Source organism: Pan paniscus, chromosome 10, assembly GCF_029289425.2.
Source record: "Pan paniscus chromosome 10, NHGRI_mPanPan1-v2.0_pri, whole genome shotgun sequence".
In the NCBI taxonomy this organism is placed as follows: domain Eukaryota; kingdom Metazoa; phylum Chordata; class Mammalia; order Primates; family Hominidae; genus Pan; species Pan paniscus.
In genome coordinates this window covers 29,240,120-29,384,298 of record NC_073259.2, presented here as the reverse complement: position 1 = coordinate 29,384,298, position 144,179 = coordinate 29,240,120, and the positions used below count along the sequence as shown (strand labels likewise).

At 39.4% G+C, this 144,179-nt stretch overlaps 1 protein-coding gene and 1 non-coding gene across 2 annotated transcripts; one reads left to right on the top strand and one right to left on the bottom strand.

Moving 5' to 3' along the window:
- Window positions 1-72,151: 72,151 nt before the first annotated feature.
- On the bottom strand, window positions 72,152-143,532 carry WIF1 (WNT inhibitory factor 1). The gene is made up of 10 exons (XM_003824797.4): window positions 142,996-143,532; window positions 142,367-142,506; window positions 99,697-99,805; window positions 90,597-90,737; window positions 89,518-89,613; window positions 88,464-88,559; window positions 84,307-84,402; window positions 77,871-77,966; window positions 76,966-77,061; window positions 72,152-72,998 (listed from the first exon to the last, which is right to left on the bottom strand). Exons 1-10 carry the CDS (start codon window positions 143,141-143,143, stop codon window positions 72,877-72,879), a joined length of 1,140 nt encoding a protein of 379 aa, XP_003824845.1. The 5' UTR covers window positions 143,144-143,532; the 3' UTR covers window positions 72,152-72,876.
- On the top strand, window positions 117,668-117,774 carry LOC112436865 (U6 spliceosomal RNA). The gene has a single exon (XR_003025540.1). It is a non-coding gene; the product is annotated as a U6 spliceosomal RNA (small nuclear RNA).
- Window positions 143,533-144,179: the final 647 nt, after the last annotated feature.

Sequence of the window (144,179 nt, the reverse complement as noted above, 5' to 3'; positions counted from 1 at the left end):
GCTCTAAAAAAATAAGGTTTCCTGGCCCAGCATGGTGGCTCACACCTATAATCCCAGTATTTTGGGAGGCCAAGGAGGGTGAATTGCTTGAGCCCAGGAGTTCAAGACCAGTCTGGGAAACATGGCTAAACCCTGTCTATACAAAAAAAGAAAAAAAAAATAGCTTAGCATAGTGGCACACACCTGTAATCCTAGCTACTCAGGAGGCTGAGGTGGGAGGATTGCTTGAGCACAGGAGGCTGAGGCTGCAGTGAACTGTCATCATGCCACTGTACTCTAGCCTGGGCAATAGTGAGACCCTGTCTCAAAAAATATAAATATATAAAATAAGATAAAGTCTTTACAAAATCTAAAAAGTGTGAATCAAGAAGCAGTGAAAAACTGGGGATACTAATTGAGTTTTCCACAAGAACATACTATGGAAGTTTAGGCAGTATCAATGGCTTTTCTGCCAATAGAAATCAAAGATATAGTGATATCACATTATAGTTGTTTCAGATGTCTCAAAATATTATTTTTGCTAATCACAACATTGATATTGGGATTGTTATTAAACCTGCAGTTAGACTGCCACCGATCAAGGTCTACCTGTCTGCAAATACTCAGTGATATAGTTGGTCAACAGTTGGGCAGCTCTCTGCCTAGCGGTTATTTGAGCACCAAACAGTGAGGTCAACCTAGACATCTATGTTGCTTTCTAGTATTCTTTTATCGGTATGTGAAGGTTTGTTTATTGCTATATGGAAAGAGGTAAGATAAGGACCATCCCAAAGTTTTAAGTTCGTATTCAAATGAAGACCAACAGTCTTCATTTACACTGCTGTCTTTAAAAAATAAAATTTAACTTTAACTTGCCTATGCCTTTGGAATCTTTTATTTTACACATTTAAAAACATTATTCTGACAAGGCATTTCATAAGCTTCACCCAAGCACCAAAGGGTCCCATGACACAAAGGGTTGAAAAAGCCTCTACTCTATACACTTATTATCACCTAGCTCTTCTTAGAGACATGTTCTTTATACAAACCAGCCTGCTACAGCTGTGTTATGGGCTGTGGAGCCAGAGTATTCAGTGGGCAGGAACGTGGCCTGACTCCTTACTGGACACACAGTGTGAGACATACCTAAGGGAAAATAAATCTGGCAGAAGAGTGAATAGTAGTAGAGGCTGTGTGGTCTTCTTCCCCACCCTCACAGACAGATTCTCTTGCAGAGATAATCTTATAAGTTTTGGGCTTTTTTTTTTTTTTTTTTTTTTTTTTTTGCCTAAAGTTTTTCTTTTAACAGACTGGTGTCAGAAATGGGATCTGAGATAGAACCTTAGTGACTCCCAGGAGGACCAAGTGACCAAATGAAGGTACCCACCAGGCCCAACTATGCCCATTGATCTCTTGTAGCAACTGAGATTGTGATTGAATTCTCTTTCAGATTTCAAGTTCCACAAACTTGTATTTTGAACTTTCTGAGTTTATTTGGACATTTTAAAATTTGGACTGGGCTTGGAAGTCATGACAGAAATAGGACTGGTTTCTGTAGGGAGGCCTCAGGTGTCTGACTGGGTCAGAGAGAAACTGAACTGGGTTCAGTAGGTAGGTGAGGTTACCATAAGACAGAGAATCATAGGTTCCTCTGGATCCAAGGAGTCTAGAACTCCTGCATCTGGAACTCCAGCCAATTTAATGTATAAGAACTCTGGACCCAGAACTGTACTTTTCTTAAAAAAAAAAAAAAAAAAAAAAAAAAGGATAAACCTTACCAAAGGTAACCTAGAGTTACAGTGGCCACAGTGGGAAAGTTTTAATCTAGACAAAATTGTTCACCTGTGAGCTGCATTAGAAAAGAGGTTCCAAAATGCTTCAGAAACAAAGGAATCCTTTTTTTTCTAAACTGGTACTCAGAGCCTTCCAAAAGATTAAATGAATACAAAATTGCCACTCTAAAAGACTCTTTACAAAAGGTGAACAGGCACATGTCTTTATAGTAGCTATAACAGCTGTAGGGACCAAGAAGATCTCCTTGTATATGTTTTAAACCAAAACCAAGGAGTCCCAGATGAAAGAACCCTGTGCCCTAAGACATTTGCCTTTATTATAAACAGCTAGACCATTGGAAAAGAAAGTATCAATTTTTACACCAGGCATCTGACGGACCCATTCCTTTTGGCTTGGACTGATTCCCGACTAGAGGAAGCCTCTAAAGGCTTCACTCCTGAGACAATAATCAACTAATCTCTCAGAAATTAAAAAAATAGAATATTTCTTTGGTAGGGATTTAAAATCAAGTCTTAAAGATCCTCATATCTAATTGACTATTTCCAGAAAAATACTTGTAAGAATTATTGGTCTCTGTTTTTTTCTATTTGATCTCATGGAAACCTCTCTCTCTGTTGGGAACTTCTCCATTGATTAAAACCCCTCTTCTCAAACCCCTGCTGACTATATGATCTGCCAACTCTGTCTACCTCTTTCTTGTTGTCATGATCTTTGGTATGCCCCAAAACTCTTTCTTGGAAAACAACAACAACAACAACAACAAGACAACTGATTGCTTTATCATTCAATCTTGAAAACAAACAAACAAACAAGAAAATAACAAAGCAGTCTCTAACAATAAGGCAAGATTAGAAGTATCCATGTTGAGTCCAGGCATACAAAATGCTTGTCGTAGACTTCCATGGGCTCCACCCATTCAATATTCTAGCAAAAAGACACAAACTTTGTTTTTGGGAAAGAATGGATAGGCCCTTGGAAGAATAGATGGTGGTTTGTGACAAAGTCAGTCTGTGATGGACTTCTGGCCTCCTCTCCTGTGATTTTGGGAATTTCTACATGGACCCTTTGGAAGTTTCCATCTGGAAACTTCTCCTTGTAGAGAGAGAGATATTAAACTAATTGGGCTTATTTTATGTATTAAATTATATGGGAAGCATTGTCAAATAATGCTAAACCTCCATTGAGTTATATTTGTATGATTATTTTATTAATATGTGCTTCAGAAATTCTATGAAATTCATAGAAATCTAATAGTCCTGGTGTAACACTATCAGTCTTAATTCTAGTTGTTATCTTAAAATGTTGTATGCAGCAATAACCAAATTTCCTTGTCAATTGCATAATCATTGTAATTAACTCTCATTAGATCTTTAAAAATGGCCACTTAAATTACATGTTTTTGTCATTCACAGAAGGAAAATTGTTTACTCTGGTATCTTCCTAAGAAACTGTACACTTAAATTGTTTTGTCTTCAAGTAGATTCATAGAAAGGACTCTAACAATTTTCTGATAACTTTAAGATTATACCATTAAACTAGGTAAGAATTTCCAGAAGTCGAATGAAGAATCTGGTTCATAAAACTGCTAATCCAACATCAAGCAGAACAATAATTAATTAAATGCCAAGGAAATTCTTTGGCAGATTTTCATGCTAAATCAGCCAGTACTGAAATTGTTATGATATGCAATTTAAATGAACACCGTAAGACTGATCCAAGTCAAATTACATCTCTGATAATATTTATTTATTTATTTGAGATGGAGTCTCGCTCTGTTGCCCAAGGCTAGAGTACAGTGGCGCCGATCTTTGCTCACTGCAACCTCCGCCTCCTGGGTTCAAGTGATGCTCCTGCCTCAGCCTCCTGAGTAGCTGGGGTTATAGGCGCATGCCACTATGCCTGGCTAATTTTGTATTTTTAGTAGAGATGGGGTTTCACCATGTTGGCCAGGCTGGTCTTGAACTCCTGGCCTCAAGTGATCTGCCTGCCTCGGCCTCCCAAAGTGCTGGGATTACAGGCCTGAGCCACCGCATCCAGCCTGATAACCTATTTAATAAACAGTGCTGTATACCTGAATTGGAGAAACAGAATTGATATTTAAGAGGATGTAAATCCAATATTAAGCATAATCTACTGGAGAGCTTGGATGGCCATCTGGTCCTTCCTGAGTCCTTAAAGCTTTCATTATTAAAAGTTCTGCACTCTATAACTCATCATGGAGTAGACAAAATGATTCAAATTATGGAAAATTATTGGTGTGCTGATTGTTCAAAAATTGCTAAAATGGTTTATAACCAATGTTTGGTCTGTCAAATCCATAATCCCAAGAAGACAAAAAAACATTCAGGTGGTAAATTTCTGCTACCTGATGGGCCATTTGAACATTTATAAAGGGATTTTATCCATTTGTCACCTGCCATGGGATATGAATATGTTCTTGCAATGGTCTATGTTCTCTGGTCACATAGAAGCTTTCTATACAGGATGGCCAATATTATAACAGTAGCTAAAAGATGATCAGAAACATGTTTCCTTTATATTCCTGGAGAAATCTCCAGCAATAGAGGTACCCATTTTGCTAGAAAAGTTATAAAGCAAATAAGGTGTTATGAACACAATGGCATTATCATTGTCCCTATTACCCTTGGTCTTCTGGAAAGGTTAAAAGGAAAAATGGCATCTAAAAACTGAAATTGGGAAAGTTAACTAAATAGATTGGATTGCCTTAGCTAAAGGTATTACTATTGGCCTTGATGGCAATCAGATCCACCCCCAGTGGAAAACATACATTGATCCCTTATGAAATAGTCAATGGAAGGTCTAGGCCCCTAATAATAGGACCTCTCCATCTCCTAAACTCTGATATGACTAAATGCTTCAAAGTTTTAATTTTTAAAGCAAAGTGTATTTTCAGCAGGTAAAGGAAGATTTTCATGATTCACTGACTGAGGACAATCAAATTCTTCACCACGTAGAACCTAGACATTGGGTCTTTGGAAAGGACATCAGAGAAAGACTGCCATTAAGCTCCATTGGAAGAGACCATATCAAGTTCTTTTCTGCAGCAAACCATCAGGGTCTCAAGTCTTGGATCTATGTCTCTCAACTCAAAAGAGCTCCTCCAGACTCCTGGAACTGTATACCTATTGGAGACTCTAAGGTAAAGCTCACCAGGGAAGATTTCCCCCAGGAGCAGATGGCATCCTAGACTTCAACAGCTTTCGTAAGATTGTGGATCAAGACTTCTCTGCCATCATGAAAGTCTTATCTTTTCCCTTTCTTCCCAATTTCCTGCTGTCCCAGTCCCTTCCTTTTACTAAAAATCCATGGGGCCATAATCTGTGGATGGCTTTAGCTAAGTCTTATGCTGTAGTGAAAAAACAGAGCAATTGTTGGGTTTATGAAGATAAGCTAGTTTCTACTGAGGAAAGATTCCAGTGGCATTCCTGGGGGCTCAGTCTTGGTACTAGCAGGGTACTGGTAGTATGGAATTTGAAAGTAATCCATAAAATGAGAAAAATCTTGGGTTCGACCAACCAGTCCCCACAGAGGTTCAGGTGAGTAGAAGTCATCTTTTGAAAACACTTAATAAAACATCATGCAGTTTTGGATCCTGTTTCCTTAGACACTGCCACCAAATACATAAAGGAAATTTCTCAGAGGAAAGAAACATATGACATGTTCATAGGAGCAGCAAACCATTGGTTTGCAGGTAAGCTTGGCTTTTCCAAGGTGTTCTAACCTTTATGCTCTTCTAATGGTTCTCCAGATTACTATGACTTGTGTTAACAAGATAATGACAACATTGGATACCTCTTTAAATCAGCAAACTGCAGTTCTTAATCATTATCACCTCCTGAACAAAAACTATGACAAACGGTACTCAAATGCTTTTGAGCTGCCTGTAAGGGAGGAGACCACCCCTCATATTGTCTTATGCCCAATTTCTGCCTCCAAATAAAGAAGAAGTAAAAACTAAAAGGCAGAAATGAAATCCACAAGCAGACAGCCCGGTGCCACACCCTGGGCCTGGTAGTTAAAGATCGATGCCTGAGAGGGAGGAGCCAAGATGGCCGAATAGGAACAGCTCCGGTCTACAGCTCCCAGCGTGAGTGACGCAGAAGACGGTGATTTCTGCATTTCCATCTGAGGTATCGGGTTCATCTCACTAGGGAGTGCCAGACAGTGGGCGCAGGCCAGTGGGTGCACGTACCGTGCGCAAGCCGAAGCAGGGCGAGGCATTGCCTCACCTGGGAAGCGCAAGGGGTCAGGGAGTTCCCTTTCTGAGTCAAAGAAAGGGGTGACGGACGCACCTGGAAAACTCGGGTCACTCCCACCCGAATATTGCGCGTTTCAGACCGGCTTAAAAAACGGCGCACCACGAGACTATATCCCACACCTGGCTCGGAGGGTCCTACGCCCTCGGAATCTCGCTGATTGCTAGCACAGCAGTCTGAGATCAAACTGCAAGGCGGCAGCGAGGCTGGGGGAGGGGCGCCCGCCATTGCCCAGGCTTGCTTAGGTAAACAAAGCAGCCGGGAAGCTCGAACTGGGTGGAGCCCACCACAGCTCAAGGAGGCCTGCCTGCCTCTGTAGGCTCCACCTCTGGGGGCAAGGCACAGACAAACAAAAAGACAGCAGTAACCTCTGCAGACTTAAATGTCCCTGTCTGACAGCTTTGAAGAGAGCAGTGGTTCTCCCAGCACGCAGCTGGAGATCTGAGAACGGGCAGACTGCCTCCTCAAGTGGGTCCCTGACCCCTGACCCCCGAGCAGCCTAACTGGGAGGCACCCCCCAGCAGGGGCACACTGACACCTCACACGGCAGGGTATTCCAACAGACCTGCAGCTGAGGGTCCTGTCTGTTAGAAGGAAAACTAACAAACAGAAAGGACATCCACACCGAAAACCCATCTGTACATCACCATCATCAAAGACCAAAAGTAGATAAAACCACAAAGATGGGGAAAAAACAGAACAGAAAAACAGGAAACTCTAAAAAGCAGAGCACCTCTCCTCCTCCAAAGGAACGCAGTTCCTCACCAGCAACGGAACAAAGCTGGATGGAGAATGATTTTGACGAGCTGAGAGAAGAAGGCTTCAGACGATCAAATTACTCTGAGCTACGGGAGGACATTCAAACCAAAGGCAAAGAAGTTGAAAACTTTGAAAAAAATTTAGAAGAATGTATAACTAGAATAACCAATACAGAGAAGTGCTTAAAGGAGCTGATGGAGCTGAAAACCAAGGCTCGAGAACTACGTGAAGAATGCAGAAGCCTCAGGAGCCGATGCGATCAACTGGAAGAAAGGGTATCAGCAACGGAAGATGAAATGAATGAAATGAAGCGAGAAGGGAAGTCTAGAGAAAAAAGAATAAAAAGAAATGAGCAAAGCCTTCAAGAAATATGGGACTATGTGAAAAGACCAAATCTACGTCTGATTGGTGTACCTGAAAGTGATGCGGAGAATGAAACCAAGTTGGAAAACACTCTGCAGGATATTATCCAGGAGAACTTCCCCAATCTAGCAAGGCAGGCCAACGTTCAGATTCAGGAAATACAGAGAACGCCACAAAGATACTCCTCGAGAAGAGCAACTCCAAGACACATAATTGTCAGATTCACCAAAGTTGAAATGAAGGAAAAAATGTTAAGGGCAGCCAGACAGAAAGGTCGGGTTACCCTCAAAGGGAAGCCCATCAGACTAACAGCGGATCTCTCGGCAGAAACCCTACAAGCCAGAAGAGAGTGGGGGCCAATATTCAACATTCTTAAAGAAAAGAATTTTCAACCCAGAATTTCATATCCAGCCAAACTAAGCTTCATAAGTGAAGGAGAAATAAAATACTTTACAGACAAGCAAATGCTGACCGATTTTGTCACCACCAGGCCTGCCCTAAAAGAGCTCCTGAAGGAAGCGCTAAACATGGAAAGGAACAACCGGTACCAGCCGCTGCAAAATCATGCCAAAATGTAAAGACCATCAAGACTAGGAAGAAACTGCATCAACTAACGAGCAAAATCACCAGCTAACATCATAATGACAGGATCAAATTCACACATAACAATATTAACTTTAAATGTAAATGGACTAAATTCTCCAATTAAAAGACACAGACTGGCAAGTTGGATAAAGAGTCAAGACCCATCAGTGTGCTGTATTCAGGAAACCCATCTCACGTGCAGAGACACACATAGGCTCAAAATAAAAGGATGGAGGAAGATCTACCAAGCAAATGGAAAACAAAAAAAGGCAGGGGTTGCAATCCTAGTCTCTGATAAAACAGACTTTAAACCAACAAAGATCAAAAGAGACAAAGAAGGCCATTACATAATGGTAAAGGGATCAATTCAACAAGAGGAGCTAACTATCCTAAATATTTATGCACCCAATACAGGAGCACCCAGATTCATAAAGCAAGTCCTGAGTGACCTACAAAGAGACTTAGACTCCCACACATTAATAATGGGAGACTTTAACACCCCACTGTCAACATTAGACAGATCAACGAGACAGAAAGTCAACAAGGATACCCAGGAATTGAACTCAGCTCTGCACCAAGCGGACCTAATAGACATCTACAGAACTCTCCACCCCAAATCAACAGAATATACATTTTTTTCAGCACCACACCACACCTATTCCAAAATTGACCACATAGTTGGAAGTAAAGCTCTCCTCAGCAAATGTAAAAGAACAGAAATTATAACAAACTATCTCTCAGACCACAGTGCAATCAAACTAGAACTCAGGATTAAGAATCTCACTCAAAGCCGCTCAACTACATGGAAACTGAACAACCTGCTCCTGAATGACTGCTGGGTACATAACGAAATGAAGGCAGAAATAAAGATGTTCTTTGAAACCAACGAGAACAAAGACACAACATACCAGAATCTCTGGGACGCATTCAAAGCAGTGTGCAGAGGGAAATTTATAGCACTAAATGCCCACAAGAGAAAGCAGGAAAGATCCAAAATTGACACCCTAACATCACAATTAAAAGAACTAGAAAAGCAAGAGCAAACACATTCAAAAGCTAGCAGAAGGCAAGAAATAACTAAAATCAGAGCAGAACTGAAGGAAATAGAGACACAAAAAACCCTTCAAAAAATTAATGAATCCAGGAGCTGGTTTTTTGAAAGGATCAACAAAATTGATAGACCGCTAGCAAGACTAATAAAGAAAAAAAGAGAGAAGAATCAAATAGACACAATAAAAAATGATAAAGGGGATATCACCACCGATCCCACAGAAATACAAACTACCATCAGAGAATACTACAAACACCTCTACGCAAATAAACTAGAAAATCTAGAAGAAATGGATACATTCCTCGACACATACACTCTCCCAAGACTAAACCAGGAAGAAGTTGAATCTCTGAATAGACCAATAACAGGAGCTGAAATTGTGGCAATAATCAATAGTTTACCAACCAAAAAGAGTCCAGGACCAGATGGATTCACAGCCGAATTCTACCAGAGGTACAAGGAGGAACTGGTACCATTCCTTCTGAAACTATTCCAATCAATAGAAAAAGAGGGAATCCTCCCTAACTCATTTTATGAGGCCAGCATCATTCTGATACCAAAGCCTGGCAGAGACACAACCAAAAAAGAGAATTTTAGACCAATATCCTTGATGAACATTGATGCAAAAATCCTCAATAAAATACTGGCAAACCGAATCCAGCAGCACATCAAAAAGCTTATCCACCATGATCAAGTGGGCTTCATCCCTGGGATGCAAGGCTGGTTCAACATACGCAAATCAATAAATGTAATCCAGCATATAAACAGAGCCAAAGACAAAAACCACATGATTATCTCAATAGATGCAGAAAAAGCCTTTGACAAAATTCAACAACCCTTCATGCTAAAAACTCTCAATAAATTAGGTATTGATGGGACATATTTCAAAATAATAAGAGCTATCTATGACAAACCCACAGCCAATATCATACTGAATGGGCAAAAACTGGAAGCATTCCCTTTGAAAACTGGCACAAGACAGGGATGCCCTCTCTCACCGCTCCTATTCAACATAGTGTTGGAAGTTCTGGCCAGGGCAATCAGGCAGGAGAAGGAAATAAAGGGTATTCAATTAGGAAAAGAGGAAGTCAAATTGTCCCTGTTTGCAGACGACATGATTGTTTATCTAGAAAACCCCATTGTCTCAGCCCAAAATCTCCTTAAGCTGATAAGCAACTTCAGCAAAGTCTCAGGATACAAAATCAATGTACAAAAATCACAAGCATTCTTATACACCAACAACAGACAAACAGAGAGCCAAATCATGAGTGAACTCCCATTCACAATTGCTTCAAAGAGAATAAAATACCTAGGAATCCAACTTACAAGGGATGTGAAGCACCTCTTCAAGGAGAACTACAAACCACTGCTCAAGGAAACAAAAGAGGATACAAACAAATGGAAGAACATTCCTTGCTCATGGGTAGGAAGAATCAATATCGTGAAAATGGCCATACTGCCCAAGGTAATTTACAGATTCAATGCCATCCCCATCAAGCTACCAATGACTTTCTTCACAGAATTGGAAAAAACTACTTTAAAGTTCATATGGAACCAAAAGAGAGCCCGCATCGCCAAGTCAATCCTAAGCCAAAAGAACAAAGCTGGAGGCATCACACTACCTGACTTCAAACTATACTACAAGGCTACAGTAACCAAAACAGCATGGTACTGGTACCAAAACAGAAATATAGATCAATGGAACAGAACAGAGCCCTCAGAAATAACGCCGCTTACCTACAACTATCTGATCTTTGGCAAACCTGAGAAAAACAAGCAATGGGGAAAGGATTCCCTATTTAATAAATGGTGCTGGGAAAACTGGCTAGCCATACGTAGAAAGCTGAAACTGGATCCCTTCCTTACACCTTATACAAAAATCAATTCAAGATGGATTAAAGATTTAAACGTTAGACCTAAAACCATAAAAACCCTAGAAGAAAACCTAGGCATTACCATTCAGGACATAGGCGTGGGCAAGGACTTCATGTCCAAAACACCAAAAGCAATGGCAACAAAAGCCAAAATTGACAAATGGGATCTAATTAAACTAAAGAGCTTCTGCACAGCAAAAGAAACTACCATCAGAGTGAATAGGCAACCTACAACATGGGAGAAAATTTTCGCAACCTACTCATCTGACAAAGGGCTAATATCCAGAATCTACAGTGAACTCAAACAAATTTACAAGAAAAAAACAAACAACCCCATCAAAAAGTGGGCGAAGGACATGAACAGGCACTTCTCAAAAGAAGACATTTATGCAGCCAAAAAACACATGAAAAAATGCTCATCATCACTGGCCATCAGAGAAATGCAAATCAAAACCACTATGAGATATCATCTCACACCAGTTAGAATGGCAATCATTCAAAAGTCAGGAAACAACAGGTGCTGGAGAGGATGTGGAGAAATAGGAACACTTTTACACTGTTGGTGGGACTGTAAACTAGTTCAACCACTGTGGAAGTCAGTGTGGCGATTCCTCAGGGATCTAGAACTAGAAATACCATTTGACCCAGCCATCCCATTACTGGGTATATACCCAAATGACTATAAATCATGCTGCTATAAAGACACATGCACACGTATGTTTATTGCGGCATTATTCACAATAGCAAAGACTTGGAACCAACCCAAATGTCCAACAATGATAGACTGGATTAAGAAAATGTGGCACATATACACCATGGAATACTATGCAGCCATAAAAAATGATGAGTTCATATCCTTTGTAGGGACATGGATGAAATTGGAAACCATCATTCTCAGTAAACTATCGCAAGAACAAAAAACCAAACACCGCATATTCTCACTCATAGGTGGGAATTGAACAATGAGATCACATGGACACAGGAAGGGGAATACCATACTCTGGGGACTGTGGTGGGGAGGGGGGAGGGGGGAGGGATAGCATTGGGAGATATACCTAATGCTAGATGACGAGTTAGTGGGTGCAGCGCACCAGCATGGCACATGTATACATATGTAACTAACCTGCACAATGTGCACATGTACCCTAAAACTTAAAGTATAATAAAAAAAATAATAATAATAAAAAAAAAAAAAAAAAAAAAAAGATCGATGCCTGACCTAATCAGTTATGTTATCTATAGATTACAGATATCGTATAGGAAAGCACTGTGAAAATCCCTGTCCTGTTTTGTTCCGATCTAATTACCAGTGCATGCAACCCCCAGTCATGTACCCCTGGCTTGCTCAATCGATCACAACCCTCTCAAGTGGACCCCCTTAGAGTTGTGAGCCCTTAAAAGGGGCAGGAATTGCTCACTCAGGGAGCTCAGCTCTTGAGACAGGAGTCTTGCCAGTGCTCCCGGCCGAATAAACCGCTTCCTTCTTTAACTCGGTGTCTGAGGGGTTTTGTCTGCATCTTGTCCTGCTACACCTATATTGCCTGAACTTTGATTTGGGTCAAATTGATTTGGTTTGCAGAGGCTCCTGTTAGGGAGTACACCTCAGGCTTTTGGAATTTTTGGTATTGTCCTTCTGATAGTCATCATAGTAGGTCCCCTGGTGTACCATATCCTCTCAAGTCTTAAATATTTGTATGCAGCCATCCACTGAGTGTTGAGTGGTCTCACTTTGACTTGATCATCAAGAACATAAAGAATTATTCAACCGATGTGATGTCATGACTTGTGAATTTCATGCTGAGACCAAATAAGTTTGTTTATGATGGTGACAGAGAGTGGTATCAATGCTCCAGGTTTTGAGAGGTGGCATTGTTAAACTAAATTTGGGGGGATTGTTAAACTAAATTTGACCTGAGAATGCCTCCATACCTGAGTCCTTACTAATAAAATGCAATGTAACTTAGTACTCACACTAACTGAAAACCTGGCTTAGGCATATACTTTTGTCACAAATGAGTCACAGCCAATCACAGCAGCTGAGCTTCAGTCAGTCACAGGCAGCCAACTCAAAACACCATGTTCACATAAGGCAAATGCTGAATAAGGCAAACACCAGCTGTAATCAATGGAGCTCTGTACCTCACTTCCATCTTCTGTTCATAAATGCTATCTGACCACATTGCAGGCCAAAGTTTTTCTGAACTTGTTCTAGTTTTGAGGGCTGCCCAATTCGTGAATTGTTCTTTGTTCAATTAGACCCTGTTAAATTTAATTTGTCTGAAGTTTTCCTTTTAGCAACTGAAGCATGCAGCAGGTCTGACATCATTAGGCAATTGCAATTCTCTTTCCTGCAGAGCTAAGACTCTGCCTCCTGCCTGATTCTCAAAGCAGAGCTCCAGGGAGCAGCAACACTAATTGTATAGGGCTGGCACACTAGAGAAAACCGATTTGCTACCCCAGCTTTAGGGCTTTTTCTAACTTCCCTCCAAAAGGAAATATACTAGTGCCCTGCTCACTCCCTGAGGTACTGTCTTCGCTAAGGTATGATGCTTGTTCATGGATTAATGTGTTTTCCCTCCAGGTATATGTTTCTATTTAAAATGCAGAGAGTGTTTTAATGTGGAGGAATGACCCTAATGATAGAAGTTTTAATAAGTCAAATGAGCGGAAAGGCAAGACAATATAACAAAAAGAGCACCAGTTTTGGCATAGCAGGCACTCAATAAATGTAAGTTCCCCTTCTTTCCTTGTGCTGAGTGTCTCCTAATTACCTAGCACTATGGTAAATGCCCAAGAAACTCTAAGATATAAACTTTTTGTTTAAGAAGGCTTTATTTGTACTGATGAGATGATATGAGAAAATACTTTCTTTTTCTCTAAATACTATTACATTGTAGGCAGCAGACTGGCCAATACAATTAATTTTAACTTTAGAAAGAAAAGATAAAGCCAGTCGTCTGCTATGTAGTCTATGCAGTCCCAAAACAGCAGCTGAGTTTTTTCACGGAACTCTTCTGGGTATTGGAAGGCAGACTAAATAGTTTACTTGCTGCCCAGCAACACGAAGATGGAAAACACATCTTTTGATTAATTAAAAGCAAAAGGTTGGAACTACTTACCTTTCCATTCTTTAATTAACAAAGCCCACAGGCCACATGAGGAAGTAATAACACTCATTATGTTGTGATGAAGGACTGTGATGATGAGTTAAGTCAGATGGGACTCCAGGCACGATTCCCTTCAAGGCTTCCCCAAGACGTGCCCCGAATGTAGACAGATCCTTACTTGTTGAAGAACTGTATCTCACCAGTGCTGGCATATGCTTCTTCAGAGAGTGCATTCCCTTTTGCAAGGGAAAGAAAAGTCCTTAAAACAAAAGGTTATATTTTAATTAAGCCTAGGCATCCTTTCTGCAATTTCCTTTATTGAAAGAATACCTCCTTTGATTTGTATCTGTTGGTGTTAGTCTTTGGAATAAAAAAAGATTGATCCCTTCCAGGCAGAACTGTCCCAACTGAATGATCAAAAGCCTTGCTAGCTGACATACAAACCAACAAATTATTTTCTTTTTGTCCCTTAAATCTCCCAGGAAGCACCTTTTGAAAGATAGTCTTCATTCCCCAGGCTTTGCTCACCATCCTTCATGCCAGTGGGTGGTCTCAAGGAATTTGAGGAAATGGCAAACACTCATTCTACCTGCAGGTGGAAGCCTGACCTCCTGCCTTTCAACTTCCTCCAGAATCCTTGGAGGGTTTTTTCTTTCCTTGTCACCAAGGCACCGCTGAAATCTGTTAGTCAAATAGCTTTCTACCCATGAGGAAAGTGAGCTTTGATATGTATTTGCTTCTCATTCAACTATAGCAGCACCAGTTAAGATGCTGCCACCACATGAATGTAAACGAAAAATAAAACAGCAGGCTCAGTTTTCATTCTAAAGTCCACTCTCTGATGGGAATAAGAAATAACTCAATAGCATTAGTATGGAACATTGGGTGTCAGGATTTTTGCCCTCATTTCCCATCTTTTTTTTGGAAATTAAATTCAGTACCTCTATTATCTTTAAGAATCAGGGATAGTGATGATATTTTTCCCCCAAGAAAGAAAATAAGGGCCTATAAAAATGCTCTTTTTAATGCTCTCAAGGGGAAATGCTGAATTGAGAAGCAATTGGGTTTTCTAGAAGTCCAACAAACGTACTTTTTAAAGTGGTTCTCTGATGGAATACCTATAGAAAATCCTTGCTTCTTCATGTGAAGGTTTGCATTCACCAAGTCTGATTGTGTAATAGAGGTTACCCTTTTTAAATTAAATGAATTCTAAACAAAGTTTTACTTACATTTCCATTTTTGCTTTTTAAGAATGGAGTGATTGAGTCTTTTTAGGAAATGTATACACTTTGTGGCTAACTTTGCATGCCACATTGCAGCATGCTGTAAGTTTTATGGCTCTTGAAATACCATGTTAGCAGTAGGAATGCTGATGCTTCTATGATTACAGTGGTCCAACTGCAATGCTATAATCTCTGTCACTGAAAAATCTCATGCTGCTAAAACCTTGAAGATGATCTGAATTGTAGATGGTTTTAAAACTAGCTGTAGGCAATCCCATTACTGGGCATATACCCAAAGGAATATAAATCATTCTATTATAGAGATACATGCACACATATGTTCATTGCAGCATTGTTCACAATAGCAAAGACATGGAATCAACCCAAATGCCCATCAATGATAGACTGGATAAAGAAAATGGGGTACATATACACCATGGAATACTAAGCAGGCATAAAAGGAATGAGATCATGTTGTTTGCAGGGACATGGATGGAGCTGGAAGCCACTATCCTCAGCAAACTCACAAAGGAACAGAAAACCAAATACTATGTGTTGTCATTTATAAGTGGGAGCTGAACAATGAGAACACATGGACACATGGGGGAAACAACATACACTGGGGCCTGTCAGGGGAGGGGTGTGTGGGGAGGGAAAGCCTTGAGAAGAATAGCTAATACATATTGGGCTTAATACCTGGGTGATGGTAAGGGAGAAAACCACCCCTCATATTGTCTTATGCCGTTTCTGCCTCCAAAGAAATAAGAAGTAAAAACTAAAAGGCAGAAATGGAATCCACAGGCAGACAGCCCAGCACTGCGCCCTGGGCCTGGTAGTCAAAAATCAACCCCTGACCTAACTGCTTGTGTTATCTATAGATTTCAGACATTGTATGGAAAAGCATCATGAAAATCCCTGTCCTGTTCCGTTCCTTTCTGATTACTGGTGCAGGCAGCCCCCAGTCACGTACTCCCTGCTTGCTCAATCGATCACGACCCTCTCACGCAGACCCTCTTAGAGTTGTAAGCCCTTAAAAGGGACAGGAATTGCTCACTCAGGGAGCTCGGTTTTTGAGACGTGAGTCCACCGATGCTCCCAGCTGAATAAAGCCCTTCCTTCTTTAACTCAGTGTCTGAGGGGTTTTGTCTGCGGCTCATCCTGCTACAATGGGATGATCTGTGCAGTGAATTGCTGTGGCACACATTTACCCATGTAACAAACCTGCACATCCTGCCTATGTGCCCTGGAACTGAAAATAAAAGTTGATTAAAAAAAAAAAAAAACTAGCTATAGGAAACCATCCCAAATTCAATGGTGTCAATGCCTGTTTTCCTCATCTTGGTTTAGCTGCAGGTATGGAAACCTTCCAGATATACTTTCTGCTTCTTTTAGATCTTGAGACACTCTGGTAGGATGTGAGGAGCACTATCTCAGGCAAGAGGCAGGTGGGATCTGAAACTTGAAATCCCTCTTTAAATCTAGTATCTTTCATGCGTAATGTGAGCCTGGGCTGACGCGCCCCAATACAAGTCACCACTAAGTCTTTCCTGGTTTATTGGTATTACCTTCTATTAAATCTTCCCAAATTTACTCTGACACTCCTCCAGTTCATTTTCACACAGCATGCAGAGTGATCTTTCCAAAATGGCAACCTGATTATGTCTTCTTGTGAGAAGCATATGCCAAGACAGGATTAGATATGCAAGGAATTTGGTGGGGAGGGAGGAGAGGGAGCTGAAGGAGATGAGGGAAGACTTTACTCAGAGATGCTGGTCGGACCCCTGTGAGGGAGAGAGGGAAGGAAGGAAGGAAGATTGGATAGGAAGAGTCTCAAGCTGCAGTGTAGTTCTAAAAATGTTTCATGTTCCTAATTCTAGTTTCATCTGAAATCTCTCCATCAGCTTCCGAGCTCCAGCTTTGTTGGTGATCTTTCAATTCTTGGAACTCTCCACACTCCATCTGACCCTAGGGTCTTTGCACATCTTTTTTTTTTTTTTTTCCTGAGATGGAGCCTTGCTCTGTCACCTAGGCTGGAGTGCAGTGGCACAATCTCGGCTCACTGCTACCTCCACCTCCTGGGTTCGAGCGATTCTCCTGCCTCAGTCTCTGAGTAGCTGGGATTACAGGCATGTGCCACCACACCTGGCTAATTTTTGTATTTTTAGTAGAGATGGGGTTTCACCATGTTGGCCAGGCTGGTCTTGAACTCCTGACCTCAGATGATCTGCGCTCCTCAGCCTCCCAAAGTGCTGGGATTACAGGCATGAGCCATCTTATTTTATTTGACTGGAATACTTTCCTCTTCAACTCTCAAAGACAAATAACAACTAGTCCCTGCTTTCAGTGAGTTTTCAGTTTATACTGTTGGTTCTCAACCTTGGTTGCCTATTAGAATCACATGGGGAGCTTTAGAAAATTCTGATGTCTAGGCCACTGTCCAAATAAATTAAATCAGATACGCTGGAGATAGCAGGCTTCAGTAGGTTTTAAAGCTCAACAGGAATGTTGCAAGAAGAAATATGATTAGCAGCCAAATGAATCATACCCCTATCATGTGGCTACAGGAATTTGGAGAACAGAGAGATTGGTTGATGCAGATTGTTATTGGAAAGCTTTTCCCAAGGTCTTGAAATTTGAGCTGAGGTAAAAGAGTTGACAGGTTTGGAATAATCTGAGAAAACATGAAAGGTATATGTGGAAAGCATAAAGCATGTTACCAGGCACTAGGTAAACTGGATAGGTGAGAGGTCCAGACTCTTAAGGTTCTTGGAAGAAATGGCCTGGGTTTGTGTAGGAGAGCATTTGGGAGAAAAGGATGGGAAATTGGATTGTAGCTCATTATGGGAAACCTTAAATTCAAAGTGTGGCTTTGGGACTCCTGTAAGCTATGGAGAGATCTGAACAAGTTTTGAATTGATGAAGGTTTATCAGCCGAGATTTTTTGGTCATAAGTAACAGAAACCAATTCTTGTTAACCTAAAAGAAAAAAAAAAAGATCAAAAGGTTACAGGAGTGGTGAGCACTAGCTATTGGAAAGTAGAAGAACCAGGTCTCAAAGGGCTAATATGAGGGCCATACCAGAGAGAGCTACAGGACAGAAGCCAATGGACAGTCTTGTTAGGGCACCACTGAGAAGGTGACCTTTCAGATACTGCAGTACAGCCAAGGCTCTTTGTAGACCAGGAGCTATAACAGAAAGCTATAATTGAAGAAGTAATCTACTAGCTGTGTGTCCTTGGTCAAGTTATTTAACCACTCTGTGCCTTAGCCTTCTCATCTGCAAAATGGGAATAATGTGCCTGCCTCAGAAGAATGCTGTGAAGTTTGGAGGCATTAATATATATAAAGCATTTAGAAAACTGTCTGGAAATCAGTGAGTGTTATAGAAGTATTAAATATTACCCCATGTGAAATATATCGTACCTTAATGTAGTTAAGGTTTTGCCAGCATTGTCCAATAGAAAACTATTGAACACTTAAAAAGTGGCCACTGCAACACAGGAAATAAATATAAATTTTATTTCATTTAAATTTAAATAGCCAGACATGGCTAGTCATTATTATACTGGACAGTACAGATCTAGATAAATCATTTTTATGCTACTGTTTTTTAAAATTACCTTTAGTATATAGTATTTTGTTAGCAAATTCCTTGAAGATTCCAAGTCTCTCTTGTTTGTTGCTGTATCTTTGATGCTTAGAGTTTGAGTTCAGTAAATAATTGTTTAAGAAACAGCTGAATATTTCAATCTTACGTTGACTCTGAAACGTAGATCTGCAGCCTCCTTGTCTTTCACAGAAACCTGTCTTATTTCAAAGGAATATGTAAGCATTTCTCTTCTGAGGAGCCAGCCTTACAGAGCGGTAGAAAGAAGTCTTCTTATAAACAGGGACTTGGTTGTTTTGTTCACTGCTATATCTCTAGAAGTTAGACAAGGACCTATCTTATAGAAAGTTTCCAATAAATATTTATTGAATAAGAATGAATGAGCAGCCAATGTCCTATATAGAAAAACCTCTCTCCTTGATTCTGTGGTGAATTATTTCTTTAAAGGTGATAATCAGTAGTTATAGCCAGCATATATTGATTGTTGCTCTACCAGTTGGTTCCTCTGTGCTCTTTCCCAGTCTTATCTCATTTAAACCTCACATCAACCCTTCAAGGTGAGGAAACTGAGGCACAAAGAGGCTAAGTAACTTGCTCAAGTCATCACAGCTGGTGAGAGCAGAGCCAAGGTTTGATTCAGGAAGCCTAAATTTCAAGCCCAGACCGAACTGTCTCATGACGATGAATGCCAATGCATTACATTGTCTGGCCATGGTAAGCACTAAAAGTGCTTTCTTCCTTTTTTCTTCTTTTGCTCCTCCCTCTCATCTTTTCTCCTCTTTATCTTCCCAGTCTCATCCTAGGGCTCCACTCTGCACATTTCAGAATTCAGTGTCCCAGTGGTGTAGCCCATTTCCTGTACTTCAGCTGGGAAAGGTGTGTGATTTTATCCCCTTCCTCCTGTTCTCTCTGGCTGTCTTATGAACACATGTTGCAAGGTCTCATGAAAGAGGGTGCATTCCAGAGTCCCCACTTTAGATTAGACAGAGCAAATATTTACTACCCCCATTCTAAGTTGAAATGAAGCGTATTGATCTTTCAATGATTCTTCTATCTCCTTTCATTTTCAAGTGTTTCCTGTGAATGTTAGAGGATGTCCTGCTACTCAGGAGCTATCATCTTTACCTTGACAGATCTAAATTTGGAGGATGAGGAGTGAAATTGGGGGATGGAGATAGCATAGAAAAAAAAGTAAAAAGCTTAAATAGGTCACAAAATTTTGGCCCAGGAAATTTACAAATCTCAAACAAGTTACGTAAATCAAAAGAAAGGAAACATTGTTTCAGCACATAATGGACTGATTGAGATAAAAGCCAAACAAATTGAGTGTCAAAGCATTTTATAAAACTTCTCTTCACTAAGGCCCCTTTAAAGGGAAAGTGTGTAGCTCCCTCGTTCTCCAGGTAGTGAAACTCTGCCAACAAGCAGTCGCTCTGTCCAAATCTCTGAGCCCAGTTCAGCTTCCTGCCACCTAACAACTGGATTTCACACTCTGTTGGAATGAAATCTAGAAAAGAGAGACCATAAAATTCTGTATTCTCCAGTGAAATGGCAGTGTTTTGAGTCCACAGCAGTGAAATCATTGCTTTGGGTTATCTGTTAATTCCTTTGGCTAAACATTAAGCCTGGAAAGTCATCAATTACAGAAGAGAAGGGGCTTTAGTGAGACATAAAAATAAATAGTAACAGAGAAGTTGAACAGGCATGAGGCAACGCTCTCCAGAGCCTAGGATGCTGCTTCTATGTAGTAGCCAACTCTAGCCTGTAAAATCCAGTAATCAATTGTATGAGATGTGGAGGAAATACCAGGCCAAGGATTCATCAATGCCATGTGTATATTGCCACGTAAGAGTCAACAGTTTGGGAAGTGGATGAAGCTATTTTCTGGCTGGACTGGCTTGTGGACAAAAACTTTTTGTTCAAGTTGGACTATTCAAGGAGGGAAAGATCACCTTTTAGACTTCCCCTTGTGATGATGGGCTCAGAGAGACTGTGAGTTCGTGGATTTGGCACATGAGAGGTTTATCCTTCATGCCTTCCCACTAGCTACCTCAAGATTAAAGCACTCCACAATTTGAGCAATAGAACCAAGGAGACACAAACACTTCCTGGCAGGAACTTCTAGGCTTTTTCAAACTCTCCAGAGATCATAGGAGGAAGGGAACATGAGAGAGTAGTGGAGCCGTCCAAGAATGTGTTAAAGGGGCCTCAAAGTTCAGCATGAAAAAAATGTTAAGGGTGACAATTAACTAAGAGGAAAATGAGTTCCAGAATCCATGAACTACTCATTGAACTAAAACTGGTTTGCTCTCTTGGAGCTAATGACTAGAGGATAATCTAGGAAGTCAGAACACATTGTGATTCTAAATCTACTCCTGATAGAAATTATTACATAGAATTTGAGTTCAAATTCTCTCATATCTTATTGCTTTCTGTATAGTTAGCTGATGCAGCTGTGATAGGGAGCAATGAGGTAAGGATAAAAATGCAGCTTCTCCAGAAGCTGTTTTGCTTATTGAAGCCACGGAGCATGTGAACTGGAAGGGTCATTAGAGAGATTCTAGCATTCTGTTCTCATAACTGAGAGCCAAAGAGAACAAATAACTTTCCTGAAGTCACACATTAAAGAGTAATAAAACAGGACTTCTGGATTCTGCTTAGGTAGTAGGAAGCTGGAAAGAGCATCATTCTCACTCCAACAACAACAAAAAATGCCAACTTAAAATTCATAACTTTTCTTGAACCTGTCAGAGGACAGAGGTCACAGGCAATCAATTCACCTTAAATCTGAACAGACACCCGGTGCCTCCCAGGAGAAATGAGTCTCAGGCACTGGCTATAGGGGCAGATCCTATTGGTAAGTAGAAGTTGGCTAAAATTTTGAACTAAAGGCTGAATATGGACTAGTTAGAGTGTATAGAATGTCAGGGGGCCACAGACACAATGGAAATTCATGGCCACTTAGGCTCTTCTCCACAGACCCCATCAAGTGCTCACAAAAAGATTGGAGGCAGGATGAGAGTTCTGAGAAACCTTCGTCACGGTACAGATCTGGGAAAGAGGAACAGTTGCCACTGTAGAAAAGGCACAAGTCCTTTTCCCTCTGTCTCTCATGTGGAGTAAGTTCTTAAGTCACTACACTGTCGCTTTTAGGGCACTGGAGAAACCCGTTACAACTGTGAAAAAGGGACTGCAAAAAAAACCTCTCATTCTGGGGGAGGGGCAAAATGTCATCTGAGAGTGGGGTAGGATTATGTACCAGAAACCCAGGAATATAGTTCCTACCTAAGACTGAGAATTAAGCAGAACAACTGAGATTCCCTTCTTTCCCATTCCACTCCCACCCATCAAACTAGGCTAACAAATACCAATTAACCAATAATAGCACTGAGATGCAGTGAAAAGGAAGACGTAAAGCTAAGTGTGAAACAGACATTCAGAAAACATTCAGCAAACCTGCAGCCACCCTAAACACCAGAGAATACTAGAGAAATTTTTTTTAAAATAGTATTTATTGAACATTCTTGCGTGTTTCTCGGAGAGGGGGATGTGGCAGGGTCATAGGATAATAGTGGAGAGAAGGTCAGCAGATAAACACGTTAACAAAGGTCTCTGGTTTTCCTAGGCAGAGGACCCTGCGGCCTTCCACAGTGTTTGTCTCCCTGGGTACTTGAGATTAGGGAGTGGTGATGACTCTTAACGAGCATGCTGCCTTCAAGCATTTGTTTAACAAATCACATCTTGCACCGCCCTTAATCCATTTAACCCTGAGCTGACACAGCACATGTTTCAGAGAGAATGGGGTTGGGGGTAAGGTTATCGATTAACAGCATCCCAAGGCAGAAGAATTTTTCTTAGTACAGAACAAAATGGAGTCTCCTATGTCTACTTCTTTCTGCACAGACACAGTAACAATCTGATCTCTACTAGAGAAATTTAAAGCTTGTGCCACGTTGAGGGTAACTGTAGCAACAAGTCGCAAACTCAGCTCAAATCCTGACTGGATTGATTTAGCCCTCTCTTGCAGAAGAAAATGCATGCCCCTACACAGGCCTAAAACCTGCAGAAGGAAAAGAAGGCACAAAAACAGTAGGGACTAGTAGACTGGTAACCTTTGTCTCTACTATCCTATATAAGATGTCTAGCTTTCAGCAAAAAATTACAAGGCAAACAAAGAGCAAAATAACCCAACACTGTTAAGAGAAACAAAGTAATCAACAGCACCAGGCTCGGATATGACACAAATGTTAGAACTGTTAGACAGAGATTTTTAAAAGGTGGACAATATGCATGAAAAGATGGCTAAATTCAGCATGGAGATAGAAACAATAAGAAAAAATCAGTGGAAATACATGAAAAGAAATGAAAAACAGCAACAGAAGTGAAGTTTTTTGTTGGGCTCATCCATAAACTTGAAACATCTGGGAAAGAATTAGTGAATTAGGTCAATAGAAATGACTCAGATTGAAACACAAAGAGAAATAAGGGAATAAATAGAATAGAGTATTTAGGAGCTGTGGGGCAATATCAAACGGTCTTACAATGACCTGATAACAATGACCTGAACATGGACTTTTCGCAGTATTTGACACAATTGGTTGCTCCTTTTTCTTGACAAACTTCCTTCACTTGGTTTTGAGCACCCAACATCCTCTCCATTTTCTTTGTTCTTCACTGGTTGCTTCATTTCGGTCTACTTTACAGATTCCTCCTTTTCTTGTAACCTCAAAAATTGGAGTGATCCAGAACTCAAACCTTGGTTTCTTCTCCCTTCTACAGCCACTCCTTTGCTGATCTCATCTAGTCTCATGGCTTTAAATGCCTCTTACCTTCTGATGATTCTCATAATTATATCTCCAGCCCGGATCTCCTTCCTGAACTCCACACCCATATCAAGCAGCTTATTGGCATATCCTCTTGAATGTCTAGTAGACATCTCAAAATTGATAAGCGTCAAATGAACTCTTATGTCTTACCCATAAAGCTTTTCCTCCTGTAGTCTTCCCAAAGTCCATTTAGGGGATCCATTCTTCCAGTTGCTCAGGGTAAAATCCTTGGCATTATACTTGATGCCATTCATCATCTCATATCCCACATCCTAACTCTCAGGAAATCCCACTGACCTTACTTTCTAAATATATCCTGAATTTGACTCTCATTATCACCTCTACTGCTCCCATTCTGGACCTAGTCACTATCACTTTCTACCTGGATTATTGAAACATCCTCCTAACAAGTTTCCCTGCTTTTCACTCTCATCCTCACCCCATTTCAGTCTAAGCTCCACATAGCAGACAGAGTGATCATTTAAAACATAAATCAAATTATGCACTCCTCTGTTCAAAACTATCCAGTGGCTTCTCATATTCAAAGTAGAAGCCTGATATGGGCTGAATTATGCCCTCTCACCTCACATTCATATGTTGAAGTCCTAACCCCCAGCACTTCAGAATCTGTCTGTATTTTAAAGAGGTAATTAAGATGAAATGAGTCCAGATGGGTGGACTGTAATCTAATGTAACTGGTGTCCTTATAGGAAGAGGAGATTAGGATGCAGATGACATGTAGACCTACGAATGATCATGTGAACACACAGCGAGAAGGCAGCCATCTGCAAGCCAAGGAGAGAGGCTCAGTAGAAACCAAGTCTACTAACACCTTGATTTTGGATTGCTAGTCTCCAGGACTGTGAGAATATAACTTTCTGTGGTTTAAGCCATCCAGTCTGTGATACTTTGTTACAGCAGCACTAGGAAACGAATGCAAGACCCAGATCCTTTCATTACAAAATCTACTTGATTTGGTCCCTGGTTTCACCTCTCATCTCATTTTCTATTCCTCTTCCTCTCTTTCATGTGGCTCCAGCCATGCTGTTTGATGGGCATGCCAGGCAGGCACACTCTTGCCTTAGGGCTTTTACCTAGGCTGTTCCTGCTGCCTTGACTGCTGTTCCACCAAATATATAAGGGACAAAGTCATTCTCTTCTTTCAAGTCTTTGCTCAGATGTGACTTTCTTAATAAAACCTATCATGAAAACCCCATTTAAAACTTCAATCTCGGGCTGGGCATGGTGGCTCACACCTGTAATCCCAGCATTTTGGGAGGCCAAGGTGGGGATCATGAGGTCAAGAGATCAAGACCAGCCTGGCAAACATGGTGAAATCCTGTCTTTACTAAAAATACAAAAATTAGCTGGGCATGGTGGCTCACACCTGTAATCCCAGCTACTCGGGAGGCTGAGGCAGGAGAATCTCTTGAATCCAGGAGACGGAGGTTGCAGTGAGCAGAGATCGTGCCACTGGACGCTAGCCTGGCAACAGAGGGAGAGTCTGTCTCAAAAAAGCAAAAAACAAAAAATCCCAACAACTTCAATCTCCCCCCATTTCCTTCCCCAGTACTGACAATCCCACTTTCTCTATTCTGTTACCTTCTAACTTATGTATCATTTACTTATTATGTTTATTGTTGTGCTCAAAATTTCTTTCACTTCTTTAGATTCACTCTTCACCCTTATCCTCTCTGTCCTGTGCTCTGGGAAGCTGACATCTATGGTGTATATCAATAAATCTCCCTTGCTCTCTGGCTTCTAGTTGAGTTCAGCTATAGGTGACACTGTCAAAATGTTGCATATGGGGAAGAAAGAGAGTTTGGTGTATTTCCCTAAATTGGTCTGTCAAAGAAGACTAGACTGCTCAGCACAGTGTCACCAAGCAGAGAAAACTCCTGATCTTACATAGGGCTCAACTTGAGGTAAGGAACTCAAAAGATTGGCACATTTTCAGAGGCTCAAATGGCTGACATCATCTGTAGAAACTTTTTTTTTATTATTATACTTCAAGTTTTAGGGTACATGTACACAACGTGCAGGTTTGTTACATATGTAACATGTGCCATGTTATACACCCATTAACTCATCATTTAGCGTTAGGTATATCTCCTAATGCTATCCCTCCCCCCTCCCCCACCCCACAACAGTCCCCAGTGTGTGATGTTCCCCTTCCTGTGTCCATGTGTTCTCATTGTTCAATTCCCACCTATGAGTGAGAACATGCATTGTTAGTAGGCAAGGCTGTTGTTGATTGGTTGACTCTCAGAGGCATGTTTATTGGAGTGTGTCTGTCCCTGTTTGCCTGACTTTCAGAATGAGGGCCTGACAGCAGTTGGCTTGCAAAAAGCACATTCACTGAAGTGAGTTTTTGTTGATCATTTGAACAGTCTTAAAAATGGGTTCTGGTGGCTACTTATTACCAGGGCTTCAAAAATCAGTCTTTTCCTAAGTTTGTGGGAACTTTTCAATTATCATCTCTCTGCCATACTGTGGTTTGCTCATTCGAACCTCTGTGGTGATGATTTCCTCTGGTTGCTAGCATGGGCATGTTTTATTACATCTAACAGTCATCGAATTATGTGCATTCATGCCTGTTAAGTGTGTCATCTATTTCCTAGAAGGGATCCTGATATGTCCTTTGTCTTTCTCTTCTTGAGAGAGTGTAAGCTGTAGTTTATATTGAGCAGGGATTTTGACCCCCTGTTTTGTTCATTGATATTTCCAAGTGGCTAGAGTAGTGTCTGGCATGCCCAATAAATATCAATTGTTTGACTGATATGCCGATTCTAGAATTCTTTTTCTTGCTTTCTTTCTTTAATTACCTGCAAGTGTTGCACATCCTTTTATTTCTAATTGTTCTTTCTCTTATTCATCTGTTCTGATTCCATTTCTGGCTATTCTTGGTTCAAATTCCTTGTTTTTTTTAATAGCTATTATGAATTCCACTATCTCTTTGAGAACCACAAATATACTTATATTAAAGTTGTTTTTGTATAGTTCCATTTTTATTTTGCCTGGATGGATTTTATCTCCTGCTTGTAGGTTTTAACTGGTTATTAGTTTTCTTCATGTGTTTTGGAATTTTGGCATGCAGGTTCATTTTGCATTGTTGTTTTCCTCTTTCTTTTTATTCCTTGGTCTTGCTTTCTTTCTGGGCTAATCCTACCCTCAGTAGTCATTTTGTGGTTGCCTAATACAGATGTGATGGCTAATATAGAGCCAGGTCTTATGTTGAGGGCTTGGGCTCCAGCCCTGTGGTGATACTAAAGAGAGAGTAAATCCTATCACCAAGGAAGTAGGGAAGTTGGTCCTGGGTTTGGGACTACATCTTCATTCTTTCACTGCCATTGGTAAGTGACTATAAGTAAGGAACAGAAACAGAAAGTGATTAATGGAAACATTTTTAGTCTTTTTTTTTGGCAGAAAATCTTGCTCCAGTCCCTAGATTTGAGCAGTAAACTCATCTCAGGTCCCATTGGATCGACAGCTTCATCCAACTTTTTGGTTTGTGTTTCTGTTTTGTCTATGGCTCACAAAAATGTTTATATTCTATTTGAATTTGGATAGGCCTTCTCTATTTTCTCTTTTCATATTTCATCAATCATTGCTTTGTGATGAGAGTAAAGGAAGGTGCCTTAAAGTATAGATTTCTAACATATATTGACTGGAAGTCAAATATCCTCCCATGGCATAATTTTTAATTGGAGTATGATATTTCATTGGGACAATTGCAAGTTAAATGTTGTAGACTGAACATATACATTTACTTCTACTTACTCTCCAAATGATGGGGAGTATGATGGGCAGCATGATGATTATGATCCATTTATGAATGCACACTGCTTATACTCCTACTCTGATTTCTTCATAAAATGTGCTTACATATTTTGTTTATTTTCTCCTTCTGCTAGAATATAAATTCCATGAAGGCAGGGATTTTGACAATTTTATTCATGACTGCATTCTCTGCATTCTCAGCACCTAGGACAGGGCCTGGCATGATAGTAGGTCCATAAACACTGGTTATATAACAGATGAATGAATAAAGATATACAGAAGCAAAACCCACAACAATAAAAATCAAGGCATAAACAACTTCTGGCAAGAGAATTCAGCATCTTGGGCACTGAAAAATTGACCAATCAGAAGTAACCGTGATAGATTACAACAATAACCATCATTCTCACTTCCCTTCATCTATGCCGATTGTAATGTGACTTTGCAGATCCTTCCATTAAGAAGTAGAGTATATTTCTCATTTTTTGAATGTGGACTGTACTTGTCATTTGCTTTCACCAATAGAAATGGACAGAAGTAAATATTACCAGATCAAGCCTAGACCTCAAAAGGCCTATTTATTTCTGCTTTGAATCTAGGGAGCCCTGCCTCTGCCATGAATAATCCTGGGCTAGTATGATGGAGGATGGGAGAACATGTAACCAGCAGTGAATCAGCCCAATTGTACCAGTCAAAACTGCAAGAATGTGGGTGAACTCTGCCAAGATGGGCACACCTGCCTTCCAGGCTTGTACCTGACTGCAGGTGCCTGAAGGAGCCCAGCTAAAAGCAGAAGAACCATGCAGTTGAACTGTAGAATCCTGAGTAATCAGAAATGATTGTTAGGACATGAGTTTTGAGGGGTACAACAGTTCACTTAGAAAACTAGGAAAGGCCAAAGACTAAGCCCATAGTGGGGAAGCCAGTAAAAGTCACCTGATTCTTTCTGACAAATTCCCCTGTAGAATCAGAGCTACCAAGTTTCACTGGAGTTAGAGATACATGGCTCAGGCTTTAACAAGGATTCAGAATACTAGATCATCTTCCCACCCAATGCATACAAACAACTGTTTCTTTCCCACCTTGGCATAAGATGGGAAGTTTACTTTCTGGAGAGACCTTTGGGTCCAGGTACACTAGGGCTAAGGGGTGGTGTGGAATCATACTAAAATTGGGAACAATGAAAAGTCACCAAGCTTAATGGCACGATTCTGAGTCCCCACCTTGGCTTCCAGGATAATAGCAGCCAGAATTAAACCTCTAACCAGGATATTGGAGGGAAATCTGACCTGTCCAAAGAAAGGAATTTACACATATGACTAGGTGCCACCCAATGACCCTTCAATAAAGTGTACCAATGGGCAAGCTCCATCCCCACACCCAGAGGTCTTCTAATCAGTATTTAAACAAGAACTTTTAGTCAAGGATTATCAGTTATGTGAGGAAAGTCCTTAACATAAAATTCAGAAACCAAAACAAACAGAAAAACAGAACACAGACAAAATAGAGATAATGAAGGGAGCAAAAGAAAACTTAAAAAACATCCAAGTTAATATTTAACAGATAGATAAAATATTGTATCTTTGAAACAAGACAAGGATGCTGTTTATAAAGGAATAATCAGAGAACAAGAATAAGCTTTTGGAAATAAAATATCTCATCTAGAAATAAAAAATGTAACAGAGGAATTGAAAGGTAGAGTTGAAGAAATCTTCCCAAAAAGTAGAACAAAAAGACAAAGAGATGAGATCATGGAAAAAAGTCAAGAGGCTAAAAATAGCATTCTATAACGTCAAAATCTATTTAATTCACATTTTTATGGCTTAATATTAAAACCATTTCTGATCTTTTCAATTGTCAACATTTCTTTCCATGAACATCCTTGAAACTAAATTTTGGTCCATGCCATGGTTATTTCCTTGGGACAAAATTCCAGAATAGATTTACTAGATTAAATAAATATATAAACATTGTAAAGCCTTTTGATATGTATTGCCAACCAGAAAGATTGTCTCAGTTTATAATGCCAGCATTTGGGAATAATTGTTTGTGAATTTTTCTTAAATTCAATCTTCCTTGTCTCAATCTATCTGGTAATGGATTCCCATCACATCCATAATAGGAAATTGGAAGTTGTAATTTACTTTTATTTCCCAATAAGATTAAGCAAATTATCATTGTATAACATCTTGAATTGTTTGGGGACATTCGTCTGTGTTCTGTAGATTAAAAGCCCTGAGCGGAGTGAGAATTCAGATAAATCTGTATTACTTGGATTAAAAAAACTCTGTGACATCCAGCTTGCTACTGTCATCATTGCTGGTTTGGTATTTATTGACTTTTATATTCCTTCAGAAAGAACGTATTGTGGACTTCTCTTCTTATCAGGTTCCTGTCACAAGTATCTCATTTCCCATAGATTGAGTTCTTAGCAGCCTAGGTTAGAAAAAAGGAGTCTAGATTAGGCAAAAGAAAAAGGCGAAGCAGTGAAGAGAAGCAAACTCCCTTCACTTCCAGGTATTTGGTTTCCTTGGTGACTTTCATGGAAAAAAAACCCCAACTGAATGGATGTGAAAGGCACAACTCACCAACAGAATCTGGTCCCTGTGACATCAAAACAATCAGAAACTTTTAACCCAATAAATTTAACATAAGGTAAACCTGGAAGAACCAATATTAATGGCCTCGTCCAAGTAAGAAAACTGAGGCCCTCAGATAAAGTGACTTTGTTAGTGGTTTTGTAGATTCAGAGAAGAGTTCCTATATAAATTCCGTATTGGTTACCATGTTTGAGCTCAAAAACAAATCTCTATGATATTAGATTAGTAGGTGATATTTTCCAGGACAGAGAAATAGGACACAGATTATGTAAAAGGCTCGGTTGTTCAGGGGACAAATTTGAAGATAACTTTTCATCACTATTGGACCAAATGGCGACTTTAGAGCACCTGAAACAAAACAAAGCACAAAATCCCCCAAATCCATACACATGAATAGCAAAAAAGAAACAAAAGGTCTTACCAACACAAAGCTTCAACATTGTTAAATGATCCTCCTTGATCTTGAAAATACCAGTTGCTTGAAATGTCGTTCTTTTAGGTACATACTGTTCCTCATTGCCATTCTTCTTTCAGCTTGCATCTTTCCAGCTTCCATTTCCACGATCTGCCAAAACTGCTCTCATCAAGATCATCACAAACTTCTATGCTGCCAGATCCTACATATTTCTTTCTCAACTTATTTTTGAATACATAGGCTTATTTTTGTTAATTCTGTTCTAATCTACAGCCCTTTAAAGATAGTACAGGTTAACTGTGCATACTAATGAATCTCTTAATTCAAGTTTGTGGGATTTGATATTGGTTGTTTATAAGTGATGAAATTTTACCCTCTTAGATGCAGTAAATGATATAAAACTTTCCTTTTCTTCCTTCCTTCCCTTCCTGACTTCCTGCCTGCCTTCTTCTCCATCCTCCCTCCCGTCTTCACTGCTTTCCTCCTTTTCTAATTTCTCTAAATTTTCATGGAGCAGAACATTTTATTAAATAGACTCCCACTATCGCCTTTGTTATCCTTAGCACTGCTAAGGTATACTCATAGTTGGGCTAGACCAAATGTAGGCTTTAAAATTGGATCAACTCCATCCTCATTCACTATTATCTCTTTTAGGTTGAGATTGTATCACATGTATGGAGCTGTAATGGAAAAGAACATTTTCATCTACTGCTGTCAGTAAGCACCTTATATTCATATCTGGTTCACTCAGGTTAAGGCAAAACTGTTAAGTCAATTAAAAAAATTAAAACTGATCTAAGACAGGTATATAATTAAAATTTTTTTCCACTGTAGTATTGCAGAAACTATATTGGATTTGAAATCAAGCCATCTGATTTGAGAAATAGTTCCATCCCATAATGGACATATAATCTTCAGTAAGTTACTTGACTTCTTTAAAACTTGGATTTCTCTTCTTTAAATTGGGGTCATGTGACTTCAGAAATATGAATAGAACTGAAGCATTTGAGAGCTTGTGCATAATCCTCCAATCGCCTGCCATGTAACTATTGATGTTCCAGGTGGCAGAGTCTCTATCAGCCTGTGTTCCTGAGTGATGGTACTACAATGGACATGTAAGAGAATCCTGTGTGCCGTTAGCAAGAAGCTAGCTTTTCAATGTTAGAGCACTGAATTTTGGGGGTTATGTGTTACTGTGACATAACCTTGCCTATACTAGCTAATATAAAGAGAAGAAAAGAAATAAGGCAGAAACTGGAAGAAAATGTAAGTCTTAAAGAGGATAATTTTTGGATGAAGAAAGTTGAACCTACTTACAGGCTGAAGAGATGGAGCTAATAGAGAAGGACACATTGAATCTATGGGAGAGAGTATGGGAGATCACTGAACGATCAACATCCAGAGAGGCAGGCTGGCTTTAAACAGGAGGAGAGAGACTTCACCTCTGAGGCTGGGTGAAAAGAAGTAAGGATGAGAGGTTGGAGATGCTTATAGATTGTGGGGTGAGATGTTGAGGAAACTCACCCTGATCACTCATTTTTTTTGGTTAAGCATTAAGTAAGCTTATCTGCTAAGAGGAGGGAAGATGTGACTTGGATAAAAAGAACTAGAGGAAGTTGGGCCAGTAAAGATTTGAAATGGTTGCTAATGAGAATGAGAAAGGTAGCTGACCAAGGACAAATAAAGATCCTGTCCATCACTTGCACTCAGTTGTGAGTTCCTTGAGGGCATAGGCTGTGTCTTTATACCTCTATATTCTCAATATCAAACACAGGGTCTGACATACTGGGAGTGCTCAAGAAATTCTTGCCAAAAATGTGACTGCCAGTCATTGTTATTTGATTCATAGTTTTGGCATTGAATGGCTGGTTTTTTTTCCCTTTCTCTTAAAATATCAGCTTGCCCTAGGCCTACACTTACTTGTTCCCTATAAAATTGTTATCAAAAGCAACAAAAACAAAATCCAGTTCCCACTTGGAACACTAAATTCCAAACACCCAGGAAGCAAATGCACAGACAGAGTAAGCCTCTGATTAGTTATGTTCCTGCCACTGTATTTGAAACTCTTTCATTGGTGATGGCAACTTTTCAAAAGAAAATTTAACAGAGAAGCTTTCATCATGTTAAGTTCTCATCCAAGGCAGTTAGCATTGGAATGCATTTGCAGTGTTAATTACAGTTAACATTCTAAAGAGATGTGAATTTTTAGGATGCCTGATGTTGGCAATTAAACTTTGGAGGAGTTAACATCATGGCCCCATTTTTAATAAAGTGTGTGCATTTAAAAAAACTTTAAAAATTTGCCAAAATAATGCGTGCCTGTTGTAACCATAAAACAATGTAAACATATAAAAAGAATAAGTTACAAATGTCCGCCTTCTTCATGCCTATCCATTGGAGATGATGATGACAGCTTGATGTGTATTCTTTTTATGCTTTTCTCTATGCTTATACAAATATGTGGAGCTGTAAGCAGAACTTTGTGTTATTGTCTTATGTTTTACTAAAACTACATACATTGCTCTGCAACTTGCATATATAATTGTAAAATATATCATGGATACTTCCCCCAGATTAATTACTATAGGTCTAATTATATACTCCAATGTATTAAATTATGCCCCTATTCATGAAGACTCAGATTTACTAGTTTTCGGTAGCTTTAAATAAAGCTGCAATAAATGTCCTTGGATGTACCCTTTCAGGTTTATTTATTTCTTTTTTTATAGCATCCCCAGAAATGCACTTTTGAAGGCTTTAATGAGGAAGACCATTCAGGGGAAAAATCTTTCCAACAACAGAGAAATTGTGGAATAATGCATCAAGTAAGAAACACAGCGATAGGAATTCTGACGTGGATTCAATATCTTGTTCTGGATGTGCTGTATGTTGGGGAAACCTTTCTGATTTTATTCCTTTCCTTTAAAAGGATTTTTTTCCCTGTCATCAAAATAGATTCTCGTTATTTCTGGATAATGAGAAAGTTCACTGGATAAAGTGCTGCTTATTTATTATATATTCATGCACATGTATTACATGTATAATATAAACGACTTCTGGCTCAATAAGTCCCACTCTCATCTCCCTACTGTTACTTTGTGGAACTTTCAAAGGGATGCTTCTCTTCTGCTCAGAACATCATTTGGAGAAGCATTATGCCCTGTCATCATCATGAAGTGCCAATAGTCTTGCCAACAGGCTGACTCCAAATGCTCCATGCTTCCCATCCTCTTGGTCCCCAAGTGGTCCCAAGTTCTGCTGCCTACCACTGGGGACCCCAAATGACTCTGCTTATTTACAGCCATGTGAGGTTCTTCTTGAACTGTCCCATCACTTTCTGGTCCTCTTCGCTCTCTAACCATAGGGCTGCATGAGGCTGGGTGGGAAAGAGACAATAAACCACCCTTTCCATCATCCACTTCTTCTTTTGGGGGCTGTAATTATTTGGGCAGACTTCTGATTACCTCATCCCAAACTCCTGTTCCAAGACAAGTTTCAGAACAAAAGTTCACATGCATATGAAAGAAAGCAAATGGATACAGTTAGGAGATGTGACAGCCAATCCCAAATGCCCTATTTCATCTGCACCTATGAGATACAGCTATGTTCAATATTCTGAAACACAAGTATTCTGTTAATTACATGTGAGGGCTTTACGCATGAAGGATAACAAAGGAAAGAGAGAAAGAAAAGAAAAAAACTCAAAAGAAAATTATTATGGTACTTCCACTGCACTCACACAGTGAAGGGGTTGTTCTCATCTTTGTTGGCATTTCATGTGCAAACACACGCATAGGAAAATGTAAAGGAAAAAGTACTGGCAAAGGGGAATATTTTTAAAAAAGAAAGTAATTTAAAAGATGAATCAGACTGTAGTAATTATTAATTGAAGGGAAAGGAAATTCATTTTCCAGGCTTGGTCTTAGGCCAAGTGTAAAGCACTTACATAATTAAAATAATTTTTCATGCCCATTTGAGCCCTGGGAAGAAGGGAAAATCCATTTCTATGCAGACAATGACTTTTCAAAAAGTTTAGCACAATTTTCAGTTGAACTCCTAAAACTTAGATATGTGAGGACATGATTATAGGATTCAGGCTTAAGTTTGAAAAACAAATACATGTCAACATTGCTCTTTGGGGACACACCTATTTGGGAAGCACTCAACTTGGCAACAGGAGAGTTCACCCTAGAAGCCCATCCCGTAGGCATCAGACCCTTCAACACTGACCTTGGGTGTCTGGAGGGGCACTCCTAATAATCTGGATAGATGAGCTCTTCTCAGACTTCTCCCAGAAGCATGTTGTGCTGGCTTTAGAAAGAGGTTAAATGGAATCCAGTGTTCCCCTTTACTCAACTTCCAACAGACATTTGGAATTGTTCATCAAGAAGGTCCTTGGAGGAACTTTGGGGTCACTGTGCTTCTAGAATTGTAATTTTGTTAAATAATAATGCATGATATAAATTCTTGCTTATGGTGGGCAAGCAACAAGGGCATGACTTTATTTATATCAAATCAAATTTTAGAAACAATACATCCCCCCTCCTCTAATATGTTTGGTCTGAAGGAAATTTATGCTTAGACAGGTGGGCCCCACATACCTTCCCCAGGGTTGTACAAGAAACTTGTGTGGTGTTCAGAAAATGGAAAACATACCCCCAGTAGCCTGTCATTGCTACTAATATCTCACCATTACTTTTTCACAGTCTCTTGAAGATGGGTGGCTTAGAGTGTGCTAGAGAAAAATATGATGACAATAAAATAGAAATTAGTATCTCAATAAATGATCCAGCCACAAGAGGATGAAGACATGGTCTTGATGATTCCACTGTGCATTCTGTTTCTGGCAGAGCAAGGCTTTGACTTCAGGCAGTTTGACTCCAGAGCCTATATGGAATGAATTTTTTGATTCATTCATTAAGTCGACCACCTATCCCATCAACCAGTGGTATTTATCACCCACCACATTGCAGGCACTGTGTACAGCTATGAACTCCTAGCACAGGGGGCCTTTCTTAATGTGGTTCAAAGCCTAGCTGTAGAGGCAGACATAACCAAATGCAGCAGGGGAGGAGAGTTCACACCTTACTACTCAGATGTGCTAAAAATTAAGTTTCCTTTATTTCTTATGATAGGTCTCATTCCTGCTGATGGTAAGAAAAACCGTTAAAATTATCAATCAATAAAACTAATTAATTCTTTTATTTTTTAAAATAGCTACTTTTGGTCTACCTCAGTCTCTTTTGGGTACTTGTATTTAGTATTTCTCACCCCTTCTCTTTCTCCTTCTTTGGGCATGAGGAAGCCTGAGAAGCCTGTGGGTAGGGAGAGTTCTTTGCTTGTGCTGTACCCTGAGAATTGTGCTGGGATTTCTCTGCTAGAACTTCCTGGGGTTTCTACAGCCCCTGGTCCTCTTCCCTTAGGGAGTTTCAACCCTGAGGGAGAACAGGGCCCTTCATCCTGACCTCTTTGCTTTGCTCACTTTCTTTCCTCTGCAGGGAAGAGGCGTCTACCTCTTATGGATGAGTTTCTAAGAGATATTCTTTGCTCTTCCATGATTGTCTTCGATGTGGCTTTCTGCTTCCTTGGGGCATTTGATTATGCATTCAACAAACATTTATGAAAACTCTACCAAGTACTAGGGATATATCAGTGATCAAAACAAAGGTTCCTGCCTTTGTGAAGTTTACATCCTAGTGGGGGGAAAATGAAAGAACCAACACACGTAGTGAAGAAGTAAATTACCTAGTGTGTTAGACCATAAATGTTACCAAAAGAGAGAAAGAAAGGCAGGGTAAGTGTGAAGGAGACTGTGGGGCTGGAGGGTAGTTGCCATTTTAAACAGAGTAGTCAGGGTGGGCCTCATTCCGAAGGTGAGCTCCAGGAAAGATCTGTAGGAGGTGGCCAACTGGATCTGGGGGAAGAGCGTTCTGGGCAGAGGGAACAGCAATAGCTAAGGTGGGGTGTGACAGGCACACAGCAGGGAGACCGGGCACCTCTGAAGTGGAGTGAGTCAGGGATCAGCAGGACTACAGGAAGAACATTCATGAAAGTGGAGCGGGAATGTGTAATTGTGTGAAACATTTATATAGCTCATTTTTCCATCAAAGTTTTAGCTCCTTTAGCCAAGATGCATGCAATACTTCTTTTTGCTGGCATTGGAGGCACTTGATAATTACTAATTTTTTTTAAATAAAAGATTTTGAGGGATTACTTGAGTATAGTTCTACCTAGTGACACAGTGATGAGCTATACTCTCCTTTGCTGTTTTAAATTCCTGACGATGATTGCACTTAGTCCTGAGTTATGGTGGAACATTTCTTGTTTACATTCAGATCTATGCTTGCTCTGTTGGCAGAGCCTCAATCAGTCAGGTCGGAGCAGGAAGATACTCCTTCGGCATTGTGCCCTGATTCAATAACTCATGCGGAGCTCACCACAGCACTTAGCTCAGAAGCACAGAATCTCATGGGTCACAGATGTTTTTGCCTAGAGGAATGGCATTTTTATTTAATATTTAGGTAAAGGGGGCAGCTGTACATGGTCATCCTGGAAATTCATTGCAGGAATTTGTCTGATATGCCCTGCACAGATATTTCAATTCGGTGATATATATTTTATATCTTTGAAATCGAAGTTTTTATAGTAAATCTATCAAGGAGGAACTGAACAGGTGCCATTCTTGCCCAGTCAGTTAATATGATCTCTGGCCCTGAATCCTGTCTCTTGTAAATTTATTCAAGTAGACATTACTTACTTTCTGAAGGGGACCTGGATAAGAAACCAGGAGCTGAGCATCTGATAAGTTACTTTTCTGTGTTTGAACAACTAAAGAAATGTGAGGAGCATGTTGGAAAAAGAGAGATGGCTTTTAAGTTTCTGTTAAGAATTAGCTGCCTGTCTTTGTACTGTACAAAAGTACAATCTGTAAAATATCACATTCCTAGAAGATAAATGAAATTCTGAAACCATCTAAATATGATACACCTCTTGGGCTATCTCATGTGTGTTAAAATTGTTGCAGATATTTTCCCATCACCACAATTACATATTTTTTATGTGTGGATAGAAAAAGGAAAAGAATTCATGAAATTAAAGTAAGTCTTTCTCAACATGTGGCAAAGCCATCGGATATATGATAAATCTTTTTCAGAGCTGAACTCAATAGGGAAAGAGTATTTATTCTCTTCCAACTCAGCCTGGGCTCTAGTAACTCATTAGTTGAGCGTATAACTGAACTTTGCATCCGAACAAAGTTCCGGAGGCCCCCAGTGTGCAGTTTGTTTCTTGCTGAGCACATTTTAAGGTTGTATTTTGAGTTGTTTGCCTTTCCCCTCCTTGAACGCCATGAAGCAGTTTACTAGAGCAGAATTGCTTTTATGTGTCCTTTCTCCTTTCATGTCCATTTTTGGCTGGCTCTTCAATAGTGTGGCCATTGGCATGAGCTGTAATGCTCCGGTAACTGGGCAAGCAATTAGGAGAGCCAGACAAATCTTCCTTCTTGCAGCTGGGCTTTCCTGGCTTCTCTAAACACAGTCGGCCAAACAATGAAGATCCTGGGAAGAAATCAAACAGTAAAGCACTTCTTTCTTTAAAAGAAACACACTCAAAACTTTGCTAATAGTTGTCATGTTGTAGCTGAGGACAGGATGCTTCAGGAACAAATGCCATATGGATAGTGTTGGAGGGGGTGGCTGGAGCCATCCTAACCTGGTGTTTCCTGTGATTATCCTTTTGTGTCTCCCTACCTCTATGGCAGTACATCACTTTAGAAGCAAACACTCAGATTCCAGATCAATGCATGGCTAATAGGTGAAGCTTCTGGAAATCCCCACTGACATTCTGAGAGGCCAGCTTGAAGGGTGAGAATGGAGTGAGACACCTCTTCCAACATCTTGGAAACAAACGACAGATTAGTTCTGGAACTGTCATTAGGACCTTAGATGAAATCTCTTCCATCGTAGAAACTAAACAAACTAGAAGAAAGAGAAAATAAAAAACAACAAACAAACAAAAAACACAACCAAATGTGGTTTATAGACACAAAAGGAACAATTAAGTTAGTAAGAATAGGCAAGAACTCAAAGGTAAATAGAAGCACGAATTTTGTAGGCATGGGATCAGATAAAATACATTTTTAAGCCTTTCAAATCTCTGAATCCTACTGCTCTTGAAATGCAGCTGAAGAAATGGAAAAAACATGGCTAGAAGCTTTAATGAAGCCAGGGGAGTAGAAATTCTTGGTTCTAGTCAGCCAAACTCATCCCAGGAACAGGGAATGAGGAGTTAAAGGAGTCATTCTTCCACATCATCCTTGTTAAGGACGCAAGAGCTGTAGCCTCATCCTTCCTCTTTGTAGACATCATATGGGATCAATCTTGGTGATGATGATAAGTCCTTGGTGAATGTGATAGTTCCCTTTAAGATCCTTCAGATTTGACATGGAACTGGGACTGGGTGGAGGGGTGGAGTCAGAGGAGGGAGAGAAAGGGATTATAGGGGAAGAAAGAGGATAATGAATATCAAACAAACCACAAGAAGACAAAAAGATGGGACTCCTCTGAGAAGTTTCAACACTTCCCAAATGAGTGAGTTAGGAAAACCTCACTAAATGTACCGCCCTTAATTTAAGGTAGTAAAGAAGAAGTTCTTTTGTATTGTGTTTTCTGAAGGCTGGATTAAGTTCTGATGCATGCTTTTGCAAACAAAACAGTAATTCTTAATTTCTCAACTTGCTGGAGCTTGCCACTTGAGTAGGACACCTAGGATGAAGCTGCTGTGTGTTTTTCCAATTTACAAGGACAATCATGAGGGAAAGAGCACTGTGTTGGGAGCCTAAAGATGTGGCTCCCTGCCATCAACCACTTATGCAAACTTTGGCAATCAGGTAGGATCTCTGGACCTGCTTTCTCATCTGTAAAATGATGCTGGGTTGATGACCCATTAGAATGCTCTGAGTTCTAGAAATACCCTCAAATTTGATAATCTATAGTTTTGAGTTTATCTCATGTTTTCCCAGTTGACATAACTCTTAGTCATCCCTTCTGGAAACTTCCTCAAAATTCACTTTAAAAGGAAAACTTTATGTAAAATGTTTTCTGTAGACGAATATGTGTCTCTAGTTTTTATTTGCTAAAGGCATGTGTCATGCATGCCATCTGTAGGAAACCTCTTCTTTTCCCTGCCTCTTTCTGAGGGTAAAGCTTCCTTTCTTACTGTTCTCCACATGATTGCCAAGGATGAGACCAAAGTGGAACCTTTAACAACAGTAATAGAGTGAGAGGAAAAAGAAAGAAGGGAAGGGAGAAGACAAGTCCAGGGAGGACCAGGCCAAAATGAGGAGGATGTGAGGAAGAAACTATTATACAACCACCCTAAGGAATGAACTTTGCCCCTGGGCAGCCCTCAGGATGAGAGGGGTTCAACAGCCCTCCGATGGCTCAAAATTTCTAAAAAGAACAAAGAATGCTTTAGCTGGCCTAGCTTAGAGTGTACACCTACTTTTCTTGAGTTCTGGGGGACTTTATGTTACACAAATAAAAGGGCACTGTAGCCTGACAGTCTCTAAGGCAGAAGTGGGATCTGCCAACTTAAATGAGCAGCCCCAGCGGAGCAGCAGCACCTTGGGAACATGGGGAGGCATCTCTGAAGGCTTCCTGTTAAAGAAGCAGGGGCCGGATTCCTGTAGGGACACCTGAGAAACATGCAACCCCATGAGTTGCCATTGGATCCATGGGTAAAGCCCACTGCGCCACTCCACTCACTTTTTTTCAACGCAAACAGTCCTCATCTTCAGGGCTGCCCTTGGCTCCTGTGTGAGATGGACACATGGTGTCCCACCATGTTGCATGCATCTGGCCTGGGAAAAGGGGTGAGGTTGGATTTAAGTAGGGATTCCCCTCGAACAACTGTACTTAGCAGCCCTGCTCGAACTCACACTGGAATTATCATCCAGGTCTATGACAGGCAAAGCACAAACTCCCACCCACTGATCAGCAACTCAACCTTCCAGAGAAGCAGAATCAGGTTACTGTACAGGGGAATCATGTTGACTCTGTAGGATCCTGGCCCCCACGAGGAGAAACTTTGTCCTAGAAGAACCAGTACTTAGTTCTTCTACTTTACATCTCCTTTTAAAGCGAACTGCTTTCAGCAAAACTAAGCTTTGTTAAAAGTCAGAAGGGTGGCTAAATTCGGCTGGAGTCTGGGAGGGTGGCAGTGATTGGAAAGAGTGAGGAGGCTCCTGGGTGCTGGCAGCATTCTCTTTCCTGATTTGAGGGCTGGTTACACAGGTGTGTTCTGCTTATGAAAATTCACTGTGCAATACGATCATTGTGTGTGTTTGTGTGTATATGTTATATCTCAATTTAAAGAAACGTTTTCTTTACAAACTGCCCTGGGCTCTGCTCCCCTTCAGGACAGGGGATGCGTTTTTATTCACTGCTCTATTCCTTGCTTTGAGCACAACGTCTGGCTCATAATAAGTGTCTTAGCTCAAGTGGTGGCAGATTTCGCACCTGGTGAGGCCTGGCTGGCTTCCTAATTCCTACATGGCTCATGGCTGTCTTCTCGCTGCGTCTTGGTTGGTGGAAAGGGTTAAGAAAGCTCTCTGGTTTTTTTTTTTTTTTAGATGGAGTTTCGCTCTTGTTGCCCAGACTGGAGTGCTATGGCATGATTTTGGCTCACTACAACCTCCACTTCCTGGGTTCAAGCAATTCTCCTTCCTCAGCCTCCCAAGTAGCTGGGATTACAGGCACTTGCCACCATACCCAGCTAATTTTTTGTATTTCTAGTAGAGATAAGGTTTCACCATGTTGGTCAGGCTGGTTTCAAACTCCTGACCTCAGGTGATCCACTCGCCTTGGCCTCCCAAAGTGCTGGGATTACAGACGTGAGCCACCGTACCCAGCCTATGGTCTCTTTTATAAGGGCTCTAATCCCATTCACGAAATCTCCACCTTCATGATCTAATCACCTCCCAAATGCTGCACCTCCTAAAACCATAGCATTGGGGATTTGGAATTTGATGTATGAATTTCAAGGAGACACAAACATTCAGACCATGACAATAATACTTAATAAATACTCGTTGAGTGAAAAAAAGAGAAGGAACTGCTTTCCCCTGGTGTCCTGGCACCAACTATCTGTCATTGTCCTTCAGAAGCATCGGTTTCTGAACAATGAGCCGCTAAACAGACGCAGTTTACAGATGTCAGCAGCTGGCAACCACTCAGCGCCACCCTGGAAAGGAAGCTCAATGAATAGGTGTCTGGCCTTTTGTGTGTTTTCAGTTCTCTTAAGCATAGGATGAATATTCAAGCCTGGAAAAACCATGCTAATAACAAATGTAAATCATCTGGGCCTAACATCCATGGTGGTGAGAAACTTCAAGCCGAAACTTCAAGTGGAAAGGTCCAGCTGCTCTTGGAAGGACCAAAGGACCTGCCCCCAGGATGTTCTTTCTTAACCCACAGCAGATTGAGCTTCCAGACACCCTGACAATTCCAGGAGAGCCCTGCTGTCAGGTATTCCGTTGTTACCATAGGATATATTTGTTCTGGTTTTAAAAGTGTACTTAAAATATTTTTCAATCACAAACTTACAGAAAAGTTGCAACTATGGCATAAAAATCTTTTTGTTTTTTTCCTGAATCTTTTTCCTTACATTTGAGAATAAGTTGTTGACCTGATGGCCATGAATCATTGAATACGTTAGCATGTATTGCCTGAAATAAGGACATTCTGCTACACAGCCACAGTACAACTATCAGATTCAGGAAGTTAACAGGGATACGTCACTACCATCAAAACTTCAGGCCTCATTACAGTTTTTCCAACTGTCCCAATAATGTCTTTTATTGCAAAATGGTCCTACTCAGGATCATGCCTTGCATTAAATTATCATGCCTCTTCGGCTTCATTCAGTCTTTCCTTGACTTTCATGACCTTCATACTTTAGAAGATTGTAGGCGAGTTATTTAGCAGAATGGTCTCAGTCTGGGTTTCTCTGTTGTCCTCTCATGATCAGATTTTGGTTATTCATTTCGGATAGGGAGTCGGAGGAGTGAGGCATGTTCCTCTCCTTCCATGCTCTCAGATGGCACAGGAATTTGATTTGTCCTGTGACTGGTAATGCTCATTCGTATCACTTAAGAAAGGGGTGTGCCTGGTTTCTCTGCTCTATCATTACTTGTAATGGTAAGTATTTTGGGGAGAGGCACTTTGAGACTATGTAAATATCCCATTCATCATCAAATTATTAACTTATTAATTTAATCTGTATAGACTCATGGTTTCCTTGCTATTTATTTAGTGGGTTATAATGCACTACCATCATTCTTTTTAAAAATGTTTAATTGTCCCCATTTTGGTTGTTGTATCCTTTTCAGTTGGCTTCTGTGTCCTTTTGACACATCCTCATCATTCTTCGAGTACTTCTTTGTTTTTCTGACATAAGATATTTCAGGCTCATCTTATTTTTTTCCCATGCCAACCGAGGAAACAGCCATTTCTCCAAGGAGCCACACACACACACACGCATGCACACACACACACACACAAACACACACACACTCCATCTTTATTTTTGTATCTTGCTTTGCATATGGAAACATCAAGTTCACATCCATACCTCTGCTTCTTGTCTAACACCAGCGCCATGTGCCCTTCATGTGGTCTCCAGCACTGTGTGCTGGTCTGCCCCCACCTGTGGAGGCCTGCTTGGGCTCTGACATCCTACTCAAGGCCACCTTCATCCGGACAACCTCCTCACCCTGCTTGGGCTCTAACGCCCCTCAGTGCTGCCCCAATGTGTGGATCTCTTCTCATCACACTTGGGCTGGAGCTCCCTTCTCCTCCCACTGCCAGCGTGGGAGCCCACCTGGGTCTGCACCACCTAATGGCTTTAGGACTAAATTCTCCAGAAATGGAAGGGAAGAATTGAGAAGGGAAAGGAGAATATGCGGAAGGATAACCTTTTCCTTAATTTTGACCCCAGAATACTTTGTTCAGTATAATTATTTCAAGAGTGTATTCTGTTCTTTTGAGATGATTCATCCATGTCTTTTGGTTTATAACTGAGAAAGATATCCTTTTAGACCAATAAGAAGAAATGCCTGATACTTCTTTATTGTAGTTTCCAGAAAAGTGTTTACCATGTAAGTCATATTACTATTTCAAGCAAGCCTGGCCAACCCTTCTTGGTTGAGGACAATTGAAGGGGTGGGTAACAATTCTAGTGATAGTAGCAGAAGACTCTTCTTTGATTTGTAGCTTTCAATCAAGACAGCCACTGAGAATCTGAACTGCCACCCTTTTGCTACCAAATGAATCCAGATCATGCCCAAGAACCTGTGCACACTGCTGCTCTGGTGGGTGGTGGAGTGAGGAAGGGGATGGAATTCTATGTCCATTATCCCCAGAGCTGGGTGGAAAGATACTTCGGTGGCAGTGTCTCCCCAACACACCCATATTATCACTCCCTGTGTTTCCCAATGTTCTTGACCCTTTTCTATCTCAGAAAGGCTCTATTTGCCTGAAGGCATTTCCCAAAGAGTATGGGGCTAGCTAGCTTTTGGGCCCCTCTTCCTATTTGAGATGCTTAATCCAGGGCCATAATACAAAACATTGGTTTCATGCCATTATCAACATTTCTTCCAGAAGGCGTTCATGCCCACAGTTCTCCTGGAGGCTTGTCCTGATAAGCCAGAGGACCCGACTGTTTTCTGTAATCCCCTCTATATTTAAAATAATTGGTGATATAAATACTGGTTTTAAGAGACTCAGAAATTAGGTAATAAGAAATCTAGTAATGAATAAATACAGTCATTTGAAAACACAGGGAGAGTAAGTTAATGGTTAACCTCTTCCATGCTTATTGGTTTCTTTCCCTATAAGCCTAGACTTAATAATGGGATTCCAGACCATTTTTCTGGACTTCGCCCGCCCCACCCCATGCCCAACCCCAACAAGATTACATTGGGTCCATCACCCTGGACTTTTGTTATACAGAGCTTACTTGGTTTTAGTTATTTAGTTATCCAATTGCTTTTTAAAATGTCTGTATTTTCTACTATACTTTATGTTCCATGTGGGCATACAATTTATAGGCTTATTCATCAATTGTGACTTTAGTGCTTAGCATAGTGTCTTGTGCATAGTCAGAGCTTTAAAAACATTTGTTGAATGAATGAATAAATTAATATTTTCTGAGCACCTATTATGATGTTATCAACGTCACATTATTTAATCCTAATAGCAGCTGATTTTAGAGATTGGGAGATAGGCTCTGAAAAATTAAAACTTTGTGCAAAGGTGCATATGTTTTAAAGGGGAGAACCTGAATCCAAACTTATTTAGAGAAAGAATAACCTGTAGTGGCTAAGAGCACAGGTTGTGAAGTCAGACTGCCTAGATTAGGCAATTTTATAGGCTGTTATGAGGAATGAATGAGTTAATGCAGGAAAAGCACTTGGAACAGAGCCTGGCACAGAGCCAGAACTTGGTAGACATTAGGGTTTAATATAATTTATGTCTCTCAACCTGTGTCTTTTCCACTCTATCATGTTGCTTCCTCTCATTAACAAACTTTCTCATTTTCTTAACTGCCCTCCCATTAGCTAAAATACTAATCAAAATTAATATACTGCTTGTGAACTGTGATTTTAGAAATATCAAAATCTAGAGGCAGAGCCAGAAGGAACGAGCCTGGGTCCCTGAATCACTATGTGGAGGAAAGCTGCCCATTCACCAGGAGTATCTGCTTTAGATCACAATATAAGTAAGAAATTAAATTATATTGGATTACATCTCTAAATCTGTGGGTGTGTTAGTTACAGCAGCTAGTGATATCCGGACTAATCTTTTTGCAGCAAACATCTGGGTGGGTAAACCAGACGACAGTTACTTTGTGGAATTTACAACCACTGCCTGTTTTCCTTTCCCCTTCCCTATCTCTCTCTCTGTCTTTGTCTCAGTTCCTTTCTTCTAGAAATCACATTCAAACAACATTTAAATATTGGGGGGAACAGAGAAAGAAAGCAGGAAGTCCTACTTAAGCTTCCAAGTCCAAACAAGCCCTTTGCTGGGGTATTAGGGATTTGCATATATGTCAGTAAAGTGGGATTTTGGTTCCAATTTATCTATTATTTCTTATGAGTATGGTTTTTCCAGAAATTTTGTGATGAGGATGTGGTGGTCAGGGAAGGATGTTACATTCCTGCATCTCTATTAGTGATATGATCATAAGAGCACCAAAACTCACTTCTCGCCTTTGCCAGAAGAGACTCTACTGTCTTTTTATCAAATAGTGAATTTCATATAAAAATTTGTTGCTTTCTGTTTCAGTTAACTGCACCTATAAGAATCCTGGCTGTTTGAAAAAATTGTGAGACGATCCTACTTACAGGGTAAAAACCCTGATTAAAACCTTTGGAGTATAATACTTATTACCTCCAAGCAGTGAAACACAAAAATTTTATTATTACCTTGCATTGCCTTTATCATTAGAGGAAAAAACTGTTTTCATAAAAACAAAACAAAAACAATAATAATAAAAGCCAGCTTATTTTTGGAATGTTTTTGTTGGACACTATAAAAACCACCCTCAATGCCTTTTTCTCTACCTGTCTAATTTGTTTAGGAATTAACTTGAAGCATTTCCTGTAGAGAAGGCAGGCTTGACCACCCCTGCCCACCCTGGCTGAGGCCAGAATCAGATGCTTTTTCATTGTGTTTCCACAGTGCGTTCTGCACACATGTATCCCACGGAATACTAGCGAGTTACCTGCTTTCCCTCCTATTCACTTGTTAATGCCAGGTCTTACTCATCTTTAAACTTGGAACATGGTAGAAACTCAATAAATACCTGTTAACATGATTAAGTAAATGATCAACAATTTACATCTGCAACAACCTTTGCTAGGTAGGATACTTTGAATTTGAAGGTACTATTGTACAAGGACATCCCTCAGCTCCTTGGGAAGTAGTGTACACAGAACCTTCCCTTTAGAGAGGGAAAGCAAGATTCTGGGAGCTTTTCAAATATTTTGTTGAAATCCACTTTTGTTTCCCTTACAAACTCTTTTTTGTTTTCTTTTGTTTTGTTTATCACTCCCTATGCCTCAATGGACCACATTACATTTTTCTGGTGGTTCAACATGTTCTTAGCTACAGGAGGCTGAAATACTGCTACAAATTGAGCCTTGTAGGAACTTAAAAGGAGATGTGTCTCATAGGAAACCTGTCCTCCAGCATGTTTTAAGTGAGCCTCAGGCATTTGAAGACACAGACCTAGACACTAAAATGAAAATAACAAGAAGGAGCTCCCGAGATGGGGATAGGGTGCCTCAGATTTGAATGAGTAGTCAATTGAGTCCAATGAGGGTGCCAATGAGCTCTTTTACGTGGTTCTGGCAAATGTACCCTGCAACCATAATTTTCTCTCAAGGTATCATTAAAATCAAATGATTCCCTTATTTTGGGTATCCATTTACACTGTAATTATTTTGGTCTTTTGTAGTGACTTTCGTGGTTAAATTAAGCAATTCTACTCCCACCTGTGTAGATAATGTAATGACTTTTTAATCATTTGTTTTCTACTAGCCAAATTGTTTCCATGATCCCATTAGAAATTCTTCTGTAGTGATTCCAACGGATTTATTGAACTACTGGTGACAGCCACACTGATGAACTGCAGGCTGCCTGCTGCTAGATTCAGCCAATAAATATCAAATACCTTCCATTTTCCCCTGGAACTAAGAAAGAAGCTAATAATTCTGATCAATGGACATAGTTCCTGAGTTTTGCCATAGAAGTCATGAAGAATACCATGTGGGTATGGTAGTTTAAAAACTGCAGTTATTATTTTCTTCTGATTATAAAGGTAATATATTATTATAGAAAATTCAGAAATATACAAAATACAAAAAAACTATGAAAATTACCTATAATTTCCCAACTTAAAACCATTTCATATTTGATGGTATTTCCTTATAGTTTTATCTAGTTATCTTTCTATTGTCTCTGTCTATCTGTCTGTCTGTCTGTCTGTCTGTCTACGTACCTACCTATGTTCATGTCTGTCTGTCTGTCTATCATCTCTACTTACCTACCTATCTATTCAAAATTAGGGCTATAACTTACATGTGATTTTTTCCCTTTAATATGTATGATGAGTATTTTTCCATGTCACTGAATATTCTTTGAGGTTATGATGCTTAATGGTTGTATAGCAGTCCGTTATATTCATTTGTTCTCTAAATATTTTCCAAACTCCTACTATGAACAAGCACAGGATGTGCTGTGATTTATTTAGTAATTTCCCTGTTGTTTTAACACTGGGGAGCCCTTATAGGCTTTGGAGCAGTGGAGAGACATGATATGACTTATAATTTTTAGGGCTTTCAACAACAGGGAAATTGCTACATAAATCACAGCGAATCCTGCGCTTGGCAACATGGGGAGCCCTTATAGGCTTTGAAGCAGTGGGGAGACATGATGTGACTTTTATTTTTAAAGGATCTCATTTTGCCAAGAGTAAAAAAGCTTTAGTCCTGGTGATGGCCTTTGAGGCTTACTCCCAAACTTTACTTCTCTTGCTTCATCTCCTGCTCCTCCCCTGCTCAAGCCACTCCAACCACATTGGACTCCCCACTTTTCCTTTGGAAAAGGCCCCTGGGCCTTTTCACCAGCTGTTCTCTATGCCTAGAATGCCCAAGAACTCACTGTTCAGTTAGCTCAATGCCTTCAAACCTTTGCTTGTATCACCTTCTTAATGAAGCAAACTGCTCCTCCCCATCTTACCTCTTGCTATTTCTGATCTCCTTCTCTCTCTTTCTTATTCCATTTTTTGTTTTTATGTTTTTAGAGATAGAGTCTCACTGTATGACCCAGGCTGGAGTATAATGGTGCAGTCATGGCTCACTGCAGCCTCAAACTCCTGGGCTCAAGGGATCCTCCACCTCAGCCTTCCAAATAGCTGGTACTACAGGAATGCACCACCACACTCAGCTAATTTTTATTTTGTAGAGATGGGATCTCACTATGTTGCCTAGGCTGGTCTTGAACTCCTGACCTCAAGTGATCCTCCTGCCTGGGCCTCCCAAAGTGCTGGGATTACATGCATGAGCTACCATGCCTAGCTGTCTCTCTTAACCTCATATGCTTACTTTTTTTTATATGGTGAGAACATTTAAAATTTATTCTTTTAGTGATTTTCAAGGACAACACATTAGCTATAGTCATCGTGTTGTACAATAGGCCACTCGAACTTAGTCTTCTTGTGTAAATGAAGTTTTCTTGCTCTATATTTTTCACATCATCTATTACTTTCTGATGTACTATTTACTTTCTTTCTTCAACTTTTATTTTAGATTTAGGGGGTACATGTGTAGGTTTGTTACGTGGTACGTTGCATGATGCTGAGGTTTAGAGTTTGATTGCACCATCATCCCAGGTACTGAGCATAGTAGTTTTTCAACCCCTGCCCGCCTCCCTTGCTGCTCTTGTATTCCTCAGTGTCTATTGTTCCCATCCTTATCTCTATGTGTACCTAGTGTTCAGCTCCCACTTATAAGTGAGAACTCATGGTATCTGGTTTTCTGTTCTGCATTAGTTCACTTAGGGTGATGGCCTCCAGCTGTATCTGTGTTGCTGCAAAGAACATGATTTCACATTTTTTATGGCTGCATACTACTTCATGGTGTATATGTATCACATTTTCTTTATCCAATCCACCATTGATGGACACCTAGGTTGATTTCATGTCTTTGCTATTGTAAATAATGCTGCAATGAACATACAAGTACATGTGTCTTTTTGGTAGAACAATTTCTTTTCCTTTGGGTATATACCCAGTAATGGAATTGCTGGGTCAAATAGTAGTTATATTTTCAGTTCTTTGAGAAATCTCCAAACTGCTTTCCACCATGGCTGAACTAATTTACATTCCCACAAACAGTGTATAAGCCTTCTCCTCTTTTCTCTGGAGTCCCACCGACATCTGTTATTTTTTGACTTTTTAATAAAAGCCATTCTGTCTGGTGTGAGATGGTATCTCATTGTGGTTTTGATTTGCATTTCTCTGATTATTAGTGATGCTGAGCAACAAACATTTTTCATATGTTTGTTGGCTACTTGTATGTCTTTTTTAAAGAAGCATTTGTTCATTTGTTCAAAAGTCCTTTGCCCGCTTTTTAAATGGGGTTGTTTTTTGCTTGTTGATTTGTTTAAGTTTCTTGTAGATCCTGGATATTAGACCTAGGTTTTCTTCTAGGATTTTTATAGTTTGAGGTCTTACATTTAAGCGTTTCTTCCATTTTGATTGTATATTGTGATAGGTAAGAATTCATTTTTCTGCCTATTGATAGCCAGTTATCCCAGCACCATTAATTGAATAGGGAGTCCTTTCTCTATTGCTTATTTTTGTTGACTTTGTTGAAGATTAGATGGTTGTAGATGTGTAGCTTCATTTCTATGTTCTCTATTCTGTTCCATTGGTCTATGTGCTGTTTTTATCCCAGTGTCATGCTGTTTTGGTTACTGTAGCCTTATAGTATAGTTTGAGGTTGGGTAGTGTGATGCTTTCAGCTTTGTTCCTTTTGCTTAGCATTGCTTTGGCTATTCAGGCTCTTTTCTGAGTCCATATAAATTTTAGAATAGTTTAATCTAATTCGGTGAAAAATGTTGGTAGTTTGATAGGAATAGTATTGAATCTGTAGACTGCTTTGGGCAGTTTGGCCATTTTAACAATATTGATTCTTCCAATTCATCAACATGGAATGTTCTCCCATTTGCTTGCATCATCTCTGATTTCTTTTAGCAGTGTTTGATAGTTCTCCTTAGAGAGGTCATTCACCTGCTTGTATTGTTAGATGTATTCCTAGGTATGTGTGTGTGTGTGTGTGTGTGTGTGTGTGTGTGTGTGGCTATTGCAAATGGGATTGCATTCTTAATATGGCTCTCAGCGTGAACATTATTGGTATATAGAAATGTAACAGATTTTTGTACATTGACTTTGTATCCTGAAACTACTGAAGTTGTTTATAAGTTCTCAGATTATTATGGCAGATTCTTTATTATTTTCTAGGTATAGAATCATATTGTCAGTGAAGACAGATAGTTTGACTTCTTTTACTATTTGGATGCCTTTTATTTCTTTCTCTTGCCTGATTGCTCTGGTTAGCACTTGCAGTATTATGTTGAACAGGAGTGGTGAGAGTGGGCATCCTTTGTCTTGTCCCAGTTCTCAAGGTGAACGCTTCCAGCTTTTGACCATTCAGTATGATATTGGCTATGAGTTCATCATAGATGGCTCTTATTATTTTGAGGTATGTTCTTTTGATGCCTAGTGTATTGAGGGTTCTTATCATGAAGGGATGTTGGATTTTATTGAAAGCTTTCTCTGCATCTATTGAGATGATCATATGGTTTTTTGTTTTTAATTCTGTTTATGTGGTGAATCACATTTATTGATTTGTGTATGTTGAGCCAAGCTTATAGCCCAGGAAAAATGCCTATTTGATTGTGGTGAATTAACTTTTTGATGTGCTGCTGGATTCAGTTTGCTAGTATTTTGTTGAGGGTTTGTTCATCTATGTTCATCAGTGATATTGGCCTGTAGTTTTCTTTTTTTGTTGTGTCTTTGCCAGATTTTGACATCAGGATGATGCTGGAGTTAGGGAGGAGTCCCTCCTCCTTAATTCTTGGGAATAGTTTCAGTGGGATAGATACCAGCTCTTCTTTGTACACCTGGTTGAATTTGGCTGAGTCCATCCATCCAGGGTTTTTTTTTTTTTTTTTTGGTTGGTAGATCTTTTATTACCGATTCAATTTTGGAACTCATTACTGATCTGTTTAGGGTTTCAATTTCTTCCTGGTTCAATCTTGGGAGGTCATGAATTTCTAGGATTTTATCCATTTCCTCTAGATTTCCTAGTTTGTGTGCATAGAGGTGTCATAAGGATGTTTTATTTTTCTGTGGAATTGGTTGCAATATCACCTTTGTCATTTCTGATTGTGCTTATTTGGAACTTCTCTTTTTTTTCCTTGTTAATGTAGCTAGCAGTCTATCAATCTTGTTTATCCTTTCAAAGAACAAACTTTTGGGTTTATTGATCCTTTGTTTGCATTTTTGTGTCTCAATTTCATTCAGTTCTGCTCTTCTTTTCTTCTGCTAGTTTTGGGGTCAGTTTGTTCTTGTATTTCTAGCTCTTCTAGGTGCAATATTATATTGTTAATTTGAGATCTTTCTAACTTTTTGATGTAGGCATTTAGTGCTATAAACTTTCCTTTTAACACTGCTTTTGCTGCATTCCAGAGATTTTGGTATTTGTGTTTCTGTTTTCATTAACTTCAAATCATTTTTTGATTTTTACCTTTATTTTGTTGTTTACCCAAAAGTCATTCAGGAGCAAGTTGCTTAATTTCCATGTAATTGGGTGGTTTTGAGTATTGATTTGTTATTGATTTCTGTTTTTATTCCACTGTGGTCTGAGAGTACGTTTGGTATGATGTTGATTTTTTAAAAATTGATTAAGACTTGCTTTGTGGCTGAGCATATGGTCAATCTTAGAGTATGTTCCATGTGCAGATAAGAATAATGTGTATTCTCTGGTTGTTGGTTGGAATATTCTGTAGATCTCTTTTAGGTCCAACTGGTCAAGTGTTGAATATAAGTCCAGAATTTCTTTGTTAGTTTTCTGCCTTGATGATCTGTCTAACACTGTCAGTGGGGTGTTGAAATTCTCCACTATTATTATTATTTATTATACTTTAAGTTCTAGGGTACATGTGCACAATGTGCAGGTTTGTTACATCTGTATACATGTGCCATGTTGGTGTGCTGCACCCATTAACTCGTCATTTACATTAGGTATATCTCCTAATGCTATCCCTCCCCAATTCCCCCACCCCACGACAAGCCCTGGTGTGTGATGTTCCCCACCCTGTGTCCAAGTGTTCTCATTGTTCAATTCCCACCTATGATAGAGAACATGCGGTGGTTGTTTTTCTGTCCTTGTGGTAGTTTGCACAGAATGATAGTTTCCAGCTTCATCCATGTCCCTACAAAGGACATGAACTCATCCTTTTTTATGGCTGCATAGTATTCCATGGTGTATATGTGTCACGTTTTCTTAATCCAGTCTATCATTAATGGACATTTGGGTTGGTTCCAAGTCTTTGCTATTGTGAATAGTGCCACAATAAACATATGTGTGCATGTGTCTTTATAGCAGCATCATTTATAATCCTTTGGGTATACACCCAGTAATGGGATGGCTGGGTCAAATGGTATTTCTAGTTCTAAATCCTTGAGGAATCACCACACTGTCTTCCACAATGGTTGAACTAGTCTACAGTCCCACCAGCAGTGTAAAAGTATTCCCATTTCTCCACATCCTCTCCAGCACCTGTTGTTTCCCGACTCATCAACAATCGCCATTCTAACTGGTGTGAGATGGTACCTCATTGTGGTTTTATTTGCAATGCTCCAGTGATGATGAGCATTTTTTCATGTGTCTGTTGGCTGCATAAATGTCTTCTTTTGAGAAGTGTCTGTTCATATCCTTTGCCCACTTTTTGATGAGGTGGTTTGATTTTTTCTTGTAAATTTGTTTAAGTTCTTTGTAGATTCTGGATATTAGCCCTTTGTCAGATGGGTAGATTGTAAAAATTTTCTCCCATTATGTAGGTTGCCTGCCCACTCCGATGGTAGTTTCTTTTGCTGTGCAGAAGCTTTTCAGTTTAACCAGATCCCATTTGTCAATTTTGGCTTTTGTTGCCATTGCTTTTGGTGTTTTAGTTATGAAGTCCTTGCCCATGCCTATGTCCTGAATGGTATTGCCTAGGTTTTCTTCTAGGGTTTTTATGGTTTTAGGTCTAACATTTAAGTCTTTATGCCATCTTGAATTAATTTTTCTACAAGGTGTAAGGAAGGGATCCAGTTTCAGCTTTCTACACATGGCTAGCCAGTTTTCCCAGCACCATTTATTAAATAGGGAATCCTTTCCCCATTTCTTGCTTTTGTCAGGTTTGTCAAAGATCAGATGGTTGTAGATGTGGTATTATTTCTGAGGGTTCTGTTCTGTTCCATTGGTCTGTATCTCTGTTTTGGTACCAGTATCATGCTGTTTTGATTGCTGTAGACTTGTAGTATTGTTTGAAGTCAGGTAACGTGATGCCTTCAGCTTTGTTCTTTTGGCTTAGGATTGTCTTGACTATGTGGGCTCTTTTTTGGTTCCATATGAACTTCAAAGTAGTTTTTTCCAATTCTGTGAAGAAAGTCATTGGTAGCTTGATGGGGATGGTATTTAATCTATAAATTACCTTGGGCAGTATGGCCATCTCAACACTGACTCTTCCCATCCATGAGCACGGAATGTTCCTCCATTTGCCTGTGTCCTCCCTCACCTCATTGAGCAGTGGTCTGCAGTCCTCCCCAAAGAGATCCCCCACATCCCTGCAAGCTGGATTCCCAGGCATTTCATTCTCCCTGAAGCAATTGTGAATGGGAGTTCACCCATGACCCGGCTGTCTGTTTGTCCATTATTGGTGTATAGGAATGCTTGTGATTTTTGCACACTGACCCTGCATCCTGAGACTTTGCCAAAGTTGCCCATCAGCCTAAGGAGATTTTGGGCTGAGACAATGGGGCTTTCCAAACATACAATCATGTCATCTGCAAACAGGGACAATTTGACTTCCTCTTTTCCTAATTGAATACGCTTTATTTCTTTCTCCCACCTGATTGCCCTGGCCAGAACCTCCAACACTACATTGAATAGGAGTGGTGAGAGAGGGCATCCCTGTCTTGTGCCAGTTTTCAAAGGGAATGCTTCCAGTTTTTGCCCATCCAGTATGATATTGGCTGTGGGTTTGTCATAAATAGCTCCCATTATTTTGAGATACATCCCATCAATACCTAGTTTACTGAGAGTTTTTAGCATGAAGTGCTGTTGAATTCTGTCAAAGGTCTTTTCTGCATCTGTTGAGATAATCATCTGGTTTTTGTCTTTGGTTCTGTTTATATGATTTATTACGTTTATTGATTTGCTTGCATTGAACCAGCCTTGCATCCCAGGGGTGAAGCCAACTTGATCATGGTGGACAAGCCTGTCGATGTGCTGCTGGATTCAGTTTGTCAGTATTTTACTGAGGATTTTTGCATCGATGTTCATCAGGGATATTGGTCTAAAATTCTCTCTTTTTTTTTTTTGTATCTCTGCAAGGCTTTGGTATCTGGATGATTCTGGCCTCATAAAATGAGTTAGGGAGGATTCCCTCTTTTTCTATTGATTGGAATCATTTCAGAAGGAATGGTACCAGCTCCTGTTTGTACCTCTGGTAGAATTTGGCTGTGAATCCGTCTGGTCCTGGACTTCTGATTGGTAGGCTATTAATTATTGCCTCAATTCCAGAGCCCGTTATTGGTCCATTCAGTGATTAAACCTCTTCCTGGTTTAGTCTTTGGAGGGTGTATGTGTCCAGGAATTTATCCATTCCTTCCATATTTTCTAGTTTATTTGCGTGGAGGTGTTTATAGTATTCTCTGATGGAAGTTTGTATCTCTGTGGGATGATAAAGGGGGGTGATATCCTCTTTATCATTTTTCACTGTGTCCATTTGATTCTTCTCTCTTTTCTTCTTTATTAATCTTGCTAGTGGTCTATCAATTTTGTTAATCTTTTCAAAAAACCAGCTCCTGGATTCATTGATTTTTTGAAGGGTTCTTTGTGTCTCTATCTCCTTCAGTTCTGCTCTGATCTTAGTTATTTCTTGCCTTCTGCTAACTTTCGAATGTGTTTGCTCTTGCTTTTCTAGTTCTTTTAATTGTGATGTTAAGGTGTCAATTTTAGATCTTTCCTGCTTTCTCTTGTGGGCATTTAGTGCCATAAATTTCCCTCTACACACTGCTTTAAATGTGTCCCAGAGATTCTGTTATGTTGTGTCTTTGTTCTCATTGGTTTCAAAGAACATCTTTATTTCTGCTTTCATTTTGTTATGTACCCAGTAGTCATTTAGGATCAGATTGTTCAGTTTCCATGTAGTTGAGCAGTTTTGAGTGAGTTTCTCAATCCCGAGCTCCAGTCTGATTGCACGGTGGTCTGAGAGACGGTTTGTTTTAATTTCTGTTCTTTTACATTTGCTGAGGAGTGCTTTACTTCCAACTATGTGGTAAATTTTGGAATAAGTGTGATGTGATGCTGGGAAGAATGTATATTCTGTTGATTTGGGGTGGAGAGTTCTGTAGATGTCTGTTAGGTCCACTTGGTGCAGAGCTGACTTCAATTCCTGGATATCCCTGCCAACTTTCTGTCTCGTTGATCTGTCTAATGTTGACAGTGGGGTGTTAAAGTCTCCCATTATTATTGTGTGGGAGTCTAGGTCTCTTTGTAGGTCTCTAAGGACCTGCTTTATGAATCTGGGTGCTCCTGTATTGGGTGCATATATATTCAGGATAGTTAGCTCTCCTTGTTGAATTGATCCCTTTACCATTATGTAATGGCCTTCTTTGTCTCTTTTAATCTTTGTTGGTTTAAAGTCTGTTTTATCAGAGACCAGGACCACAATCTCTGCTTTTTTTTGTTTTCCATTTGCTTGGTAGATCTTCCTCCATCCCTTTATTTTGAGCCTATGTGTGTCTTGGCACGTGAGATGGGTCTCCTGGATACAACACACTGATGGGTCCTGACTCTTCATCCAATTTGCCAGTCTGTGTCTTTTAATTGGAGCATTTAGCCCATTTACATTTAAGGTTAATATTGTTATGTGTGAATTTGATCCTGTCATCATGATGCTAGCTGGTTATTTTGCTCATTAGCTGTTGCAGTTTCTTCCCAGCATCAATGGTCTTTACAATTTGGCATGTTTTTGCAGTGGCTGGTATCAGTTGTTCCTTTCCATGTTTAGTGCTTCCTTTAGGAGCTCTTCTAAGGCAGGCCTGGTGGTGACAAAATCTCTCAGCATTTGCTTGTCTGTAAAGGATTTTATTTCTCCTTCACCCATGAAGCCTAGCTTGGCTGGATATGAAACTCTGGGCTGAAAATTCTTCTCTTTAAGAATATTGAATATTGGCCCCCACTCTCTTCTGGCTTGTAGAGTTTCTGCCAAGAAATCTGCTGTTAGTCTGATGGGCTTCCCTTTGTGGGCAACCTGACCTTTCTCTCTGGCTGCCCTTAACATTTTTTCCTTCATTTCAACTTCGGTGAATCTGACAATTACGTGTCCTGGAGTTGCTCTTCTCGAGGAGTATCTTTGTGGCATTCTCTGTATTTCCTGAATTTGAATGTTGGTCTGTCTTGCTAGGTTGGGGAAATTCTCCTGGATAATATCCTGAAGAGTGTTTTCCTACTTGGTTCCATTCTCCCTGTCACTTTCAGGTACACCAATCAGACATAAATTTGGTCTTTTCACATAGTCCCATATTTCTTGGAGGCTTTATTTGTTTCTTTTTACTCTTTTTTCTCTAAACTTCTCTTCTCGCTTCATTTCATTCATTTGATCTTCAATCACTGATACCCTTTCTTCCACTTCAGCTACTGAAGCTTATGCATGCATCACGTAGTTCTCGTGCCATGGTTTTCGGCTCCATCAGGTCACTGAAGGTCTTCTCTAAGCTGTTTATTCTAGTTAGCCATTCGTCTAATCTTTTTTCACGGTTTTTAGCTTTGTGATGTGTTTGAACATCCTCCTTTAGCTCAGAGAAGTTTGTTATTACTGATCGTCTGAAGCCTTCTTCTCTCAACTCGTCAAAGTCTTTCTCCGTCCGGCTTTGTTCTGTTGCTGGCGAGGAGCTGCATTCCTTTGGAGGAGAAGAGGTGCTCTGATTTTTAGAATTGTCACTTTTCTGCTCTGGTTTCTCCCCATCTTTGTGGTTTTATCTACCTTTGGTCTTTGATGATGGTGACGTACAGATGGGGTTTTGGTGTGGATGTCCTTTCTGTTTGTTAGTTTTCCTTCTAGCAGTCAGGACCCTCAGCTGCAGGTCTGTTGGAGTTTGCTGGAGGTCCACTCCAGGCCCTGTTTGCCTGGGTATCACCAGTGGAGGCTGCAGAACAGCAAATATTGCAGAATGGCAAATGTTGCTGCCTGATATTTCCTCTGGAAGCTTCATCTCAGAGGGGCACCCAGCTGTATGAGGTGTCAGTCAGCCCCTACTGGGAGGTGTCTCCCAGTTAGGATACTAGGGGGTCAGGGACCCACTTGAGGAGGCAGTCTGTCTGTTCTCAGATCTCAAACTCCGTGCTGGGAGAACCACTACTCTCTTCAAAGCTGTCAGACAGAGACATTTAAGTCTGCAGAAGTTTCTGCTGCCTTTTGTTTGGCTATGCCCTGCCCCCAGAGGTGGAGTCCACAGAGGCAGGCAGGCCTCCTTGAGCTGCAGTGGGCTCCACCCAGTTCGAGCTTCCCGGCCACTTTGTTTACCTACTCAAGCCTCAGCAATGATGGACGCCCCTCCCCCAGCCTCGCTGCCACCTTGCAGTTCGATCTCAGACTGCTGTGCTAGCAGTGAGCAAGGCTCTGTGGGCGTGGGACCCTCTGAGCCAGGCACTGGATATAATCTCCTGGTGTGCCATTTGCTAAGACTGTTGGAAAAGTGCAGTATTAGTGTGGGAGTGTCCCGATTTTCTGGGTACCATCTGTCACGGCTTCTCTTGGCTAAGAAAGGGAATTAATTGAGCCCTTGTGCTTCCCGGGTGAGGTGATGCCCTGCCCTGCTTTGGCTCATGCTCCATGGGCTGCACCCACTGTCCAACAAGCCCGAGTAAGATGAACCCGGTACCTCATTTGGAAATGCAGAAATCACCCGTCTTCTGCATTGCTCATGCCTGGAGCTGTAGACTGGAGCTGTTCCTATTCAGCCATCTTGGAACCTCCAGTGAAATTCTCCACTATTATTGTGTGACTGTGTAAGTCTTTTCATAGGTCTAGAAGTACTTGCTTTATGAATCTGGGTGATCCAGTGCTGGGTGCATATATAGTTAGGATAGATCAATCTTCATGTTGAACTGAATCCCTTATCATTATGTAATGCCCTTCTTCATCTTTTAAAACTGCTGTTAGTGTCATGTCTGTTTTATAAGAATAGCAACCCCTGTTCTTTTCTATTTATTTTCTGTTTGCATGATAGATCTTTCTCCATCCCTTTACTTTGAGCCTGTGGGTATAGTTACATGCGAGATGAGTCTCTTGAAGACAGAAAATGGTTGGCTCTCATTTTTTAAATCCAATTTGCCACTTTCTGTCTTTTAAGTGGGGTGTTTAGACCATTTACATTCAAGGTTAATACTGGTATGTGAGGTTTTGTTCCTGTCATCATGTTATTAGCTGGTTGTTTCATAGACTCAATTGTGTAGTTGCTTTATAGAGTCTGTGGGTTATGTACTTAAGTGTGTTTTTATGGTGGCAGGTATTGTTCTTTTCTTTCCAAGTTTAGAACTCTTTAAGGATCTCTTCTAAGCCTGGTCTGGTGGCAATGAATTCCCTTTGCATTTGCTCATCTGGAAAGATTTTATTTCTCCTTCACTTATGAAGCTTTGTTTGGCAGAATATGAAATTACTGGTTGGAATTTCTTTTCTTAAATTTAAAGATGCTGAAAGTAGGTCACTAATCTTATCTGGCTTGGAAGTTTTCTGCTGAAAAGTCTGCTTTTAGCCTAATGGAGTCCCCTTTGTAAGTGACCTGACCTCTTTCTCTAGCAGCCTTTAAGCTTTTTTTCTTTCACATTGACCTTGGAAAGTCTGATGACTATGTGTCTTGTGGATGGTCCTCTTGCACAGTATCTCACAGGGATTCTCTGAATTTCTTGAATTTGCATGTCAACCTCGTTAGTGAGGTTGGAGAAATTTGGGGGGACTAGGTCCACAAATATGTTTTTGAAGTTGCTTGCTCTTTTTCCTTCTCTCTTAAGAATGCCAGTGGGTCATAGGTTTTATCTTTTTACATAATCCCATATTTTTCAGAGGTTTTGTTAATTTTTTTTAATTCTTTTTTCCTTATTTTTTTTTTCTGACTGGGTTGATTCAGATGACTGGTCTTTGAGCTCTGAGATTTTTTTCCTCATCTTCCTCTAGTCTATTGTTAATGCTTCCAACTGTATTTTGAAATTCTTGTACTGAATTTTTCAATTTCAGAAGTTCTGTTTCATTCTTTCTTAAGATGGGTATGTCATCTTTCAACTCTTGTATCATTTACTAGTTTCCTTGGATTGGGTTTCAACTTTCTCCTGAAGTTCGTTGAACTTCCTTGCCATCTAGATTGTGAATTCTATTTCCGTCATTCTAGCCACTTCAGTCTTGTTAGGATCCATTGCTGGGGAGCTAGTGCAATCATTTGGAGACAAACACTTTGAACTTTTGAATTCCTAGAGTTCTTGTGCTGGTTCTTTCTCATCTGAGAGGGTTGGTGTTTCTTTAGCTTTTGAAGTTGCTGTTGTTTTGGTGGAGTTTTTTGTTTTTATATATTTTTTTCCCTTGAGAGTTTGTGGTGTATGTTGTATGTAGCCAGTTGGTTTCATCTCTGGGTGATTTCAGAGGGCCAGGGCTTTTACGGGTTCTTTTTTTTTTTAACGGAGTCTCGCTCTGTCACCTAGGTTGGAGTGCAGTGGCACAATCTCGGCTCACTGCAACCTCCACCTCTCAGGTTCAAGTGATTCTCCTGCCTCAGCCTCCCGAGTAGCTGGGATTACAGGCTCATGCCACCACGCCTGACTAATTTTTGTATTTTTAGTAGAGATGGCATTTCACCATGTTGGCCAGGCTGGTCTCGAACTCTTGACCTCTGGTGATCTACCCACCTTGGCCTCCCAAAGTGTTGAGATTACAGGTATGCGCTACCGTGCTCAGCCTTATATGGGTTCTTTAGTTGTAGCTAGATTCCTGCATTAGATTTCACATATGAAGTGTGCTGAAGAAATTTTTGTTTGGTGGTCTAATTCAGACTGAGATCCAGTAACGGCACTTAAGAGTAAGGGCCAGCAGGTAGGCTCTTCCTCATGTTAGCACCTCTTTTGTATTCTCAGCAATGTTCTGGGGAGCACATTTGGGGAGATGGGAGGGCAAGAGATGACCCTCTTGTCAAGTTCATTCCAACAAGGCCTTGGAAGAGCCCCCTCGAATGACTGGTGCCACACCTACATTTCCTTAGCCCCAAGGGGGTGGGGCTCTGGTAGACTGTGTTCCCTCCTCCGTTAGGGGCACCCCAAGCCAAAGGTTAGGTCACTAGGAGACCTGCAGCTCCCCAGAGAGCTGGTCCTCTGTGATTGGCATAGTCACGGTGGGTAGCAGGGTATCTGTCAGGGTAGTCTGTTGATGAAGTGGGTCAAGGGCAGAGGATCCCTAGACAAGGCAGTGTTGTCAAGGATAGGCAGCTGGTGTGACACCCAAGGCCCTGGGTTTTGTGCTCAGCAGACAGCTATGGGGACAGCCCAGCCTGTGCTTCCCCAACCAAGTTTCTTCTTGGTGTGTCTGCCTCGGTAGCAGGCCTAACCAGCTAGTTTTGTCCTAAGCCTTCTGTGCCCAGATTGCTGGTATTCTGGGATATGGGGCTTCATTGGGCAGATGCTGCAGCTGGCAAACAGGCTACATCTTTCCTGGTCTGCACTTGTGGAAGGGGGCATGCCCAGCTCCCATGCCAGCATACGAACCCATACTTTATCCTTTTCAGTGTTGTGAGAGTAGGGGCCCCTCCCTCACTTGAGCTCAGATCTCAGCTCAATACCCTTGAGCTGTGTGCTCAAACCCTGGGGGAGTTGGGTCTGGGCCCATGGCTTTGTCCTCTGGCCCCACAGGGTGGCGTACTGACTCCCAGGCTGCAGGCAAAGCACTTGGGCAAGGCTGTGCTGTGTGCACACTCTTGAAGGGGCAGCCAGGCAGGGGCCTTGGGAAAGGCCAGTGGACAGCAAGGTGTACAGATCAGACACACCCCCGTCTTGTGGGAAAGACAGCCCTTCTGTATCCCAGCCCCAAAGTCAGCAGAAGCTAGAGTCACTCAGAGCAAGATAGAGAGCTCTGGGGATGGGCACCTATGGTTGCCTTTTGCTACAGCAGCTTTTTGAAAACAGAATCATACTCTGGAGTCTTCTGCACTTCAGTACTGTGTTTCCAGAATTCACCCATGTTTGATTTCTACAGCTGTGGTTCATTGGTTTTTGCCGTATGTTACTTATCCAGTGTCCTGTTGATGGACAATTGGGTTGTACTTACCTCTGTTATTATAAATAACACTCCTACAAACATTTTGCTCGTGATTCCTGGGGCATTATATGCAAAATCTCTGTAGAGTGTATACCTAGGAGTGGAATTGCTGGTTCATAGAGGATGTGTATATTCAGCTTTTCAAGATAATATGTAACTCTTCTTCAAATTGGTTGTATCAGTTTATATTCCTGCCAGCAGTGGATGAGAGTTCCCATTGCTTCACATTTTTCTGTTTTTTTGAGACAGAGTCTCACTCTGTGCCCAGGCTGGAGTGCAGTGGCATGATCTTGGCTCACTGCAACCTCCATCTCCCAGGTTCAAGCCATTCTTGTGCCTCAGCCTCCCAAATAGCTGGGATTACAGGCAAGTGCCACTGTGCCTGGCTACATTTTTTGTATTTCTAGTGGAGATGGGGTTTTGCCATGTTGGCCAGGCTGGTCTTGAACTCCTGGCCTCAAGTGATCCTCCTGCCTCTGCTTCCCAAAGTGCTGGGATTACAGGCTTGAGCCATGGTACCCCGCCCACATTTTTCTAATATTTGGTACTATGCTAAGGTGGCTGGCAAGTAGTATCTCATAATGGTTTGAATTTGCATTTACCTTATTACTAACTTAGGAGATTGAATGTCCTTTCAAATGATTGTTGCTATTTATCTTTCCTCTTTCGTTTTTTGGTGGGGACAGAGTCTCGCTATGTCAGCCAGGCTAGGGTGCAATGGCGTGATCTCAGCTCACTGCTACCTCCGCCTCCTGGGTTCAAGCGATTCTCCTGCCTCAGCCTCCCGAGTAGCTGGGATTACAGGTGCCTGCCACTACACCTGGCTAATTTTTGTAGTTTTAGTACAGACAGGGTTTTGCCATGTTGGCCAGGCTGGTCTCTAACTCCTGACCTCAGGTGATCCACTCCCCTCAGCCTCCCAAAGTGCTGGGATTATAGGCGTGAGCCATCACGCCTCTTTTTTTTTTTTTTTTTTTTAAGGAGTAATAACCAGCATTAACACAATCACTTATTGGGTACTACTTTCTCTGTGCCAGTCTCTGCATGCCACATGTTATTCCCTTATCAACCTTATGAAATAGTTACCATGATATTTTGGGGCCCCAGAAAGATTATTATTAGAGTATATGTTATAAACTGTACTTCTCCAAATCATGGCCTTCACATCTTCATGACATGTGACTTGAGAACCCAAGCCTAGCCTGTAATCCTGCAATTTGACTGTAGGTATCTAATTTCTAAAGTCTATCCTAAGGATTTTCAGAGATCCAAAAAAAAAATCCCTAGTGGTTATATGAAAGAAAACTTTCTAGACTTCATCTCCAAGACTTTTCTTTGTTACTTTAGCAGAAAGGCTAAGACCACTGGCATTTTTGCTTGTTTCTAGAGTGATATAAGAAATCACTTACATGTGAAAACACCAACCTAGAGCAAGGTATAAGCTTCTTTTCAGAAGGACTGTCTCTTAGAGGACCTATACATTTTTTTTTTCTCAATGAATGATTTTTTTTTTCCTGTTTGACTTCCAAAAAGGAGTTGGCTGGTGATTATATGAGTCTGGAATTTTAGAAAAGAGGAATGTACTTATTGGTTCTTTTGAATGAATCAATCCAATAAGCATTTATTTTGAGTCTGCTTTCTACAACGCCCTGAGATATAGAGAGATATGAGAGAACAAGGGGACTTCATGCCCATCTCCACTGTGTTTCCTATTTAGTTGAAAAGTTTCAAACTCTCAAAGATGGGGGGATTCATTCCTTTTTACTTGTTACAAGTAATTTTTTTGTCATTTATGTGTACCCCTGGAGTATGGGGGTTACACAAAGTTTAGGTTAGGGTTCCTGGTTGATTCTCAAATACGTAGAAAGTTATCATTTTGAAGAAACATTTTTGACAATGTTGATAGTATATCAGAGCAAAACGAACATCCCAGAGCTTCCTTCAGCCTTCCTGAGAGAAAACCCATAGGGAATATTGTGGGATGGCTCCAAAGGGATATGGAAAGGCGATATGATTCTGCTATGGGTAGCTGGAGCTAGGCCACAGCAGGCTAAGCAGATCTGATCTCCCAGAGCCTCCGTCACCCAATGGAGGAGACCCAGCAAGCCTGGCTGACAGCTGCATCTGGGGGAGTGGAGAGGTGTGATGTGTTCTATTGCCACTGTTCTGTGTGATGTGTTGTGTTGGGCCAAGTTAGGCTCAGTGAGTCCACTGGGCCACAGGACCCCTAGGTGTCCAGGCTGCAGGTCAAGGGACGATGAGCAGAAAGTTAATGAAAGGAATGCAGAAAAGGATGACTTGTGAGCCCATGGAGGCTGGAGCTAAAACTTACCTTTCTTTGTATACTCCTGGGCAGGTCCTCTCCTCAACTGTGCTTGTCTTCCAGCCCAATACCATGCTATGTCTGATGATTTGCTTTATTAGTAGAATTGAAAATATAACAAAATTTTAGATTTGACTAAAACACATATATACACACTGCACACTCATATCCTCTCTTCAACCTTTGCATCACTCACTTACCCTTTGCATATATGGTCTTAGGCTATCATTCGCTTAAAAAAATAACTTTATTGGGATATAATTTGCATACCATGAAAACCTCCCATGTTAGGTATAGATTTCAATGATTTTTAGTAAGTCTACTGAATGGTGCAATCATCACCAAAATCTAATTTTGAAACATTTCCATTATCCCCAGATAGATCCCTGATGCTCATTTGCAGTCGTTACCTGCTCCCCTCTGCCCCTCCAGCCCCGGGCAACCACCAATCTACTTTCTGTTTCTATAGATTTGCCCTTTCTGGGCATTTTATAAAAATGGAATCATAACAAAGTGTGGTCTTTGTGTCTGTCTTCTTCCACTTAGCATGAAATTTATCCATGTTGTAGCATGTATCAGCATCTCATTCCTTTTTATTGCTGAATAGTGTTCCATTCCTTGGATATACCATATTGTGTTCATCCAGTCACCAGTTAATGGATATTTGGGCTGTTTCTACCTTTTGGCTATTATGAATAATGCTGCTATGAACATTCATATGCAAGTCTTTGTGTGTACATATGCCTTGATTTCTCTTCAGTATAAATCTAGGAGTGGAATTGCTGATTCTTATGGTAAATCTATCTTCTCAAGATCTTATTCACAAACATCCAGTTTCTTAACTTTTTTAGAAGCTGACAAGCTGTTTTCCAAAGTGGCTGCATCATTTTGTATTCCCTGTGATTGACTTAATGGTATGAGTTCTGTCTCTCTCTGTAGGGTGTAGGTTTCTTGAGGACAGCAATCCTACTGAAGTCCTAAATCAATGCATAGGTTTTGGGTCATTGATGATGATGACTGTAGTGGGCTGAATGTGGCTCCAAAGATACATTTGTCCTAATTACTAGGATGTGAGAATATTACATTACATAGCAAAGGATGTATGTGATTAAAGATCTTGAGAAGAGAGGCTCATCCCAGAATATCCAGGTGGGCCCTAAATGCCTATTGTGTATTTCTTATTGTGTCCAATTGGTTTGGACACCATGATGTAATGTTTCCTTTATATAAATATAATAGATGTAAATAACCTCACATAATAGTAAAATAATTAGGAAGAAGTTCATTTTCAGTATTTTTATTCTTTTTAAAATAATTAATATAATTTAATTTTTATTCATTTGCAACTTATTGATTTTATAATTTTTATTCATATAATTTAATTTTTAATAGTTGCAGAGTTTAACAACTGGCTTGTTAGTTTCTTAAAAATTTAACAAGATTCTCTCTCATGAGCTGATATAAACTAATTCTAGCTCATTTAGATTCATGCATATAAAGAATATTCAACAAAGACTTGCATACACAAATGGAATGTATTAGCTAATTACTACTGCTACTACTATTAATTACTTTGACTGGTGAGCTCTACAAAGGCTGAAAGTAGACATATTCCCTTATTATCCTAGCACTAACACTGAGCTAGGGCCACCCTGTTTTGTGCCCAGGGAAGATTAATTACTGTTTGAAGAGACTCAAATTTAAGGGCATGGTCACCCAAGAACAGCACAGATTTGGTAGCACAGTGAAGGAAATGTTAGCTACTCCATCTCTGTCAGAGTGCTTGATGTGTTCAGATCATTTTAAGAGCCAATTGTTGGGAATAAAGAGAGGGCCCAGAGAGGGGGACAGGCAAGGGAAATCTAGCTTAAGGTGCATCATTTTGGGGAATCTTGGGTAAGAACCATCAGCTTGTGAGAGGAAGTGTTGAAGGTTCGTCTCTTTATTCCTATCTGCTGTTCTTACTGGTATCTATGCTCCCTATTGTCTTTAGTTGGTGACCTTTTGTTCTCTGATCGCCACTTCCATCCCTGATTTAAAGTTGAGTAATATTTAAGAAGCAACTGGAGATCAGGAATTGACAAAATCACCATGAAAGCATACCAAATGCAACTGACTTTAAAAAACTACTTGACAGGTAATTCACACATGGGCTCCCTAGATGTTGGATGTTACTTAAATGTCTCAAAAATAAAATCACTATAAGGATCCATTTATCCTTTTGTTTAATTCCATAAATTGTAAACTTATACCTAAGTTTGCAGAAATTGAGGTGTTTTCTAATGCTCCTATGTGTAAGTAAAGCTAGAATGAAAACAGATCAATTCATTTAGGGGAAATATAAGTAAATTATGTAAAAACAACTGATTTACTTTATACCAGAAATTATTTGTGTTATAAGTGACAAGTTTCTCTCATCCTTGAATTAGCTTCAAAGAGATAGTGTAAATTCTGGAGAGAAAAAAAGAGTGTTAAAGACTCAAATTTAAGGACTTCAAACTACTTATCTAGGAGTGTGCTTCCCAAAGCATGCTGCATGGAATTTTATTTCTGGGAAATGCTTCAGGAATAAAATTTCCTAAATTATTCTTTTTAAAATTATTTATTTATTTGTATTCATATAATTTAATTTTTAATAATTGCCGAGTTTAACAACTGGCTCATTGGTTTCCTAAAAATTAAACAAGATTCTCTCTCATTAGCTGTTATAAATTAACTCCAGCTCATTTAAATTCATGCATATAAAGAGCATTCAAATAAATTCAGGGTGAACAGTCTCTTTGATGAAGTAAGTTTGAGGGTGCTGCAGACCAGTCCCCTCTGACAGATGATGGCACACAGTCACACAGTAAAGGCTCTGAGGAGTGCTGCTGTAAAGACATCCCTCAACTTAGTGTAATTCCTCATCTTCTAGACATATTTGACCCCAGAATCCTGTTTTCACCTAACTCCTATTAATATTCTGAGCAACTAGTGTTCCTAGGACACAATTTTGGAATCTTCACACTAGGGTTGTTACTGCTTCTAAGTGGTTTTGTGATCTTCAGCAAACCCTAGCCCTCATTTCTCTGTAGATTTACTGAATCCTTTCACAGAGAGGCTGTGAATCGAAATTTCTGCAGAGAGTTTCTCTAAAAAGTTTCAAAAACTACTTTTGTGCTGGGCTAACATTCCTTAGCAGAAAGCCAACTTATGAGTTCTCCTATTACTCCATTCTGCAGAGACTCTCAATAAGGCACATCTGCGGAATGTTGACCTCGGAGTGACACACACTTAAAAGCGTTGGTGGACACTTGGCAAAGCCAAGGAAGTTACAACTTGCTTCAGTTTCCACCTTGATGGTCTGTTTCAAAGGTCATTTTCTTTTTCTTCCTCTTCCTCTTCTTCTTCTTCTTTTTTTTTTTTTTTGAGATGTAGTCTTTCTGTGACCCAGGCTGGAGTGCAATGGCACGATCTCAGTTTGCTGCAACTTTTATCTCCTGGGTTTAAGCGATTCTTCTGCCTCAGCCTCCTGAGTAGCTGGGGTTATAGGCACATGCCACCATGCCCAGCTAATTTTTGTACTTGTAGTAGAGACAGGGTTTCACCACGTTGGTCAGGTTGGTCTTGAACTCCTGACGTCATGATCTGCCCACCTCGGCCTCCCAAAGTGCTGGGATTACAGATGAGAGCCACTGTGCCTGGCCCTTCTTTTTCTTCTAAAGGCACAATTGCTGCAGTAATTTTCTGTAGTACATCCTTAGTTGCATCGATATAGGTTGTCGTGGCATAACCTATGTTCACATCCTCATTTCAAGATTGGCTTAAATGTGGAGCCAGATGACTGTAGCCTTAAGGCCCACCTCAGTTCATTACCCTGAAGCACCTCCTCGGCCTGGTTTTGGATTAGAAACAAGGTAGTACAGAATCCAAATAAACAAGCCAGGGCAGAATATCCAAATGACAGAAAAGCAAAAACTTATTCTTAACAACTCCAGTAAAATACTTAGGTTTAGCTCATGTGACACAGCCAAGGATTCATTTTTCGACAAGGTGCCCAGTAGACTTGGTGCCATGGGTGGCTTTGCTTCTGCAGAGGATGCCTTTGTTCTTTCCTCAAGCGTGTTATGTTTTAGGCTCAAATGCAAACTCTGAGCAAATGGTCATTTTCACAGAGTAAAAAAAAATCACAGATTTGCTTTTTAATTTTGGGTGTTTTCTTGAAATGAGGCAAGACTAATTTAGGCCTTTGGGACATTTGTTTTGGGGGTTTTTGGAGACTGTCATATGGCTTCTCATTGAATTAAGCTTCCATGTTTGGGGATGAATTTATTTTTTGTCACAAGGCTTAAGATCCTAACTCAGCCAGGTTTCTGTGTGTTTCTTCTAATAAAGAGCAGAAACTATGAGTTGGAATATCCCCAAATTATCTTTTGGGTTAAAATAGCTTGTTCACAGAATTCTGAAAAATATCTTTCCCTTGTGAGCTATAACTTAAAGCTACAAACTCCTTTCGTAAGCAGGAACTGATGTTCAAACAATTTGACTGGACTAAAACATAAAGCAAATAAATACTTGTCCCCCCAATTTGTCCTCTACTCTCTTCCCTAATTTTGTGTTTGCAATATTAATTCAGAAGAAATTCAGTAAATGGTCACTGACATAACCAGTTTGTTGGCTAATAATTATTTCGTTCTCAAGGCCTGAGTTCTTACAGTCAGCCATGGGGCTGAAGCCAAGAGAAAGGCAAGGGAAGAGGCCAGTGCCTAAGGAGAGGAGGATGTTTTCTATTTTACCCAAATTTCCTCATGCATGGACCTAAGAACTTGCTCCCAGTCAGGGCCAGCTTCATGGTGTGGGAACTGTGCAGTTGCACAGAGCTCTGCTTTGAGAAGGGCCTCATGTTTGTTGCATGCTCTGTTGTCACCATCTTGAAAATTTTAATACTTTTTGAACAAGGAGCTCTACATTTTCATTTTTACTCTGGGTCCCTCAAATTATGTAGCCTGTTGTTCTCCTGGGTTATAGATGGCTTGGGCTCTCTGCTTTCTTCCCACTCTTCTCTCCCAGTCATGCCCCTGAGCCAGGCTCAGGACCATGCTCAGTGCTGGACTCGCCATTGTCATGTCCTCTGGAGAAGGAAGCTTATAGGGAGTCAACTTTCAGTAATCCTTCTGTGGATTTTGTGGATTATTTGTCATCTCAGTAGCTTTTTGTTTTTGTTTTTGTTTGCTTTTGTTTTTTGTTTTTTTGGCCATCCCATGGACCTCTAGTTGGTTTGGACTTTCAAGAAAAGTCAGGTAATTTCAACAGTCGTGCAAGCTGAACATGAGGAGGGAGGTAAATATGTTGCCCAGGAAAAATCCCACAATGCCAAAGCTCAATGAAAATTACATTTCATTTGTAGTTTTATACTCATCAGTGATAAACCAGTAAACAGGTACAAAACCAATTTACATTTGGAGTTTACATTAGAATTCTAAAAAATCTTACTGAACACCTGAATACTTTGGTTTATGATGTCTGTTTCCTGTATATGGTTTCTATTTTTTATGTTGAACCATATGGAGGCTCATTTATTCGATGTGCTTATTAAATTTTTATATTTGCACCACTTGTATAAGCTAAGAATTACTGCCACAAAGCTACTTTCTTTATATAGTCATGTGTGTCTTTTTTTCTTTTCTTTCTTCCTTTTTTATTGCCTTAGGAAATTCTTTTGAAATGGCAATATTTCTTCTTTACCCAATTTAAACATTGCTTACCTTGCCATATCCCCTTCTCCTCTGCTACCTTGGTAGAAATGCTTTTATGAAACTGTACTTTATAGTGAAGATTTGTGCCTTCTTGAAGAATATGAAAAGAAACAGTCCTCTCTGCTATTACTCTGTCCATAATACTGAGAGCATTGTGTATTACATGACACTCTGACTTCTTTACGAGAACCATAGAAGACATTTCTCTTCTCTGAGATCTGGCTTAAGGGCTACGTTATCTGGGGCCATAACAAGCATATAAATCTAAAATTGTGCCAAAGAGAATAAAATGGCAGATACCAGAGACTGGGAAACGTGGGTGAGGGGAGAGGGGGAGTGAAGAGAGGTTGGTTATGGGTACAAACATACAGTTAGATAGAAGAAATAAATTCCAATGCTTGATAGCAGACTAGGGTGACTATGCTTAGCAACAATATTATGTATATTTCAAAGCAACTAGAAGAGAAGACTTGAAATGGTACCAACACATAAAAATAATAAATAATCCAATTACCCTGACTTGATCATTACACATTCTTTCCATGTAACAAACACTCACATGTGCCCCATAAATATGTAAATTTTGTGTCTATCTATCTATCAATCTATCTAGCTATCTAGCTAGCTATATCTCAATATAGCAATAAGAACAGAAAGAATTTTAGGCCTGGAGACATATAATCTGGAATAGTGGATGAGAAGCTGAACCCTGTCAGCATTTTCTTTCTCACCTCTTTTTCACGCAGTTCCTCTATAAATAAATTTGAAAGAAATATTTTAAAGATTATCAGCCTGAAGAGATGCCAAAAAAGTAGCATTCCCACAGACCTACACCTCTTGATCTAGCCCGAATAGAAGTACCTCATGTAGTCTAACTTCTCCTGACAACTAGTTTGTTTTCGTATTTATGGTCTTTGGGCCCCCTAACCAACCATGGTTTCCTCTTTGAGGAATGAAGTTAGGACAAAAGGTGCATATGAGCTTCTGCACACTTGTGAGAGATAAGTATATGGTCCACCTCTCACAAGTGTGCAGGAGCTCATGTATGCCTTTTGTTCAATCCTCCTTCTTCCACCAATTTTATTGTCTACACTATTTCCTTTTGCCTCGTTTTTCCTACTTACTTTATCTTGCTGATGGTATACATCTGCCTTACCTCCTTACGACTTTAACTTTTAAATTCTTGTTTAGAGGTGTTTTATGCAGATACTATCCTCCTTTTCCTCCTTCGTCTTCTTCTTCCTTACTATCCACCTTCTGTTGTATGGTAACTTTACAACAGAAACGACAATGATTTCATGTCCCGTGAAGTCACAATTATTGGCCTTTCTATTTGTATTTTTTCTATTCCCTTTAACATTTCTGGCTTTTATAATGCATATATTAGTACAGTTATCCATGTTAATAAATAGTGGTCATATATATGACTATGTGCTCAAAAATGTCTAATGAAATGTGCAATTCAAATGGTTCAGAGATGACCAACCAAGATTATTGCAGTTGGTCCCTTTGTTTCAGACTAACTTCCCTATCACTCTATTATTCATCTGTTAGTTAATACAACTAAAGTGCTTAGAACAAAATAAGTACTATATACCTTAGCTATGATTATTATCCTATTGCCAGACTTGACTTTCTGCCACCATCCTTTTCTTCATTATCACAGATTTGGAATTTTACTTACTTAATAGCTTTAGATAAATGAGTTGTTCCCGTAGTGGGATCCCAATGTTGGTTCCCTGGCTCCTGGCCTGCTTTGCCAAGTCTGTGTGATCACAGGCTGACAGGCCAGGCTCTCCCAGTTAGAAGAGAGGTTGCTGTGGTCCTACACTGCATCAAAGATGCATTCCCTCAGCCAAAGCCTTTCCCTTGATCCCTTCCAGTCATCAAGTCACCTCTGTACATCACACAACTGATCATGCCACACCCTACTAGAAGAAAATCTGTAGACATTAGACTATCTATGAAATTAAGTCCACATTCCCTTGGGAGAATCAGAATAACATATGCTGGAAAGCTGCTCTCTAGGATTTGCGGAGCTTTGTGTTCTATTGTGTCTGCTGAGAAAAAGGAAGGAGGGAGAGCAGCATAGTGTTACACTTTGGAGTCAGATGTCACAGATTCAAACCCCGTCCCTGTCACGTGAGATCTTATTGTCTCCAAGCCTCAGTTTCTGATCTGTAAAATGGCGTAATGATACCTGCCTCATAGAACTGTAAGATAACCCATGTGCTATACTTGGGAACTGATAGGGCTGTTTGTTTGTGTGTTTTTTGCTAGGCTCCCTCAAATCATGGTACCAATAGGTTTTTAATACAGGGTAGCACTTTTCATTTGTAACATTCTGACCCTTGAGAAAGTCTTCCACTAAAGGGATATTTAACACATTCTACTTAGTGAGAATGTGAAATATTCTTGAAAGAAATAACAAGCTGAGACCTGACATAAATAGTGTTGCAGGTGGTGACAACAGAGAGCAGTATGGCATGGCTGGAGTACAGTCAGAGAGCTGGGAGGGAGGGCTGACACTGAAGAGCTAAGGCAGGGGCAGACAATGGAATAGCTTTGTTTTTTTATACTGGAAATATTATCTACCACTAAATTGCAACCAATTTTATTTTCATAAGATAGCATGTGCAAAGATCACCTCCACACAACGCTCAGAAAACTAAAGCAGCACCTTTATTTTATACATACAAACAGTATAAAATGTTTATTAGGTAAGAGCTGTGTTTTGTTTACAATATATTATATTGCTTCAAGCCAATGCAAAAAGTTCATACATTATATTCCCTATTTCATTGTGTTTAGAATATATTATATTGTTTAAATGCCACTACCACAGTGTAATTTTTTTTTTTAATACTGAATCTCTGGAATAATGGTAAGGTCAAAATATATTGTATTGAGAGTTTAAAAATTAAGAGCAATTTTTAAAAATGTAACAAACATCTAAATATCTGACAATAAAATCTGAAATGCTGTAACTTCAACATTATTAACTGCACCATCCAAATTCTTGTGACTTACGCATTTTTTGCCCAATTTAACCTTTCTGATGTTCCCCTGCCCCCAGACACCATAAATGCATTGTAATTTTGAAAATATCTGCCAACTACACACTGAAAATTTTAACCTGATCAATTGACATAATATAAAATCTGTCCCAAAGCACTGAAACAAGAAAATCTATACCATCATGCTACAGACGTACTTAGAAAACTTAAAAGGAAGAGTAAATATCAGCTCAGTGATTTATAATGAAGCTAATAAAATTCAGGCCAGTATTCTTAAGTGTAATGAACATTATTTGAACATTCAACACATGAAAGGTTAACAAAGGCTATGAACTTGGTGTAACTTAAAACGTTTCAGATGTCGGAGTTCACCAGATGTAATTGGATTCAGGTGGATCCCGCCGCTCCTCGGCCTTTTTAAGTGAAGGCGTGTGCTGCCTGAGCTGGGCGCCTGCTGGCCTCAGGGCATGTATGAGGCTGGCTCCGTACCCTGCAAAATTATTCACAGCTTAAAAGGAAAGAAACTACAAAACCAGGCTCTTCAGATTCATTATTAACCATTCAAATGAAATCCATTTTTGCCTTTTCAATCCAGAATGAAAAACCGCAATGACCACAAAAAGCTACCTGAATGAAGAGATCTCTGTTAAGAGCAACCCATTTTACTAACTCCATGAAACCAGGTTTCCATTGGATTTCTCATTCCCTGTATATTCTGGCCATGCAGAAACTCTTGATGCAAAATCTGGGTGAATGTGACTGAATGGAAGTATAGTCTCCATCCAAGGGCTGGTAAGGATCTAGCATTGAAATTTTGAATGCAGCTGCAGATTTGGTCGTTGATCCTTTTCACTGCACTGCAAACCTAACCTAGCTGATATTGATCCAGTTCAATATGACAACCCGACTCTTCATAAAGATCACATGATTGGGTGTGACTATTGCACTTATAAGACAGGGATTTTGTAAAAATTAAGGACTTCCATTATATGTGTTAGGGAAAAGGTTAAGATTTGAACTGACTCTTCCTTATCAATAGAGATTTGTGTTTCGGTCGAGGTGGGCATCTATCTGTTTCCAGATGGGTTGTAAATGGAATGTGCTAAGTTACACAACTTCAGACCTCCCTTCTTCCTACTTGGGGTGATGCTCAGGGGCAGTGACTCATTTCTCATTTCCTAAAACTGATCCAAGGCAGCAAATTACATTGTAAAAATCTGCCTGCATCTTCTTGTGCATCTGAGTTAAATTCAGCATTTATTTATTCCTTGTGTTTCTAAATGCAAACATGCCATTAAGCAGCTACTGAGAACAGAATACTTTGTTTCTGAATGTGTTCCTTTGAATTGTCAGTACGTAGTCTAGTAGCTTGTGGAGTGGTCAAAACCTGAGCCAGCAATGAGGTGGAGTAAATCTCTACCATGCTGCTTGGCCTGTGACCCATGAAGCCCAAACCTTTCTGTTGGCGAGGGTGAGCCTATGCGGGGACTTCTGTCTCCAGTATCCTCCTCCCCACCATCATGCCTGGGTCCCTGGAACTCCCAACGTGTCATCCCACTGGGAGTATGTTCTTAGCAGAACTCTGTGCCTCAGAGCTTCCTTGTCACCTCCGTCTAGTCAAAATAAACCCCCTTCTTTCAGCTCAATTATTTTAGCTAATGTACAAAATGGCTGGGTGACCTCTCCTGGAAAACACATTTGCATTTGAATCAAGCACCAGGTCATCTTCTTGGCATGCAATGCTTGGATTTGAAGGAGGTACACTGATGGCAGACGCTTTCAGCAGCATAATCTCCAAGTGGGGGTGCTGTTTGGAGGCTGGCAGACCTGTCAGGAGGCATCATCTACCACACGAGGGCCCCTAACTTGCCTTCCCTTTGGAAGAATGGCTGGATGCATCAGAAGTAACAGTGCCCTTGTGCTCCCCTCTTCATCACTTGTGGGGATCATTGGGATCTGGATGTGAGTCTTAGAAGACCTTTGTAACTAAGTCCTTGCATGTGTGGTCTGGACTAGGCTTGAGGATTTTTTAGTTATTTTGATTCTGAAACAAGCCTCAGGGTTTGTCTCCAGTTGAGGGTGGCATAAGAGCTTCGGTTTACTCTTTTCCAAAATGGCACTAGAAATATTGAGTCTCGGCCGGGCGCGGTGGCTCACGCCTGTAATCCCAGCACTTTGGGAGGCCGAGGCGGGCGGATCACGAGGTCAGGAGATCGAGACCATCCTGGCTAACACGGTGAAACCCCGTCTCTACTAAAAATACAAAAATTAGCCGGGCGTGGTAGCGGGCGCCTGTAGTCCCAGCTACTCGGGAGGCTGAGGCAGGAGAATGGCGTGAACCCGGGAGGCGGAGCTTGCAGTGAGCTGAGATCGCGCCACTGCACTCCAGCCTGGGCGACAGAGCGAGACTCCGTCTCAAAAAAAAAAAAAAAAAAAAGAAATATTGAGTCTCCTATAGGTCTTTTAGTCCAAAGAAGATCTCCTTATCAGTATGTCCTAGCAGGGATACCATTCAACCATTCCCACTGTGTGAGAAGCAATTTTCCAGAGGAGCGGCACTGCTTATTAAATTGTGTCCACCTGAAGCCAATTTAATCAACCATCCAGTTAATTCAGTGGGTGAAAAAGCATCAAATCAGTGGCTTAGTGTAGTGATATGTTTTGGCTGTGTCCCCACCGAAATCTCATCTTGAATTGTAATCCCCATAATCCCCGTGTGTCAAGGGAGACACCAGGTGGAGGTAATTGAATCATGGGGCTGGTTCCCCTATGCTGTTCTCCTGATAGTGAGCGAGTTCTCACGAGATCTGACAGTTTTATAAGTGTTTGGCAAGCTCCTTCTATGGTCATTCTCTCTCCTTCCACCTTATGAAGAAGGTACCTGCCTCCCTTTGCCTTCTGCCACGATTGTAAGTTTCCTGAGGCCTCCCTAGCCATATGGAAGGGTGAGTCAAACCTCTTTCCTTTATACATTACTCAGTCTCTGGAAGTTCTTTATAGCAGTGTGAGAACAGACTAATACATGTAACCTAGACCAGATACCAACCTACCTTAAAGTAAACAGATGTATAACTACATATACACTTATTTTAGATACATTAAACAAATACAATATGAACATTGTAAAATATAAGCAAAACTTAGAAATTAGAAAGACTACCATAAGTATATTAAATGTATATTTATATATAAATATAAATCAAATTTAAAATATAAAAAATATTTAAAAACTAGTATATTCTTTTAGCACCCCAGTGGATAATTTCCACACTCACTGGGTTGCATGCACCAACCTTTGGAGACTACTGATCTAGGAAAACATCTGATACGTGAGTGATTTGTTCAGTTTGTATCCATTACTTTGGAGACATAATATGGTAGACACAACCTGGAATTTTGTGAATTTGCTTTTTTTTTTTTTTTTTTTTTTTTTAGAGACAGGGTCTTTCTATGTTGCCCAGGCTGATCTCAAACTCCTGGATTCAAGAAATCCTCTTGCCTCAGCCTCCCAAGTAGCTTGGACTACAGGCATGTGCCAACACTCCCAGCTTGGAATTATGTTTTTGAAGAGTATGGTATGTGACTGAAGTCTTCCTTTTTTCAAACTAAAGTGGACAGTGGGCCCGTGCTTAGGAGACTGAGTTCTAGCTGCCAGAAATGCTGAAACTGTGTTGTTTTGTTAATTTGCTAATTGACTGCCCCTCCCACTCCACAAGGCAGGGCCTTTTCTGTCTGTGCACTGGTGTGTCCCCAGTGCTTGGATTCATGCTTAGCACAGGAGAGACCACAATCAATACTGAATGAATTTAGCAAGTTTCATTGTGTGTCTAAAATAGGCCAGCTGTTTATCTACATAGCTAGCTCATTTTTGGTAGTAAATTTTGAAAAAATGCAACTCCATTATAACATCTCTCCCATAGACAGCTTTATAAACCTTTTCTTTCCCTCAAAAGAACTCATTTACTTACTATTACCAATAGAATTTAAATATTTTAAGAAGCAAAATGCTTCATGTTTTATAATGATACTTGACAAATCATGAATTATAAAATCAGAGGTAAGGAGATACTGATTCAACATTTGATTTAAAATCTTAGTTTCATGTGTCATTTCTTTCATAGTTAACATACTATATTACTCCCAAATCAACCTGTATTACTAATTTAGCCTAGAAAATATTTGTGATATTTTACAGATGTGATCTTTTACAAAGATGCATTACTCTTTACACACTAAAACTTAGACTCTAAAGTTTAAAGAGGTGGAGAAGTATGGGGGAGAAGAGGCAGAGAAAAAGCTGCCTTTAATGAAATGGAAAGCAGGGCTGAGTTATAGGTTGACTGTTAGGCTTTGAAGCCAAGAAACAGAAGTGAAAAGGCTGGCCCTTCTTCTGGTCTCCCACTCACTTTTATTTTTATTTTTTTCCTTGTTTACAACTTTTTATTTCTCCCACTCACTTTTATTGCAGTGTCTTCCATGCCAACCTTCTTGACATTGGCATTTGTTGGGTTCATGGCAGGTTCCATGTGCACCACAGCCAGGCTCGCAGACAGCTAGAATCAAAAGAAATAAAAAGTATTTCCTGAGCTTTCCTTTTTCAACAGAATTACATAGTTGCTTTCCTTGCAATTCTTTAGAATGTGTGTTAGTTTTGGCTTCATCCTCTAATTTTTTTTCCTAAGTCAGTCTCCAGTCATAAGTTGGTTTTGGACTTTTTGTAAAGTCCTGAGAATGATCTTTAAGCATGATATTTTTCATTCGCGAAAGACATTCAGTAGGATTTTGAAACTGCTGGAGCATGGAAGTTTATTTTCCTTAAGAAAACACCTGGCTGGGCATGATGGCTCATGCCTGTAATCCCAACACTTTGGGGGGCTGAGGCAGGTGGATCACGAGGTCAGGAGTTCAAGACCAGCCTGGCCAAGGTGGTGAAACTCCATCTCTACTAAAAAAAAATACGAAGATTGGCCGGGCGCAGTGGCAGGCGCCTATAGTCCCAGCTACTCGGGAGGCCGAGGCAGGGGAATCGCTTACACCTGGGGGGCGGAGGTTTCAATGGGCCTAGATCGCGCCACTGCACTCCAGCCTGGGCGACAGAGAGAGACTCCGTCTCGAAAAACAAAACAAAACAAAGAAACCACCTTATAGGTAAAACATTCAGTTGCATGTGTGAGTATCCATTTTTTTACATGCAGATTTCATACCACACCTCTGGTCTACATAAGGAAGCATATATGTCAGTGAAGAAAGGTTAACTGTGATGCCCAGGCAACATGCACTAAGCACGGAAGTATGTAGTGAGAGACTCCTGCTAGTTTAACGACCTAGTAGCCCAGATTGGCAATGTGTATGGGGTACTTACGCTTTGAACAGAGGTCTCCCTGGTAACCTTTGGAACACTTACATTTGCTTTTACCAATGCATTTACCTCCGTTTCGACAGGGTTGTGGGCATTTGCCTGAAAAAGAGAAGAATGCAGCTAAACAAGGAACCTGGTGCTTCATTCAGAGGTAATTACATTTTTCAAAGGAATTACAAGGCTTTGAGAGGATAAGTGCTTTTAAATGGCAATTTTCATTTATTTCAGATCTACTCTGGCTTTTATTTTTTTGAGTTTTGTTTTTGGAACAGACAGGATAATATTTTTAACTTATGCTTTTGGATTATAGATGTGTTGCCAAAATGCTGCATTTATATCCTTTTTTTTTTTTTTTTTTTTTTTTTTTTTTTAAGTAAAGACGGGTTTCATTCTGTTGGCCAGGCTAGTCTTGATCTCCTGACCTCAAGTGATCTGCCCGCCTTGGCCTCTCAAAAGTGCTGGGATTACAAGTATGAGCCACCACGCCCAGCCCAATTACTTTTTAATAAACAGAATAATCTTTTAACTGGCTCACAAATACTTGCTAAGATATACTTTACTAAAAGTTATGACATAAATTACCCTTTAAATAATCTTTTCACTGGGTATTGATTTTTGTTTTTTGGTTCTTTTTGAGCTGGAATCTTGCTATTTTGCCCAGGCTGGAGTGCAGTGGCAGGATCTCGGCTCACTGCATCCCCCGCCTCCCAGGTTCAAGTGATTCTCCTGCCTTATCCTCCAGGGTTGCTGGGAACACAGACATGTGCCACCATGCCCAGCTAATTTTTGTATTTTTAGTAGACACAGGGTTTCACCTTCTTGGCCAAGCTGGTCTCGAACTCCTGACCTCAAGTGATCCCCCCACCTCAACCTCCCAAAATGCTGGGATTACAGGCATGAGCCACTGTGCCTGGCCAAGTTTTGATTTTTGAATGTCACTTTTTCTGAAAGTAAGTCTATACCTGTACCTGATGACAGTCTTAGCCTAGGATTCCCCAGAAAGCAGGATCTGCATGCAGCTAGTTTATTTGGGGAAGTGATTGTAGGAAACAGGAATGGGGGAATGGGAGGGGTGAAATGGGAGGAAGGAAAGGCAACACAAAAGTGTGTTTGTGGGTGGAAAGCAGGAGTATGGGGCTGCTAAGTCGAGGTGCAGTGGCAATGGCTGGTGTGCAAGGCTGGCCAAGAGGCTGTGAGATGTGACACAAAAGGTGCCCAATATCACAACAATGCATTTTCCTGGAATGCCCTAGGTCCATAATGATACTTGGTAATTTCTTTTATCTCTTTGCCCAATGAGTATTACGAATGCTTTCCACAGATCTTTGAATCACAGAATTTTAGAGGTGGAGTAAGGCCCTAGGTGTAAAGATCATTTAATAAATTTCTCACTTCTTTCTCCAGAGGCTATTTATTATCCCTCTGCAATCTAGAATTTGCTATCCTAAGTCCTAGTTTTTGAAGAAGTGGAAGATAAGGTACTTTTTACCTAGAGCTGAAACCACATCCTATGCCTGGCATAAGATGTTTTGAAGACAGCAAGTAGCCTGTAGATTTTGGTAGTGGAGGAGTTTGGATTGCTTTTGTTGTTCTTTTTCTTTTCTTTTTATTCACTTTAGCAGAACACTCATTACAAAGGCTTCTAGGTACATAAGGAGAAGTAATGAAAATTTATCCTAAACCAACCCACCTTTCACTCTCTAAGCCCTTCTTTTTATTGCCAAAGAAAGCTGCGAAAGAAGTCAACCCCCATATATTTTACTGACAAGTACTATTCTTGACAAACAAGAAGTAAATTCTTTATGAAAATCATTCTACTAAAAACACTTTATCTTTTTATTTACCTAAAAGGACTTTATTCATATATAAGTAGACCAAAGCAGTATTTAGTCATTGTGGAGACAATATAGACGTAACAATATTGGGATGTTAGGGTCTCTCACAAACCTGGAATGCCGTTAGACATTGAGGTTTTTCTGCATAGAGGTGTTCCAGAAACAAGTATTAAAACAAACTTAATAACAGAATATCACCTCTTCATTGACCAAAAGAAGGTCCTTTTTTTTTTTTTTGCCAGGTTTGAATACAAGAATACCATTTACTGTTTAGTTAAGATCTCAGCTCTCACCCAAAAGAAGAAATATCTAACTCCAAATTTCCATTTGCATCAAATAAATACCTGACCCCAACATATACACAGAATTGGGTCATATCACAGTACTCTGCAATGCATCAGGTTTTTTCAAGTGAGCAAGGTATACGATGATAATTATATGGCAGAAAAGACATATGTGAACTACTTGGTGAGCCCGAATTTTCTCCTCCTCTATGAGGGGTGAAGTTGGTAACTGGGATAATGAAGAAAATGACTGGTGGAGATAATCCTTTCATAAACTTCAAGAAGTTTTTTGTTTTCACGGCAACAGGGAAGTGAGGACCCTTAGATTCACCGCAGTCAGGAAGGAGGACATTCTCTCCTGGCTATGATACAACAGAAACATGACTGCAGGAGATGTTAGACATTCGAAAGCTATTACTAGTTTAAAGACTATAGGAGCCAAAATTCATGAAGATCTGATTGTTTTAAAATTCATAATACTGGAAATATCTTTAATAGGAACTTCTTCTTCCTGAAAATAGTTTGCAACCAAATTCTACCCATTAAATAGTGGAAAACTGAGTCAGCTTGAGAGATGGCACATTTTTACTTAAAGAGACTAAGCCCTGGCTGGGCATGGTGGCTCTCGCCTGTAATCCCAGCACTTTGGAAGGCTGAGGCAAACAGATCACTGGAGGCCAGGAGTTCAAGACTAGCCTGGCCAATATGGTGAAATCCTGTCTCTATTAAAAATGTAAAAAAATTAGCCAAGCGTGGTGGTGGGCACCTGTAATCTCAGCTACTTGGGAGGCTGTGGCAGAAGAATCGCTTGAACCTGGAAGGCGGAGGTTGCAGAGAGCCAAGATGGCGCCACTGCACTCCAGCCTAGGTGACAGAGCTAGACTCCATCTCAAAAAAAGAAAAAAAAAAAATAGACTAAGCCCTGTCTAAAGACAAACAGATTTGACTAAGTTTCAGCTGGTGGCATTTTTACTATAACCAATGGATGAGTCCTTGTAAGAAGAATGAAATAAGAATACATTGACAAAATAAAGACATTAAATTTCTTCTACCTATGCAATTGTAGGATAACTTAAATTATCAGTTTAATGAAGTGACAGTTTAATGAAGAAAACAGATAAAAGGGTTTTTAAGTGCCAACAATTGTCATCTCTGGGTTTTAGGATTATAGGTGATTTTTAATTGTTTTCTCCAATATTCTAAACTTTTTTTAACAGAGAACATTTTATATTGAGAACTTTAATAAGAAGAACCCACTCAGTTATTTTTAAAATCCTTTTCTAATAATCCTTGCATTAGAAAAGGATTATAAATAATTTGGGTAGTCTTTTTAACTGAAGGTTCATTAAAGATTCTTGGGAAATCCATGAGTCTTAGATAACAAGATGTATGTACACACCATCCATCCAGATACCTCTAACCATAGTTTTGTTAACCTACAAGCATATCTCACAATCAACTCGGAATAAAGTTTGAGATGGTATCATTGTTTTTTACTTTTTTTTTTTTTGAGATGGAGTTTTGCTCTTGTCTCCTAGGCTGGAGTGCAGTGGCTCAACCTTGGCTCACTGCAACCTGTGCCTCCAGGGTTCAAGCAATTCTTTTGCCTCAGCCTCCTGAATAGCTAGGACTACAGGTGTCTGCCACCATGCCTGGCTAATTTTTGTGTTTTTAGTAGAGATGAGGGTTTGCCATGTTGGCCAGGCTGGTCTCTAACTCCTGACCTCAGGTGATCCGCCTGCTTCGGCCTCTCAAAGTGCTGGGATTATAGGCGTGAGCCACTGCACCCAGGTGAGACGGCATCATTCTTGATAGAGGTCAGGAGAAATGAAAATAAACATGACATCGGAATATACATTTCATTTTAAAAAAAACAAAAAACAAACAGCCAGCAATGAGTGCTGGTGAGGATGTGGAGAAACTGGAACCCTCATACACTGCTGGTGGGAATGTAAAATGATGCAACTGCTTTGGAAAACAGTCTGGTAGTTCCTCAAAAAAGTTGTCACCACGTGACCCAGCAATTCCACCCCCAGGTAAATATTCTGAAGAAATGGAAACGTCCACACAAACATCTCACATGCAGATTTTCATAGCCATATTATTCGTAATAGCCCCAAAGTGGAAACAACCCAAATGTCCAACAGCTGATAAATAAACAAAATGTGGTAAATCCATAAAATGGAATATTATTTGGCAATAAAAAGGAATAATGCAGTGATATATACTACACCATGGGTAAGCACTGAAAACACTAGAATGAACCCAGGTAAAAGAAGCCACACAAGAAATGCCATATCTTATATGATTCCATTTATGTGAAATGTTAAGAATAAGCAAGTCTAGAAACAGAAAGTAGCTTAGTGGTTGCCAGTGTCTGGAGGGAAAGGGGAAGGTGAGGTGACTGCTAATAGGTACAGATTTTCTTTTGGGGATGATAACATGTTCTGGAATTTGATAGAGGTGATGGCTACACAATTTTGTGAATAACCCGAATGGTACATTTTAAAATGTTGAGTTTTATGTGATTGTGACTTATATCTTAATTAAAAATAAGAATACATAATTCAACTATACTTTTTTGTTTCTGTACCTTTGGAGGCACTTTTCAACTCAAGACCCATTTCCATATTTTCCTGGTAATGTAGTTCCCGTGATAGAAACAGGAAACTTCCGCAAAGATTTTGGATAAAACTTGAAGTAGGGTCAATCAGGAGCTTTCAAAGACCCACATTTTTTGATGTGGTAAAACAAAAAACCAAGAATACAAAACATTGTCTCTGCCAACAGAAGATTCATAAACCTAAGAACATGAAAGGGCATATTTACATGAAGGAAAATGAGCCTATAAACAAAGATTCATAACCATGAACCAAGTAAGTGTGCAGAGTCTGAAGTAAGTACAGGGGAAAATTGAGGGGAGTTAGTTCAGAGATATCTTTATCCGGGAAGGGTAATTAATAAGAATAGAAACCACACCCAGACAATTAATTACATGTTCTATGGAAACTTTAGAGGTATTTCATTTGAACCCTATAAAAATGGTTACTTCATCCACTACTCATTAAAGTACAAAAACCCACAAATAAATTAGAGGTTGAAAGTTCAAACAGGAACTTAGTCTTATTCAACTTTCAATCTACAATACACTACTATATACACTACTGTATACACTGTTCGGCTGTACCAAACAGTGGTGGTTTACAGATACAGCTGGAAATGAAACACAGACCAAGTTTCCCTCAACCAACATATCAAGAAAGGCAGGGACACAGGACACTTAGTGGACAGGCTGACCTTCCTTTTGCTCTTTCTTGAGCATGTGCTTTGGTGCTATCTGTTCTTCTGGATTGTAAGGCAATCTAGGAGGGGGTTATCTCATTTCTGAGTTAAAGAGAGAGGCTACATGACTTGCTGAGAACTACATGGCTGGTCAATGGCAGAGCCTGGACAAGCAGTTTGGAATATTGATTCCGAAAACAATGATAAGCTACCACATTTCAACCCTTACTTTTTTAACTTTTGTGTATTGAAGTATGACAAACATATAGTAAAGGCATAATGTGTACCAATCTTAAGTTTACAGTTCAGATATTTTTATTTACATAAACAGATGTGTGGCACTTCACCAATCAAGATACTTAGCATTCCATAAAGTTCCTTTTGCTCCAACTGTGAATCTCGTTTCTACTGTCATCCGTTAGTTTCACCTATTCTTGAACTTCAAAAAGATGGGATCATGCAGTAGGTAATTTTTTGTGTCTGGTTACTTTCACTTAGTATCTGTGTGGTTCATTCATGTTGCTGTTTGTGCTACTATTTCATTCTTTTTTTATTGCTATGCGCCTCTTTTTTCTCCTTTTTCTTGAGTCTACCTTTTTCTCTTAGATGGGTTGTTAGGCTCAGTCTAGGATATCTGGCAGTGAGTGGCAGGGGAAACAGGTACGTAGGTAAACAGATCCCAGCTGTCCCAGAGCTCTGATCTACATTTCCAGTCTGAAGCTATGGGTTCCACATAATGAGGAGGGGACAAAATGACTAACAGAAAACAATGCAACTGTTGAATAATCCAAACCCAGACATAACCGAGTCAGAGAGCATTTCTTCTGAGTCCTCTGAGGTGAGCTGTGTCACTCTTTGCCCCACCTTCAGCCAAAATGCATGGTAGCTGAATCTAGCAAAAAGAAACCACTGGCCTAAGACCTTAGACAAGTTATTCATTCTCTCTGGGCTTCTGACTCCTCCTTGATAAAATGAAGGGGTTATATGGGGTTTCTAAGGTCTCCCCAAGTCAAAAGAAGGCAGAAAGTCAATACTCACTTATTTCACACTGCTCTCCCTCTAGTCCTGGAGGGCAAATACATTTTCCAGGGTAGAAACAGGTCCCTCCATTAAAGCAGGTGGTTGAGCAGTTTGCTGTTAGAATGAGTAACAGGGGTGTTGCATTAGACAGTAGGTTAAATCTAACACAAATTTCACTTAAAATGAGGTGCTATTTTTTAGGCATCTGCTTGCTACTTGCCCATTTCCTGACTTAATAAAATAAGCTGCTTTACAAATACAAAAGTTGTACCAATTGCTTGCCTATGTGCAGACTCCAGAACATAATAGGAGACCACACACATCATATACTACCCACCAGTAGGAGTTTCCATCTCAGTGAAGAAAGGCACAGTAAAAAAGATTAGCTTTTTAATTTTCTTATACATAGCTATGCCCTTAAAAGGAGAAGAATGGTATAAACCTAAGGATTTTTTTTGTAAACATCAGTTTGGAGGATAAGGGAAGAGTAAAAAGGAGAAGACTTACTTTGGAATAGATAAAAGAGAAGTCGTAAATATCATGACCTGACAAAAAAGCAACTTTCTTTCAGGACAAGATGAACAGATATTTATCTTAATGAGATTGTTTTTAAAAAATATACTTTTATGACTTTTGGAGAAAAGAGTAACTGTATTCAGAAAAAGACTGTGGGCCCAGGTGAGATCCCATAGGTAGGAGTGTGGCCACAGCAGGGACCAGAGGATGATGAAGTTGGCTGTATCATAGTGGAAGCCCAATAACCAGATTATCCAGGTAGTAATCACACTTCGTGATTCATCCTAAACCCTCTCTCACAGTGTCAGTTTCTGGAATTTCACTGCTCACTAGCACCTAAAATAGAGGGAGGATGGAGAAATGGAGAGGGGAGGAGAGGAAATATCTAAAAATAGACAAGTTGGCTCATTCTATAAAGGAAATTAAAATGAGAGCTTGGATTTTTAGCAATTCCAGTTATATGACCCATTTGTTCTTGTCCCATATAAAATTGGCCAAAATTGGCTATAGATGAACAAAAGCTAAAATAAGCTTCCAGTAGGAAAATCAGAAAAGAAATCCAAAAGTTCTAAGTGTATGCTTTCTTTGTGGGAAAAAAAAAGTCCACAAAGTAAAATGTTCTATGAGTATCATGCTTCTTAAATGATAAATTGTGTTTAAAATCACAAAGATCTCCCAGTTTAAGGAAGTGCTGTACTCACTTTGGCAAATCAAAACTCTTCTTTTTTTTTTTTTTGGTTTGTTTTTTAAAAGAGACAGGGTCTTGCTCTGTCTCCCAGGCTGGAGTGCAGTGGCACAATCATAGCTCACTGCAGCCTTAAACCCCTGGGCTTAAGGTTTCTTCCTGCCTCAGCCTCCCAGATGGCTGGGAGTAAAGGTGTACTACCATGCCTGATTAAGTTTTGAATTTTTTTTGTATAGATGGAGTCTTGCTACATTGTCCACACAGGTCACAAAAAAATTCAAGCCTCTTAATGTGGAAGGGAGCTGTAGCATTTTGGTATAGGATTTAGGATTTAGGAGAACAAGCTCTTGGGGCCTCCTCTTTGCTGGAGTATTGCTAAGGCTGGACAGTTGTTTTTGTAAGTGTATCCTGTCTCCTCACTTCTGTTTCTCTGGGAGATAGAAGGGAATGATGAGATCAGTGCCCTGGAAAACTTTGGGATCAGTACCCACTTGGCCCATGCCCCGTGGGCACTGCCCAATTACTGATGTGTAGAATGCAATGAACCTGGTAGCTTCATAGAAAGTTGTAGAATTAGGCAAGGTTGGTTACATAATTTGGCCACACTCTTAGTACTTGTATGCTATTGTATTGTCATGAGCAAGCTTCTCTACATTTCTGTTGTGCAATGATTCTTGATTAGAAAAACAAGCAGCTAGAGACACGAAGTATCTTTCTCTAGGGCTGAGGCCCCACTGGCCAGTGCTAAACTCATTAGGTCCTAAAGGTTGTGATGTCCCAAGGGCCAATGAAAGTTATTCTTTAATATTTGTTCAAATACATAGTGCTGATGTCTATTTCCATAGTAGTAATTAAATCATTTTTCAGAGCCTCCACATATTCCCTCCTGGAGAATTAAAGCATCTTTTTGTTGAGGTAGAAAATTTTTTTTTTTAATATTCCCAGATCTCCAGTGAGACCAAGTGGAATTTCAACAGACATTATAAAAGAATAAAAAAATTACTGGAGTCTGATGAGTAGGAAAATCTTTCATTTGAAAGTAAAATATTATAAAATATAGTATGTACTGGAATATAGATAGATATATTACTTTAACAGTGACCATGTGGTGTTTGTGACACCGTAGCACTAGAAAAACACTGCAATTGACACTCCATTATGCAAACCACACCAACAATGGCCACGCCTACATAAGAAGGTCTCACAAATGGTCTCTTGTGAATACATGAGTTCTTCAACTAAATCTGGAGGATTTGCTTTATTTATTCATAGTTTTGAGGCAATGAGAGTTTAATTCTCCTCTAGAATGCCCAGTTTTAAAATAGCAGAGACACTGAATGCTAAATTTAGACAAAAAGATTCACAATAATGAATTTTACTCACTGGCTGTTAATTCTTATTAGAGTAATTAGTGCTTAATCTTTATGAAAACACATTTAAAAAATGATTTTTAATCCAATACTATAGTTTTAAAAGACCACTTTAAAAAAGGCAGAAATGCTTTCACATATTATCTCAATATAGTTATAATATATAGCTCAGGGGTGAGGGACAGGAGGGTCAATGGCTTAATTCCAAGTCTAGAGATAGAAAAAGCATGGTCCACAGAGAGATCAAGTTGCCTGCCCAGGTTCAGAGTCACTCGTGGAAGAACCAAGGGCTGAATTAGGTAGCCTGGGTGGCAACATGGCACAGTGCAGGATATGAATTTGGGTCAACCTACTCAAGTTCCATAAACCTCACTTTGCTTATCTAGGAATGAGATGGATAATACTTTACATATCTCAAAAGATGTTCAGAGTAAAATCACATAACCGTATGAAAGTACTTTGTACATCATAAAAGAGTAAACAACCATAAGTTATTCTGACTCATACTGAAGGCTCTTTCCTTTAGCTTTCCTTTAAAAAACAACAACAACAACAAAAAACTGCTCATGGCAATCTTACTTGGTACTAACTGAGTGATCACTAAAGAGACGCTTTTAAAGAATAAAATTTATTATTCTATCTTAACTCATATGTTTATTGACAAAAAATGCTCTATTCATACAATTAGCATTTTTAACAAAAAGATAACTTCATTAAATATACAAATTTCACAGCATAGTCTTTATTTTTTTTCCACTTAAAAGATGTGAACTGGGCAAAATAAACAAGTCTCTTGTAAAGAGTATGAATCGTTCAGCAATTTTAGGGCCAAGTTTGAATTCACTTACTAAGAGTAAAATCTGACTGTGTTGCTGCAATGTTAAGAAGGAAGAACCTGATCTCTCTGGGATGTGATTTGTGAGCAGAGTATTGAATCGGGAGTCAGTAAACTTCTAGGTTAGACAATGTAGAGCAGGTTGTTTAATTTTAGCCTTAGAAGCTCACCCACAAAACCAATTTAGGACATACTAAAATTCCATGTGGCAAGACCAGCTAATTGTTCACAAAAATTTGCACTCCCGTTACGTAATATGAGATGTCAGTGGGAGACAGCTGTCCAGCCAGGGGCAACATTTCTTCTGCCTGAAACCAGGTAGGACCATGAGGCTAATTCCTACCTATGGAATAGGTGTGGAAGTTTTGTGGGTAAATTCTGGGCCAGGGCTTTTAAATTTTTTAATTAATTTATTTATTTTTAGCAATGCTTACTTCAATCCTTCTCTGCCTATTGGCTGGATCTAGAGAGTTCCAAAGCTCTAGGCAGGACCACAGATAGATGGTACCTGGGCTCCTGAGTCACTGCATGGAGAAGAGCTGCCCTGCCCACTGACCAGGCAAAATGCACTGGAGCATTCTGTGAATGAAAATAAACTTTTGCTATTATGCTACACTAAAATTGGGATTTCAGTTACTATAGCAGCCATCTTTACCCTAAGCCATACACTCTCAGAGCTGTTATGAAGAGTGAGGACATATAAAGTAACTTATTCTAATCAAACATTTTAAAAGTAAAAATAACTTTCTTCTGAAAAAGAAACTGTTACCTTTGTCACAGTTCACTCCATAGAATCCAGGTGGGCAGATGCAGAAACCAGGAGTCACACAAAGTCCACCATTCATACATCGCGGGGTACAAAGGGCTTATAGGGAGAGAGAACCCTGATTAAGGCCAAATGGTATTTTGGAGCAGGACCATTTTGAAATGTCAATAATACAACAGGTCTACATTTTCAAGCTTTGTGGTTGACTCTAAAATGATTACTCTTCAGAGATACAAGTTTGCTATATTAATATTATTTTTGTGGTATAAATTAGGCTATTTTTCAATTTCTCAGCCAATTTCTTAGAGATGACTTTTGGATTGGTTCCATTTGAATACTTGAATAAATTTTCCCCAGAATAATTTCAACTAAGATGTGGTCTTAAAACTGTTAAATATTTTCACTTTGCCCCATTTCTTTAATCTTCTAATTCCAACATAAATGCAAAGAAGAAAAATAAGAAAATATTCTTCTTCCTTACTTATTTTAAAATTATTTTTTAACTATCTCTCACAGGATATTCTTATTTCTTGAAGATGAAAAATATTTTGCTTACTGTAGTCAGATAAGCTTAGTATTTAAACATCTTATGATTAATATTCATTTCCTTGCTTATATCTTTTTTCATGTATTTTTTAAAATTAATTTCCCTGAAATTGATGTACTTATTACACAAATTCTTTTCATCCACTTTTTTGCCTTATCGTAACTTTGTAACTCAGATATACTCTTAGTTGTGAATCAAGCTACTTTCAATTGGAACAATTTCAGATCAGTGGTGATACTAGCTTTTTAAATCCAACTTAAGAGGAGGAAAAAAACCTCAACATTTTCATAAGATTATGCCAAAGTACAGTGGCTATATTTCTGAAGCAGGATGAGTTGGGGGAGATGGCCAGGAATGGCCACAGAAAGTGAAGGCATTGTGCCAAAATTTTCTGCCCCTGTGACCAGGAAAATAATTTCAGGTGTTAAAAATACACAATACACATGGGGCTCCTGCACGACATCCATGTTCATTAGGAAGGGAGCAAGGGAAGTCGGCTCCATGTCTTACCTTTCTCACAGTGAGGTCCGTGGAACCCATCAGGACACTCGCAGATGCGTCTTTCATTACAAAAGCCTCCATTTCGGCACCCGCCTGGGCACTCAGCTTCAGCAGAGAGAAACAAAGCTTATATGGACACCCTTGAAATCATGTTGGGTGAATCACAGCCAGTGTGAGACAGTAGTGTTCATTTCTGTTCTAGCCCACCAATTAATCATAATTGATCAAATACCAGTACTTCCAACTCATTCCCTCGATATCACTTGGATTTCACTAAATCTGCTGCAGAGTAAGATTTTGCCTCCCTTATTTCCAACAGTAGGGGACTCTTGGAAGAAGGTAAGGCAAATTTTATTCTGCCTTCATCTCCTCCTATGGATCTACTGTACCTTGTTAAATTCCCACTGCAATTGAATGAATGGTATTGCCTTTCCCCTTTCAGAGGGTAAGATGACTTATGGGTACATCTTTAGAGCACTGAAATGCTCCAGAGCTTAAATTCTGAGCTAGAAAAGCTTGTATGGGGATGTGAAAGGAGCCAGGCCTTTATAGTTAAATGGGCATCTGGGGTGTGGTGGGGAGGTATTGAGTGAGGCCTTGACCTGGTAGGGATCACTGGCATGAGGTGGCAGTCTGTCCTCCGTGGATGTTCATTAGAGGTTATATTAGTGTTGCCTTTGGGACAAGTGGGAAGTGCTGATAATTATGAGCCACCTTGCCTTGAGCAAACAGAGCAAGAAAGGGGGAAATTCATGACCACGGGTGAGATACACTGGGACTCCCAACAACTGTGTTGGAGGAGTGGAGAGGGAGGAAGAAAAGGTGTTTTGAAAAGGTTCCTATTCCTAATATTAAAAGTGGGGTCAAGGTCAGAGAAAATCTATCTTAGTACTGTTGCTAAATCCTGTGCTTATCATCTCCTCCTTCCGTTGCTGTAGTTATAGAGCCATCATCCAAAAAACCATGTATGTGTGTGTGTGTATGTGTGTGTGTGTGTGTGTGTGTGTGTGTATAGATATAAATATTTGGTCCAAATCACACCTAAGCCCTTACAACATGTCTTCTCTTGAATCACCATCGGTGCTTACCTTGTTGACATGTTTTAAAGAAGATAGCATTTTGAGGTGTCTGGAGAATGGTGTTGCCTTCAGAATTCATAACAATCACATTCACTTCAAATGCTGCCACCCCATCCTGTTTTCCAAGACATGGGAAACCAACTTGAACAACTAAAAGAAAAAAAGAGAAAGTGTAGAGAAATAGTTAATCTAGTTGATTCTAGTTTTACAGAAATCTTGGGAAGAGAGTCAAAGGACAAAGCAAAAATGTTCACATGTTGTGGGTTTCCTTGTATCTCCACTGGAGTAGGAACTGTATTTTGAGCATCTGGGCTCCACAGAAGTTGAGCATCATGTCAGGTGAAGAAAGAGTGAATGACTCCAATTTTTACCTCATTAATATGGAATTGGGGATATTCTGTTCACAGTCTGGACTTGTACTATCTTAAATATTTTCCCTGGAAATTAAAGATGGAAAGAAGAATCATAAAGTGGTTAATTATGTATACATCAGTGTAGCATGGGAAGAACAGAAAGACAAACGAAAATAAATAAAAAGCGGTTGATTTGGGGAAGAAACTTTGTGGCATCTTCATCAGCCTCCATATAATCCAAAAAGGGCTAGAAATCAGCATTTCATAATCCCTTAAATAAAGTCTGATGAGCAATACCCCACTGGTTTATGTTTACTATGTGTAAGTGAAAGTGACAAAATATCTTCTTTGAAAATATTTTATGACTCAGACTAGAGTTCAATCATTGGACCGAGTTAATGAAGTTAATATTTTCTCAGGCTGTTTGTTAATAAGAAGTGTCCATATCTCAGGAATCTAGAAGAGAGTTTGATGTGATGAAATAATCTCATGAATAGGGTTATATCTAATGGTTTATGTTCTTAAAGAGAAGCTTCTCTTTCTTGTGAGTCTAATGGTCACTCGGCCTGTGCAAGTGTTGACAATGAAGTCACAAAGCAGGGATTGGGAACTGAAGACATTGCTGTACAAAGAGGGAAGGAGGACACCCATTGTGGGATAACCACAAGTCACTGGGTGAAAATGGGGCAAATCAGACGTGATCATTTGCTGAGAAGCTGATTATGTATATTTCCAACACCCAATGGGTTATTATAACATATCCACTGGGTAAGACTGATGTAGCAGATCCACCAGACTCTTGTTCTTTCTTGTGAATATAAAGAAATATTGCTAATGGGTATACATGTGATTTTTTGCTTCATTTTATTTCTGCATGGCAGGTTATGGTTTCTGCCAAGCTTGTGCAAACTGTATCAAGCTAAGACAAATCTTTTCCTTTTAGAGTGTCGATAAACTTTCTCCCTAGGTTTATAGGAATAAATGAGCTGGAAACTGGACTGCCCTTTTCTGTAAAGCATTGCACACAAGCTGGTCATACAATTTCTCAATGTGCTTTTGGCAACCCAAAACTCCTCTTACAGCTCTGGCATTGTCAGTGTTCATTGCTATGCCATACTCAAAATTACATGGACTTCCATTTCCAGCTCCCCTGAAACTTGAGATTTTAACATCGCAAATCATTATGATGAAAAGGAAACACAGATATTTTAACAGAAATAAAAAGAAAAAACAAAATTGTGTCTAAAGTTCTAAAGTAAAATTGTCCCTGTTGAAAACCTTGGCTTAATGAAATCTCATATATAAAAATGCCAATTTACAAAACATTTATGAATGGAGATTTCTATTTCGGAAAGAAGCAAAGGAATTGACAAGTAATTTCTTTAAATTTTTTGTACTTATACTTTGTTCAATTATAAAACTTTACTCTTCTTATGACTCTTTTACATGGACAGGTAGGCCAATAATTGCTTTAAGGCATAAAAAGATGGAAAAACTTGAACGGATACTTAAAGATAGAACTTTCAGAATCTTCCTCACTGGATGCCATCATCCAAACTTATTTTCCAGGTGTATCTTTTTTCTGAACCACATTCAGCCTCTCCTTTGCAGCCCACCTGATTCTTTTAAAAAGGCCCTTCAGTTTTATTTTGGCTTCCAGAATCTTGGTATGGAAGAGAAGATGTTTATCAGTAAACTCATCTTCATTTCTGCTTGCCAGCATTATCAAACTTCAAAATGTATCTTGGATGTTAAATATCAAAAACTGTCTTATTAAGTTTGTAGGAAATTTAGTTAAGAACAATTATTAGTTCTTCCGCATCTTCAGATGTGCTGAAAGACCGTTTACAAATCCGGTTAAATTATGACTACGTGTTCACAAGCTCTGGTTGTCAGTTGTCAGGGGATGCTTCTAGAGGGCTTGGAGTGCTCACATAAAAGTGTGTGGTTTGCGGCCGGGTGCAGTGGCTCACTCCTGTAATCCCAGCACTTTGGGAGGCCGAGGCGGGCGCATCACTTGAGATCAGGAGTTGGAGACCAGCCTGGCCAACATGGTGAAACCCGTGTCTACTAAAAGCAAAAAAATTAGCCGGTGTGTTGGCATATATCCATAATCCCAGCTACTTGGGAGGCTGAGGCATGAGAATCACTTGAACTCAGAAGACAGAGTTTGCAGTGAGCCAAGATAGAGCCACTGCAGTCCAGCCTGGGCAACAGAGCAAGACTCCATCAGAAAAAAAAAAAAAAAAAAAAAGGAAAGAAAGAAAAGTGTGTGGTTTGCTAACATAATCTTTAAGTCAATTAAAGTAAGGACATGTTCACAGAGTTCCTAGGCCTGTGGTGATGCTAGAAGATACGGCTTTCCAACATTGCAGGGAACAAAAGTGAGGTTGCAAAATCTAACGAAAGTTTTAAAATAGAAAAACTGCAAGCAATTTTGGCAGATAACTAAAGATGTAGTATCTTCATTTTCTTAGTAAACCAAAAGAAATGATATCCCTAAAAATTATTTTACTAAAGTTATATTCAATTACTGTTATAACTGATATGAAATATTTTCCTTCTTATAGTTTTTAAAGACCTAATATACTCTAGGCTTGCAATTTTTGCTAATTTTATTTGTGCATAATAACTCTAGCCCTTAAATTCAGCTTCAAGTTAAAAATGAACACATTAAAAATCCCATCAGCCCAGGTATATAAGTTTTACCTGCACATTTCTACCTCTTTGGAAATAGAAGGCATGTAAGCACAGTTATGACCTGAACCCTACTGCAGAATGATTTGTAAAGAACTAGGAAATAAAGTTTAGAAATTAGGAGGTACCTAGCTTATAATTTCAGTGAATTATTATTTTTTTCACTGAGGACATCTTGAGCCAGATCAACAATTAATTTTTAATGTAAAAGAAGAATTACAGAAAGATGTGATAAACCATACCACTACACTTGCCCACTCTTCAATTTTAAAACACAAAGTAAAAATTTTATTTTCTCTTGTGCAAACCCTACTTGTCTTCCTTTCTGTTTATATAAACTTTATCTATAAGACCATTTAGGTAATAATATTTATAATTAAACACCTTTTAAAAGTTTTCAAAGAATTTTGCTTTAAAAAAACAAAATCTGACTTTAGTTAGCTGCATCTCCAGTAATTGCATTTTGTCAACCCTGTGCTCTGCGCAAACTATTTCTCTCAGTTCCCCAAATGTGTGGTGCACATCCACAATTTCCTTACTGCACACCCAGGTGCTTGGAATGTTCTTTCTTGTGTTTTCTGTCCTACTGTCCTCCCACTCAACTTTCAAGGCCAAAATTAAATAGTACTTGCTTTCTTTAGCCTTTCCTAACACCCCTTGCCTATATAATTACATTTATATATTTTACAAACACCTGTATATATTATTTCATTGTGGTGTAATGATTTAATTATGGTTTGCATCCTTTGCTAAGGATGAGAATTCTCAAAGGCAAGAACTATATCTTGTTTTTGTAATCTCAGCATCTAGCATATTGTCTGTCACAAACTAGGTACCAACAGATGTGATATATGTTATGGTAGACACAACCATATACCTTGTGTGCACAGGCACACACTTGCACTTCCACACATGCACATATCTGCACATATACACAGAGACAGAAATTCACCATAGACAGTAGGAGATGTAGAGAATAAAATACTAGCAACATGCACTCAGAAAAACAGATGCACCAAGAAAAAGAGACATCAAAGGCAGAAAAAGCAGAGACTCTTTGCTTCCAAGGAATAAGAGGAATGTGAAAGTCATGTATTTTTGCAACAATAGGCATATGAGTAAAGAGCCATTGTTCCCAAACGCTAGATGAAGTTAGGCCAGATATGAATTCCAGTGCAGAATAGGATGTATAATCTAAACGAGGTGAATTAAAACAACTCAGAAAAACTAAAGCAGATCGAATATAACTCACAGCATTGAAGTACAGACTGATATGCAATTGATTGCACATCAACTAACTCTTCTACAGAAGAAAGCAGCAAATTTGTTCTGATTGCATACTGCTCCCACACACAGATGGGCATGGTGCTCAGATAGCCTCAGCCTCCAGTCAGTTGAGTCCCTGTCCTTACAACAAGGCAAGAGATGAGAAAGGCAGGCAAGAGCCCATCCTCCACACCACATGATCATGAACCGCTACATCACTAGAAATATCCAACATAAATATTCATCAGTCCTTTAAGCTGCCCTGCCAGCCATTCATTCTCTTACCAAATACTTAGCACAAACTCTGGGCTTCACATTCTGCTAAGAACTGAGGTCACCTATAAGAAGATGGTCTCTCCAGCATAAGCACCTATTTAACAGTGTAGACATTGGATTCCTAAAAGTCCTAGTTGAGAAACACCACTGCTCTGTTGGTTTCATGGTCAGAAAAAGAGAGTGTTCAAAGAGGCAAAGTCTTGGCTTCATGAAACTGTTTTTTGTTATACAACTCAGTAATTTTACTGAACCACCCTGCAGTTTGTATTTCCTGTTTTTGTTCTCTTCTGATGCCAGAAGGCAGGCACTTCATAACTGTTAAAGATCAAGAGTTTTCTTTTTTCATGCAATGTTTAGGCATATAGGAGTCTGTAGGATAAAAGAACAGTTTAGCAGCTTGGGGGTATAAAATAGCCTTGTAGAATAATGAATGCTACCTGGATGCTTAAGAGCAAAGACACACTGATTTGGTTACTTTTTAATAATGCAAGGTACCTTCACTTCTCCTACTGAGGGACTGAGCTAATGAGGCTAATGAGTAGCTGCCCTGCAATGGTGTAAGGTTCCCATAAACTTCTTGCACCTGCATTTCTACAAACAAATCCTACATCTGCTTCAAAAAGACTATGTGTGTGTGGGGTGGGGTGAGGGAGTTGTATATGCAAAGGATGTGTGTGTGTGCAAGTCTGTGTGCACACATGGGCATATGTGTTCATATCACCTGGTTCCCAAAGAAGGCTTGTTGCTTTTAGTTTCAGGTTGACCAAAGTGTCACCCACTTTTTCCTCTATGTTTATTATTTATAAAGAACGTAAATTATTAGAAAATGATATTCTATCTAAACATGATCTATTAAAATATCCTCACATCATATGTTCAAAATCTTATTTGTCAATTTCCTAAGCAGTAGAATTTCAGTAAGATTTTTTTATTTTTTATTTTTTTATTTTTATTTTTATTATACTTTAAGTTTTAGGGTACATGTGCACATTATGCAGGTTAGTTTTTTAACTAGACACAAAAAGTGAAAAAAGCACTTAGGACACAAGCATTAAATTAGAAATTCAAAGACGCAAGATTTACCAGAAGCTGAGCAGGTAGGTATAACTGGTAATTAATTAATGTATTTTTAATGGACTATGATGAGCTTATATTCCTTTATTAATCAGAAAAAAAGAAAAATATAAAATAGAAATTGAGAGATGTTATGTACTTATTTTATTCTGACTGCTTCCAAAACAAAACAAAACAAAAAGAGCAAAAAATATGATCAAGGAGAATTTTATAGAAAATTATCTTTAGCCCGGTGCTGGCTCATGCCTGTAATCCCAACACTTTGAGAGGCCAAGGCAGGCAGATCACTTGAGGTCAGGAGTTCGAGACCTGCCTGGCCAACATGGTGAAACTGCAAGTCTACTAAAAATACAAAAATCAGCCAGGCATGGTGGCATGCTCCTGTAATCCCAGCTACTCAGGAGGCTGAGGTGAAGAATCACTTTAACTCAGGAGGTGGAGGTTGCGGTGAGTTGAGACCCGCACCACTGCACTCAAGCCTGGGTGACAGAGGGACACTCTGTCTCAAAAAAAAAAAAAAAAAAAAAAAAAAGAAAGAAAAGAAAAAGAAAATTATTTTCAACTAAAAAGAACACTATGTGACAGGGCATGAGATTGAGTGATGACCATATTCCAAGAATTTGGTGGCTGGAGTGTCTTTCTCTTCTCCACAAGGTAATAAAGCCCTACCAATGCCATCTGAGTGGAATCAGTGTATCCACATCTCTGGAATAGATACTCACATCCTTGGGGCTACACATCTCAGGTGAATAAATCTTCACCCAGAACCCAAACACATCTAAGTCAGAAACAGATCCTCTAGGGGTGCTGTTGGTTACACCTGCAGCACTGTGATGATCAAAGAGAAACTGAAGTTATACTCCTCCTGTCTACACCCACGATGACACTTAGGTCGGGAAATTAGAGAAACTCTGTGTTTATTTAGTCTCCCACTCTTATGGCACTGGAATGCAACAAGGCAGATCCACTGGAAGTGGTAGATAACCGTAATCTGAAAATGCCCTTTGTAAAAGTATCTGATCTCCTGATTACTTTAGAGACTTAAATTAGCTCCGAAGGGGATTTTTACTTGACATCTGACAAAATTTATTTTCACGTTCCTCTAGAAGAATAGGACTAAATTTTTTTTAAAAAGAGAGAGTATGCCATCGATGATTTTAAAACACTATAAAGCTACCACTATCACAATAGTAAAATAAAGAGTAATCTCTAAACACACCCTATGTGTAGAAAAACTTAATGTGAAATAAATAGCATATCTTGAATCAATTCAACTTCTCATGTAAGAAAAGTTAATGACTCAAAAATAATTCAGGTTAGAGCCTTATTTCATAATATTCCAAAAATAAATTTTTATAAAATGCTAGATGCATATGAAAGTTATAACTTAACTGCTCTCTGGAATAGGAATTAGTATCAAAACATAAATGCAGTGGAAAAAATTGCAAAGGAAAAGATAGGTTTGACCACATAGGATTTTAAAGCCTCTGAATATTCTCCCCCAAAATAAAGTATAAATGTTAAATTGAAAAAAATGCAATAAGTGGTAAATATACCTAATATACAACAAGCTTTGCAGATCAGTAGGAAGAACACTATTATCTCAATATAAAAATGAGCATGGTACACATTTTTCATGGTCTAATAGATACAAGAAAATATTTTCTACCTTAATAGGAATAAAAAATACCAAAAGAAGACTGTGACAAATGACTTTTTACTTTTTCTTTCTTTTATCTTTTTTGAGACTGACTTTTTTCTTTTTTGCTCTGTTGCCCTGGCTGGAGTGCAGTGGTGCAATCATAGCTCACTGCAGCCTCCACCTCCCCAGCTCAAACAACCCTCCTGCCTCAGCCTCCTGAGCATCTGGGACTATGGGTATGTGCCATCACACCTGGCTAATTTTTTTATTTTTTGTAGAGACAGTCTCGCTATGTTGCCCAGGCCGGTCTTGAACTCCTGGGCACAAGGAATCCTCCCCCCTCAGCCCCCCAAAATGTAGGGATTATAGGTGTGAGTCACCACACCTGGCCTGACTTTTCACTATTTAAGCCACTAAAGTAGTTAATGTGATTAATAACCTATGTTGATGGGATTACAGTAAGCCAAGCATTCTCGCTATTGCTTAACCAGGGTAAAAATGAGTATGATAACCTTTACAGAAAGTAATTTGGCATTTTGGCAATTTGTTTTAAGAGTCTTTAAGAAGCTCATAGTTCCTATCATTTGACACAATAATTCAACTTTTAGGAATCGATTTTAACAAAATAATGAGATAAGCACCAAGATTTTGGTATGCACATTAATCCAACAATTACTTTCTGAATACCTGTTCTGTGCTGGGCCCTGGGGTGGAGCCACAGTGAACAAAAAAATAGGGCTCCTATGTGCATGGAAGTTACCATCCATTAGTTTAAAAAAATATTGTGATATTGCTATAGTCAAACTCTAAAAACAACATCATTAACAAATAAGGGAATGTGTATATAAATTATGGTATATCCATAAAATAGAATATTGTAAGAGCATTAAAAACAACTTTTGAAAAAATCCATAATGACATAGGAAATGGTTATGTTAAAAGGTTAAAAGCAAAAAAAAAAAATCTGACGCAAAACCAAATATATATTATCACAAATATGTAAAAATTCAGAGAAAAAAGATGAGAAGGAAATACATTAGGATGATAACACAAGTGATCTCTGTATATTTCTAAAAGTCAGAAATCCCGGGCTCTAGTCTCAACTCTACTGCTTATTACTATCCTAATATTTGACTTTGGGCAAGTCAGTCAAATCTCCTAAGTCTTAATTTTTTAATTTAGAAAATGGAGCTGCAATTCTGGATTTGACTCGCTACTAGTATTCAAATTAGATAACGCAAGAGTGAGTCTGTTGTAAACTGAAAAGCTTTAAACAAATATCACATACTATTATTTTCTTAGCAAAGAAGGATGATTAGACTAGAAACGTTGAACCCCTTTCTCCCACTTTTCCATGTCTCTTCTCTCCTTCAAATTCTAATTTAATACAATGCTAACTTTTGGGGAATTTTCTTGACTTATCCCATTTGCCCCCCAATCACTTACTTTGTATCTTTGCCACATTTTTGTGTATCTCATTAATCCATACATTGGCCAAATATATCTCACCAGATGTGTTTCTTTCTCCTTTTTTTTCTTTAAAAAAGTCTGGAATCATTTATGAACTTAGTGTGGGCTGGGCTGGGGCTATTCTGAATCTTTAGAAAATTATATAACCATCATTTCTTCACTCCCATCTTAATCCTTTGCCCAAAGAATAACAGTCCAACTGTCCTAAAATCAACAGATGTCTTCAGGAAAACATTTCATAACCTCTCTGATGTAGGACATTTGCATCTTAAATATTCTTATCATCATTACATTTTAAGTGTAAACCTTTCTTCAGGCAAAGACCACCCACCTGATGCCTTGTGAGGCACTGTTCCCAGCAGAGGGACATTGACGGTTGGATCTGCCATGATGCCTTTATCCAGGGAGCGCAAGGACAGGAATTCATAGAAGTATTCTGCCTACAACCAAAGGCACTGACAGTTAGTAACATGGAAACCAGAGAGGGAGAAGGCACCACAGAATTCATCGTCCATCTGATGGGGCAGAGATAATTTTCATTACAGGAACTCTGGAGCACACAGCATCCAAGATACTGGGTAGGCACAACTCACCCTTCTGTGTTAGACTCTGGAGAGAAGTGATCCCTAAAAACATTAAAAACAGCCACAATAGTTAATCTGTTTTTGTTTGTTTGTTTTTTGAGACAGAGTCTTGCTCTGTTGCCCAGGCTGGAGTGCAGTGGCGCAATCTCAGCTCACTGCAACCTCTGCCTCCCAGGTTCAAGCAATTCTCCTGCCTCAGCCTCCTGAGTAGCTGGGATTACAGGCATGCACCACCATGCCCTGCTAATTTTTGTATTTTTAGTAGAGACAAGGTTTCACCATGTTGCCGGGGTCTGTCTTGAACTTCTGACCTCAAGTCATCTGCCTGCCTTGGCCTCCCAAAGTGCTGGGATTACAGGCTTTAGCTACTATGCCTGCCCAGTAATTTTTTAACTTAAATGATATGAATTGCTGTCTTTTTAAAAGATTGAGAAAAAAAATTCTCTTAGGGAAATAGGTGATGTCAAACCAGTCATTGACTAGAATCCATCTCAGCTATTTTAATCATTCTTTAATACTCCTAATTCTAAATTCTGAAGTGAGTCTTTTGATCAGAATTTGGAGAGTTGTAATGAAGTCCCAAATTCCATGATCTTGCTGTTAACATTTATTTTTTACTCTCATTCCCTTTGAAAGGTTTATATTTAATGTCTCAATTTAATTGTGGAGAGAAAAGCCAAAAGATGCAAAAACCACCATCACAATAAGACAACAAGCCATAAACCTTTACATTGTGAACACTTTCATTTACCCACTAAGTCTAGTTGAGAAAATGATTCCTGCTACTCAAATGGCCACGAATACTGAAAGTAATGATGCATAATCTCACTATAGAGCTTTAATGCTTAATGGATTCCCACTGGATTATTAAAAGGGTTTGTGAAGGCCAGGCACGGTGGCTCATACCTGTAATCCCAGCACTTTGGGAGGCTGAGGTGGGCGGATCACTTGAGGTTAGGAGTTCGAGACCAGCCTGGCCAACATGGCGAAACCCCGTCTCTACTAAAAATACAAAACTTAGCTGGGCATGGTCGTGGGTGCTTGTAGTCCCAGCTACTTGGGAGGCTGAGGCAGGAGAATTGCTTGAACCCAGGAGGTGGAGGCTGCAGTGAGCCAAGATAGCACCATTGCACTCCAGCCTGGGCAACAGAGCAAGACTCCATCTCAAAAAAAAAAAAAAAGTGAAAGAGAGGCATTACTAGAGATGCTATAGACATTTAAGCAAGAAAAGGGAATATCACCATCAATGTTACACCAATAAATTCAATGACTTTGATAAAATGAACTCCTTGAGAAACACAAATGAACAAATCTGACAAGAAATAGAAAGTTTGAATAGCCTTATGTCTGTTAAGGAAATTATATTCAAAATTGTAAAACCCTCCCACAAAAAAAATTCCAGGGTCAAATGGCTTCCCTGGTGAATTCTCACAAACATTAAGGAAGAAATAATGCCAACATTACAGAAATTTATAAGCATTGGAGATTGTTATTATTATCATCAATATTGTTTTCATAAGTCTCCTCCCTCAGTTATCAGCTTCCAGCTTGAACCTGGGAGGCAGAGGTTGTCATGAGCTGAGAACATGCCACTGCACTCCAGACTGGGTGACAGAGTGAGACTCTGTCTCAAAAAAAAAAAAAAAAAAAAAAAGCGGAAGGAAAGTTGTGATGGTAACAATATGTTCTTGCTTAGAAATAAAGAACAATCAATAAATAGCACCAATGCTAACATGAGAGTTAGGCAAGTTGAGTGGTTCTGCAGTTACCTGTAGAGACATCCAGAATTACATTAATTTAATGTAATGAATTAAATTAATTAATTAATTTTTTGCATTCTATCCATTCAGTTCCACACCCAGAACTACATTAATTCAATGTAATTAATTATATTAATTAATTTTTGCATTCTATCCATTAATTAAAGAAATTACATTAACATGGGCTAGAAGGAGGTTGCAAAAGAATATGACCCTACAAGCAATATAAAATTTATTTTACAACATGAAAGATATTAAGAGATACATGGTAGACATTCAAACAATTTGCTGCTTTAAATCACAGTATCACATGCAGCAGGCATTAAGGACTTCACATGAGGATAATAATGCCAAGGGGTAGTCTCAGATGCTGTGGGAACTTGTCCATACTTGAAGTTAATTGAGAAACACTTCCTGGTTTCACTAGGCCAAAAGGATAACCTTCATGGACCAAATTCCCACTGCATCCCCTCCTGTGAGTTGTGGTCAAGTTTCCAGAAGACCACTGTGAACAGTTCCCTAGGTGGGTAACAACATTGTTTAAATTAATTTATAAAATTGATTCACTAGGATGGCCCTGAGAATAAAGGGTCATAAGGCAGGTAATTCTTACCCTGTTTAAGGGAAGGCAGAGGTTTATAAGAAGTCAGATGAAAGGAGTGTTGTCAGGAAAGGTAATTCAATTTGGAATGAATTCCTTTGAAAGAGAGAACAGTATTTCTGTCCCTGCAGGAAAACCAATGACTATTAAAAGTGGATTTGTTTTCATGAATCCAGGTGTTTTAAATGACTTCTACCACCTGCACTTCCCTCTACATTTTACTAGATAATATGTATCATTTAACATACTGTTCTAAAACGTATTTTATTTGGCACTATGAAAGGATTTAGTGATAGATGCCCTTATAATGAATAACATTTGAATTATTTCTATTACTAAGTACAGTAACAACAATCACACAATAAACTTGGGTGTAATGCACACCATGTGCCAAAACATTCTAAAGACTTAACAGTACATATAATGATGGAAAAGAACTGAATGGATAGAATGCAAAAAACTTTGAAATTAAAAGGTCAAATACCATATAAGTTATCATTTGCTACCCCATAATTATATCTTTGAGCTTTGTCACATTATAAATTAAATATACCTTTCTATGTGTGATATATTTTAAAATTACATTTGTAAAACTACAATAATTTTAACAAATATAATTTAATTAAAAAAATAAACTTTTAGTTAATAAGAAAAACTAGACACCAAGATTAAAACAATGATTGTGTAGAATTGATGGTGATTTTTTTCCTTTTCTCTCTTTTTCAGATTTTCTATATGTGAATTTATATCTTTTCATGAAATAAGTGCATTTATTTATTTTTTTTAAAAAGCATTAATCGTGTACCCTCCTTTCAGTTCCGTGGCTGATGATTCTTTTTCCATAATTCTCTGATCATAGATAAAATATTCTTCTTGAACATGTATTTAACGTGGCTGTGTTTAAACAACAATTCTATTTAAATCTCTTGCATGTCTCCTTGAAAGTGCAGCAATTTGCATAAAATAGCTTCTGAATGTCTCTTTCAAAAAGTTTTGATGATGTTCAAAGAATATGGAACTGAAAAAATTCCATTCGGAGGCCAGAAACATAACTTCACAGAGCCTTCAGGTATGACCACAGAAGGTAGACTGAGAAGCATGGAATCTGTTATACTTAGCATCAGAGAGTTGATAATGAGCAGTGGCACGACTGCTCCACATGATGCAGCTAGGCTTAATAGATTTCTCTGGACACCCAATACTCTGATCTAATCAATAACACACTTTACACAAAAGTGTCCCTTTTATTTCTTTGAGAATCAGTAAACATTTGTCTTATTCTAATAAGACTGTTCATAAGGCAGGAACTGGTTTCCTTCTTGGATCTTATCAGCAAAAGGCAGTTACCAGAGTAAATCGTTTTCTTTCTTGCTGAAGATGATAACTAACGGTGCATGAATCTCTGAAACATGTAATTTCCTGGATACTTGGTACATTTCTTTAAAAAAGATTTTGTCTGTGGTTTTCATTGCCTCTTTAAAAATTCTAACTTCACACTGGGAAGTTTTAAGATTAAAAAAAAAAAGAAAAAAGAAAAATTTTAACTTGAAAACCATTTAGAAATTGACTAACCTTTTATCTCTGATGTTGACACTAACTTTTTTCAAAGTTTTACTTTGCCATTGTAAAGAAATCTAAAACCATCAATACTATGAAAATATTTCCACAAATATAGTATTATGAACTACAGAGTAAATATATCCTTCATTTAACCTAAGGGCTTAAATTAAAAGCCACAAGAAATGGCTGATGAACAATATATTTATGCCATACTCTAACTTCTAGACAGGACTTTCTCTTTTTACTTTATTTATAATAAATATTCTTAGACCCAAATCTCCCCATTGGAAAAACTTATTTGAGAGCAAATAAAATCTAAATTCTATGCCAAAGAGAACAGAGAACTAGCTTTAAAGTTTGGGAACAATTTCCACAAATTGTAGATTTATTATTTAGATAAAAGGAACTCAGAGCATGAACAGTAATAGAGAAATGGTATACTGGAGAGTCTAAAACCTCTATTAGGAAAAAGTACATTTTGTTCCATTAAATGACACTAGAGGAAACTCAGGTAAAGGCAAACAGAGTAATTATTTGGGAAACACATGAAAAGGTTGCTTTGTATTCAAACAAAGAATGGGTCTATTCAGGAGAATAATTCACTGGCCTGGTTTGCCATGCAGTAAATTTTCTTTTCATGCAGAAGCATAAAAGACACCCAAATATTATCAAGAGAGGAGTGCTGGAGGTCATTTAACTTGCTTCCAATGGACTTGGCTGAATATTAGGATTGTTCCTTCCAGATGAGATGAAGACATCATTTAAACAGCAAAATGGGACAATTCATAGGGCCTTTGTTCTGGCACTCCTTTTAGGGTAGACATAGAGAAAGGAAGCAGAGAATTGCATTAACCATTGAGAGGAATGAAGAGAATCCAGTATTTCTCTTCTACCTTTGAAGTTCTGTGTTTATGGTGTGTACTTAATCTAATAAGCACAATAATTGTAGGAGCCTCTGAGTTAAGAATCAAAGATCTTTCAGAAAACCAAGGACTTCAAACCTCTTTTAACCCATATATCATGATGCTGACCTAAGTGCTCATGGAAGAACATTAAAACAATAAAGTTATCATCTTTGTTCTAAAGAAGGTTTCAGGCATTTATAGATACAAAACACACAAAAGCTGTAAGGTTTGAAAATTTTCAAATAATTTTTGTTGAATGTTTATTATACTGCAGTTACTGTTTATTTAATTCTCACAACAGCCTATTATTGTTACAGCATACAAGTGAATTCAGATTCGCAGATTCACTGTGAATTCAGATTAGCAGATTCACTGGGTATGAGAGGTACTAAAGAGATGTAAAATAGATCGTACACTGTATGTGAAGGGCCAGAAAAAATCTAAAATAAGCAAGAAAGGAAAATAGTTCAATGTTAAAGACCCAAACAAAACGAATAAGCATGTCCAATGATTAAAATAATCTGAATATCTAGAGCAAAAATTGCCAGATCTCACATTCTTCCTCAGAATTCTTCTTGTTACCTCTGCAAAATTTCATCCTTCAAACTCAAAGCTCATTATCTTTGGACTCTGTGACACTCTTCTGATTCTCATATCACTTCTTGATTTTCCTGCATTTCCTCATTAACTCTCCTCTCAGCTCATAATCATATAAAATCACTAAAACTCTTTTTATATTGTCATGAAGCTCAGGTATTTTCACAGATTGAACCATTTCCCTGTAGACAGCAATGCTCAACATGAACCATTCACATCCTTCTTCCAAAGCACAGACTCTTCTTGCCATCTGCTTCATGCCCATGCTCATGTGCATGGAGCCTGGTTCATTATCTTCCAAAATCAGCTTCCCCCACTTGATTTCTCTTTTCTTTTCTTTCCTTTCCTTTCCTCTTTTCCTTTTCCCTTTCCCTTTCCTTTCCTTTCCTCTCCTCTTTTCTCTTTTCTTTTATTTGCACCTCACTCTTGCCCAGGCTGGGATGCAGTAGCACGATCATGGCTCACTGTAGCCTCAACCTCCTGGGCTCAAGCCATCCTCCCATCTCACCCCTCCAAGTAGCTGGAATTACAGGCATGAGCCACTGTGCCTAGCCACACTTAATTTCTTTTTAGCTGCCAACGGTCCTGTTATTGTTTCAATTAACAAAGATACTGAAGCTCAGGGTTATTGCTGTTTCTTACCTCTATCTCATGTCCCCACAGAAAGACACCAAAATCTTATCCTTTCTTCTTTTATATCTTATGATTCTGTACCTTCCTTTCATCCTCACCACTTCCACCTGAATCCAGCATTTATTTCCTCATATTGGCATTTTTATAACATTCTTTGAAATATTCTTTTTGCCCTTCTCTTTAAAAGTGGCCAATACATCAAATGAAACCACAACTTTTGCCATGTTACAATCCTTTCCTGTCCCTGCTTATGGATGGGATAAGGCCTTCGGCCTGTTAGGTGTCTCCACAGCCTGGTTCCTTTATCTTTTTATCTCTCACTACTCTCCAACAGGCATCATCTTCTGGAGCTTACTGGCCCGAGGTGATACCATAGCCATGCCTATATTCCAGTGATTTAACCTCTACTGACCTTCAATAGGACTTAAACCAGCTTGGCCCTTGAACATCTACCACTATGTATTATTATTTAACTTTTCATATGTTTATATCTTGTATTCTCATCTAAATGTTGGATTCCTTGTGGCTAAGAATGGGACTACATATTTTTTCCAACGGTCTACTGGAGACTCACTCAGCATTGTGCACAGCAAGGCATTTGAAAAATATCTGCGGAATAAGTGAATGAATGACCTACTGAGAGGCATCCAGAAGTGTAAACCCGGTGCATTCCAGAACACATTGTTGTGGTAAAATGGCATTAGCCTCTGATTCTAGTGACAGGCAGCAGCTTTTCTGTTTGGCAATTGCTAAGTTACTTTTATGGGCCAAAAACTTCTCTCTTACTCTTCTGTGTGGTCAGTCATTGCAGCCCACAATTGAGAATACAGAGCACTTTTGAAAAAAAGAACAATCAAACACTGACATTTGTTATCTACCCGATCTGTGTGTAGTTTATAACTGTTTTATGCTTGTTCTGGCACAAACCTTTGGCAATGAGGCTCCCAGAAAGAATGAAAGGAGATAATGTAAATGAGGTCCTGTTCTGACACAAGACTTTGCCCAAGGCTCTTCTGGTTTATATTTCCCTCTTGGGTTCCAGTCACTTTGCCTTCTATAAATTACAGGATGTAATTGTGCTATCACTGGGAAACTGTGAAACACAGATTGAGTATCCCTTATCCAAAATGCTTGGGACCAGAAGTGTTTTGGATTTTAGATTTTTTTTCAAATTTTGGAATATTTGAATATATATAATAAGATATCTTGGGGATGGGACCCAAGTCTAAACACAAAATTCATCCATATTTCATATACACCTTATAGGCTGAAGGTAGTTGTATATAATATTTTAAATAATTTTGCAATTCGTCACATGAAGTCAGGTGTGGAATTTTCCACTTGTGGTGTCATGTTGGCCATTAAAAGTTTCAGATTTTGGAGCGTTTCAGATTTTGGATTAGGAATGCTCAACCTATATCAACAATGACTATTTTTCCCTGCCTGCTTTTGAAACTAGCTCTTAGAAGAACTTGTTTCAAAAGGAAAAGGGAAAGCACCTTCTCATGCAGCGTAGCTATTTATTTTACTGATCATGGCTTAAACAGGCGATAGAAGAAACATTGCCTAAAGAGAAAATCTCAATTAGCCAACTTCTTCTGTTCTAGTCATTGTTTTTATACACACTAGACTAGATCACAGCCAGTGGGCTGGACTGAGGGAGTGAGGTTATTGGAATATAATGGTGATATTAAAACTTGAAGTTCAAATAAACACATCCAGGACTATGAGAGTTTTGTAAATTAAAACTGGCAGGAGATCACAGTTTGGCTTCACATGAATCTGAAATTTCTAAGACATTTTCCATTTTTTCCTCCTAGGGTTTGGAATCACCACTGTTCATGCAAACCAGAAACAGACCTGGCTATCTGACAAATCATTGGCTAGTCGCTCTCTTTCAAGATGTCTAAAGATAGAGAAGCAACAGAGGGCTATATTGCTATTTTGTATTAAATAAAACCAACAGTTAAGGTTTTTTACTTTTATTTTTTGAGGAAGGGGTGACAGAAAAGTAGAAAAGCAAAGCATTGGGAAATGGAAAACACTTTGTTCAGCTCATCTAAAAATTGAAAAAAAAAAAAGGTATTGGTATAAATATAGTCTTTAAACCAAATTTAGCCCTGTTCAGCACACTGCTTTCACTGGTTTGCCAAAATTTATAATGGAAAGGGTGGTGTAGGCAGCAGTGGGGCTTCTGAAAACTTCTGTTCCCCTCGAGCTTCCAGGACAAGTGCCTCCTCCTCACAGTAAGCCTGCTCCAACTCAAGCAGTAGCAAAGTCCTGGGTTGATGCCAACCTAAAAATTGGGCATGGGAAGGAAGGAAGCATTAGGCAACTATGGTGGGGTAAGATAAGGGACTGAGGAAAGAAAATGTCGTTACAAGTGGTGTGGTTGACACTGTGGGGACCAGGGTCAGTCTAAACAGGAGGTGTGGAAAAAGGAACAGCATGGAGAAACTTGAGAGCACAACGACACGTTTCTGTTAGATGCTAAGGCAAGATGATGATTCCAGAGCATGGAGGTGCCCAGAAAGCAGCAGTGTGTGTGCAGGTACTTGGGAGAAGAAGGGAGAGGGAGACAGTTCTGGAAAGGGAAAAGGAATCTCTTTCCTAGTGTTTCTTTCTTTTTTTTTTTTTTTCATCTCATCTCAAGGCTTACATTTGAATATTTCTTTTCTTAAAGCTTCAGAAGCAGTTATTGAGTATTCATCTGTATGAAGGGAAAAGAGAACTGTGCTAAGAGCTATTCCTTTACTAATAATTTTTTTAAACCTGAGCAATTGGCTGGGCATGGTGGCTCAAACCTGTAATCCCAGCACTTTGGGAGGCTGAGGCAGTGGATCATGAGGTCAGGAGTTTGAGACCAGCCTGCCCAACATAGTGAAACCCCATCTCTACTAAAAATAATAATTAAAAAAAAATAGCTGGGCATGGTGGTGCACACCTGTAATCCCAGCTACTCTGGAGGCTGAGGCAGGAGAACTGCTTAAACGTGGGAGGCAGAGGTTGCTGTGAGCCAAGATCGCACCACTGCACTTCAGCCTGGGTGACAGAGTGAGACTCCATCTCGGGGGAAAAAATAAAACAAAACAAAAATCCTAAGCAATTACCCTCACACCTTATGCAGTACATTTGTTCTTCATCAATATCTAATTCCCTTGTTCTCTCCTTCATGCATTTCACATGGTGGTATATTTCAGCAAATCAAAATTTTTAGGACAGAATGATATTTACAAAGTGTACATAAAAACTTGAGTAGCACATATAAGTAACTTAAAGAGGCAAAATTAATGTTCCATTTCTTTCACAGTTCTTTAAAATGCATAGTTACCTCCAGGGGTGTATATTTACTTCATTCTATTGATAAAAAGTAAATGTCAAAATTTTAAACTTGAAATATCAGAAGATATATTCAGTGATGACTTCCAAAATATTTTAAATTAGGTCATATTTTTCTTAGTTTAGCTCTAGGTAGTTTTCTTAAATTCTTTAGTATTTTTTCATTGAATCCACATGGACAGTATTAACTTATTCTTTGATTTAAAAAAAAGGAGGAAAAAAAACACAGACTTTCCCCCTTAGCTTAATGTTTTGAAAAAATGCATTAGATACTTTCATAAAGGTTATGAGAAGAGCCTTAATTTGACATTTTTGTTCAAGTAATTGCAATTGCATATTTCAGAATACTATATTACAAGGTATCTTCTAATGAGCAGTTTGTTCTATTCCTACCTAAGAGTCAAACAGGAAAAAAAAAGTCTGTAACCTCTTGGTTACAGATTTTCAAAGTCCAAAACTAGTCTTACCAAAGAAGATTTTAAGAACAGTCATGTATTTGATAAATTTTATTTTACACTTTAGAAAAAGTCATTGCCTAAAAGATATAACATACTTGGCTCTTTTAATTTTCTTCTAAGCTCTTCTAATCATTTGCTATTTAAAAGTTGTTACTCATACATGCATTATTCATTCTGTTTAAGAAAAAGAGAAACTAAGGCAGAACTGAACATTTCCTGAGAAGCACTGATGATGACAAGCCATAATCTGAGGACTAACTAAATCTATATGGCCAACTTCAATTGTCCTCCCAATCCCCAAGAAATTCTTGTAAACATCATTAGTCTCTCCCTTCTTGTACACACAACAGTTTCATAGTTTTCCCCCAGGTATGCTGTCCCATTCCTGCTATCTTCTCTCAACTGATGTCAATATCCACAAAGAAAACAGAGATTACTATATACGAATCCTCTCAACATCCCCCCCATCTATCTACAAATAGTCTAATATCCAATCCTGGTTCCTTTCCATATCCTCTGAGACTGGCCCCATCATTTATGCCATCTGTGCACATGTAAGTATACTAATGTGATGAAAAGATTAAAAACTCTGTCTCTACCATCATTATGCTTTTAAAAGAGTCTATAACCATGGCCTCAGTTTTCTTGCCCATCAGTCTTTACTACAGTATGGTTTTTGCCCTAGTCACTATTAAAATTTCTCATAAAAGGTTACTGATGATTTCCAAGTTGCTAAGTCCAATGAGCCCTTTCCCATCTCTATCTCTCCTGTCTTCTATGAAATTTTTAAATGACAAGTAACTTCTCCTTCTCTTCTTTTTTGATGTATACATAGCAACTCTCTCTGAGTTTTCCTTCTCCTTCTCCAATCACTTTCTCTAGTCACCTTCACATGCTCTTCTCTCTATAATTGCACCTCAAAAAAAAAAGTTCTGAATGTGGGTCTATGCGTCCTTAGAGAATGCATAGCTTCGATGTTCATATGCATATGAATATTTTTCTGGGGGGGAGCAGATTCTAGCTTTCATCACATTCTCAAAAGAATCTATGACTCAAAAAAGTTAAGAACCATTGTCTTAAATGTTGATGTTCCCAGGAAACAACTACTAGTCTGCTCTTCTGGCTTATGCTCTCTTTTTGGGGGCATCTTATCTATTTCCATGACTTCAAATTACACCTACATTTCATTAGCCTCCAAGATTTTTATCTCCAGTTTTCACCCTTCTCCTAATCTCTAGATTCATATTGACAACTGTCTACTGGATTTCTCCCTTTGGACTTAACATTGGAAAGATAATGGACAAACTCATTATCTTCCCAATGAGGCTGTTCATTTGTATTCCTTAGGAAAGCATAATATACCTATTACCCAAGACATAAACTTGGCAGTTTTTCTTAGACTGCAAACTTATTTCTTACCAACTACCTCCACAAATTCTCATTGATTTCTCAGCTTTATTCCTATCTTTTCCTTCCCAATATTATGACCAAAATTCAGACATTTCTCCCTCATGCTCCTAACCTACCTCCCTGGTAACTCATGCGCTCCAGATTTATTCCCTCAATCGGCACCATCATCCAATTTTTCTTCTTAAATGCCAACTGGAATATATCACTGCTCCTACTTAACACCCTTAATGGTTTCTTATTACAATGAAGACTTTGGCTAGCTACAACTTTCTCTCTAGCTCTGCCCACCAGCCTCTTCTCCCACATCCTGCCTCACAGGTCTTTGATCTGGCCATATCAAGCTTCAAGTTAACTTAGCCACCAGCCTCTGTCATGAATCTTATTTCATACTCTATGCCTGGAGTATCCACTCCCTGCACTTGCCCACCAAGCAGACTTTGACTTACCTCTCCAAGCTTGGATGAAATGTCATCTCTTCATTTAAACTGCCCTTGCTACAGATGCTTCTTTCCTGTCCCCTTCCTCATCTTTATACTATTGTACTTACGGTAAAAATCTATTTTCTTGTCTCTTCCCCCTGGCCCCTACCCCAATTAAACTCTCCTCATTGGAAGGGATTTTTTCTCTTCTTATTTGAATCTGCAGTGACTAATCTATTTTTTGTGGCTGAAAAACTGTTTCTAAAAAATGAATGCAAACTTTAAGTTAGTATAGTCTAAAAAAATAGGTAACTCACCTTTTACCATGTCCATTTAAGGCATGAAATTTCTGACTTTCAATGAAACAGAAGTTCAAGTATACTTGCAAAGCCTTGGCTGAGAGAGGTAGACATTTGGGTCCCAGTCAACAGTCAGCGGGAAATGGGAAAAGGGGTCAACAAGGGAGACTAAGCTGGTCCAGACCTGGCTCTTGAAGGGAGAGAGCCAACAGTCCAAATAACAATGGCCACGAGGCTGGGGAGAATGTGGGTGAAATCTGGGCTAGAGTGAGACCTGCTTGGCTTGAATTCTAACTCTACTATTTACTAGCTGGCCTTGGGTACAGGCTTAGCCTTACATTCATTCAACATATATGTATGGAGTGTGCCAGGCATAAGGCATTGTGTGTGCCTGAGATGCCAAGCTGAGTCAAAACGGACCTAGTATTTGTCCTTATGGAGCTTGCAGGCTGGAAGGGAGCTGATCATTAATCAAGTAAGTAAAAAATCAAGACTGTGATAAAGGGCTTCAGAGAAGTACATGGGGTTCTTTGAGAATGTGTGCTTTGGCTTAACTTGGGGGTCAGGAACAGCTTGCTTGAGAAAGGATGGCAGAACTGAGATCTGCTCAGTGAGCAGAGGTTAAACAGGTGAAGGAGGGGCAGCTTTTTAAGCAGAGGAAAGATCAGTTGCGTAAGCTCTGGGAGGACTCTGGCAAGCTTGAGGAACCCAAGGAAGCCAGTGTCTACTTTGCAGTGCTGTTGTGAGGATAAAATAATGCATGTAAAGTAGGTGAAAATGTTGGCACATTGTAAGCATTCAACAAATGCTAGTTACTATACACAGGATCAATATAAAGTCCTTTATTGGTGCAGTGTGGTAGCAGGAGTCCCTTGACAGTGGCAGTACCCATAGAAAAAAGCAGCTTGGAGATTCCTGGGTGATGGGAGCTGGAGGGGTGTGATCAACGGAGGGTCTCTGTAATGCATTGTGGGTATAGGGAGTAAGGTTCAGAATGAAAGCAGGGGCTGTGAAAATAGTCCAAAACAACCTTCCTTTTCTAGTTCAAGTTAGCACATATAGGCAAAATTGGAATTATCTTATTTCTTTAACTTTAAAATGTCTTATCAAACTATTAATTTGCAGGAAATTTAAAGGATAGCGGAATAAGTTAAACTACACCACAAAGATGTAATCAGCAAAATCCAGACTATAGAAAACTCTACAGGGCAAAAACCTAGTTTCTTTAATAAAAATTTGAAGGAATGAAAAAAAGACAGACATAGAGAGGAAATCCCATGTATTTTCTAGTATTATGCAAGACAAGTATTTTATATATTATATATATATTCCATATATAATATATATTATACATTATATATATTATTCCCAGTATTATACAAGGAAATCTCCATGTATTTCCCAGTATTATACAAGGCAAAACAACAGAAGTCTTATTCCCTATCTTTGAGAATCTCTGATAATAATACTATTTGCCTGAACTTAGCTAATAAGAGTATCTGCTTCTGTTTAAATTAAATTCAATATTGTATCCTATATAACCAATTTCCTGTATTACAGTTTGAATAAAAAGAAATCACAGACTAGGTAAAATGGTATTGTGATTAAATTCTACTGTGTTTATATTTCCAAAAGCAAGTTTGATTTTCATAGGTCTTGCGTTTTACCCCAGGAATCCATTTCAATGAATAGCTCTGATCAAAGGTTTAAAAGTAAATTAATTCTAATTAATTAAGAACAAAATCTTTTCCAAATTGAGATACACACAGAAGAGCAAATCATTATATCTGGCTGATCTTTCTGTGTTCATGCCTTCTTTTATTCATTCACCCAGTAAATATTTACTGAGTAGTTTCCATGTGCCAGGTTCTGCTCTAGGCACTAGGGATGCAGCAGTCAGCAAAAGAAGTAAAAACTCTTGGCCCTCATGGAGCCTACTTCTGATATGAGAAAGAGGAGGAGACACATAATTTTTAAAGAAATATTTAAATGAACATATATCAAGTAATGACAGGCACTATGTGGAAGACTTCAGTGGAGAAAGATGGTAGAGAATAAAATGTGGAACATATATACCATGGAATACTATGCAGCCATAAAAAAGAATGAGTTCATGTCCTTTGCAGGGACATGGATGAAGTTGGAAACCATCATTCTCAGCAAACTAACACAGGAACAGGAAGCCAAACACCACATGTTCTCACTTATAAGTGGGAGTTGAACAGCAAGAACACATGGACACAGGGAGGGGAACATCACACACCGGGGCTTGTCGGGGGGTGGGGGGCTAGGGGAAGGATAGCATTAGAGAAACATAATGTAGATGACGGGTTGATGGGTGCAGCAAACCACCATGGCATGTGTATACCTATGTAACAAGCCTGCAAGTTCTCCACATGTATCCCAGAACATAAATATATATATGTGTATATATATGTATATATATATACATGTATATGTGTGTGTATATATATATGTGTGTATATATATATATATATGCATGGTAGGGGATTGCTGTTTCTGAGAGGACAGACTCAGAAGACTGCTGGGCTGGGATGTTTTACTAGAGACTGGAATAAAGTGAGAGAGCAAGCTATGCAGATATCTGGGGGAAGAGCAGAGGGAATGCTTAGTGCCAAGTCCTTCAGGTGGCAGTGTACCTGGCACATTCATAAAAATAGTGAAGAGGCCAGTGTGGCTGTATCAGAGTGGATGGGTACCATGGTTATGAGCATGCAGCTCATGGGGAAGCAATGCCTTAACCCAAGCAAAGCTGTCTGGAGATCTCAGAGGAGGAACCCGAGACAGAGCCCATAATAACAAGATCAGTTTTAAACATCCTCTGGGGCCAGAGGAAACTCTTTAGGTGACATCAACTCCTGTCTGCCTCTTACCTCTGATCTCTCTTGTCCATGACCCCTCTCCTGGAGGAGCTAGACCCTACTGAGAAGGGTCAACCATGTTGCAACCAACCAAGCTGCAGCTAAGGGAAAGGAGAATCTTAACTTTAAATAAGGATCATAATTTTAACTACCACACAGAAGAGGAGATTTTAATTACTGGCATGAGAATAATCTTAGCACTAAAGTAATCAGAGAACATTTTATTATGTCAGGTTGACTACAGAAATCTCAGGATCTGCCTGAGCATCCATCCAAAGACCTAAAGAGAAAGTAGCCTAGTGGTAGGTTTGCAGGAGCTGCTGTGAGAAAGAGTAAAGATCGCTCTGTGTGATTACACATGATGGCATTTTGCTTCTTTGGTGCAATAATTTATGTAAGGATGTTAAGAGTAAAAGAGCGGCAGCAGATTTGCCATTTGTAACGTTAGCCAAACTCATAGTCTGTTTTTTTTGTTTGTTTTTTGCCTGCTTAACACATGCCAGAATATTAGGACACACCTGAGCCCTCCTTCATTACTTTTTACTTATATTAAGTTATACCTTAGCTTTTTAATTTCTAAAAATTGTTTTCTGCAAATTTTGAGTACTTGTAAGTAATTCCTGTTCCTAGATGTATACCTATTTAATGGTAATCACTCTTTTCTGAAAGCACAGCAAATGACAGTATTTTACAGTCAAAATAAGTGGTTATAAAACAAATGAGAGCAGACACTATAGTTAGTCAAGCTGATTCATTAAAAAAATACATACACACACACAGACACATTAAAGTTGAATCAACTGTCATCTTTTAGTGATGACTGTTGATCTGATGTGATGAGAGAAAGTTCCCGCATGTGGATAGGTGGATTCGGCTCCCGGATGGTCTGGAACATGGTTAACTCATACAGACTGATTCTGGCCCCAGTTCAAACTTCTAAGCCTTTGTTCTTGAGGCTCAGAGGATGGCTTTGAAGTTCAGGATAAAGCTCTTCTAACACACCATTACCAAAGAAGAACCTTTTGATTATGATCTCATGAAAGTATAATCAATAACTTACATAAGTTAAAACCATGGCAAACAGTGACGGTTCTGTAATTGGACCTTTATGAATTCCATATGTTACAGTCTCGGCATTAGCTAACAGTCCTGCATAATACACATATCTCTTCCCCAAACATAGCCGCTGAACTTTCTTAAAAGGCTATGAAACTTTTCACAGCTACTGTCAGCCTTGAACTCTTCAAACCCCTGAGCATGGGTGTAGTACCTAAAGGGCAGGATATTTGGAAAGTCTGAAAGGACAAATATTTCTCCCAGATCCAATAAACACTCATTTGTGGAAAGCAATTTAATCAAAGACAGTAACTTTTTACCTAATTGCATGGCTTGTGTACTTTGAAAAATATATCGGGGGGAAAATACTTTTCTGAAAAATCATTGTTAAAATATAAGTGAAAATATATTCATTTAGCAAAGACATGCTCTCATGTGAAGATCCCAAATGCCTGGGAAGCCATTATGTCATTAACCACATTATCTAGGGTTTATATTTGTTTCCTCTTTCTCATTAAATGAAATTGCATTATTAGCAAATTAGAAATGTGGGTGTTTAGTGTAGCTTGATTGCCTTCGCTTTGGGAGGAAGGGAAGTAAGCATGAAAAAAACAAAACCAACAGAATTTTCTGATCTATCTAAGGGGGCAACAAAGAAGTCTGAATTGAAGGAGCACTTAATGACAGAATAAAAGATATCCAAGGAAAGATTAGTCCCATCTTTTTGTACTAAACATGAGATCTTTAAAGAGAGATGAGTATATAAAACCAAATGCAATAAATAAAGAGGGCACACATCAAAGGAGTTATTTTTGTGTCTTGGCTTCTTCTTTCCCAATAACTATTACTAACTTCCCTCCCACTCCCCACTCCATCGTCACCTTAGTGAGTTTTGTTACCTGTTATCATGGATTCTCCTCCTCCTCCTCCTTCCTCTTCTTCTTATTTATTTATTTATTTATTTATTTATTTATTTATTTATTTATTTATTTTGACAAGGTCTCTCTCTGTCACCCGGGCTAAAGTGCAGTGGTGCAATTTTGACTCACTGCAGCCTCCATCTCCTGGGCTCAAGCCATCCTCTCACCTCAACCTCTGCAGTGGCTGGGACTACAGGTGCATGCCACCACATCAGACTAATTTTTGTATTTTTTTTTTTTTTTTTTTGTAGAGGCAGGGTCTTACTATGTTGCCCAAGCTGGTCTTGAACTCCTGGGCTCAAGCAATCCTACTGCCTCAGGCCCCCCAAAGTACTAGGATTACAGGTGTGAGCCACTAGTGCCCAGCTTGAATTTTTCTTTATTTTGGAACATATTTGAAAGTTGCCAAAGCCACTTCTGAGCAAATTTGTGTCTCTAGATTCTCTAGTTCAAAATAGCACTCTCAAGCAATCCTTGTGGCTCTACTGCCACTACAGAGAACTTTTCCTCTTGTAAATATGTTAGTATCTTTCAAATTAGAAATACTCACAATACATTCATTGTACTCATTGCATTAAAAATATGATATTTGGCCCCATATCTCCTCTATTTGATTATAATTCCTAGAGGCAGAGATGATAACTATTTATCAGTCTATTTTCAATAGTCCGTTTTATTTTGTAAAGGTAATTTCAAATGTCTTGCACACAAAAAAAAGGATGATCAAAGAAAACCAGTAACACCAAAGGGGAAAGAGATCAGGTTTTTGAATATCTTCAGTTTGACTATCTTTAAAGAAAATATCAGTGAGCTTGTTAGGGCCCCAGTTGTAATAGAAGGAAATAGGTTACATAAAGAAGAAAAGAAAAGAAGCAGATCGTGCTCACTTCGGCAGCACATATACTAAAATTGAAACGATACAGAGAAGGTTAGCATGGCCCCTGTGCAAGGATGACATGCAAATTCATGAAGCATTCCATATTTTTCAAAACTTAATTCAAGATGGATTACATACTTAAATGTAAAACCCAAAACCATAAAAACCCTAGAAGAAAACCTAAGCAATACCATTCAGGACATAGGCATGGGCAAAGACTTCATGACTAAAACACCAAAAGCAATTTCAAGAAAAGCCAAAATTGACAAATGGGATCTAAATAAACTAAAGAGCTTCTGCACAGCAAAAGAATCTATCATCAGAATAAACAAGTGACCTACAGAATGGGAGAAAATTTTTGCAATATACCCATCTGACAAAGGTCTAATATCCAGAATCTACAAGGAACTTAAACAAATTTACAAGAAACAAACAACCCCATCAAAAAGTGGGCAAAGGATATGAACAGACACTTCTCAAAAGAAGACATTTATGTGGCTGATAAATATATAAAAATAAGCTCATTATCACTGGTCATTAGAGAAATGCAAACCAAAACCACAATGAGATACCATCTCATGCCAGTTAGAATGGCAGTCATTAAAAAGTCTAGAAACAACAGATGCTGGCGAGGATGTGGAGAAATAGGAATGCTTTTACACTGTTGGTGGGAGTGTAAATTAGTTCAACCATTGTGGAAAGACAGTGTGGCAATTTCTCAAGGATCTACAACCAGAAATACCACTTGACCCAGCAATCCCATTACTGGGTATATACCCAAAGTATAATAAATCATTCTATTATAAAGACACATGCACACATATGTTTATTGCAGCACTATGTACAATAGCAAAGACTTGTAACCAACTCAAATGCCCATCAGTGATAGACTGGATAAAGAAAATGTGGCACATATACACCATAGAATGCTATGCAGCCATAAAAAGAATGAGATCATGTCCTTTGCAGGGACATGGATGAAGCTGGAAGCCATCATTCTTAGCAAACTAACACAGGAACAGAAACTCAAACACCACATGTTCTCATTCATAAGTGGGAGTTGAACAATGAGAACACATGGACATAGGGAGGGGAACAACACACACTGGGGCCTGTCAGGAGTGGAGGGCAAGGGGAGGGAGAACATTAGGAGACACCTAATGCATGTGGGGCTTAAAACCTAGATGACGGGTTGATAGGTGCAGCAAACCACCATGGCACATGTATACCTATGTAACAAACCTGCACATTCTGCACATGTATCCTGGAACTTAAAAAAAAAAAAAGAAACAGATCAATAGAAAAAAACTCGATGTATCCAAATCAGCAAGGCTGATGTAATCTGATTCATGATTTGTGTGGATGTATGGAAACTAAGAGCTCTGAAAACTGGGCCTCTTTTATTCACCTTAAAAAAAAAAGAAGAACAGCTCTGAGAATTATACACCAGTCAGTATCAATATTTGTTTTCATGGCTTTATTAATAGCTAGATGAACAACCTAAACATCAACATAGAGTCACAAGATGCAAGTCGTGCCATATTAAATTGATGTCTTTGCTCAAAAGAGAGGACAAGAAACAATAGAGATATCTACCTCCATTTCAAAATTGATATTGATTCCTTCCTACATGGCATAGTTATAAAATGAGAAATCTAGCCTCTACCATTCTAGGGGATGGCTAAACAATAGATTTAAGAGTCACACCCAAAGCAGAAACCTATGTCAGCCTGGTGGACACACTGGGTGCTATTTTATTCAGGTTAGTCTCAGAAACCAATCTATTAGATATTCTTGTTAGTGACTTTGACAAACACAAATATGAAGATGCTCAAGTTGCCTACTTCTTTTTCCTACTTTTCTCACTCCCAAGTCTTATCATTTATTCATACTAGTCTACGTTTCTTTTCCTGATCCCTCCAAAATCACTTTGTTTCAAAAAATCAAGTCCTTCCTCAACATTTATTTCTAAATTATCTCCTGACCAGAGAGTGAATCTTTCCACAGAACTCTTTCTGTTGCCATTTTTATAATCACCTTAGCATTGTCTTTTATGTATTTCTGTCTTTGGTGTCTTCCCTTAATTTTCTTTGATTGTATCATATCACTTTGTGTGATAGGATTAGAGGAAATTAAAATTCAAAATGTTCTAGTATCACACAGGAAAAACATGTTTACTAAATGGAAGAAGTGAGGAAGAGAGGAATTGTAATTCTAGGATTGGCAGATTCTGGTGAAAAGAACTCATCTCCAAGAATGAGCCAAAGTTATAAAACAAATTAAGAGAAGGACAATAGCACATCAGGGTTAGTACATGTTGTGCTAGCATAATGTCTTTCCTGCTCCATAGGCAGTGGATAAAATAAGTCAATTTATGAACACAGACTTTTAGAAATAGGTTAACATAGGGTCAGGCCAATTTTTCAAAGTCATGTAAAAATAGCACTATTTTTAAACATATATATTATCTGACTGTTAAACACTTTTCAACTCTGTTTGAAAAATCTGTATCTGTAGTTCCTTTTGATGCTCTTGGAATGTCCATAATAAGGAATCTCAGAGAGCTTTGTAAACAGGCCAGTCTTCACAAAGCCCTTCTAAGGGAAAATAGCAGATCACAACACATACCACTTTAGAGCCGGAAAAATTCTAAGAGATCATATGGGGAAGTGGAGGGCTAGGCAGGTTAAGTTACATTTCCAAAGCCCCCCAGTCAGGACTGGCTCAGCATGCTTTCCATGATATCATATGGCTGCCACACCAACCACTTCCGTTTTGCTATTGTTCAATACCTACTATGTCCTGGGCATTGTGCTGGGCAAAATGGATCATGGCCAGAACTGAGTCACCAAGTAGTGCTTGCAACTAGCCCACTCAGCTATTGCCTCAAAATTGAACATTAAAGTCTGTGTGTGTGTGTGTGTGTGTGTAATGGATAACACAAAAACAGATCAATGGCCTTCCCCATACTCCATTCCAGAGAAAAACTGTAGGCAACTTTTTCTTTCCACATTTTATGGGACTGTGATATGGTGATGTTGTATCCTAAGACTGAAGCACAGTGAAAAACCCTGCCCTGGTTGTCAGAAAACATGTGCCCTTTAGCCAGCTCTATTGCTAACTCCCTCTGGGAAGTCAGTCATCATTTCTAGTCCTTGGTTTCCTCATCTGAAAAATAAGGTGGTTCAACTAATCTTTAAGATTCCCTCCCTTCTAAGAGTTCAGAATTCTAAGCAAGCCCTTAGCAATTTCTTCTAAGATTTAACATAGAGTCCAGAGCATTTGGGAAGAGAATATAGCTCATTCTGCATACATACCTAAGTAGAGAATTTATGGACTCGATATAGACTTAGGTCTTAAAGTCCCAGCATAATTGTTCTGTGCTCTTAGTGACCTAAGATCTAATAAGCAATCTTCTCAGAAACACATGTGAACCTAGAAATTTGATGCACAAATCTCTTTGGAGACATATCTTTGCCTTTATCAATTCCTGATGTTTTCAAAATGTATAGAAATCTTTTGATAGCCAATTTATGAGATTACTTAGAGTGAGCCAATGGGAATGATTGAGAATGATTTCCCTCCATCAGACCTGCCCATTTCCCTCCTATTTGCCGCATGTTCACTGCAGCAGATTTTGCTCAAATAAGCCACGTGATGCTCCTGCCTTTGAAGTGGCTACAGAAGATGCTCTGCAGCAGAGAGGCCAGCAGTCTATAAACAATAATTTGTGTATGCCTACCAGGCTCCCCTTCTCCCCAACCCGCCACCTTGAACTGTTGTATTCCATAGAGAGCAAATTTAGCAGAAGTTAGCAGACACTTCAAAGCCTGAAACAGAGTCTTTACTCAGATATCAAGACTGCTGGTTCAAGGGAAGCCAGCTCTTTGGCTGCCTGGGTACTTTCTCCAAAGACTCTCCTATATCTACCCTTTCCTCTTCTTCCTCTTGGATATACAGCTCTGGGAGCGCTGATTAGCAAGTTTATTTGCCTTTTCTTTTACAAGCACCCATAAGAATGTATTTGTTAGCTCAGTTTCCTCATTTTTATACAATGTAGCATACACATTCTTTCTCTTAAAAAGTGCTGTTTTCCAGCCAGTAATGACAATAACTCTTTAAGTTTTGACGTTGATCTACTTGTTAATCCCACTGTACTTCGTCCTTAAGAAAATTGAGGAAATAACACCTCTGAGCATTAGGAGAATATATTATTTAATATTAAAAACATTTTTAAAGCATTTCTATAAAAATAAATGTCCCAAACTCTGTTATTTAAAAATATTTATGAATAAATGCATGTGCACATGTATATGAAGCATACAAAGAAACTCATAAAAATATTTTACTCAGTCATTTAAAAGTAGTAGAAAATATGCTTCCTTATTATGTTCAAAAGGAATTATTTGGTTTATTTTTTAGGAATTACCTACTAGTTTTGTATTTGTAGGCTAGAAGTATAATTTATAATGTAGCATCTATCTGATGGGTCCCGTGTTCACAATTATAGTCATGCCCATGCAAAGCCTCTAAACTTGAGGGATCTTAACAGCCCTGATGAAAAGGGAGATCACTCACCCACCACTTACTGATCCCCCACTGCCCCCTACAGTATAAAATTCCCACTGAGAAAAACTTGTCCTAACTGAACAAAAATGTAGGCACAAATCAACAATTATCAATACTACTTGGAAAGCTTCATTTGGAGGATTTTTTAAAAGCAACAAAAGCATACTAAAAAAGAGATTCTTGAATAATTCTGTTGGAAGTATGGAGTAGTCATTACGAGCTATTCAGCAATAATGTATGTGCCAAGAGCCCGTAGAATAATTGGCAATTTGACTCAGAAATTCCACTTCTGGAACTCAGTCTTATGGCAGTAATCCTTATACAGAAAAAGTTTTATGCATCAAGTTGTTCTTCATAGTGTTACTTGTAATAGTAAATATATATATATGTGTATATATATATATATATATATATATATATATAATTTAAACAGAATGTTTAAATAAACCACAGAATAGGGCCAGGCGTGGTGGCTCACACCTGTAATCCCAGCGCTTTGGGAGGCTGAGGTAAAAGGATCACTTGAGCCCAGGAGTTCAAGACTAGCCTGGGCAACATACTGAGATCCCATCTCTACAAAAAAGAAATAATAAAATACCACAAAATATTGTGTAGCCACTTAAAAAAAAAAAACCATGTTTACAGAGTATGTGATAACATGGGAAACTACCCTACTGCCCTTAAGCAAAAAACAAACAAAAAAGGACACAAATCTTCTTAGGTGAGTTAACTATATATGAATGCTCTTTTCCCATTCTTCTTTCTCCTTTTTGGTATTTCCCAAATATTTTTAAGGGTGTGCTAATTTATGATGGAAAAATGTAATGAACTTAAAACTCAGTCAGGATTCATAAAAAGACATGGTTATATCCAGGAAATTCAGTACTGCAAACTTTAATGAAGTCCAGTTTATGTTCTTGGTGAGTAAAAGGTTTTGCAAGTTATAATTACTACAAAGACAACTAGCAATATAAAAATCTCAATTTGTAACAGAGGGACTAAATCTCAGAGTCAGTTTCTCAGTTGTTTGTAAAGAGCCAAGCCGGGAATAAATGTCATGAATATCTAGAAAGAAGCTACCATTTGAGGAGGTCTTACAGGATAAATATTAGTAATATAGCTGTTCTGTCTACCAGCCTCAGAGTATAACTCCTAAAGTCTGTTTATTAGTCAAATTGAAGACACTGAAATCAAGCTAATAGAGAAACCAGACAAAAACTGCCTAAAATGAATTTAAGAAATTTTATTAATATTAAAATGGCAAACAGTATTTTGAAAAGTTAATTCTGCTCAAAATTTGCTTTATTTTTGCTACAAGTAATTGTATTGTCCATGCTATTTTTCTTGCTGTGATTTAAATTCAAATGCAAAACTAAGAACAATGCAGAAATGATAGTGACCGAACATAAATCACAGACATTTTAGAGTTGAAAATAAAAAACCCTTATAATTTACCAATGAGGACAAAAGTGAAATACTTGTCTGAGGGCTCAGATAGCTGGTGTGGGAGCTGGGCTGGGAGACAGGTCTCCTGAGGTCAGCTCAGTGTGATACTCTGAGTTCAGAGAGTGGGACACCATTCACTTAGAGTGGCATTTGGGCATCTTGCCAGCATATCCCCCAGCTTGGGATCAGGAGGACCAGCTTTCTTTGGCCTAATGACTTTCACCTAGCACTAACAGCTCATTTATATAAAGGGAAGAAAAGACCCTACTTTTTCATTGTCTACTATGTGTCAAGAATTTTGTACACATTATGCAACTGCATTTTGTTGCCATTGTAAAAAGTAATTTAATTATTTCCTTTTAGTACTTTAAGAAACTGAGGCCCTCAAGAGTTTAGTTGATCAAGATTTAACCTGTGCTGCCTTTTGCTTCTCTTTGATAGTAACTTCTCTCACTGGTAGGCAGGTAAGACAGAATACATGGTATGCTGGTCAAGGTTCTCCAGAGAAACAGAACCAATAGGAGTTATATACAGAGATTTCTTATAAGGAAATTGGCTGACATGATTATGGAGGCTGACAAGTCTCATGATCTTCAGTTGGCAAGCTGGAGTCCCAGGAAAGCCCATGGTGTAGTTCCAGTCTGATGGCCCTTAAGAGCCAGTGTTTCAGCTCGAAGGCAGTCAAGCAGGAGTTCTCTCTCCCCATAGGAGGGGCAGCCTTTTTGTTCTACTCAGGCCTTCAACTGATTGTTGGAGACCCACCCACATTAGGGAGGGCAATCTACTTTATTCAGTCTATGGATTCAAATGTTAACCTCATCCAGAAACAGAAACTCCCTCAAAGACACACACAGAATAATGTATGTGACCAAATTGTCTGGGCATCCCAAGGCCCAATCAAGTTGACACATAAAATTAACATCACACATGATGTTTTTGCCAGTATGTTCAGCTCAGGGCCTTGGACTAGGCAGGCAAGGTCCCCAGGGTGTGAATTTATGGAGGCACTCATTCCTAGGCTCATACAAGCACCCTGAGTGCCTTGCTTGCTGTGCCCTAGTCCTGGCCCTCTGTTCCACCCAAAAGGGTAGTTTCAATCACATCTCTTAGCTTGCAGTGTTTTATATTGGGTGGACAACTATCTATAACCAAGTAAATACCATTCTAGAAAAGCCTTGGATATATAGAGTTTCTGAAAGAATGGATGGCAAAAACCATCTAAAATATCAAGTACAAAAATAGATGATGGGTAAGTATTTCTATGTTTACTATGTAATGAAATGGAAATCCACTTATATTTTCCACTCAAAATGTTTCCTTATAATTCAAATAGCATTTATCGACTGGGCCCTTATATATTTTTATTGAAAGGCAAAAGCATTTCTATAAATCACAAACACACAAATCTTTTGTGCGTTATAGAAAAATGTACAACTATTAAAGATTAGGTTTGAATTATTTTACTTTTGGCTAAAGGCCACTTACTGTAAATTATCAGTTATTCCTCATATTTAGTTATCTAAAGTTTCACTAATGCATGATTTTTCCTTAGTTTTTGGGAGGACTGAATGAACTTAATGGGATAAAATAAATGAAAGCATGTTTTAAATGATTAAGTACATGAAAGGCATCATTACTGTTAGCAGAATAATAGAACAATGTCTTACTTCAATTCAGGAGAGCTGTACCAATTTACACTTTGCCTCTCAGTTTATGAGTGAATGCTTCCTCAAACTCTAGACAATATAGGACATGCAATAAACTCTAAACTCGAACCTGCAGATAACTGAGAAACTAGATAAATGTTCAAACTTTGGGAATCAAAAATATTCCACCAGTCTGGAGCCAAGTGGATTTTGTTCTATTTGGCTTCTAAACTAGATCTTGAATATGATGACTTGATATATATAGGACTCTACAAATGAAACTGTGTTTTTAAAAATTGATTTGAGTGGACAGGTAGGCCTACCCTTGTGTAATATGGAGGTAAAATAATACACATATATGTACATGTACCTTGGCATTTGACTGCTAGAATTCAAACCCAGGCTCTACAGGTGACTAAGGTGTGACCCTGGGCAAGTTACTTAATTTCCTTGTGCCTCTAACTTCTCACATGTTTAATGGAAATAAAAATAGTGGCTTCAAGCCTGCATGGTTTGGTGACACCCTGTCTCTACAAAAAAAATTTTAAAAGCCAGGCACAGTGGTGCATACCTCTGGTCCCAGCTACCTGGGAGGCTGAAGTGGGAGGATTGCTTGAGCTCAGGAGGTTGGGGCTGCAGTGAATCATGTTCATGCCACTGTAATCCAGCCTGGGCAACACAGCAAGACTCCACCCCACCGCCAAAAAAATGAGTGCCTTTAGCTCACAGAATTGATCCCAGTAATAAATGAGATAATCCATGTAAATTACTTTAGAAGAGCGGCTGGCAGACAGTAAATGCCCCATATATGCCAGTTCTTATTATTAGGTTAAATCACATAAAATTCAAGCATTTTGACCTATGAAAAAAGACAATTTCAAGCAAGTGCAACCATTATTTACCAAAGCCACTCTATTTTAACTTCCCCTGCAGGTACAAACTCTTCTTGGTCAAAGTCTTTATTTAAACTCACCCTCCACAGCACACAGCAAGATACCCTTCATATGCATGCAACAGAATGTCTAAATAAGATGAAGATTCAGAAATATCCTGATTTCAAAGGGCTCAAATTGCAATTCATCATGGATTCTGCAGTCAGACTACCTGAGTGTACATCTTGGCTCTACTACCTACTAGCTGTGTGACCTCAGGCAAGTTATTCAACCTTTTTGTGATCCAGTTGCCACTTTTGTAAAATGAGAATATCAGTAGTGCTTATCTCATAGGGTTGTGAGAATTAAATTAGATAACGATGAAAAATAATAAGCACAATGACTGGCACATGAGCAATACTTAATAAGCATTAGACATTTTCCTCTATTTTCTTCTTCTACTCCTCCTCCTTCCACCCCACCACCCCTTCTTCTTGTTTAGTTCATAATACAAGGTTTACAGGCCAAAATATGATTTTAACATTCTGTAAGTAAGTAAATTTCTAATTCTAGCAATCAACTCTTTTCTCATTAGAGCATAAAGAGTAAAAGACCAGTAAAGTCTATCTGTGACAATTTTATACTTTTGATAAGTATTTAGGAGTCAGGGCTTAAGAAATGCAAAGCTGAATATATGAAGTAGCTGAAGAAATTGGGGGTGTTTATCATAAAGGAAAGATGATTTAAAGGGGATGGGAGCTGGTTTAAAATGCCTGTGGTCTGATTTCAAGTAAGAAAGGGGTTAAAACATACTCCAGTGGCTCCAGAGGACAAGGAGAGAACCAAGACCAGGAATTACTGATGTGACCAGGAGAATAGGAGTAGAGCTCCAATTGGGATTTTGGGTTCAGCTGTGTCTCTGGTGGTCTGTGGCACCCACTGGCATGCATGAGATGCCAGGGACCCACTAATGGGGAGTTTGTTTATGCAGCTGCCTAGGAAATAAGGGGGAAGGAAGTTAGAGGTACACATTGGTACTGAAAGATTCTAAGGCCTGGCCCTAAGGACCAGGCCTGATTTCTACGGGGACATGGGCTGAAGGAACTTAACATTGGTGTACTTCACTGGGCTCAGGGTATTAAGCCATGCTGCCTGTCTGTTTTGTGTTGCTGTAACAGAATAGGCTGGGTAATTTTAAAAGAGTTTATTTAGCTCTTGATTCCGGTAGCTGGAAAGCCCAAGGGCATGGCACTAGCATCTGCTTGGCTTCTGGTGAAGGCCTTGTGTTGTGTCACAATATGGTGGAGAAGCAGAAAGCAAGCAGGTGTTTGCAGAGTAAGGGAAATGAAGGATTTTGTGGGGGCTTGGACTAGTGCACCAGGGTGTAGCTGAGAAGGCTTGACCCACTTTCTAAGAACCCACTTTCATGGAAACTAATCCAGTCTCACGAGAGAAAGCACTCACCCGCTACTGTGAGGGTGGTACCAATAGATTCATGAGGGATCTGCCCCCATGACCCAAACACCTCCCACTGGGCCCCACCTCCCAACACCGCCACACTGGCAATTAAACTTCAAGATGAGTTTTTGCAGGGACAAACCACACCTAAACCATTGGACTGCTTTAGGTACCAAGTGACAAAGTTCAATGCCAAATGAGGAAAGGGGTAGACTCTTCTCCATTCTGCACAGGACACCAAGCTGTTCTGAGGCCATAAGTCCTGTAGAGAATACAGGCCAGCTTGACCCTTGAGTGTTTACAGCTTAAGAAGCATGGACAGATTGCACTCAGATCTGAGAAGCAGACTTCTCACCAGTGGCACCATGGGTCAGGATATCTCCATTCAGGATGGCATATGTGGAACTCTTCCAAGGACTCACAGAATTAGCTGGTCTTTGCAAGGGAAAAAGTATGAGTAAATGAAACAGAATGCCTGCATGAGCAGTAGAGGGGACAGGTTGGCACTTCAGAGTATAAATGCAAGGTAGGAATCTCCAAATGTAAGCCCACAGGCTGGTAGAGCCCAGGGATATTCAAGTTATACTGGGAAGACAGATTTGGACTCATTTATGAAAACAACTTTCTATGATTAACAGAATCATATATATATATGATCATATATATATATATATATATATATTTTTTTTTTGAGATGGAGTTTCACTCTTGTTACCCTGGCTGGAGTACAGTGATGTGCCTCGGCCCCCCAGTTTCAAGTGATTATCCTGCCTCAGCCTCCTCAGTAGCTGGGATTACAGGTGCTCGCCACCACGCCTGGCTAATTTTTGTGTTTTTAGTAGAGATGGGGTTTCACCATGTTGTCCAGGCTGGTCTTGATCCACCTGCCTCGGCCTCCCAAAGTGTTGGGATTACAGGCGTGAGCCACTGCGCCCATCCCAAAAATATTTTCTAAACCCCAACTTAATGAGCTCCCTGCCACTGGGCATGTTCAACCAGAGGCTGAGAGACCACAATTCATTGATACTTTGGAGAAAGATTGAGCTCACTGAGTTGGATGAGCTCTGGAATCTCTTCCAACTCTGCTCTTCTGTGTCTTCTAAAGATACAGCCAGAGAAGGCAAAGAAGAAATTGGATGAACATGGAGAGATAACTCAAAACTTGACTTCTGCCGAAATTTGAGCAATTACTTAAAAGAAAAAGAATATGTAATCGGTGTGTAATGAATCATTCACATTTTTAATGAGGATAAGTTCTAACTTTTGAGGAGTTTTAATTGTATCAGTGGCAATGAATTTGGGAAACTTTATTTTCCAACCTACTGAATATAGTAATGAGCTATTGAAATGAGTGACATAAAGATCACAAATGGGCTTCTGTTACACAGAGAGCACCTGCAAGCTTAAAAAAACAATGTCGAGATGAAAAATTCCATAAAGAAGTAACTTTTACATTGCCATCTGCTGGTTACTGCTATAAGTGACAGCAATATAAATACAACCTCAATCCTAATTGAGTTCTAACTGTGAATAAAAATATTGATTGCTTCAATGTGCTTCAAACATGCAGGAATCAGAGTAATTCTACATGTCTATTGGGATCCATCTGGTTATTGTCTAAAGCAAGAGATGTCCTGTCCTGGCACAGTGGCTCATGCCTGTAATCCCACCACTTTGGGAGGCCAAGGTGGACTAATCACTGAGGTCAGGAGTTCAAGACCAGCCTGGCCAACATGCTGAAACCCTGTCTCTACTAAAAATACAAAAATTAGCCAGGCATGGTAGCTCCTGTAACCCCAGCTACTCAGGAGGCTGAGGTGAGAGAATCACTTGAACCCAGGAGGTGGAGGTTGCAGTGAGCTGAGATCACGCCATTGCACCCCAGCTTGGGTAACAGAGCAAGACTCCATCTAAAAAATTAAAAGTTAAACATTTTTAAAAAGTAGGAGGTTTCCTACCTGGACTTGGCTTCAGATGCGAATCCTCCCAGTGGCACATCCATTATTGATACTGAAATAGCCCTTGGAAACAAGGCATCCTAATAAGCACTAAAATATATGTTTATTTAGGCCTGCCTTCAGCTCCCACAAACAAGTTTCCTCAAGAGTTGTTCTAGATGTTTCATTTGGAAGAACTGACTTGCTCTGTCACCTGGTGGTATAGTGACATTTGTCATATTCATCTCCAAAGAGTTAATGGCAAGTCGAAGGCAGACTATAGTAGGCCCAATTATCTCAAGTACATAAAAGCCATGAAGTTAAGCAGAGCAAAAGTTGTTCCACTTGTTAGTATCTTAGTGTGACAGTCTCAGAGTATGCTCTGAAGAACACCAGGAACCCTATGCAGATAATTCACTCCTCTCCCAGCCGAGTTAATGCTCCTTTCTCAGTACTTTCATAGCACCTTCTTCATACTGCAATTACAATACGTTTAATATTGTATTGTTATATGGGTTATATCTGTTTCCACATTAGACTGTGATCCCCTTGACAGCAAGCATCATATCCAATTTACATTAGTCTTGTTCATTTTCAACCTAAGCTTTGGTGTTAGACAGGACCTGAATAAATATTTACTGAGTGGAGGTCAAAAGAAGGAAGGGTGATAGGGCAGATGAGAAGGGGAAGGAGGATTCACTCTTCAAAATCAATGTTTCCATTCTCCACTTCATGTCTTAGCTTCAGAGTCAAATTTTTTTCAATTGTCTACCAGACTTTGCCATCTGAATGTTCAGTAGAAAATATGTATCCAGGAATTTCCAAATGGATCCCCATGTGTTTGCAGCCCAAACTGTTCTGCCCTTGCTCTAGTTATTGATTTCTTAGTTACGACATCATTATCCATGCAACAATCTCAAAGTCATCTCTATTCCCTCATTTCCATTAACACCCATGCTCAATAAGTCCTGTCGATTACACCTCCCCTCCCTCTCCACTGCCTTCCTTGGTTCAGGTGCTCCTCACCTTTCATGGTATCTCAAATAATTTCCTAATTGGCTCCTTGTCCTTAGTCAAGCATCCCATCATCTACCTCCATCTGTCACCAAAGTTACCACTCATAGACAGAACTGTTGAATATTCCTGGACTCTACCAGTCAATAGGCTTACATTTAGAGAGTCCTACCTTACATTTATACTCTGAAGTGCTAACTTGTCCCTTCTATTGCTCCTGTAGTAACTCTGTTTCATTTACTCCTACTTTTTCCCGTGCAAAGACCAGCTAATTCTGTGAATTCAGATACAACATTATTATCTACTTTTAAGCATTCGATGGCTCTGATTATCTATAAGACAAAGTCAACTGTGGCATACCTAAGTTGTCATAATCTTTTCCAAACTTATTTCTTAGACCCATATTCCTCAGTTCTGTTCCATAAAACCTAACTGTTCTAAATAATTGTCATTTTCCAACTACACCAATGATTCTCAGTTATATGTATTTCCCTATGGGTTATTCATTATACTTAAAGTGCCCACCTCAGCCCCACCCTCCTTGGCCACTCTGCCTACTAAACATCTTTCATGACTCAGGTCTGCTGTTACCTCCTTGGTGATGTCTTCTCCAGCAGATAAGTAATTGCAAATTTACCTGATCAGTAGCAAAATCCTCTAGCTTTATACTCTCATAGCATCTTTCTTAGGGCATTATGGCCTATATGAAGTCTCTCTACAAATTAGGTGGAAGTGCCCCCTATGGACAGAGGCAGCTCTGTATCCAAACTTGAGAAGTGAGGTATGGGCTGGATTTCAGCTCCCACTTGCCCCTTTGGTTGGGTTCCCATATACATACATAATACCACAGTTATTATGATTGCTTTATTGATGCCACAGTCTTCTCCCCAGCTGGTGACTTCCTGAAGCCAGTTAGATCAGTTAAAGCTTGTATTCTTAGGACCAAGGACATACTAAGCACTGACAAATGTTCTTTGAATTGTTACTTTTTGGAATGAGAAATATTCCAAAAGTTGTCAGAGCAGATCTGAGGAAAGTCTCTGAAGTATATAAATATGTGCATAAGTGTTCTTACCTATGTGATCTTGGGCAAGTAACTTAATTTCTTTCTTCTCTTGTTTCCTCGTCTACAAATTGGGGAGAATAAGAAATGCCTGTCTCAGGGTTACTATGCAGATTCACTGAAGATTCACTGTAAAGCACTTAGAAGAGTGCCCGGCCCAGAGTATATACCATGTAACTAATGACAGTAATAGGATACACAAAGAGTATTTGGAGGTGAATCTTTTTAAATTTGGCAACAAACAATACAATTTTGGAGAAGAGAATCTTTATGCTTTGATTTCTGAAAATCTGGAGACAGATCTTGCATTTGTATAAAGATATTACCATTAATGTTAAATGACTGAAGTTGTTTTACTTCAGAGATAGAATCATAATATTTTAGAATTTGAAAGTTTAGAGATAATCCAAACTGCTTTTCTTATACATAAAAGTGTTAGGGCCTAAATGGGTTCAGTGACTTTTCCACAGTGTTTCTCCATCTGGCCCTGACCACATGTCCAGCCTCATGTCATCATCCCTCCCCTGCCCCCTGCCCCCTTCCCCTGGCCCCCAATATTCTCCTTTCCACACAACAAGCCCCAGCCTCATTAACATTTCCCAGAATGCACTTTCACAACTCTGTTGACCCTGCCTGTGGTAGCCTTTCTCCCTGTGCCTTCCTCCCATCTCAGCTCATTAAACAGCTTCACGAACATCCTTTGAGCTCCAGTTCCACTGTTACATGTCTCCTCAGTGAAGCCTTCCTCTACTCCACCAGCCCAAACTAGCTGCATCCCCCTCTGTGCTCCTAGAGCTCTGTGTTCATACATCGGTTTCGCACTTATCAGAGCAAGGGCTGGATCCTAGCTGCCCAGGTTTAAATCCCAGCTCTGACACTTACTAGTTGTGTGACCCTGGTCGTCTGTGCCTCCGTTACCTTATCTGTCCAAAGGGAATCATAATGAGACCTACCTCACTTATTCACTCATTCAACAAATAATTTTCAGCTGCCTACTATGTGCCAGGAGCTGTTCCGGGACCTGGAGATATATGGTGAACAGGACCAAGTCCTTGCTCTCATGAGCTTACATTGAATGGAAAAGTTAATCAATTAAAACCTATTATAATCAAGTATTACCATTATTCTAAGAGCCATGAAGAAATATTCAGCAGAGTAGGAGACTCAGAGTGATGGAAAGAATGGTGGCTGTTTTATTAGAGAGGGGAGTCAGGGGAAGCCTCTCAGAGGAGTGACATTTAATCAGAGACATGGGGGAAGCCAGGGAGCAAGCCCTGCAGAAATCTGAAGGGAGTGCATTCTAGGCAGAGGAAACTTCACGTGCAAAGGCCCTGAGGCAGGAAAGGTGAGCCTGGGGTCAGGGGATAGGATAGCTAACAGGGCTACTTCCAAGTCAGTGAAGCAGAGCAGAGAAAATGAGGCACTCCTTGTTCCTGGCACCAAGATTTCCAGATTTTTATCTTCTAAATATTTCTCTAACCTCCTCTTCACCCCTGATCTCCTCTCAATCCCAGATTTCTCTCCTTGCAGTTGAGCTACCCTCAAAACTACCCTCCACCCTGTGATGAGATAATCTAAACATGTATCTCCAACCCCATTTTCCGCTCCTTTCTACTTTTTCATTATCTGACCTGCCACTGCCTATAGACTAAAGTCCCAGGTGCCTTCACAAGATGGACAAAGCCCTCTAGAAGATAGCCCTGGTTACCTCACCACTTCCTACCTTATACTACACACTCCAACCACACCAAAGTACCAGTTCCTCCAGAAAACTATATTTCTGGTCTCTATGCCTTGCCCCAAGCTGTTTCCTTTCCCTAAAAACCATCCCCTCTTCCATGTTTTTGCTTGGCTAACTCAATAGTGAGACTCAGCTCTGGAGTTACTTTTCCTCTGTGCCCACATCATCACCTGGGAATACTTCAGTACTTCCACTTTCCAGGAATTGTTAAGGGGATATGTTTATATATCTGTCTCTCCAGTTAGCTTCTAATTTTCTCAAGAGCAGATAACTGGTTCTTAATCATGTTTTACCCCCAAGGCATGATTTGTGTTCTGGCCCAGGGCAGCTAAGCAAACTACACTCATCTCCTTTCTCATGCTGCCAGCTTAGGAACTTACCCTCCTTCCACTGTCCCTTTGTCCCAGGCCTACAACACATAGCTACCCTGTGAGATTTTATTCAGATGAATGGGTTTCAAAAGATGCCTAACAATTTCCAAGATTGTTTCATCACATTCATCCAGAAAATCCAAAGAGAAGATAAAATGTACAGCTCAGAAGGACAGACATCCATATGTCTAGCTGAGAAAAACAGGAAGGACAGTAATTGTCCTGTGACTTTAGAGTTTGTGCTAATAGTAAGTTTTAAAAGGAAATCAAATATTTGAAGATGCAGGCTTATTTTAAATCCATTTCCAGTGTTCAGCTTCTCATTTTGTAAACTTAAGGATCACTTGCCAACTTTAATTTCTACACTTCTCTTGTACTTCTCCTGGTACTTAAAAAGGTAGTGTAGAAGTTGAGAATAGATGCTAAATCAATGTTTTCCAATTAACATATTATTTTCCTTATTTAAGCTCCCTTTTATGTTATGTTCAAAGTTCTAGACTCCATTAAAAATGAAATTATTTTTAGTTCTATGCACTTACAAAAAGAATTTTTTTACAGTTCCCTGCTCTAATCACACACACACACACACACACACACACACACACACACACACACACACACACACCATCCTGGAGCTGAGACTAATCATTGCAACTCTTTTGAAAGTTTATTAAGAAAGAAGAGCTAAATGAGGGTTGTGGAAAAACTGTTGCCGACCCAACACATACTCAACGATTTACTCAATACAAATTTGCAACATGTTGAGTTCACTCTCTCCATAGCCAAGAAGAGAGAAACTTCCCTGAGTTGCTTCTATCTTCTACTTCTTTTCCCCCAGACTCTCTCTCCATTATTTGGCCCTGACCTCCCTTCACTGGGCTTCCATTACTTCTCAGATGAGATACAAAGCCCCTTATGATCACCCAGAATATATTTTCCCCTCTAAGACCTCCAAGCATTAGGACATCCTGAGCTCTTCCCTGGGAAGGCATTTTCCTCCCTTGCTGATGGGACTCATTCTTTGGGATTAATTCAAACATCACTTGCTCAGTGAGCTCAGTGAAGTAGCCCTGGCTCCCTTCCTTCCCCAGGCAGGAAGAAGAGTGGCTTCCTTTGGCCACCCAGCCAATCCTTGTACTTCCTAACCTCATTTGGATGAGTGAGATTAATATTTGTTTTCTAGAGTACAAGCTCCCAGAGGGCAGGTACTGGGTTTATTTCTCTTTGTATGCTCTGCACCTGGCTCTGTATTTGTTGATTGAGTGCTTGAGTCGGAGAGAAAGGCTGCACGGGAGAACAACTTGCCATCCACCAAGGTTCTATAGGAATGTAAGCAAGTTACTCACATGTAACTTTACTGAGTTGGCTAAATTACTGCAGTAAAAGAAGCCCTGAACTGATAAGGCCTCTTCCAGAGGTCCGGCAACAGGATAAGGGACATTTTTGCTGAACTCAGTCCTCAAAGTTTTTCCCTAACCACACCCATCTTATTCATCAGGGACAGTTAAGTTAAATCAGTTTGATCCAAAACAAAATGCTTTATTGGATATCATACCTTTCTGCTTCACCACAACAATTTCAAAGATTTTATTTGTGCAAGCAATTTAGAATCAGGAATAAATAGGGAGGGTGCCAGCAGAGGGTTTGTTTACATGCTTTTACACCACCGTGAAAGGAAGACACAGCAGAGTTTACATTTATGCCACGTAAATTGCCATAGAACCAGATGTGGCTTACAAGGTACCTTGTAACTCATCTCCTCTAAGCAATAAAGTCTTTTTTTTTTCCTTCTGGCAAAAGTTTGAGAAACTTACTGCTGTTTTCTATCAGCAGATACAACAGATGGCTGGCACATGCCTGCTTTGCTAAATGAAATGGGCTCTCTGCAGAATTACTCTTTGATCCCTAGTGGCATGTCTACAACACCACAATGCAAATACCACAGCATAGCAGAATCTAAACGTTAAAGGTTGAAAGCTGTGCTTTTGATATGAGTACCTCCTGAAAAAAATCATGCCCACAGTATGTAAACATACTCACATTCCCACTTTGAAACCATGGAACAGGGGTCAGAAAATGAGGCATTTCCTCCATTTGGTGACATAAAACCACCACTAAGGTATGACAGCAAACTCCAGGAGTGCAAAGGTATGAAACCACTTGGGTCATAACTACCAAAACAATCATAACTCTATTAGGAAAAAATGTAGACAGTACACATTAAGGGATTTCCATAATAATAATAAGTGTTACCATAACTGCAGGGTTGGAAAGAAGTGTTTAAGGGTGTTTGGCAGTTCCTTTGAAGTTGGAGAGGGAATTCTTGAATTAAAATTTACCCTATTTTTTAAATTTTTTTTTTGGTTTACGTCAAGGGGAGAAAGGGAAAAAAAAACACACTTTTAATATAAGTCTCTAACTCCAGTCCAACGGGAAACTTGAGAGTGCAAACTGTAGCCAATTTAATGGGACCAGTGTTACATCACATCAAACACCATATTACAGAAACAGATCAGTAGGATGATTCTGTTTTTTATAAAATCAGCAAATATGTGAGTCCATTGTCAGAGAAATGGCCTGTTTCTGTTTTCCCTTTTTTCCAGTGGTACTTTTCTCACTTTAAAGGTGAATTTGGATGATACTAACTGGAATCATTCACAAAGACACCAGTATCCAGACAAAGTTCTTAAGCCTTTGTTATATTTGATTTTTAAATTATTGTTGTTGTTACTTCTGATAGTTTTCAGTAATTCAAGAAGTTTTTTTAAATTGATAGGGAGCTACGCTAGTGTCACTAACTCATTTGTAATAAACCTTACATGTTGGAAAATGTTCCACTTGATACGCTCTCTCTTGAGCATATCTAATATTTTCTATTTTCAGTGGTTATACATAAAAATGAAGAAACACATTCCTGCAGTTTAACTCAATAAAGTCAGTTATTGTACGGTATATACATGACCTCCCACATCCCCAGGGCAGCAGACAAAATTCTCCTGTTCTTTTCCTGTATCCACAGCAACACTTCAGTTTTGTTTTTAAACATGTGGAGATTCAGAAAAATGAAGGTACCCCACTGACTTTTAGTAGTTATAAGAATTCTGCACACTATACATGATAAAAAGCACACTTTAGGATCTGGACCTGTTGGTACAGATGTCTAGAGCTTGCCTAGCAATCCAGGTGTTGGGTTTGAAATTAATATTGGTTGATTATCATCACCCAGAGAATTTCTATTCCATAGACACCAGTTTCACCCCAACCCTTGCCATCTATCTTAGAAATCCAGGCCCTTGGTCACAAGGAGGTTGGAAAACTAGTACAGATGGCTCAGCATAAATCCTTTGTCATTGCTAAAAAAAAAAAAAAAAAAAAAGCAACATCAAAAGGGATGCCCTATTAACTAAGTACTAGATTCCTAGTACCTTAGCATATTTATGCAGGTGATAGAACATATTATAGTTATCAAGATCAAATCTATGTGACCTTTGTAAGTAAAGATCTATTTATATAATCTACATAAATAAAAACCTTTTGGCCTTACACCAAATTGGTTCATATGGAAATCAGTAGTGGTATCCTAATGTTCGATTCTGATTTGTCTAACAAAACTTCTCATTAAATTTTTACTTGAAAGCCATTGGGCTTAGAAAGGGTTATTTTCCAAATAAAATGTTTAATTAGTGCCTTATTTAGAAAACTAAAGTTGTTGCTCATGGCCCCTGCCTGTCTCAAATTTAGAGAAAAATAATAAAGCATGCCTCATTGAAAGATATCATCTATTGAAAAGTTTTATACAAGAATAAAGAGTATTTTCCATTAATTACTAAAAATCCATTAAGGCTAAGCTTTTGCAGTAGAAATTCTTTTCTCATCTAAAAGCCTTGAGAGGAGGCATGTCAGAAAATGAGTATCAGAAGGTTAAATGGAGGCAAAGTTGTCCATGAAAAATGGGAATCGCAGGGAGAGGGAGAATTCAGGAAAAATGATTTCAGGCAAGAAAGATTTGGGGGGACCTCAAAAGAAATTGATGAGAATCTGATGAGCATTAATAAATTCTTTGGTCTCCACAGTTACGATGACCCATGAAAATCATTGGTGTTATCATTTTGTTGAGTGATAAGTAGTGTAAAAATGATACCAGATAATAAAGTATTTATAATACAAAACATCATACAATTTTAAACTCACACACTGTTTATACACATTTGATGTAAAATAATCTTTTAAATTACAAATGAATTCATTGTAGAAAAACCAAAACATAATAGATGAAGATGTAACTGGTGTTTACATCTTGGAAGATCAGATGTTAATTTTTTCTTTATCTGCCAACATATTTTGTAATGGAATCAAACAGAATATACTATATTATACACCAGGGGTCCCCAACCCTCGGGGCACGTGTCAGTACTGGTCCATGGCCTGTTAGGAACCAGGCCGCACAGCAGGAGGTGAGCAGTGGGCGAGTGTTCCCCATCACTCGCATTACCGCCTGAGCTCTGCCTCTGTTAGATCAGCAGCGGCATTAGGTTCCCATAGAACTGTGAACCCTGTTGTGAACTGCACATGTAAGGGATCTAGGTTATGCACCTTTTATGAGAATCTAATGCCTGATCATCTGTCACTGTCTCCCATCACCCTCAGATGGGACCATCTAGTTGCAGGAAAACAACCTCAGGGCTCCCACTGATTCCACATTATGGCGAGTTGTATAATTATTTCATTACATATTACAATGTAATAATAATAGAAATAAAGTGCACTATCCATGTAATGCACTTGAAACATCCTGAAACCATCCCCCATCCTGTTCATAGAAAAATTGTCTTCCACCAGGCGTGGTGGCTCACGCCTGTAATCCCAGCACTGTGGGAGGCTGAGGCGGGTGGATCACAAGGTCAGGAGTTCAAGACCAGCCTGGCCAACATGGTGAAACCCCGTCTCTACTAAAGATACAAAAACTAGCTGGACATGGTGGCACATGCCTGTAATCCCAGCTACTCAGGAGGCTGAGGCAGGAGAATCGTTTGAACCTGGGAGGCAGACGTTGCAGTGAGCCAAGATCACCCCACTACACTCCAGCCTGGGCGACAGAGTGAGACTCTGTCTCAAAAAAAAAAAAAAATTGTCTTCCGTGAAACCAGACTCTGGTGCCAAAATGGTTGGGGACCACTTTTATAAACTACTTAATTTGTATGAGACTCTTCCCATGGCCCCAAATGGATGTCTAGAATATCCTTACAACTGCTTCATTTTATTATTCTGCCACTATTGCTGGACCCTAAGTTGTATCTATTTTTTAATTTTTATAAACAGCATGATGAGGAACACTCTTGGACCTAAATTTTTATTTATATCCATGCTTATTTCCTTGGCATGAATCTCTGGATGTAAAATTGTCCAGTCAAAAAGTCTATACCCTGCCTTTTGCCATCAGATTCTAACAGCCCTGCAAAAAGGTTTACATGCACATTAGCAGCATATGATAATGCACTATTCTCCACATACTAAAACCACTTTTAAAAGATCTGACGAAGTTGATGTGGGGAAATGAATCTCACTGTAATTTTTATTTGCATTTGTTTCAAGTGGAACACAAGATGCATTTTAAGTGGCACCAAGAACACTTTGGGTTACTGTAGTGGTCCCCCACTTTTGGGCACCAGGGACTAGTTTTGTGGAAGACATTTTTTCCATGGACCGGGCGGTGGAGGAATAATTTCTGGATGCTTCAAGCACATCATATTTATCATGCACTTTATTTCTTTTATTACTACATTGTAACATGTAATGAAATAAGCATATAACTCACCATCATGTAGAATCAGTGGGAGCCCTGAGCTTGTTTTCCTGCAACTAGACGGTCCCATATGGAGGTGATGGGAGACAGCGATAGATCATCAGGCATTTGATTCTTATAAGGAGTGTGCAGCCTAGATCCCTCGCATGTGCAATTCACAATAGGGTTCACACTCCTATGAGAATCTTATGCTGCTGTCGATCTGACAGGAGGCGGAGCTTAGTCAGTAAGGAGAGGGATGGGGAGCATCTGTCAACACAGACAAAGCTTCAGTCACTGGCCTGTCACTCACCTCCTGCTGTGCTGCCCAGTTCCCAACAGGCCATGGACCAGCACTGGTCTGTGGCCCAGAGGTTGGGGATCCTTCGTTACTGGACTAATAATTTATTGGAAGTAAATAACACCTTACTGCTTCTATAAGGTCTTCAATCCTGAGGTTATTTTAATGTTGTCCACATGTTGCTAAAACACTTAAATATAAAATTTAAAACTTCATTAATGAGCTATGTGTTTTGTTTATGTATTGTTGAAATGCCTAAATATTTGATATCATTTGGATGAAATAATCAGATAATGAAATGAAATTTTCATTTTCCATGTAAATGTTTTGATGTGGTTTGGCTTTAGCCATAGATACCTTTCAAAATACTAATTGGTATTGAAGTCATTTTTCCCATCTTCAGAATTTCTGTGCATTTCAAAAATTATGGTGCTGGGATCACGTAACTTTAGTAAGCAAAATTAGCCATACTTAAATAATATTAAACATAAAAAAATAATATTTTAAAGCATCTTGCTGCTTGGTATTGTGTAGATTCTTCCCCCTCACCACCCTTTCCCCAGAAAGCAGATTTTATGTAGTTAGTTGTGGTAACCTATTCAAAGCCGAACGAGTAGAGAGAGAAAGGTAGCTTAATTGAGGTGCTAACATTGTCCTGCATCATTAGATCATCCACATAGGTGAGCAACACTTAAGCAGGAGAAAAAAATATTACAAACTTCCTCTTCATGCCAGTTCCACTCTCCTCCCTAATCCCCTGCAGGACATATTCCTGAGATTGTATGACATGTCAGTCCATTTTGTACTCACCAATATGCCAATATTTGCAAACATGCATTATACTGTTAAGCAATAGGATAAAAGCAACATGGAATTTAAGCCTTTGCTTCAAATTCTATTCTTCAACAGACAAACATAAGTGAGAGAGAAAGAGATAGAGAGAGGAGGGAGGGAGGGGGGAGAGAGAGAGAGAGAGTGCACGCGCGAGAGAGCTATTGGCACTTTCTGCTTTTCCTACAGTTAACCAGTTACCAAACCCTTTCAGATGGAAGGGTGCAGTTCAAACTGCCTTTTATTGATTCTTATGAACCCATAAAGGTATAGGTTAAAAAATGTCTTTTCAAAAATATAGAATTAATTGGCCACTTAGTTAATGACCATCTGATGAGCGGTCAGCCATAAGTAAACAGATACAGCTGAAAAGGAGAAAATGAAAGGCCATTCGTTGGTTTATTACTGATTTCACAATATTCCCAACTTAATTGTTTATGAAGTATCTATGAAGAGGGACTTGTAGGGAGAAAAGGAATAATCTCCCTATAGAGCAATGGAAACCTCGATGAACCTATCTGCAAAATGGGGGTATTAACAATAGATGACTTTCCTGTTATAAACCTCAGTGAATCCAAAACCTCAATTTTTTTTAACCACATAGCAATGGAAGTGTTGAAGGGTCTAGATTTGATCTATTTCAGAAGAAGAAGAAAAAGAGAACAGACTTGAAGGGAAAAAGACAGCTAAAAGGGTCATGTGTATACCATAACAGGTAATTAGAGGGAAACAAAGTGGTTTCTCAATTCAAAATAGTTATTTTTTATAAAGTTATTTTATCACATTCTTCTTGAAAATAATCATTTAAGGAACTTTAGAATAAAAGACCTCAAAATGTGGTTTTAATTATAATTATAATGATTTTCATAGTAGACACATTTTACCAACTAATAAGCTAAAGAATGCATTGCTTACCATTTGTCCTCTAGAGTAAATTCTCCAATTGTACAAAAGAAATTAAATTTACATAAGCATTTTATTCTTTCTTTCTAAAATTAGAAGCCATAAAAATGTACAAAAGGTAACATATAAAAGATGCTAATGTGCTAAGGAATAAAAGGAATGCTTCTTCATAAAAAATAGATTCCAGTTTTCTTTTCCATATGAAAGCATTTAAAATGGTAACTTGAAAACATAGGCTGCAATATTTTATAACGTTCTTACATGACACCTTTTGGGTCTAACTTCTACCAGAAATATGCAACATTCACGTTCCAGTGAATAACATTCAACATACTGACTTTTTAGAAGTGCACAATGTCAAAAATACTTACAGACTTTAAAATTTGTTGTAAAGTATGAAGAATGTCACAAGTGATTAGAAACTACTATGCAAAAAGAGTCCTTTAAGTATGTTAAATTTTAATGTCAATGATCACAGAAACACAGTGATGTTGGTATTGGAGGTCTTTATATTTCCAGCAGCCTCAGGACACTGAGTCTTATCAAAATAATGGGCTTAGGCACAAGGCTTGCTCTTTTCTTTTGAAAATCATTAATTTATATGGCAACTTGAAATAAATGGAAATTAATTCTTTATTTGCTTTGGCAATCAGATGAGAAATTTCTCTTAATAACTGTAAAATGTACCAGGCTACACACTATACAGTACTATTTCCACCTGCCATAAGGCAGTGGAAATATTAAAGGGTAATTTTCTCAGAACTTACCTGCCCTGCAGCTTGCCAGGTAAAATTCATGGAATGGATATTGACAGGAATAGCTGGCATTCTCTGTTGCGCTTTTCTGAAATCATGTGTAAAAGGTGCCATTTTCCCCTCTGAAACAATCAGGATATCTTCTTCAAATCCTGGTTTTTAAAATAATAAAACGATCAAACCAGGTAGACTTGAAATCATCTAAATCAGAAGTTTCAAGCAAAAAGAAAACCAAAGAATTAGTGTGGGTCATTTCTGTTCACAAGCATCTGCCTTCAGTACCATCAGCGCTACTAAGATTAATTTTTCTCTGTGGATGATGAGAATGATGCCAACAGACCCATGCTTTCAGGGAAAAGGGATGGACATGGAGTTAACCGACGCAAAAAAAAATGCTGGGTGCACCTAAAAACGCAGGGCTATAAAAATTAACAACAGCATGATCAGAACACTAGATCAGCTTTGGTTTCTTAAAAGAGAAGTTTATAAGCTTTCAGATGGAAAATATCTAATTAAAAGAGGGGAACACTCTTTTATGGAAATTAAGTTTTAAAACACAAGAAACGCAGGTATCCCTCTTTCTTGAAGAGTGGAGAGAGGAGGACACAGGCAGGGGAAGGCGCTGGAGGCGGGGGCCTTACCTATGAGTACTCTTGCCTGGTGAGCATCGATCCATAGGTACAGGCTCTCCTCCTGCGGCGGCCCGGCCTCCGCCCGCAGTGCCAGCAGGCACAGGAGGATGCTCCAGAGCCAGAGCGCGGCGGCAGGGAAGGCGCTCCTCCGGGCCATGCTGCTCAGGACCTCCTCGCTGCGGGGAAAACTCCTCGTGCCGCACCTACGCAACCTGGCGCCGTCAGATACTCTGCTGCGCTGCAGCTCCCTCAGCCAGGGCTGTTCCCGTTTAGACGGCTGGGCGCGTCGCCTCCCGGCCTGGGTGCCAAGGAGCCTGCGAGAGCAGGAGGAGGGGGCAGGCAGGACGCGGGAGGAGGAGGGGGGGACCAGCGGGCGCGAGTCGCGCAAGAAGATGGGGCGCGGGCGGGAGTGGGGGCGGCAGAGACGTAAGACTGGCAAAGCTGGCGAGGCCAGCAGTCAGCGGGGCAAATAGAGCGAGAACAGAAGAGCGGGAAGGGCTGGCGCGAGCGAGGTGCGAGCGAGGAGTGGGGCCCGCGAGGCCCGGGCGGCCGCCACTTGGGGGCGCTGTGGGGCCCCCCGGGGGCGGGGCCGCGAGGGACCCCCGAGGCTGCATTCACAGTGCGGTGCGCCCAGTGGAGCGCCCGCGAAGTGGGCGTGTAGGGCTGGTGGACCCGGAGAAGGGCACTCAGAGACCCCTGGGACATCACTCGCCACCTCCTCGGGCCAAGGGAGGCTTCGGGGGAGGGAAATGGGGAGAGCAGACAACGCTGGGCTTGACTGAGTGCTGATGATGGTGATGGTGATGATGATGACGATGATGATGATTGATGATGAGGGTGATGACTCCTGTTCCTCCTCCGGCGCTCACTGAAGGCGCAAATTGCCCTTCGTCTCCCTTTCAGCCAGTAGGATTTCTTTCTCCGCCAACCCTATGCGCTCCGTTCTGCGATAGGCTGGCACTTTGCGCGCTCCCAAGCAGTTAAAACTCGAGGCTCGACTGTCCGGTGGTGCCGATGGCAGGCGCTGGCCTTGGCTCGAGGCGCAGGGCGTCCAGCTGGTACTTGCCCGACACCCAGCATTTGGGGATGCCCGTCTGTCTCCCTGATAACCCGGCAGTGCCCGGAAGAGTGCCCTGGGCCCTGGACGATAGCTGTACCTGACCCTCCGGGGTAGGGCTCCTCTAACATCGTGA

What these genes read in the sequence shown, in the direction of transcription:
- WIF1 (XM_003824797.4), bottom strand. Translation starts at nt 143,143, where the DNA reads ATGGCCCGGAGGAGCGCCTTCCCTGCCGCCGCGCTCTGGCTCTGGAGC. An exon ending in CTTTAAAACATGTCAACAAG is followed by an intron (nt 89,614 to 90,596) that starts GTAAGCACCGAT and finishes TCTCTGCTGAAG; the next exon opens with CTGAGTGCCCAGGCGGGTGC. An exon ending in TGGAGTGAACTGTGACAAAG is followed by an intron (nt 84,403 to 88,463) that starts GTAACAGTTTCT and finishes TCATTCTAACAG; the next exon opens with CAAACTGCTCAACCACCTGC.